This window comes from Grampus griseus (assembly GCF_964374135.1).
Source record: "Grampus griseus genome assembly, chromosome: 7".
Lineage (NCBI taxonomy): Eukaryota > Metazoa > Chordata > Mammalia > Artiodactyla > Delphinidae > Grampus > Grampus griseus.
In genome coordinates, this window is record NC_139001.1 from 147705 (window position 1) to 286121 (window position 138417).

The 138417-nt window shown below is 54.7% G+C and overlaps 6 protein-coding genes and 1 long non-coding RNA gene across 16 annotated transcripts in view; 3 read left to right on the forward strand and 4 right to left on the reverse strand.

Annotated features, from left to right (window-relative positions):
- Positions 1–12394, reverse strand: part of D2HGDH (D-2-hydroxyglutarate dehydrogenase) — a 22563-nt gene extending 10169 nt beyond the window's left edge. The window contains exons 1-7 of one of the 3 annotated variants that reach the window (XM_082658297.1): positions 12342–12394; positions 10821–11188; positions 5916–5973; positions 4334–4473; positions 3417–3610; positions 2114–2282; positions 16–159 (exon numbers count right to left, since the gene is read on the reverse strand). In XM_082658297.1, coding sequence (XP_082514423.1) covers positions 16–159; positions 2114–2282; positions 3417–3610; positions 4334–4473; positions 5916–5973; positions 10821–11178 — 1063 coding nt within the window. In that variant the 5' untranslated portion in view covers positions 11179–11188; positions 12342–12394. Of the gene's footprint in view, positions 1–15; positions 160–2113; positions 2283–3416; positions 3611–4333; positions 4474–5915; positions 5974–10820; positions 11189–12337 lie in introns of all 3 variants that reach the window. The other 2 variants (XM_082658299.1, XM_082658298.1) reach the window with 2 other exon arrangements.
- A 2363-nt stretch (positions 12395–14757) lies between these two features.
- Positions 14758–37337, reverse strand: ING5 (inhibitor of growth family member 5). The gene is made up of 8 exons (XM_082657671.1): positions 37268–37337; positions 34862–34933; positions 32195–32361; positions 30536–30647; positions 30277–30370; positions 19779–19914; positions 19614–19675; positions 14758–18074 (listed from the first exon to the last, which is right to left on the reverse strand). Exons 1-8 carry the CDS (start codon positions 37302–37304, stop codon positions 18032–18034), a joined length of 723 nt encoding a protein of 240 aa, XP_082513797.1. The 5' UTR covers positions 37305–37337; the 3' UTR covers positions 14758–18031.
- A 6975-nt stretch (positions 37338–44312) lies between these two features.
- DTYMK (deoxythymidylate kinase) lies at positions 44313–53833 on the forward strand. 4 transcript variants are annotated; one of them, XM_082659004.1, is made up of 5 exons: positions 44313–44450; positions 45545–45653; positions 49065–49155; positions 50706–50903; positions 53569–53833. In XM_082659004.1, exons 1-5 carry the CDS (start codon positions 44321–44323, stop codon positions 53815–53817), a joined length of 777 nt encoding a protein of 258 aa, XP_082515130.1. In that variant the 5' UTR covers positions 44313–44320; the 3' UTR covers positions 53818–53833. The 4 variants fall into 4 exon arrangements, with proteins under 4 accessions (XP_082515130.1, XP_082515131.1, XP_082515132.1 ...); XM_082659005.1 differs by having other exon boundaries at positions 50778–50903; XM_082659006.1 differs by having other exon boundaries at positions 53565–53747.
- Positions 53834–56359: 2526 nt separating this feature from the next.
- Positions 56360–77315, reverse strand: ATG4B (autophagy related 4B cysteine peptidase). The gene is made up of 13 exons (XM_082659021.1): positions 77188–77315; positions 68674–68775; positions 68451–68522; positions 66767–66865; positions 66267–66368; positions 65668–65740; positions 63447–63526; positions 60913–61106; positions 60345–60423; positions 60008–60153; positions 58774–58830; positions 58412–58505; positions 56360–57512 (listed from the first exon to the last, which is right to left on the reverse strand). Exons 1-13 carry the CDS (start codon positions 77195–77197, stop codon positions 57439–57441), a joined length of 1182 nt encoding a protein of 393 aa, XP_082515147.1. The 5' UTR covers positions 77198–77315; the 3' UTR covers positions 56360–57438.
- A 420-nt stretch (positions 77316–77735) lies between these two features.
- Positions 77736–118634, forward strand: THAP4 (THAP domain containing 4). Of its 5 annotated transcripts, none has more exons than XM_082658642.1 (6): positions 77736–77935; positions 80041–81227; positions 105031–105190; positions 106563–106672; positions 107368–107471; positions 118358–118634. In XM_082658642.1, the coding sequence occupies exons 1-6, from the start codon at positions 77859–77861 to the stop codon at positions 118475–118477; spliced, it is 1758 nt and encodes a 585-aa protein (XP_082514768.1). In that variant the 5' UTR covers positions 77736–77858; the 3' UTR covers positions 118478–118634. The 5 variants fall into 5 exon arrangements, with proteins under 5 accessions (XP_082514768.1, XP_082514769.1, XP_082514770.1 ...); XM_082658643.1 differs by having other exon boundaries at positions 105033–105229; XM_082658646.1 differs by lacking the exon at positions 77736–77935 and having other exon boundaries at positions 81119–81227; positions 105033–105190.
- LOC309824800 lies at positions 115831–118322 on the forward strand. The gene is made up of 3 exons (XR_014296970.1): positions 115831–115859; positions 117254–117462; positions 118040–118322. It is a non-coding gene; the product is annotated as an uncharacterized lncRNA (long non-coding RNA).
- A 7832-nt stretch (positions 118635–126466) lies between the features above and the next one.
- Positions 126467–138071, reverse strand: BOK (BCL2 family apoptosis regulator BOK). Its single transcript, XM_082658325.1, has 5 exons — positions 137828–138071; positions 137036–137287; positions 134198–134326; positions 128208–128371; positions 126467–127219 (listed from the first exon to the last, which is right to left on the reverse strand). Exons 2-5 carry the CDS (start codon positions 137256–137258, stop codon positions 127094–127096), a joined length of 642 nt encoding a protein of 213 aa, XP_082514451.1. The 5' UTR covers positions 137259–137287; positions 137828–138071; the 3' UTR covers positions 126467–127093.
- Between the last annotated feature and the right edge of the window lie 346 nt (positions 138072–138417).

Consider the following 138417-nt stretch of genomic DNA (forward strand, 5'->3'; position numbering starts at 1 on the left):
GGGCGGGGACAGTACCTTGCACGGGGCAGGCGAGATGGAGGTGGAGCCCGACCAGCTTCATGCACTCGGCGTCCATGAACTCGAATGCGGACAGGATCTCACCCAGCATGCCCCTGCAGGTGCAGAAGGTCTGCAAAACCTCAGCAAAGCCAGGACAGCCTGCAACAGACATGGAAAAAGGACAGTTGAGCTGGTCATGCAGAGGCAGGGCCTCACCTACGGGCCCACCTGAGCCCCCTTTCAAGCAGCAAAACCAACCCGTCTCCTGGCAACGGCACTGCTGAGCTGGGCAGCCTCGCAGAGCGGGACAAGCCACCCTCGTCAGCCACCACGTCGTAGGTCACAGGCATCGAAGAGGAAGAGAAAAGGCTGCCTGAGAGCCCCGACGCTCAGGAAAGCCACTTGGAAAGTCCACAAACACAGGGCCAGCAACGGGCCGCCCCGGAAAACGGCTTAGCTGTGCGTCTCTGACAACACCCAGGGCCCAGCAAGTCATTCAAGGCACATGTACTGACCCCCGAGCTCCCCGTGGTGTCCCGGTGCCTGGAGCTGACCACCAAGCGGCCCAAGGCAGAGAGGGGACGTGGATATGTCAGCAGGCGGGGAGGGGTGGGCACACTTGGCCTTTCAGGGCAGGGATGGGAAGGCACTGAGAGGTCGTGTGGAGGTCAGGGAGGAGGGTCTGGAGAGAAGATCCCGCGAGTGAAGCTCAGGGGCTGAGGCCCAAGGGACACGTGCAGGACCCCCGGCTGGACGCAGGGCTGGACATGGCGGGTTTGGCGATACATGAACCCCAGCCGCAGGGAGCGTTAGTGAACTGGATACAGATCAGAAGAAACCTTCCAGAATGCATCACAGAGTGAGACAGGATGGAAACTCGGGTGCAGGGAAGACACAGGGAGGGTGGACGGATTGATAGGCTCTATCGTGCGTCTAATCGCAGTCCTGAGAGGGGAGCAAAACGGGGGCAACCGCTGACGACGGGGGGTGGCAGGAAACTTATGGAAGTGGGAGAACCAAGCCATGGGTTTAAGAAGTTCAGGAAACCCAGAGAGAAAAAGAAACGTACTCTCACACACGACATACCGAGACCCATAAAACGCCAAAGGTGAAGAGAAAATCTTTAAATCGGCCAAAGAAAAAGAGAGAGAGTCCCTCAGAGCAGCGGCAGCAGAGGACGGCTGGCTGGCGTCACCAACAGCCACGGAGCCACGCGGAGGGGCGCCCTCAACAGGACGAAAGGGCACAGCTGCCAGCCTGTGCTCGCCAGAGTGTCTTCCAAGAATGGGGTGAAAGGGAGATGGTTTGGGACAGACTCAAAGCGAGGACTCAGCAGCAGGCGTCCACGACAGGAAACGACGGAGGACGTGTTCACAAGGCACGTGGCCTCTGCAGGAAGGCCTGACGCAGGGGACGAAGAAAATGGCACGTGTGGAAAATGACAGTAAAAGGACCACCAGAGACCGGAGACTGATGGGCTCAAGACGAGAGCCCGCGCGTGGTGGGAGCCACTGGGGCCCCTGCGTCCCGCCGCCGGGCAAGGTGCCGGGACCTCCCAGAGATGGGCCTCTGGACCAGCAGAGGAGCGGAGGCTGCAGTTAACCTAACGCAGCTGAACGACGGCGGGAAAGGAGATGCAAACAGGTGATGGAGGGATCGGAACAAAGTAGACGTGAGCCCGTTTTTCAAGCCTGCTCTGAAGGGAAGCAGAGAACGTGAACGGCCGGCGAGGGAAATGTCCCAACGCGTTCGCAGAGACAGGTGGTCCAAGACAGGGGAGGCCAGCGGCTGGCTTACAGAGGGGACTAATTACTGCCCCCCCAACCCTGTGATGAACAGACTCATGCCCTTGATCTCGCGCCAAACCACATCATTTCCCTGTGAATCTTACTGCATAAGCTGCCTAAGTAACAAACGGCAGGTGGATAAAACGGGCAAAGCCCCAGTTTTGTTACAGAATAGAGTGTGTGCTCTGCCCAGACCCCACCGTGGACACCAACGAGGCCAGGTCCCAGACCCTTTGGAAACAGCGAGAAGCCCAGAGAAACAGGAGGGACCGCACACGGCAGCTCAGCCTGAGAACCCGCTCGAGAGGCAGACGGAGGGCACCTACCTAGGAAAGCCACGTTCACAGCGCTGGGCTTGGGCGGACACAAGATGGACACGGCGGTGATGACCCCCAGGGTGCCCTCCGACCCGATGAAAAGCTGCTTCAGGTCATAGCCCGTGTTGTCCTTCCGCAGGGATGTGAGGCAGTTAAGGATGGTGCCGTCGGCCAGTACCTGGGAGGGAGCAGAGACGGGCACTCTTGCATCAGCCCACGGCCCCAACAGATGCCCTGGGGAGGCCGACCCAGCCCAGGGCACCCTGAGAAAGCTGAGCCAGTCATCAGCCCCCCGCCCCACTTTGGTCCAGGAACACAGGGGTCCCTAGGGTGGCACCAGGCCTGAAGTCACCCCAACAGGCTGAAAGAGGGGCTTCTCTTCCCCGGGTGCAGTGACGATCCCCACCCCCACCACGATCAGGAACCTCAGGGCCCAGTTCTCAAGGGAAGCTGGCCCAAAGCAGGGCACACCTGGGGTGCCGGAGGGCGCACCCGGGGAGGAGTAGGGCAGAGAGTGGCAGTGCATCAGGCCCCCCACCCCTGCACTGCTCATCCACAGGCCCCGCAGTCATGCGCTGTAGGCCCGTCCTGAGTCTTGCTTGGTTCATTTAGTCAGAAGCTTAGTGAAACAGCTTGTGAAAATGAGAAAGTGAGTTACAATAAAAAATAACCGGCGTCCAGAGGACAAAGCTACAGGAACCTCGTGATTTAGCAGATGCAAGTCGTTCCCTCCTTGGGTAAACGGAGGGCCCTTGCTTTAGAAAGCCCTGAGGTGTGCTTCACAGACTCAACAGCCCTAGGGGTGGTGACAGTGGCGCCACGGGGCTCGTCTGAGCACGAGCTACCAGGAAGCTGGAGGGCAGAATGCTGCTGGTCCGGGAAGCTGCTCGGGCTTCCCACGGCAGCTCCTCACAGGGACAGGAGGGCAGCGGACACGCCATCACCTCGTGGGAAGCCAGAAAGCGGGGTGCTTCGTGTAACCCCCAAGGCCCTGGTGGGACCGAGAGGAGACCGGGGCTGGTACAGTGGGAACCTGGATCTCCAGGCTGGGACGAGGCCCCATCCCCGAGGTGGCCTCGTGCACCTGCGCCACCCGGGGCCCAAGAGGGCAGCCCCCATGCTGGGCCTGCACCACCCCAGGTGTCTGCAGGGAGCAAGGGTGGACCTGACAGGGGGTCTCACCCAGAGACCTCGCATGCTGACCACTGGGAAAGTCAGCCACCCTGGGACCGACCTGGGGACCAGAGCGAGCCCAGCCAGGTGTCCCTGGAAGCAGGGCCAGCGCTGAGCCGCGACAGTGTCCCCAGCTCACCACTTCCAGGCCCAGGACCGTCCCCCGCAGCGAGCCGTATCGCAGCAACCGCAGGCCGCCTGCGTTGGTCGCCACGTTCCCCCCGATGTGGCAGCTGCCCTTCGCCCCGAGGTCCAGCGGCACGACAAAGCCCCGCTCCTCCACATACCGGCTCAGCTCCTCCAGGACGCAGCCCGCCTGGCAGACCAGGACCCCTGCCAAGCAACCAGAGCGCCCGCGGGGACTCTCAGCTCAGGACCCCCAGAAGGGGCGTCCACCCGGAACCCGGGCGAGGAGGAAAAGGGGCGTGTCCCCCCTCCCTCCCCAGAAGATGCCTTCATGAGAAAAGAAAAACAACAGTGAGGCGAAATGGAGGAGAAACACCTCACATACACCACCCACACCCACACCCACGCGCTTATTACGCCAGGGAGCCGCAAGCGGAGGGCTGCTACAAGGCCGTGGCCCTCGACCGTGGGGGTGATTCTGCCCCTGGGGACACGTGACAATCCTGGAGGCGATCTGGGCTGGAGGGGCCGCTGGCATCGAGTGGGTGGAGGCCAGGGTGCTGCTCGACACCGCCCAGTGTCCAGGTGCCCCTGCCAGACAGCACGATCCACCCGTATGTCCTGCCCGAGGCGCCAACTCGCCGTTGCTGAGCCCCGAGCTTCACGAGCACGGAGCGCCTTAGACGCCTTGCACGCCCCGGGAAGGGCCGGCACGGCCAGGAAACGTCAATCTGAACGGGCCGCAGGAACAGGTCAAGCCCAGGGGGTGAGTCACCCCAGTAACCAACTAAATAACAACCCCCCTCCAGACGCACCCGGGGGCCCAGCTCGGGTGGAGTGGTGGTGGCGTCTGGGCCCCCCCCAGGCCCGGGTTCCCCACGGCCCAGCCCCGCAGCTGAGAGGGATGGTCCTGACGACAGCTGGCCTTACCAGACACGTTGTGGAAGCTGACGATCTGGTTCATGAGGGCGGTGGACACGATGATCTCATCAAAGACGGGGGTACTGCCCCCCACCATGCCCGTGTTGCCCCCCTGTGGGCTCACGGCCAGGTTCCTCTCGTGACAGTACCTGGGACACGCACAGGACCAGCGTCAGGGCCCCTTTCCCACACCACCGGCCCAGGGGGACACTCTCGGGGCCCTCCTGCCGCAGCCTCGAGGGGGTGCCTCCTCGGCCCCCACGCACAGTGGGAGTCTGACAGGACAAACGTCCATCACACAGCCACCTGGGGAGCTGGCGGCCAGCATCTTCCCAGAGCACGGCTGAGGCCCCGGCTGCCCTGCGATGCCAGTCCTCCAAGTACAGACAGTCCGAGCAACAGCTGCAGCCCTCCCTGTTACCTGAAGAACCGCAGCCCCCAGGCACTCGGGGCTCCCTCCCACCTCCACGCCCCACGTCTCCTCTCTCCTTTAACCTTGGCCGCATGCCCTTCCCTCGCCCACCACCCTCCAGACCTACGTCAGACTCATCAGTAGCACCTCGTCCCCAACCAGGCTCCCGCTGTGCAAAGGCCTGAAGCGACAAGCGCCCCATTGGGTCAGGATTTGGGCAGCAGGGCACGTGCCCCGAGAGGCAGGCTGCCCACGTGCGTCAAAAACGCCGCCTGCCGGGCTCCCCTGGTGGCACAGTGGTTGAGAGTCCGCCTGCCGATGCAGGGGACATGGGTTCATGCCCCGGTCTGGGAAGATCCCACATGCCGCGGAGCAGCTGGGCCCGTGAGCCATGGCTGCTGAGCCTGCGCATCCGGAGCCTGTGCTCCGCAACGGGAGAGGCCACAACAGTGAGAGGCCCACGTACCGCAAAAAAAAAAAAAAAAAAAAAAAAAAGCCACCTGCCATGCAGTCAGCCTCCAGCCGTGGCTCTGACAGAGAAGGCCAGGGCGCCCGCCCACCTGCCAGCTATTCTGAAGCACTGGACACACCTCAACGTGCCACCATGGGGACAAAGCACTCACAGGGCGCACACCTTCCATGCAATGACAGAGGCGTGGAAGAATAATTAGCAACAAGAAATGGGCACGGATATTGCCAAACGGAAGGGAAAAAAGACTCTGACACTGTAGATACAACGTGGTAACATTTAAAAACCCTCACCCCCGCGAGAAAGATGCTGAGCTAACACACCAAAATGTCACCGGTGGTTTTCTTTGAGGGGAAATTACTGGCTGCTTTCGCATTTTTTTTCTTTATGGTTTTGTACGTTTTCCAATTTTTCTATAATCAACACGAGAACGTATTGATACAAAACATCAAAGAACACATTTCTCAAGAAAAGGTCCGTCTCCTTCCCTGCCCTGCCCTTCGAGTCTGCAGCCGCTCCCCACCCAAGGCCCAGCTGGTACCCCAAGGGTCCAAGATTCCGGGCTCAGCCCTGCTCAGGCTGGCACTGCCCCTGCCACCTCCCCGGCCCCGGTCACTGTCCACTTCACGGGGTCTGCCTGTTCTGTGTCCTGTGCCTGTGAGGAAACCATGGGTGAGCAACGCAGGAGGGAGGGTGGGCAGGGCGTGTACCTGAGGATGTGCGCCACCTCCTGGGACGTCCGGGGCCTCAGCAGCACCTTGCTGGAGCCTGCAAGACAGAAGCCGCGCGGTCACCCCGCGGCAGGGCTGCGTCCCACCTCCTGGCGGAGCTGGCCCACAAACCTCAAGGACCAAAACCCGACGGCAGGAGCGGCCCGTCTCCAGCTGGAGGGGGCGGAGGGCCAGCGGGTGGTGGTCTGTGGTCCTGAGCTGGGCCCTGGGAAGCAGGCTGGCAGGGCCCCAGGGTAGGGGCGTCTGCCCGCCTTCCCCACTGAAGGTTACTGGGTTTCCCTTGTAATTTAATACGGGTCTCGCGCAGAGACACTTGAGGCTACGTCGATACCCTGTCGCCCCGCAAACGGTCGCCTGTGAATCATCCTTACCTGAATCTGTTCTCAGGACAGGTACCAGAGGTGATGTTTCTAAATGCATCCATCCCCTTCCCTCTCATGTATTTGTGTCCTTGGCTATTTAATCACAGCCAGGCGGGCTCATGGGTTCTTAGGTTGTTCATTGGTTACAATTCTTTGCTGCCACGATTTATTTGATGTCCAGCGTGGCCTCGTCTGTCGGCATTGCTGACCACTGTCTCCAAGACAATCAAGTGTCTTCCCACCCTTTCAATTTTGTGGGAAGTATCAGTACTTTAAGTGGCTAAGAGGCTGCAGGAGGGCAGCAGGGCATCTAGTAGGTGTTCCTGCTGGCCAGCGATTTCATGGAGCTCTGAGAGTGGGCTGTGGTTGCTACCTTACCCTTTTTATTCTGAAAGCCATTTCTCACTTGCTGTTCATCAAATGGACTGTGCCTGCCCAGGCAGCTGGCTGTTTGGCACCCAGATCCTTCAGGACAGCACAGTCCAGGGACCCTGGTCACCCCCGAGGCTCTGTCGGTTTCACTCACACACTGTTTCTCAGCAACACCTGAGCGCCCACCCTCTGTGCCCTGTGATGGGCACAGAGAATAAAAACAGACGAGTTCTCCCGCCCCTGGGAAGTTTACTTTCTCACGGGGGAAAGGATAAGAAAACGGTCCAACGTGTTAATAAGGGGAGCCTACAAAGAGAACGGAGCACAGAGCAGAGAATCATCAGAGGCAACTCGGGGGAACCGCCCAGGACTGGAGGGAAGGAGCGTCCAGCCCGGACAGGCCGGGACGCGCAGGCCAGTGAGGGGACAGGTGGAAAGCCCGGCTGCACAGGCTCCGGACACCACCCCGCTGCGGCCTTCCTCCCTCTCAGCACCCTCACAGTGCTCTGGGGCTGTCCCTGCAGGGGGACCGCCCTGGATCCTGGCTCGCTCAGCACCCCACCCACCACCTGCAGCATCCCAGCGTTTCCAGGTGCCTCACCCCCATCCGCTTTCCTGGCCTCCTGAGCGCCCCGGCCTCCTGGCGCAGCTGCTCCGGCACTCCCGCCTCTTGTCTCTGCTTCCCCTGCAGCCCTAGGGCACTGACCCCTCTCCCTCCCTCAGGATGCCTCCGGGCTTGGGGTGCCAGAGGAGCCCTCCTCCCCTGGGGCCTCGTCCAGGCGCCCTCCTCACGCACACAAACCTGGCGGCGCCCCGGGTTCTCGGTCTCCCAGCGAGTCCTGGGGATGTCAGTGCCCACCGACCTCAGGGTCAGCACAGCATGCCCGGCTGCCGCCCCCTGCATGTGTCGTATGTCGGGGCTGCTTGCACACGACGGGGCAGAGCTGAGGCCCAGGACCTCCTGCCCGCCCTCTGCAGGAGCCTGCTGGCCGGGCCATGGAGACTGTCAACAGCAGGACTGAGACCTGGCCTCGGGGCGTCCAGTGGCCCGCAGAACAGGCTGCCCCCGCTCCAGCATCCGCACAACCCCTGGGACTGTGGCCCCCCGACGCTTCCTCGAGGACGTCCCTCCTGTCCCTGTGTCATCCACGTTTCCCTCTCCACCTGCTCATCCCCGATGACACCACAAACCTGCTGAGACGGCGCTCTCATCCTAGAACTAAAGACGAAAAGTCCCTTCACTTGACCCCCGAGCCCTGCAAGCCTCACCCACTTCTCTGACCCTCCTGGCCCCTCACACCCCAGGACCGGCTCCAGAGGCGCATGCATCCCCTTCACACCATGGAGAACCTCCCACGTGTCCCCAAGGATGCCCATGTGGCCCGTCTCAGCCTGTCCGTGCGGCCGCATCTGACCCCACGACCCCACCTCCCTGCCTTTCTTCCCCCGGCCCCTGGTGCCACGCCCCTTCGGCGGGCCCCTCGCCCCTCCACTGGACACAGCGGTCATCAGCCTCCTCGGAAGGCCGTTGCTTCCCCGCCCTAGACCTCAGACTAGCTTGCTCCACGGCCCGACAGGCCCCCTTGCGTGGCCACAGGAACACGTCCAAACCCAAACTCCTGGTTCTCCCTGCACAGATCCACCCTCCTCCGGTCACTCTCCGCATCAACTCAGCAGACGGGTCCAGTTTTTGCTACTGCTCAGGCCAAATGTCCCTGCGTGCCTGCCGTCGTTCCCTCACACCCTCATCCAGCCGTCAGCCAACCTCCCTTCCAGACACACCTGAGCCAACCGTTACTCAGCGGCCAGCCCCCCGCCCGGGCACCCGGGCCCTCGCACACCCACTGCGGCCCCCTCCGCCGTGGCCCTCCGGCCGCACTCCCCATCAGCGGGCAGGAAAGGTCAGGACACACAGGGCCCTCGAGGCCTCGCTGACCCACCCCTCCCCGACCTCCTCCCGCCAGCCATCCACTCGGGCCGCTCATGCGGTCTCAGGTCTCATGGCTCCTCCAAGGAGCCCAGTGCAGCCCTGCTCTGAGGCTTTGGCTGGCTGTCCCTGCTCTAGGCACGCCCTTCCAGAGGCTTTCCCAGGTCGGAGAAAACGGCCTGTGCTGGGGGGGCCTCCAGGGCGCTCACGGCCATGTGGAGCGCAGCCCAGCCCCTGCTCCTGCTGCCACCACCCCCAGGTCAGCCTCCTGTCCCTCTGCACATCCAGGGCCCCAGCCTTTCACTCGGTGCAGGCGCAAAGTTTGTAGGGTTAACCCATGAGCGAGTGGTCTAAGTTTTGAAGGAAGAAATGTTCAATAAGCTTCCATTTCAAATAAAATCTCACTTTTTAAGAAAAATTAAAAGACCCTAATCAGCTTTTGCTAGCTTACATTTTCTACGTAACTCTGAGATTAAAATGATCAAAAATTTAGACAGGCTTTCTCTCCAAAAGAAAGCCGCATAAAGGGGTATTTAGACAAAAATTCACCAAGTACCCCAACAGACGCCCACTGAGCAGCCGCTGGGCCCTGAGCCCTTGGACTCACAGCTGAGCAGGCCCAGGGCGGCCCCCCGAACTCAAGGAGACAGGAAGCCCGCAGGGGTCCTCCACATGGGCACGCAGGGCAGGCTGCCCACTGCCCAGCCCCCAGGTAGGTGGCTGATGGGGAGGAAGGCCCCCAGGAGACTGCAGCCGCCGCCCGCTCAGGGCACCCCAGAGCATGGGCACGCGGGCCTCGGGGACGAGCAGGTGGGGCGCCCTGCGTGGGGCTGGGCACTGAGGTCTGTCCGCCCAGACAGTAGCACCAAGGTGGGACCGCGACCGGCCTGGCGGAGCGGGGGCGGGCATCACCCTCTCCGGCCTCCAGGATCACTGCCTGCTGGGCGGGGCCTCTCAGCAGGGCAGTGCCGCCCCTGTGGGCAAGGCGGGGCTGGACGCCCTTCCACTCGAGGGCGCCCCAGCAGAGAAGTAGAGCCGAAGGTTGTCCAACGTCTCGGGCCTCCCACAGGGGCAGGACCGCCCCGTTATCTGCGCCTCCGCCCCAGTTCCACTCGCTCAAGACTCTGCACTGTGGTTTGGAACCTCACTCGGAGGTTTTCCCGCCGGCAGCACAGCCCTCAGAGTGTCCGAGTCAACAGCACAGCACACCCTCCACTACTCTTTTTCAATCCCGAGTGCGCTGGATCCAAGCCCAGCCTGAGGACCTGGCCGCCCAGCGTGTCCTGGAATTACGGGTTTAAATATGCCCCCACGTTGTAAATTGCCTGTCTTCTAGCTCTCCTTAATATTGTAGCAAGAACATCACAGAAGTAGGTCACGTAATCTCTGAAATCATTTCAGAAGAGAACACAGGGTATTAGGAAATCTCTGTTATCAAGAGGGTGCGCTGGGTCCAGGAGGAGAAGCGCTGGTACAGTGGAGGAGAGGAAGCTGCACTGGGGAGAACAGGCCTCCCAGAAGATGCGTCCACCTCCCAGAAGATGCGTCCACCTCCCAGAAGATGCGTCCACCTCCCAGAAGGTGCGTCCACCTCCCACCCCTCAGAACCCGCGAACGTGACCGTATTCGGATAAAGCGTCTTTACAGGTGTAATTAAGGATCTCTGAGATGAGATCATCCTGATTAGGGTGGGACCTCAATCCAAGGACAGGCATCCTCACAGGAGAATGGAGAGGGGACACAGGGGAGAGGCCATGTGAGGACAGAGGCAGAGACTGGAGTGATGCTGTCACGAGCCGAGGTCTCCTGGAGCCCCCGAGAGCTGGAAGAGGCAGCCTGCACACCCACCGCGGCCGGTCACAGCGCAGGCCCCCTGGAGGGAGCCCTGCCCACGCCTGGATCTCAGACTCTGGCCTTGAGAACGGAGAGGATAAATGTGTCGTTTTGAGCCTGGTTTGTGGTTCTTTGTTACACAGGTGGCCCCGGGAGACTAATGCAGGCGCTGAGGGGAAGTGAGCAGTAGTTAACACACACACCCACCTCTGAGCAGCTGGCGGGGGGCGGGGGGAGGCGCTGTTTCATCTTTTAATGTGTAGACGTCGTGCATAAGAAAAGCGTTATGTGCCACCACCCAGAGCTCCTCACCGGCCTCACCTCAACTCACGCTGTTTCTCAAGCCCACCCACCCCGCCAAGTGTGAAGCATGAACAGACCCTTACTCACCCCGGACCGTCCTCAGCCAGTCCACATTGGGGGCCTCCAGCTCCTCTGGGTCTGTGATGACCCTGCCAGGGACGATGCGCTCCAGGGCAGCCAGGTCGTCCTCAGACACCACGGAGAAGGGCAGCCGCCGCACGGAGTAGCGCTCCCGGGTCAGCACCACCTCGGGAGCACAGGAGAATGCCGAGGAGCTGCCTCTTCGAACGAGGGGGCTGGTGCCCGTGGCCCCCCAAGGGCTGCCTGTCCCAGGGATCCTGGACGCCCCTGCCCATGTCCTCTGCTGTGCGGAGACTCCCTGAGGGCAGGCCGCCTGCCACCAGAAGAGCCACGCAGGCCGCCTGGGTGCCAGACGGGACATCATCGCTCCTGCCCTGAAAAGCAAGTGACTGGACCTGGAACTCTGGAATACTACAGAGCAACGGAAAGGGAAGCACCTGCTGGGAAGAGACCTCGGCAGAGCCCAGGCCCAGGAAAGGTCCAGAAACAGACAACACTTTCCACAGTGGTGGTGGCGGAGTGAGATTGGACCACCCGGGAGATGTGGGCTGGGGGGGGACAAGGGACACGAGGCCTTCACCCTGACGCAGTGTGCAGTCACCTCCTGACAAGTCACTGAGATGTATGCCCTTGGCTGAGGCCCCCCCTGGGTGTCAGCTTGTAACACCTGCAACAACCGTATCTCCCTTTCACCCCCCTTCCTTCAGAACAAACCAGGAGTTAAGGTGCTAAAAGGAAAGGGACAGATACCACTGAATTGTACACTTAAAAATGGTTAATATGATAAATCTTATGTTTCGTGGATATGTTACAAGTTTAAGAACCACGGAATCAAAGAAAGTGGGGGCGGGGGGAAGCTCCTCTGGCTGCCCACGGTGGGAGAGCCGGGATTCGCACAAACGCCACGCAGCCCTGCAGCCCCCCGGAGAGGCGGGAGGGGTGCAGCAGCCGTTTTCTGGATACTTCCACGTCACCTGATGCTCAGACAACCTGAGTCGGCACCGAGGGCAGCGTTCGCGCGTGGGTTCACACCCGCTGTGTGACCCTGAGAAAACGAACGAGCCTCTCTGTGCCTTGATGCAGCATGTGCCTCACCGGTGGGGATGAGGATTAAATGAACCACGGACGGTGACCCTCACCGTTAGGGGGTACGCAGTACAGGTGGGCGAGCTCAGGAAAGGAACTCTCTGGGACCCCCGACGGGGACCAGGAGCTTGGGGCCACGGCCGTCGGGCCAGCCCACAGGTGACCACCCGGGGCCAGGAGGGGCCGCCCCGGCTGGGAAGCAACGGCTAATCGCGGTGGCCCCGGCGCACCCGACGGCGCTGAGTCACCCCGGCTCTTCCGGAGGGGCCGGGGCGCGCGGCCTGCGCGATCACATGACGGGACCAGCCCGGGCGGTCGGACCCAAGGACCCCGCGGGCGCCCGCCGCGCCGCAATTGCGCGCGCCCGCCGCCCCGGACCCGCGCCCCGCAGCCCCGCAGCCCCTCAGCCCGGACCCCGAGCGGCCGCGCGCACGCACTCACGTCCGCGTCCCCGCCGCAGGCCTCGCGCCGCCGCAGCCAGAGTGGGCTGGACGGGCGGGACTGCGCCTGCGCCGGAGGCCTCCCGCCCCGCCCCCGACCCCGGGCCCCGTCCCCGCCCCCGGGCCCCGCCCCTGATGCCTCCAGCCCCCTGCGCCCTGGTGCGCAGCTTGATGCAGCTTCCACGTGGGGTCAGCTGGCCTTGACCCGCGTTGGCACCGGCTAGTGGGGGTCCCAGCGCACCCTCCCACCCCTTCCACGAGGACTGGCCCCGGGTGAGAGCGTAACTGCTCACTCCTTCGTCCTACGGGCGGTCCCCAGGGGACTCTGGCTCACCCCCCTCCTCTGCCCCAGGGACGCCCTGGCCCCCACTCTGGCAGAAGGGCAGACATCTCTGCAGGTCAGGTACGCACTGCAGGCAGGCCGAACCCGAGGAGCTCCAGAAGCTGCCTGCCCAAGCATTCTTTAGTGATGGGGCCTCAGAGGAGCTGGGCTGGGTTGGTGACCCGGCCGCAGGAAGGCCTGAACCACACCAGGAGGGAAGAAGCCTCTCCGGCCTGCTGCCTCCTCCGGCCCCTTCAGGTTTGCACCTGCCCGGTGCTGGGCTGCCGTCTGCAGCTCCAGTGCATCCACCCAAGGGGGACAAAGGGAGGGGGGAAGCTTCCGGGCTGAGGGATGTTCCTCACCCCAGCAGCACGGGTGCCAGTTCCCAGCCGCATCACGTTCCCTCAGGGGTGCCCCAGCTCCATGGGGCACCCCTTCCCGGGGCTCCTGAGGCCCAGGGCCACCCAAGTAACACCTGCTCTAGGTGGCCGTGAGGCCGGCCCTCCTCCGAACTCTGAATCCTAATCAGCGCCCCTCCAAGCAGCCAAACCCAGACTCCAACTTCCTCCCCCTACCCTGCCCCCGCCCCTCGCCGACTTAGGGATGGCAGCCGCTTCCTCCAGTGACTGTTACCTCAGTGCTCCCTTTTTGCTCTTTCAGCCCTGGAATACCCTCAATTACATTGTTACAATAACTAACACAGTCCCTAGTACCCAGAGTAGAGTTCTCTTCCCACCCTCTGGCCCCCACGTGTCCTACCAAGGCATCTCCAGTACGTGTCTGGCTCATCAGTCCCAGAGTTCTTGGTGAGGCAGACAGGAGGGATGTTCTGTGGGATGCTAGGATGACGACCCGTGGCCCGGGGACTGCAGAGAGCGAGCGTGTGTACGTGGCCCAAGGCAGGGCCGCGACGGCGTGCTGCCAGCTCGACCAAGTATCAACAGAACAAAGATTCCGGTGGTCCCTGCATATTGGCACTGGCCAGATCAACAACTACCTGCCACCTGCCAAGAGCGTACGTTCTGCTCTGGTAACCATGCCCTGCCAGGAACAGCAGCTGCAGCGGGGTCTCACCCACATCTTCAGTAAACCATACTCCTTAAGACCTGCCCACCTCTTCCCAGGTAAGTTAATGGGGTGCGCTAGGAACATCACCCCTGACCTTCCTGCGAGGAGACATCCTGCCTTTGGATTATGCCCTGGCAGGGAGAGGACACTCCAGGCCTTCCACCTGGCCCTTCCTACCGTGACGACCCTCACTCCACAGGTCAACGTGGCCATCCTGCCAGCCATTACGTCTATTTCAATGACATACTCAGGCACTGGGAAGATAACCACAGAGGGGCCTGTGGACCCATCCAGACAAACATTACCTAACCACCTGATTGCCGTGGGCCCTCACTTTGACCAGACCAATGGCATCCTGGACCTCTGGGAATCAGCAACAGTGCAGATTAGCACCCCACCCCCAAAACAAAGAGCTGGTGCCTCCTTTTCCCAGGCAGGCAGCCCTGGTGTGCGTGGAGCAAGATGGTGCAGGGAGAGGAAAGTCACAGGCCTTCCTCCAGAGCCGAAGGCTCCCCTCCAGCCACGGACCCGAGTCTGTGAACCAGGCTTCATCTGGAAAATGGTTGCCTGGCAGTGCTCTCCCAACCCACTGTGACCAGGCTGGGTTTCTGGACCCTGACCGTTAGAACTCGTCAAGGGAACATCCTAAGAGTTGTTTAGTTCCCACAGGGCCTTGGCGCCCAAGCAGGCCTAGAGGGTGAAACTTCTGTTCCAAAGGAAGCGACTTAAGCCTCTAGAAAGCAACCCACAGCACTCTAACCACTTTATCTTTCCTGTGAGCTTGGGGACCAACTTGTGACGCCACGACACAGCTGAGGCCCAAGGCTGTCCACCAAGGTGCGGCCGGGGGTCCTGCCCAGGCTGGTGGCAGTGACACACCCCCTCTGGTCCACTGCACATCCCCTTCAAAATGCCACACAGGATGTACTTCTCATCTCCGGACACGATGAAGTTTTATTGTTTCCCGAAAGGATGCATTCTCAAATGTTCCAAAAAATACTTTATTCATTAAACAATATATCCATAATCTATAACATGATCCAAAAATACAGATATACATCTTTACATTATTTAATAAAAAGATTTACAATATTATCTTTCCTTTACAAAGAGAACATCAATAATTCCTTGAAAATACAATGTAACATTCATGTTAAAGCTGCATCATTTTGGATGAGATGTGGTATGATGAACACCACAGATACACACTAGGAAGGAACTTCACAGAACTCTCTCCTGAACGAGAACACTTTTCTTAGATGTCCTATTTTAAAATTCCTCTCGACACAGGTAATGAAGACCAACCACTGTTCACTGAAACTTGAGGAAAACCTGAAACCTTCCACGCCGTGACAAGTGTCCCAGCCCCGCACCAGGGCAGGCCCTGGCTGTGGCTACACGGGGAAGCTGCTCTTCAGACAGCGTTATTGCTCGAAGCGGTCCTCGCCAAGGGCTGCCAGCGATGGGTCAGGAGGCAGGACTGACACGCAGCTGGCCACTGTCCCCACACACCCCTGCAACTCCCTCACACCCACCCCGTCACTGCTGCCTGGGGCTGCGTCCGGCGTCTGCTGCCCTGGGCAGACGGGAAGCCACCCGGTTCACGTGGCCCTGCCAGCACCAGGTTCATGTCCACCTGCTCGGGGGCCCAGCCTCCAGTGGGGACAGTCACACAGGCCTCGGTGTATGCGTCCCAGCCACGAGCCCCACGGGCTTGGCCACAGGGGCGGGGGGCTCAGTTTAACACCTGCTTTTATTGGTGCAGCACGAGTTCTCCTGCAGGAAAATGAGAGGATGTTTCTCCAACTGCCGACAGATAAGACAGCAGTGGAAACAAGGGAACGACTCTGCTTCTCCTCTGCACGAGAAACCTCTTCCCTCACAAGTAAGCCCCACGGCCACAGAGGGCCGGCACTCTCGCTCGCTCAGAAATGCTGCGACGCCCAGGGCAGCCTCCACCTAGGTGATGGTCGGGCGGGGCTCCAGAGCAGCCTCCAGCATCAGCCCCGGAGCCCGGCGAGCATCCTGATGAAGGCGGCAGGCCTCAGACGACACCGCAAGCGGCGTGGGCTCCAGCCGACCCCTCGGGCCAGGACGTTCCCGACCACATGGCCACCAAGTGTCTTCTGTCACGGGCAGCACTGGTGTTCGGGGAGGCCAGACAATGCTCTGGGGACTCTTTCTACTCTGCTCCTGTTTTCCGTTTTCTCCTAAGCTACGTGCATATTATTTTGGTGATATTATTGTAACCAGCAAAAAGTAAACACTAGAAACATACAAGCACAGAAACTTTAAAAAAAAAAAAAAGGTCCACATGTGGGATGTTACACAGTGACAAGCAGGATGGTACCATCGGACTTTAAACAAAAGCTTAAGACAGAGAAGTCGGTCATCCTGCCTGGGAAACGACCGCGACCTCAGGAAACCAGGTGAGAAACCCAACTGAATCAGCCAGCAACCCACATCCACAAACACCATCGCTTTCCCGCAATAACAGCGGGTGTGAAGTGTTCACAGATGACGTGCAAATATTAAATTAGCTTCTAAAGAATCCCCACAGCTTACTGTACTTACCTATCTTCTCCACAAAAACTGGTAAAAGGGGGAAGAAAAATTTTTTTTCCACATTTATTCCCCACAATCCTTAAACACCTGTATTAACAAAACCCTAAGTTATTAAATACCAACGCCCCTGGGTTTCTAGCCAATGCTGAGACTGAGGGTGCTGACAGCACTCGTCCGGACACGGCCCCCCTTCTCTGGGGCAGCAGAATGGCATCGGGTCTAGAAAGCCGTGTGGCTCCGGGATCCCCCAGGGACAAGCTGCAGCAGCGGCCGACCCCCTACCCCACCCCCGGCCCGAGACTGGACAGGCCACACGTGCTGAACCGACCTGCCCACGGTCATCTGGGATCAAGTGCCACTCCGTCAGCTCCCTCCAGAAAGGACAGAGTTGGACACGGGGCGCAGGCGAAGCCCCACTGGGAAGCTCAGACGCAGACCCCAGCCAGACCCCGCTTTCATCTGCTGAATATTAACTAACTCTGCGGGGAGTGGCCCCGTCTAGGACACAGCCTCACAGGTTCCCTTCTGCTTTCTTTCCTCTCCTTGGTGAATATTAGAAAATGGGAGGAGCATCTATAGTAACAAGGCCTCAGGAGGAAGCGGGGGTATCATTCCAGACGGCCTTCCTTATAAAGAAAACAAGGTTCGTCGAAATTGGGAATCTCAGCCCCAAGTCTGTCTCATGGACTTCTGGCCTGAACACAGAAGCAGGTTTCCCCTTCCGTAAATGCACGCCGGAGGCTCTCAAGTCCGAGGACACCTGCAGAAGTCACGCTTTCTGGACCATCATGACACACGGAATCAACACACCGAAGGTACGCAACCTCCCCCGACTGTTACCAAAAAGACAGTTCAAAGTCGGTTTGGTGAATGCTGTTTAAAGAGAAAGGACACTCTAGTTTCCTAGCTTCATCCAGAATTGCTATTGTGGCACAAGAAATTCACAAATCACATCACAAAATTGTCTCCTCGATCTAAGCTGCTCATCTGCTGTGCAAATGAACAGGTTTCAAATCAGCCCCTAGCGGCTTGGACTCACTCCATATTCACACAGACCACTATCTTCATGCTACCACGATAATTCATCTTCACAGTAAAAACGCCAGGAATTCCCAGGGAAACAGAACATCAGCCCGTCTGCTGGGCCGTCTCTTATCGTTCGCTAATGGAGAGACGTTTACTCCAGAAAGTAAACCCCTCATGGAGGGAAGTGGGAGTCCAGACGAAAAGGCAGTGCACAGCGAAGCTGAGACCCCTGCCCACCCCGGGGAGAGCCGGCCCCTCCCAGGCTCGTCACCAGGCTCCACATGCACCGCTCTCAGTGAGGGTCAGAGGCGCCTGCAGTGGTGCCGGGCTCTCGGGGAGCAGCCCCGGGAAACCACAGACAGATGACCAGGGCTCACACCTTCAGCTGCAAAGCGATGGCAGTGTACCAGGCACGCACACCCCTCAAAGTCCTGGGGCCACTCGCTGTGACCGCCATGCTTGGGGCCAGGGGTCTCTACGAAAAGTCATGAGAATGGAGTCACTGTGGTAAGTCCCCTAGGGGCACTCCTCTGGGCAACAGGGCTCAGGTGGCTTCTTGTTTGTTTTAGGAAATATCCAGAATTACAACTGGCCATTGAGTTATTAAATATCATTGGAAACAAGGTCGTTTTAAAATGAAGATAAAATATTGCGACGTGAATGAAGGGATGTATTAACGTGCTCTTCGGGTCCGGGCGTCCGCCTCTTCCTTACTTCTTCTTCCTCCTTTCCTGAACACACCGCGGACAGAACCTGTGATGAGAAAGGCACAGTGAGGGGCCCTTTGCACGTGGGCAGCCAGACCCCATTTCCAGGATGGCTGGACGCTGCTGAAACGGCACCAGGACAGAGACCCACAAACGCAGAGAGCGCAGCCTTCCCATCGGGGAAAAGCCCCCACGCGGGCCATTCCATCCAGCATGTCTGTTCTAAAGTCGGTGGATAAGATTCGGGTCGGCGAGCAGCATGGTGCTTACACACGGGCATTCCTCTGGATCAAGCTCACGGGTCCTCCCTGTGCGATGACACCGCCACTGGGACCGAACTGGAGGCGGGCAGTCGGGCGGGGCCCCTTAACCTGGCAGAGGAGCAGAGCCCCGCCCGCCCCACAGGGCTGAGCGGGCCCTGGTGGCCCTGGGCGAGCAGGTTCCAGAGCCAGAGACACAGGGGGCTGCTCTGGGTCCCTCCTGGGCCCTGGCAGCCCCGTAACAGAAGGGAGGCAGCTGATCCTGTGTGATGCAGCTGCCCCGGCCCCGGCCACCAGCACCTGGTCCAGGCCAGCGAGTGAGCCTGGCCCTGCCGGGCCCTGGGGTGGAGGGCAACGCTGCACCAGCGAGCACGGTGTGCAGACTCCCAGACACGGGCTCAGGTCTCAGACCTAGGCGGGAAGCAGCCTGCTCTCTGCCATCTCCCAGGGGAGCCCAGGGAAGTCGGGAATTAGCAGCGGGCTGGGGCCGCGGCGCCCTGGCTTCCTGGCCGGCTCTGCGCGTCCCGCCCTGTTCCCAGCAAGTGGTGGGCAGACCCTCTCCTCCCAGAAGGAAATGATTTTCCAGTGCCTACTAGACTCTTCCACCCAGAAGTCCCACAAACAACTCGAACCCACCACGTCCCAGTCAAACTCAAATTGCCCTCCCCGCCTCCTGTTCCCGGGACTTCGCTTCAGCGCAGGTCAGCAAAACCAGATTTCTATGCACACTAAAGCTGCCGCTGCCCACTGAACACAGGACAGAATAGACGGCGCCATGACCCATGGCACGTCTTCTCGATGGAACGGAAAGCCCGCGGCACTAAGGGTGCCTGGCCTGCGCCTGGCCAAGACCTAGTTAACGTTCTTCGTCTTTCGTCAAAGCTCCCCGGGGAAGAACTCCTCATTCTCTGTTTGCATCTGTAATCATCTCTGCCTCACTCAACAGTCAGAATGGCCGTGGTTTGGGGGAACAGGAAGTGCAGGTCACCTTCGATCAAGGCAGGGGTTGGAGCGCCGACTCTTTGCACAGTCGACTTACAGTCGGCCGTCCATACCCGCGGTTCCTCCACACCGCAGATCCAACCCACTGGGAATCACGGAGCACAGCAGTATTTACCATTGAAAAATATCTGCATCTAAGCAGTTCAAACCCATGTTGCTCACGGGTCCCTACATTATGCAAACGTAATAAAAGCCGCAACCCCGCGTGAGGCGGGTGGGTGTCCCCTGCAGCTCGGCCCCGGGGACCACGACCAGTGGCGGCAGGCAGGCCCCCAGCCCAGCCGCTCACCCAGTTCTCCAGGAAAGCCGGCGCCCATACTGACCATTTTCCTTTAGGCTTCGTGGTCAGGTCCACACAGGCGAAGTGAAACCACTCGATGGGGCACTGCAAGGCGAAGGAGGTGGTGGTCAGCCCCGCACTCCAGGTGCCACCCGGGCGCCACCCGCCCCGAGGACGCCGCCCCAGGCCTCAGCGAGGCCCCACTCACATCCGGGTTGTCACAGCCGATCATCTCCCCGTAGGACACCTGGTGGCACAGGCAGTAGGTGGGCTCGTTTGGGTCCACGGGCATGTCCAGCACGTCAGAGGGATGCACCGACAGGATGGTATCGGTGAACTCCGACCTGCGCGGAAACAACAGCGGTGAGTGGGGGGGTGGAGGGACGAGCTGCCCCGGATGGCGCCAGACAAGGCCGTGCACGAAGGCGTGGGAGGGTGTCGGGGGGAGGCGCTCACTACTCAGCGTCCAGACCAGTCCCCCCAGGGACAGGAACCATGCCCAGCCCCGGCCCCCCGCCCAATGGGGCCTGCTCCCCAAGCTCCTCCCCCAGCCTGGGTCAGCCCCCGCAGCCTCCTGCGGCCTCTCCCCGGCCGGGGCAGGCACACGCCACCACCACCAGCAGACACCTGGCAATATCCGAGAACCCACCTGAGCCCATCCAGGCAGCCCAGGTGTCTGAGCAGCCCTGGCTCCGCCAGCTCGCCCGGCACCTCCCCCACAAGAAGGGCCACCGCCTCGCCGCGAGAGCCACAGGAGCCCCTGCCCCCCTCGCCCTGCCCTGGCCCTGACCCCCAGGAGCCCACCACCACCCACCCAGCTGCCCACTGTCAGCAGGGCCACCCTCACCTACCCACGCCAGGGAAGCGGCCTGTCGCCCTGCACTCCCCAGCTGCCTTCTGGGCTCCACCCACAGCCCAGCCAGACCCCTGCACTGTCCACACCGCCCTCCGATCTGCTGCCTGCGGCTCTGCAGCGCACACAGGGAAGGGCTCGTGGAATCGACTCTCATGTGTTTCGTTATTTAAAACAAAACCCGTGAGCTCAGGCTGGTGTAGACAAACAGTATGTTCCCACCAGTACAGAAAGAAAACCCTCCCTCCCCCACCCCCACCCCCAAAATAAAAAGTACAGGCGCAGATTCAAATGCGTACTTGCTAACCAAACACAGCAAGTCACACGAGGAACACGGCAAAAGGAAAGCTAGGACGTGGCGGCCGCCGGGCCATCTGAATACACTGACCCGGAAGGAAACGAAGAAAATCTGGTCCCCAAAGGGATTCACTGCTCACGTGCTCCCTGTGCACCAGAGTCTAGAAACACGCTGTGCCTTTGCGACCTGCCTCCCGGCCCAGCGAGGTGCCCTGGCCGCACACCGTCCCTGACACAAGTATGCTCGGTGCCCATGCAGCTGCCACCCAGGGCCCTCCCTCTGTGTGGGCTCTGCTCCCCGTCTCTGGGAACGTCACGGAAACGCGTCCCGGCCCCTGTGCTTTCAAACTGCTTCAGGCACAGCCACGAGCAGGCCTTCGGGCTGGGGCGCTGTGTCACCGCCCGCAGGGTCCTGTCCTGCCGCCAGGGGCCTCCCTCCCAGGCGCCCCCCGGGGAATCAGTGCAAACCCCCGCGGCAGCCACCCACCAGCAGACTCAGGCCTCTCCTGCGGGGCTTCCCACCTCCGGCACAGACCTCGCCTCGTCTGCTCCGTGCGTTCTACTTGAGGCTCGACCACGCCGCACAGTTCCAGCTGCCGTGGCAGTAGGAGAGGCTGCAGGGCTTGTGGGGACCCCCCAGCGAGGACACCTCCAGCCAGCAAGCAGGCCTGGGACCCCGCACCACCGCTCCTCCAGTCTGACCTGGAGGGGGCTCCGGGGTGGGAGGGTGGAGGGAAGCGGCCAGGAGGTCATGGGGACTGAGCCCACGAGGGCCCTTCTTGTTGGCCGAGCCCATCCCTGGGGCAGGCCAGGGCGACCCCTCAGGCAGCAGTGCTGCCCCTCGCTCCGGACCCCGGGACGTGGTGGGCACCCTTCACCAGCCACCCCAGGGAGCCCCACACGCTTCGCCCCCCACGCGCGTCCCAGGCGCTTCAGGACACGCCCCCCGACAGGCACGGCTACTCATCCTCAGGAGGAACGGCCCCCGCGTCCGCACGCAGATCCTGCCTGGCTCACGGGCTGTACAGACGGCAAGGACGTACCCGAGGTCTGGCGCTCGCCATTCGGGTGGCCCCCCTGCCTGGCCCCGCAGGGTGACAGGACCTGCCTCTGACCCTGGAACCGCATCACCCCAAGGCAGGCCGTGAAGCCACAGCACCGGCAGACGGGGTACACTGGCCCGCACCCGGCCCGTGGGTGTCCTGTCCTCTCCAGACACCGTCCCGGCCCCGTCCTGCCCCAATGGCCCCCGGGGACAGGGTGCCCCCGGTCACACAGCAGAGCGGGCCTTCAGGGCAGGCCTCAGCACCCCCGGCCCCCTCTGTCTGTAAACTGGGGCAGTCATGGCACCACCGCCCGGGGTGGCCGTGGAGAGGAAACGGTTCACGCAGAAGCGCCGGGTCCAGCCTGACTTACTGAGGGCTCTGCCAACGTTGCCACCCCTGACTACCCCTTCTCACCTGCCGCTGCTGCGGCCAGCGCTACGAACAGCAGCCAGCGACATGCACGCCAGCCCCCTCAGTGAGGGGCAGCTGCGGGCCCGGCCGGCTCCAGCGCGTCCACAGAGACGGGGTGAGACACCCGGGTCATCCCCGAGGTCTGAGCCACGGCCAGGCACGCACTCGTCAGGGAGCCTCCCACTGCACCAGGGAGCCAGGGTCTTGTCCCTCCAAGGGGGCTCATGGAGAGGAAGGGACACAGGAGAACACCTGCTCATCCCCAGAGGAGGCCGGCACGCCCCCAAGCCCTAAGCAGGAAGGAGCAGAAAGGCGCGGAACACTGCTGCCACCACGAGGTGGAAGACAAACCCGACAGTGAGGTCACACTTCAAAGACACTGGACAGCTGTGCAGTGACACAGGCAAGATGCCCTAGGGCTGAGGAAGAGGCAGCAGCCGAGGGAGCAGGCCATCCATCTCCCGTGCTCAGCCGAGGCCCGGAGGCCCACTGGGGACCACACCGACTCTGCAGGACCCCGGACACACGGCCGTGACCCTACAGTCCACTTACTGACCCTGGGGCCATGCAGAGGCTGCAGAGTGACATCCCTGGTCTCTGAGCAGCCAGCCTCCTCCTCCAGGCCTCCGCAGGAAGGAAAGCCAAGCACCGCCCACAGAGAGCCACTGTGGCAGCAAAACAGACACTCTGGCTTCTCCGTCAGGAGCCGGGAGGCCCCCTGCCACCTTCGCCACCCCGCCCCAAGCCTGCTCCATCTGCCTGGACCAAAGAAGGGCAAGCCCTCTCCACGTGCCTCCAAGGCCAGACAACGAGACAAGTACATGACGTGAAAAAGCAGGAGTGGTAACCACAGGGAAGTGGGCAGACAGAAGCAGATGCAGAGACGACCCAGATGTTAAAATTAGCAGAGAAGGGCTTTAAACACACATTAGGAAGAAAACGTAAGTAACAGGGATGCAAATATGGAGACTTTTCAAAAAGGAACTAAAATCCGTAAAAAAGGAATCAAATGGGGGCTCCAGAATGAAGACTACAGTGTATGCGGACTTACGGCAGGCCCTTGACCAGGGCGGGCCTGGAGTGCGCGAGCCCACTTACACACAGGTTTTCTTCAGTGAGCACACGCTACAGCGCTACGTGACCCGTGGTCGGATGAACCCTCGGATGTGGCACCTCAGACTCAGAGGGCTGCCTGCAAGGTGATACACGGACTTCCAACTGCATGGAGGGCTGGTGCCCCCAGCCCCACACTGTTCAAGGGTCACCTGTAACGTTTATGGCCTCATCCGTCTGCAACGGACACAGCCTAACTGTTCCCACACAGTCAACAAACATCCCCCATAAGGCAGATGCTTTCAATCACCTCTGACACAGGTCTCATGGCCCAGCATTAAATGTCCTGCCAGATCTACAAAACCGGCTTCAGTAAGAACACACACAGGTCAGTGCATTCCCCAGGATCCCCCTGCAGAGCAGACAAGAAGGAGACGCACCGTCTAAATGCTCAACAAAGAGGCTCTCGCGAGGGTTCACATCTCATCAGCAACATCCAGACTCTGTAGAACGCTACAAGCCAAACAGCGCAGGTCCTTCAAGAAGGAAAATTATGAAGAAAAGAAAGGGATGGAGAAAAGCTTACGCATTAAAGAAACTTTACCTAAACAAAGACCCTGACGAAATAACAGGTACTGAACTGCCCGCCTACTATGAACAAGTAGAAAACTGGACAAGACACCTGAAGTAGGAGTTACCAGACACTACACAGAAGGCAGCACAGGACAGCGATCCTGAGAAGGTAAACGAGCCAGGTGAGACCTATGACCTTCTCAGCTTTCTGCCCGGAGGTACTTTCCACACGCCAGTCCTTAGAGAGGAGCAAAAGCCTGCATGTCTAGGAGGGAAAAACCAAAGCTCAGGGAGGGTGGGGCTGCTGGAAATTGGGGGCAGGGTGCTGGAAAGGAGGAAGCTAGAGGAAGTGCACTCCGGAAATCTGCAAACAGATCCATTTGAGTTTTTAGCTAAAGATTAAGCTGCCCGTGCACGGACTGACAATCCACAAGGCCAGGCAGAGAATACCAGGGACCCGTGAGCTGAACAATTCCCAGAGCTCACACGCAGCCTGGGCAACATTCAAGTTCCAACCAGCCAGCATGGAGAGACCTCGTCAAACACCAAATACATTCAGAGGAGAACACAGAAGGGTCACACCTTAGCAGGAGGGTTTAACCAACCCTAGAGTAAAGGCTGCTCTAACCTAGAGGTTGGCAAAATACAGCCTGCAGTTGGCTGCCTTTTCTACAAATAAAGTGTTCATGAAACACAGTCGCATCATTCACCTACACACTTTCTGTGGGAGCTTTCAATAGTAAACAGCAGAGGTGAGTGGTCACAACAGAGACAATACGGCCTACAAGCCTGAAATATTTACTATCTGGCATATTAAGAAAAAGGCTTTTTTTAACCAACATTAAACATGTGCCTACAGGGCTTCCCTGGTGGCGCAGTGGTTGGGGGTCCGCCTGCCGATGCAGGGGACACGGGTTCGTGCCCCGGTCTGGGAAGGTCCCACATGCTGCGGAGCGGCTGGGCCCGTGAGCCATGGCCGCTGAGCCTGCGCGTCCGGAGCCTGTGCTCTGCAACGGGAGAGGCCACAACAGTGAGAGGCCCACGTACCGCAAAAAAAAAAAAAAAAAAAAAAAAAAATGTGCCTACAAAGGATCAAGCTGCTCCACAGGTGATTAAACTAGTGACAAAAATTTAAATGAATTTTTAAAATTCAACACCCGTTAAACGAAGACAACAAAATCCTGATATTCAACCACATAACACTGACACTGTCTTAACAATGAGTCAAAACTTACTAGATGGGGGCTTCCCTGGTGTTGCAGTTGTTAAGAATCTGCCTGCCAATGCAGGGGACACGGATTTGAGCCCTGGTCCGGGAAGATCCCACATGCCGCGGAGCAACTAAGCGCGTGTACCACAACTACTGAGCCTGCGCTCTAGAACCTGTGAGCCACAACTACTGAAGCCCGCATGCCTAGTGCCTGTGCTCTGCAACAAGAGAAGCCACCGCAATGAGAAGCCCACGTACCACAACAAAGAGTAGCCCCCGCTCGCAGCAACTAGAGAAAGCCCACACGTAGCAACAAAGACCCAATGCAGCCAAAAGTAAAATAAATTAAATAAATAAAAATTTTAAAAAATGCTAGATGGACTTCCCTGGTGGCACAGTGGTTAAGAATCTGCCTGCCAATGCAGGGGACATGGCTTCAAGCCCTGGTCCGGGAAGATCCCACATGCTGCAGAGCAACTAAGCCCATGCGCCACAACTACTGAGCCTGTGCACCACAACTACTGAAGCTCGTGTGCCTAGAGCCCATGCTCCGCAACAAGAGAAGCCACCACAATGAGAAGCCCGTGCACCGCAACAAAGAGTAGCCCCTGCTCGCCGCAACCAGAGAAAGCCCATGTGAAGCAACGAAGACCCAATGCAGCCAAAAAATAAATTTTAAAAAAATTACTAGACATGTGAAGGAGGAGGAAAATGTGATTTACAACCAGAGAAAAAGCAGTCAACAGAAACAGACCTGCCAAACTCATCAAAATGTATGCATTAAATATATACTGTTCTTTATATATCAATCATACCTTCATAAAGCAGCTTTAAAACAACAACAAAAAGAAATAGACCTGGAAATGACAGAATCAGAAGAGAAAGTTTTTTAAAAAGCTGTTGTAAAATGATATATTCAAAGATATAAAGGAAAATATATGTGTAATAACAGAAATGGCAAGTATATAAAAAAAGAAACAGAACTTCCTGATAAGAAAATTTCTTAAATCAAAGATTCACTAAAGGAGATTAAGATTAAATTAGACAACAAGGAAGAAAAGACTTGAAGATAAAGTAATAGAAACTATCCAAATGGAAGTGTAGAAAGAAAATTTCTGACAAAATAATAAGCAGAGCCTCAGTGATCTGTAGGAAAATCAAGCTAACACACATATATGATTGGAGTCCCATAAAAAGGACAAAAGAGAGCAGAAAAAAAATTTGAAAAACTGGCTGAAAAATTACAAATTTGATGCAAACTATAAACTAACAGTTCCCAGAAGCTCAATGAGCTCCAAACAGCAAACACACAAAAAACACACACGAGGACACATCATAATTAAGTTGTTAAAAATCAAGTTGCTGTGGACTTCCCTGGTGGAGCAGTGGTTGAGAATCTGCCTGCCAATGCAGGGGACACGGGTTCGAGCCCTGGTCCAGGAAGATCCCACATGCCGTGAAGCAACTAAGCCCTGCGCCACAACTACTGAGCCTGCGCTCCGGAGCCTGCGAGCCACAACTACTGAGCCTGCATGCTGCAACTACTTAAGCCCGTGCACCTAGTGCCCATGCTCCACAACAAGAGAAGCCACCACAGTAATAAGCTGCGTACCGCAACGAAGAGCAGCCCCTGCTCGCCACAATTAGAGAAAGCCCGCGTGCAGCAATGAAGACCCAACACAGCCAAAAATAAATAAATAAAACAAATAAATTTTTTAAAAAATCAAGTTGCTAAATGGAAACCTTAGAAGCAGCAAAAATAAACAAAGCCACTTATATACAGAAGAACAAAGATAAGAATTACCACTAATTTCTCATCAGAATCAATGCAAGATGGAAAACAACAGGACATCTTTAGTGATGAAAGAAAAAAAGAAGTCAACCTGAAACTTTATATCCAACAAGAATATCCTTCAAAGATGGAAGTGAAATAAAGATATTTTCAAAGAAACAAAAACAGAAAATTCATCACCATCAGCAAACCTGCCCTGTAAAAAATGTTAAAGAGGGCTTCCCTGGTGGCGCAGTGGTTGAGAGTCCACCTGCCGATGCAGGGGACACGGGTTCGTGCCCTGGTCCCGGAAGATCCCACATGCCGCGGAGCAGCTGGGCCCGTGAGCCATGGCCACTGAGCCTGCGCGTCCGGAGCCTGTGCTCCGCAAAGGGAGAGGCCACAACAGTGAGAGGCCCGTGTACCGCAAAAAAAAAAAAAAAAAAAAATGTTAAAGAAAGTTCTTCAGGCAGAAGAGAAATGATACCAGATGGAAATCTGCATCTACATAAAGTGAAGGGCATTGGAAATGGTAAATATATGGACTAACTATAAAACTTTTTCTTGTATTTTAAAATGTTTAAGATAAGCAATGATTTAGACCTAAAACAATAACAACAATATATTCAGAGACTTATGTCATACGTAGAAGTAAAATTTTTGATAATAGCACAAAGGACAGGAGGCAGAAAACAAAAGAATACTCATGTAGGCTCTTACATTAAACATGAAATAGTACAATATTATTTGAAATTCTTTGTGATAAGTTAATGAAACAGGGTATACACACTTGAATAGTCCTTAAAATGGAATACTGAAGAAATTCCCTGGTGGTCCAATGGTTAGGACACAACACTTTCACTGTCAGGGACCTGGTTAGATCAGGGAACTAAGATCCCACAAGCCATGCTGCGCAGCCAAAAAACAAAAAACAAAAAATAAATAAAATGAAAACTAAGACTTCTTTGAGATACCATTGACACCCACTTAAAAAAAGTGGAATACTGAAAAAATACATGATTAATCCAAAAGAAGACAGGAAAAGAACAGATGGGACAAGGAGACAACTAATAGCAAGATAGTAAATTTAAATCCAACCATATCACTAATTACATTAAATCTGAATAGTCTAAACAGTGCAATGAAAAGAAGGAAATTTTCAGACTAGATAAAAAAGCAACACTCAATTATTTGCTGCTTTCAAGAAACTCACTCTAAATACAAAAACACAAATGTGGTGAAAGTAAAAGAATGAAAAAGGGAAAAAACACACCATGTAAAAACTCACTGTAAGACACTTGGAATGGCTATAGTAATATTAGACAAAACAGACTTCAAAACAAAGAAGGACAACAAAATAAATAATGATAAAGGAGTCCATTATTTTTAAAAAACCTAAATGTGTATGTACCTCCAAGTAACAGAGCTTCAAAATATATGAAGCAGAAACTCACAAAGCAGGAGGAGAAATAGACAAATCCATGTCTAGAGTTGGTGATCTCAACACTCTTCTCTCAGTAATTTATACAAGTAAACAGAGTATCTGTCAGGATACATAAAACTTGAACAGTGCTGTCAACCAAGTTATATAATTGACATCCACCCAACAACAGTAAGATACACATTGCTTTCAAGTATATATGGAACATTCAGAAAAACAGACCATAAACCATAACCTAAAACTTAATCACTTTCAGATAATTTCAATTACAGAAGTTCTCTGATCACAGCAAAATTAAATTAGAAATTGAAATTAGAAAGTTACCTGGAAAATCTCAAATTATTTGGAAGCTGAGAAACATACTTCTATATAAGCTACGGGTCAAAGAAAAATCACAAAAGAAAATTTTAAATATTCTGAATGGAATAAAAACAAAAACATAACATATCAAAATTTGTGTGACGCAGCTAAAACAGTAATTAGAAGGAAGTTTATAGCTTTAAATATTTATATTAGAAAAGAAGGGAAGTATGAAAATCATACTAAGCTACTAAGCTACTTCTACCATAAAAAGCTGGAAAAAGAAAAGCAAAATAAATCCAGGCTAAGTAGGGGGACAGAAAGAATAAAGATATTAGCAGAAGTAAGCGCAATAGAAGACAAACAGTAGAGAAAAAAACTCAATGAAACCAAAAGCTAGTTTTCTGAAAAGATCAAGGCAAAATGAGAGAAGACATAAATCATCAATTTCAGGTCTAAAAGAGTGAGCATCAGTACAGAACCTACAACATCAGAAGAATAATAAAGGAATATTATGAATAACTTGATGTCAGTAAGTGTGACAACTTATATGAAACAACAAATTCCTTGAAAGATGTAGATTACCAAAACTGACTCAAGAAGAAATAGAAAGGTCGACTAGTTCTATAACTTTAAAGAAGTTGAATACAGCATCAGACTGTATACTTAAAATGAAAACATTTTATTGTTATGTAAATTATTCCTTAATGAAGTTAATCTAAAAGGTTAAAAAAAAAAAGCAACAAGACTAAACTATAGGGTCCAGGAGTGCACTGTGTCAGGGACAAAACTACAAAGAAAGAATGGAAGTGAACACCCTGTCTGTGTGGGTCGTGTGGGTCTGGCGCTGAGGAAGTGGTGATTCTGAAGGGGCACAGGGAAGGGCCCCCCAGGGAGCGTTAGTCACCGGCCAGGCAATGATTACAAGGAGGTGCCTCTTACAGTAATTCCTTAAACCACACGTTTGCTGTGTGGTCTTCTGCATCTGTGCATTACTTCACAATACAAAGACACTATTTGGGGTTTGTTTTTTTTTAAAGATAAAAGTTTAAACACTAGGTTTAAGAACGAAAACTTTTCTTTTGTCGAAAACTAACTCTCTGAACTCTTCCCATAACTGTCAGGATCATCTCCACAGAAGCCACTTGGCATTTCAGCGTCTCCTATGAAGCAGTTACCCCACCTTTGAGGACGAAGCAGCCCATTCACATTCTATGAATACCTTGGCGGGTGGGGTAGGGGGTGGGGGTGAGAGGGTACTTTAAATGAAATATTCTGAAGTTCAAGTTAAATGACATGGATATTTAATAAATGCAGTCACACCATTTAAAAATGAATACGTCTAAAACATGTATTTATGTATAAAATGATCAACAGATGTGTATTCAACTACTAGGAAGTGGCTTAGCTTGAACCGCACCAAACATCACCGTGTCTCTTAAGAGGCCGGGCACGCAGTGGCTAAGAGAATGGGTTCTGGAGTCAGGCCGCCTGGTGCAAACCCAGGAGCTCTGAAGCCTCGGTCTCCACGACTGCAACACTGCTCCCTCAAGTTGCCGTGAGGACCAACTGACCCGACACGGGCAAAGCAGGAAGAGCTGCAGCACACCGGGCACGGGCAAAGCAGGAAGAGCTGCAGCACACCTGGCACAGGTAAGCACTTCCTCAGCCTTAGCAGTCACCGGTGTTTCCATCCTGAGCAAATACCAATGGTGTTCTTCAGGGAAAAAGAGAAAAAAAGCACCTCTCACCCTCCTTTATGCTTCTTCTTCTTTGGGGTGTCTTCTTCTGAGGTCCTCCTGCCACGACCCCGGGAGCCCCTCTTTTCTTTCTGACCTCGACCTTCTGAAACAATAAAGACCACAACTTTGTTCACAGATTTCACTGAAGCAGGACAAGATTTACCCAAATATGATATTTACCATAATGTTCCTAATACACTTATCAGACAAAATTCTTCAGAACTCCATAGTTAACAATAACAAAATGAAGAAAAATTAACAGACTTGCTTTTTAGCCCCCGTCCTCCAGAGCTTTCGAAGTCGCTGCCCTCCATCTTGTCCTTCAGGTCCGCCTCGAAGCGAGCCAGGTCCGCATCAAGCCTCCGGATGTGCTTATCCACCTACACAGAAGGATGCTCACACATTCCGTTCGAAACTCAGAGCAAAACGCCTCAGGGTCACAAATGCTCCTGACATCAAGCAGAAAGCACTGTCTGGCCCTTAAATTGAGTCTAGAAGTAACAACACTCTGCTAGAACAAGGCCTGCTATTTCCAACTTGATGCAAGGGTCTTTTTTCCCCACATTCTGTTCCCCATCAACAGAATAAATCCTACTCAGGGAAAAAACCTTGAAGGCAGGCAACAATGAGAAACAGAGCCGTAAGATGCAGTGAAGTAAAGGGCTGAGGACCTTGGATACTAGATCCTGACGTAAAACGTGAAGAGCTATAGGTTCGTCAACAGAAAATGACATTTGAAGATGGAGTTCAGGACGGAGCTGGAAGGAAGGACCGCACAGAACTGCCCGTGACAGAGGGGATGCTCCTGTAGCTAAAAGGACGTCACAGCACCAGCTGGCTGGTGACAGCCGTCCAACACCGTCCATCACGGCCCCCGACTGGAAATGAACCACAGTCCTAAGCTTCATTACACGTCAGAGAGAAAACGGACTGTCTTAAGGACGTTGATCACACCTAACTCCTTGGAAGACAGGCTGATTACTCAAAGGATTTAGCACTTTGGAGCATCGAAGTCCCAAACATAAGCATTAAGGTCTCCTCCTAGAGGATTCTTTCTCAAACACAACTAATTTCAGGCTTTAAAAAAATCACTGTTTAGGGCTTCCCTGGTAGTGCAGTGGTTGAGAGTCCGCCTGCCGATGCAGGGGACACGGGTTCGTGCCCCAGTCCGGGAAGATCCCACATGCCGTAGAGCGGCTAGGCACGTGAGCCATGGCCACTGAGCCTGCGCGTCCGGAGCCTGTGCTCCACAACGGCAGAGGCAACGGCAGTGAGAGGCCCGCGTACCGCAAAAATAAATAAATAAATCACTGTTTAGGGCTTCCCTGGTGGCGCAGTGGTTGAAAGTCCGCCTGCCGATGCAGGGGACACGGGTTCATGCCCCGGTCCAGGAAGATCCCACACGCCGCGGAGCGGCTGGGCCCGTGAGCCATGGCCGCTGAGCCTGCGCGTCTGGAGCCTGTGCTCCGCAACGGGAGAGGCCACAACAGTGAGAGGCCCGCGTACCGCAAAAAGAAAAAAAAAAAAAAAAAAATCACTGTTTTATTGGGGGAGGCAAGGACGGGAGCCTCACTACACGACCTCATGTGCGTCGCAGACGGCTTTGTGCCACCTTGCAAACCCCAAGAGAAGCGGAATTGAAAGGAAATTGGACAAAACCAATTCTAGGACTTTACCTAAAGCTGACAAAAACAAGCATTAAAAGTACATATAAATGAACAAGCAAAACGGGCACAGGACACAAGACCACAGAAATGGTCCCAGGACGAGGACTCCTCCAACGTGCACTTTCTCTAGCGGCATCGCTCTATCGCTGCCCGGCCTCCACCTCGACGCCCCGTTTCCCGAGCAGCCTCCCCCTTGCTGCGTGTGAAAGCGAGGAGCGCGTCCGAGGGGAGGCCCCGCCCCCGCCCCGCCCCCCCCTCACCATCTCGTAGGTCTGCATGGCCAGCTGCACCTTGTCGTCGCTGTACTCCCTGCACTTGCTGTAGGCGCTCTGGATCCTCTGCAGGTGCTCCACGCGCTGACCCGGAGACAGAGTCTTCACCGTGGAGATATACTCTGCAGCCAGGATGTCGATCTCGGCTTTCTTGTCTGATAGAGTAATGGGCGAAAAGCCAGGACACGCTCACCAGACTGGCAACCAATAAAGCCTGACAACGACAAGTGCCAGCAAAGAAGTGGCTGGCCCACTGGCCGCCGGTGGCGGGCACCGCCTTCCCAAACACTCTGGATCAGCGAGACAAGCAGACACCCCGACCAGGGCAGTGCGCCCACGACAGTCCCAACGTATGACGCTGCCCCAGCAAGGGTTCATCGTGCCCTCTTGGACTCTCAAGTTTGAAGAGTCCATTTATTATTGTTTGAATAATAAATGATGTGCTCACCTTACCTATGACCCGGCAGGCTACTCTCAGGTACATACCCTAAAGATGTAGAGGCCAGGGCACACATGGGAAAACATTCATGACTGCAGATAACAGAAAACAACCCAAACGTCCAATCTACAGTAAAACAGATAAATAAGCTGTGGTCCGTTCACACAACAGAACGCTACCCAGCAACAAAAAACCAAACAACATCGGTTAATCCCACAAAAGGTGGCACTGAGCGAGAAAAGCAAGACACAAAGGAAAACACACTGTATGATTCCATTGATGTTAAAGGCAAAGACAGACGCAACTCTTAACTCTTTGGTTTAGAGAGGTGAGAAAACCATTCTTGCAGGTGAAAACTCAGGGTGTACCCCTGGGGAAGGGGGGCCTGCTCATGAGGATCACACGGGCCCCCAGGCACTAGAGGCTCCATTTCTCCATCTGCAGAGAGGTTCTCCGCGTGCTATTTGCTAAGCAATCTACAAATGTTTATGCTTATTTCTGAATACAAATGCTTTATCTCACCATAAAAGAAACCTCTGCATTCACGAGTCAGGAAGCTGTTCCTTAGTGAAAAACCACAGCTATTCCAATCTTGCAAAACATGTGCCCAGCACAATGAGTGAAAAAGTGCCCATACCCAAGCACACCACCATGAAATGTAAAACCTCAGGGATAAAGAGAAAAGCCTAAAAGCTTCTAAACAGGAAAGGGAAAAAAAGATCACATATTCAAAGGATGAGAAACCCAAATGACATCAGACTTCTCAACAGCAACACAGAAGCTAGGAGACAATGCAGCAACGCCTGCCACATTCCGGGGGAAATGCCTGTCAATCTGGAATTCTATACCCAGCCAAACCATTCACTGCTGCATTTTCAGACATGCAATGGTATAAGAAATTTACCCTGCCGTAAATTTCTTTCTGGAAGCTCCCAGAGAAAACGCTCCTCTGAAACAAACGGGCAAATCAAGAAGTAGTATGTTTACAGCCTAGGAAACAGGGCTCCATGCCGAAGAGGAGCAAAGGGAGAGCCTAGGAAGACCTAGGGCAAGGTGTGCGCGGCAGGCCCAGAAACTGTCGGCCTGGACGGGACCGCAGGACAGAGGCTCCAGGAGAGGTCTCCATGCAGAGCACACACAGAACTGGCAGGTAACCTGGTGCAGCAGGCACCCTGAAAACGAGGAAAACAAAACCAACAAGAAAAGCAATTAAGAACTCCAAGAAAAAGACAGTTACTCCAAACAGGGCATGTGAGCATAGCATATGGTAAACTACCGACACAGCAGCCCAGGAAAGAAACAGCATCACTGGACAGCACAGCATCACCACAGTTCAAATTCTAGTCCATTACACCCAGGAGACAGGGGGAGGGAGCTGTGTGCGCATGAACCGAGCAGGGCACAACTGGAGACGTAAGTCTTCACTTTTTGTAATAACTGAATAGATAAAGTCTAAAACCAAAAGGAAATAAAGTAAGAAATAGCAGCAAAAATGAACTGTTTAGAAATAGGGAGTTAAATACCAAAAGATCTAAAAGGACTAACTGTTTAAAATAGGTACACAGTTTGAAAATAGAAAATCTTTTAAAGGAAAGAAAAGGTAACAAATATTTTGACTGCGGGAGGGGATGACGATTATAAAGATGTGACATGGAGACGTGTAGGGACACAAGGGACTAAGTTTACTTTAAAGACCCAGCACTAGGGGCTTCCCTGGTGGTGCAGTGGTTAGGAATCCACCTGCCAGTGCAGGCGACAGGGGTTTGAGCCCTGGTGCAGGAAGATCCCACACGCCACGGAGCAACAAAGCCCATGTGCCACAACTACTAAGCCTGCGCTCTAGAGCCTGTGAGCCACAACTACTGAGCCCACAAGCCACAACTACTGAAGCCCGTGTGCCTAGAGCCCGTGCTCCACAACAAGAGAAGCCACCGCAATGAGAAGCCCACACACCGCAACGAAGAGCAGCCCCTGCTCTCCACAACTAGAGAGAAGCCCGCGCGCAGCAACAAAGACCCAACGCAGCCAAAAAAAAAAAAAAGACTCAGCACTCTCTCTGACACACTACCCAACACCTGCGGCCCAGGCTGGACAGCAGCCCCACTGCCCCAGGTCCCTGGAAGACCAGTACACCACCCCCTGGATCCCGGTGCTCCGCTCCTGGACTTGGGGAGCTGCTCCCCACACCCTGGCTCTTCTGAAAGGTCTGAACCCACCTTCTGTCCTCTGGTCCAGCTCTCGCATCAGCTGGAAGTTCCTCTGAAGCTCACAGGGTAGGTTCTCAATACCTGAAACACAGACACATGCTTCTCAACAGCAGGACAAAACCCCACCTTCCAAGCTTCATACTTCAAGGCTACAAACAATAAGCCCACTCCGGCTTCTGTTTCTCTTAGAGTTTGGAGAGCAGAAGAATCAAGGCATCTTTTTTCAGGGACACGAGTCCAACATTAAAGACAGTGGGGAATCCAGCCCTCCCCTATTTCACACTGGTAATCGGCTGACGTGCTTCAGAACTTGTCAGAAACTCGAGAAGCTAGAGGCGAACAGAGGGCAGAGGGAGGAAGGTGCCTGTGCGACTCTCCCACCGCAGACCCCAGGCCGCTCCTCCCGTGCAGACGCCCCACAACAGAGAACAAGCCCAAACCCCGGGGTCCTCCTTGCTCTCCTCCCACTCTACTCTGAACTCAGGGCATTGGGCGGTAGAACTTTATGCCAAGACAGAGCCTCCCGACACAGCACGCACTGGCCACACGGGGCTACTGAGCACCTGACATGGGGCCAGTACAACTGAGGGACTGAACTTCTCATTTTACTTGAGTTTATTTAAAATCAAACAGACCGTGCGGGACAGCAGAGGTAAGGACCCTGCCCTACACTGCTCTCCTGTCCGCACGGCCGGGCTCCTGGTCCAGGCCAAGCTCCCCACCTGCCCGCAGCCAGGACAGGCCCCCTCCACAGATGACCGCTCCAAGAGCTCTGACTGTACAAAGCTGCTGCGTAAGCCCCAGGGCTTCCCAGCTCACACAGAGAGCGGGACAGACCCACCCACGGCCTCCCCGTGGGCTCCCCTGCTGTCCTACCAGGGCTCTCAAGACAGCGCCACCCCTGCACTCTCAGACCTGCTGGGCTCCTTTGTGACCTTTAAACTTTTGTGAACTTTTAAAAACTCTCTCTCTCCCATCTGAGAGCCAGTTCCAGGAAAACAGGGATCATGTCTGCTTTCTTGGCACACAGCAGGTGCTCAGGGAGTGAGCAGGGGCCTCCGTCCGCAAGCCTTCACATGGGTGTCCCTCACAGGACAGGAATCGTGTTCCTCAGACCCTCCTCCTGGGGCCCCCTGGGCAGGCACCGGGTCAGAGGAGGGCAAGCCACAGCACCCAGAACAGGCACCTGGGTGTAGGTCTCTCCAGTGACGATGGTGGGGAAGCCCCTCCCTCCACGGTGCTCTCGGGCCCAGGACGCTGTGCTCAGGTTGGGCCATGCCTGGGAGACCCCCTTGGGGAGGGCTGGATCCCCACTGCCTTCCCCGGAGCCGGGGTTCACTCCCTACTCTCAGCAACCTCGGGTGGGGGTCTGGGCGCCCAGGCCCGGATGAGTGAAAATCCCCAGTGCAGCACAAGGCTCCAGAGTTACCAGGCAAAATCCCCACCAGCCCGCATCCCCAGGCTATGCCCCCGCCAGGGCCAGACTGGAGTCGGACCGCAGAGCTCAAACGTGGGATCGCCACTCTCCAGTGAGTGACCTTGACAAGCTACTTAGCCTCTGACGCAGCATCACCCACGCTGTGAAATGCGGCAAATAACCACCTGCTCAGGAGTCCTCCAGAGGGTGCAACCTGTGGCACGCCTCGGGACGTTGGCCCACTCTGATGACCACTGCCTGGAACATCCTACCCACACGTCTAAGTACCGCCCCCAACCCCCTGCGCAAAGACAGGTGCCCTCAGAGACCCTCCGCGCCATCATGCCTTGCAGATGCACGAACTGAGGCTTGGAAGCGGACTCCCAGGTCACAGCACAAACAGGCACAGAACCCAGAACCCTCAGGCCCTGGGCCCCCCAAACCCGGCCCAGAGTCCCAAGGGACTGAGACTCGACCACCTTAGTGGGTCACCGCGGTGGGGGCGGGTCCGGGAATGGGCGGGACGGGACTCGGAGGGGCGGGGCCTAGACAGAGAGGGCGGGGCCAGGGCGGAGAGGGCGGGCCCGACGACGAAGTTGGCGGGGCCTAGTGAATGAGGGGCGGGGCCCAGCCAAGGAAGACGGGTCCTAGGGACGAGAGAATGGGGCCTATGGCGAAAGTGGGCGGGGCTGAGCCTGGGAGGGTGGGGCCGAGCCGCGTTGGCCCCGCCCAGCACCCGCCGGCCCCCGCCCCGCCGTGACGCACCTGGAATTGGCGCGGCCGTGACGGCGGGACCCCGCGCCGCACCCCCAGTGCCCCTCCCTCGTGGGCCCTCCCGCCCCGCGCGTGCCCCAGCCCCTCCCGCCGCCTCCGGGCCGTCCCGCCGCCCCCACGTGCCCCGGGGTCCGCACGTGGAGCCTAGTGCGCGGGGCGGGGGGGGACGCGGCGGGGGCGGCCCGGCCAGGGCGGTGGGCCTAGGGGGCGCGGGGGCCGCTTACTGTCCAGGTAGTGCTCCAAGTACATGGCGGTCGCCATCTTCGTCCGCGGCCGCGCTCTGGGTCTGCGCGGGCGGTGGCCCCGCGAGAGGCGGAGGCGGGGCCGGCGTGGTCACTATTAATGAGCCCCGCGCGCTGATTGGTCGCCTTCAGGGGCGGGGCGCCGTCTGAACCCGCCCCACGGCTTCCGGTCGGGGCCGCGCGAGGTGTCGCGCGGGAGCTGGGCGGTCCCGGCGGGGCGGGCGGAGCAGGTGTCTGGTAGCGGGGAGGTGGAGCGCGTCCCGACCCGGAGGAGGAGCGGCCTCCGGGGCCCCGCGGACCCAGACTCCTGCGATTCCGGGGGTCAGCGGGGGCAGTCGTTCATCACTGAAAATGCACGTTTAAAGGTACACCCTCCTCCGTGAACTCTTCACTAAACCCCAGGCAGATATTTAAGAGTGGAAACACGTTCATTGTTTTGCCAATTTTATCTTCATTGTAGAAATTCAAACTGTACAGGAATTTACAGTTTCCCAACCTCCCGAAGTTAAAGGACTGTGATTATCTTGCTCACCTTTCAATCTAAATGATAGCAGTTTCGGTGCAACCTTTCTGGCCCCATTTAATGCTTGATGTGAAAATGCACACACGCGCGCTCGCGTACATAATTGCACACTACCCACCTTTTTATTGTTTTAAGTAGATAAGTGTTTTTATTAATAGACTTTAGAGCAGTTTTTGGTTTTCAGAAAAATCGAGAAGCAAATACAGAGTTCTTATACACCCCCTCCACACATACACACGGTTTCCTTTATTATAAACATTTTCCATGGGTGGGGTACATTTATTAAAATTGATGAAGCAATACTGATACATTATTATTAACTAAATTCCATGGTTTACATTACGAATGATTCTGTGTTGTACAATTATGTTAAGTATCCACCATTACAGTATCATACAGAATAGCTGCACTGCCCTAAAACTCGTCTGCTTCTCCTATTCATCCCTCTCCCTGCCCCCGAACCCCTGGCAAATACTGATCTTTTCACTGTCTTTAGTTCTGCATTTTCCAGAATGTCATATAGTTGAAATCATACAGTATGTAACCCTTTCAGATTGACTTCTTTCACTTAGTAATAGGCATTTTAAGTTTCCTCCATTCCTTTTCGTGGCTGGATGGCTCATTTCTTCTTAACGCTAAAGAATATTTCATTGTCTATATGTTCCACAATTTATCCATTCACCTATTATTTAGTTACCTATTTTTGGCCATGCCGCGCAGCACACGGGATCTTAGTTCCCCACCCAGGGATTGAACCCGCACCCCCTACGGTGGAAGCACAGAGTCTTAACCACTGGACCACCAGGGAAGTCCCTCCATTAACCTACTGAAGACATGTTGGTTGCATCCAAGTTTTGTCAATTATGAATAAAGCTGCTATAATCATTCGTGTTTTGGTTTTCGTGTGGACATTTTTTTAAACTCCTTTGGGTAAATACCAAGAACTGTAATTGCTGGGTCACACTGTAAGAAACTGCCAAACTGGGATTTCCCTGGTGGTGCAATGGTTAAGAATCCGCCTGCCAATGCAGGGGACACGGGTTCGAGCCCTGGTCCAGGAAGATCCCACATGCCGCGGAGCAACTATGCCCCTGCGCCACAACTACTGAGCCTGCGCTCTAGGGCCCGCGAGCCACAACTACTGAAGCCTGCTCACCTAGAGCCCATGATCCGCAACGAGAAGCCACCGCAATGAGAAGCCCGTGCACCACAACAAAGAGTAGCCCCCGCTTGCCACAACTAGAGAAAAGCCCAAGCATAGCAACAAAGACCCAATGCAGCCAAAAATAAAAATTAATTATTTTAAAAAAAGAAAGAACCCACCAAACTGTCTTCCAGCATGAGCTGTACTATTTTGCATTTCCACCAGCAACGAATAAGAGTTCCTGTTGCTCCACATCCTTGCTCCACATCCTTGCCAGCATTTCGTGTTGTCAGTGTTTTGGATTTTGGCCATGCTAATAGACGTGCAGAGGTATCTCATTTTATTTCCAATTCCCTAATGACAAGTGATGTTGGGCACCTTTTCACATGCATATTTGCTACCTGTACATCTCTTTGGTGAGGTGTCTGTTCAGATCTTTTGCCCAGTTTTTAAATTGAGCTGTTGGTTTTCTTAATTGGTGTCACACTATCCACTTTTCTACCATTTACATTTTTAACAATACTCTTCACAAATTCTGGCCATGTTTTACTCAATTTTATGTCATTCTGTTTATTCGATATATTTCACAGTGTTAGTGTACCATACTTTAACAGACTCCTAATAGATGAACAATATTTTGATTGTTCCCAATCTTTCATTACCATAAATAGTGCTCTGGTGAACATTTGTTCATACACCTGTATGTATATGTTCCAGTTATCTACTGCTGCATAATAAAATACCTGAAAACTCTGTGGTTTAAAAGAAGCATTTTATTAGAGCTCACAATTTTTGTAGGTCAGGCATTCTAGCAAGGCTCAGTTAGATGATTCTTCTGTGTGATACAGTAGAGATCACTGGTGTGGCTGGAAGGCTGCATCCACTGGTACCAGGACCAGAGCACCTACACATTGCCTGTCCAGCCCAGCTGTGCTTCTTATGTGGCTGCTCAGGGCTTCTGGAGATTTCCAGGAGGCCCTGGTGGAAGCTGCCAGACTCTTGTGACCTCACCTTGGTCATCCCAGGACATCACCTCACCACATTCCATTGGTTGAGTCTGGGGCCAACCCAGACTCAAGGAGAGGGGAAAGTAGACCCCCACCTCTCAATCGGAGGAGTAGCGCAGTTGTGGCCATCTTAATCTACCACATTGTCTTATTAGTTCTTTTTTTTTTTAATATTTATTTATTTGGCTGCGCTGGTTCTTAGTTGAGGCATGCAGATTCTTTGTTGCAGCGTGCAGGATCTAGTTTCCTGACCAGGGATTGAACCCGGGACCCCTGCATTGGGAGCGTGGAGTCTTAACCACTGCACCACCAGGAAAGTCCCGTCTTATTAGTTCTTCAAGATAGATTCTTAGAAATTGTATTGCTGGCTCAAAGGGCGTGTTCTAAGTGCTGCTATTTCCAAATGCATTGCCCGAGGGGAAGGTTATACTGACACTCCATTGCATATGTTTCTACTTTTGTTAACCCTAGATTTCACCAGGCTTTATTATCTTTGCTTAACATGATAGGGGGAAAAAAAACCTCAGTGTTTTGTGTTTCTTTGATTTCAAGTGAGGCTAAACAGATTTTCACACATTTGTTGGCTGTTTGTAGTTCTTCTGTCATTTTATGTCCTTTACTGTTATCTATGGGGAAATTGGTCTTCATGCCTTTCATCTAAAAAAAAAATTCTGTATTTTGAAGGGTAGTGGTCTTCCTGTATCATATAATGAAAATAACTCCTCCCAGATATTGATGAATTCTCTTACAAAGACCATTTTAGAAACTGCAAAAATGAGAGATGATTCCCTAACTATTGTCGACTGAAAAAAAATGCACAACCTAAAAGTTGAGAATTCAGCTTTATTTGTCAGACTTTCTGAGCAACTGCTCTGAGGAGGTAAGAGAGGAGCCAGGATCTATGAGAGTTTTTGCAACAAAAACGGCGCAGTCGAAACATCAAAAGAGTACTGTTAATTAAAGAAAACAGACACCTCAAGTTAATGGAGTTAACACTTTTCTATGTATGGGAAAATTCAACAGTCTGGGCTCACTGAAATCATTCCTCTGATGTGCACCTTAACTATCTAGGGCCAGGATCCCGCTTCTCTCCCTCCTGAATCCCCTCAGGGTGCACCATCAGGGGTGTCTGCAGTAGCTGCCGGCTTGATAGCTGCAACATCCTTTGTTTACTGATACGGCAGAGAGTATTTTTCATCCATGCTTTTTCTTTCAGTATGTTGCAATACTTTAGATAAATCTTTGATAACAAATTTCAACCTTGGGACTACTGACAGTTTGGGACCAATAAGTCTTTGCTGGGGGGAGGGGGGCGCCTCTCCTGTGCTTGTAGGATGGCCAGCAACAACCCTGGCCTCCCCCACTAGCTGCTCTTAGACCCCACCCCAAGCTGTGACTGTCAAAATGTCCCCCAGTCAAGAGCCAGTGCTTTGGGGGAAGGCTAAGCTACTCTAACAAAGAAACCCAACCAAAATCCACTAGCACAGAAGGAATTTTGTTTCTTATCTAACAGTCCAGGGGCCAGGCAGCCATGCTCCGCGGGGTTACTCAGGGACCCAGATTCCTTCCAGCGTGGCGTCTGCCCCCAAAGGGCCTCGCCATTGTCTTCATGGTCAAGGGTGGATTGCAAGAAGGTCGGGGGGGGTTGGGGGAGAGGGAGAATGCTCCGCCCACCGTCTGAAGGGGCACACACCACTGCTGCTCACGTCTCATTGGCAGTAACTTAGCCACCTGGCCCCATCTACCTGCAGGGAGGGCTGAGCGATGGCATCTAACAGGGCAGTGATGTGCCCAGCACAATCTTATTCTTCTGGAAGTAGATGAGTGCTATGGACTGAATAGTCCCCCCCAAAAGTCATAGGCTGAATCCCTAAACCACAATGTGACTGTATTTGAGAGATCATTAAGAGGAAGAGAAACCAGACCTCTCTCTCTCTGTCCACAGCTGTACAGTGTGAAGGCCATGTGAGGACACAGTGAGAAGGTGGCCACCTGCAACCCAGAGGGAGAACATCAACCCTCCTGGCACCGTGAACTTGGACCTCCAGCCTCCAAAACCGTGAGGAAGATGTTCTGCTGTTTAAGCCACTCAGCCTGTGGCATTTTGCTCTTGCAACCCAGCTAAAACAGGGAGAAAGTCTTTGATGGATAGTAGCAAAGTCTGACCAATTCCTGTGATGGAAGGTGCCATAGGACAGTAAGAGCTACGGGGCCTCTTTTTTAATGCAAAGTCTCAAACTCACAAAAGCCGAGAGGACCTAACAAACTCCACATCCCATCAGCCAGCTTCAGCAATTCCGGCCAGCTTCTGGCCCTTCCCTCGCCCCAAGTACACTCAGGCCCAGCGCCCTATCTGGCATTTCCTCCGTGAAGTAGATGCCCTTGTGCCCGCTACCAGGCCTCCGTGGCAGGGGAGACTCGCACTGCTCAGGGCAGACTGCGGAGATGGTTCTCAGTGTAGCAAGCACAGAGACGGACGCAAGGACTCTCCTGTACCTGCGTCAGGGATGTGAGGTCACGACTGCATGCATGGAGGTGCTGCAGTCACCCTGTGACCACGAGGGACAAGCTATGAGACCTGGTAAGTTGTTGACCCAACATCTGACATCACTGAGTAGCAGAAACAGTTCTTGGCTGCCTAACTCTGGACTTTGTGTTATGTGAGATGATTAGACATCCTGGTGATTTAAGCCAGTTAGGCTGGCATTCTGGTACCTGCAGTCAAAGGCATGTTGGAAGAGGTGGAAGCAAAATTGCTTCCTGTATCTTAATAAGAAATTTCACTGTACTTGTGCCAGTTTAGCAACTTCTGCCATCAAAAGGGCATCCCCTGCATACAAGGACCCAGCAGCCAGGCTCCCCACATTTCCATGGGTGACCAGGAAGGCTGTGCGGTCACAAGCTGATGTATTGCACGTGTTCCTGCCTGTCTGCCTGGTAAGTTCATCCTACAGATGTGGTACAAGGCTGTCCTGGGACTTGCCCAACCCCAGGAGGGTTCTCTTGTGTACTGTAATCCCTAATCCCCTCATCCTTTTGAGGGCAAGGAGATGAAAATTTCAGAACAAGACTCATAATTCAAAGGCAGTGTTAAGTACTAGTGTTTGTATCAACGACCTTTCACTAGGTCGTACCGCAGTAACAAAGGGCCCCAAAGTCTCGGTGGACTCGGCATCACAACTGTGTTTCTTGCTGGTGCCACCTATCAGCTGCAATGGCTGTGGCTTGGCTGTGGCTGTTTGTTCATTCCAGGGTCCAGGGTGAAAAAGCAGCCCTAATCGTGCACATGCTGTTCTCACACTGGCGGCAGGAAGGGGAGGGGTGACCCGCACAACAGCTTTTAAAGTTTCTTCCTGAAAGTCAGCTCTGGTTACTTTACAGATGCCCTGGAAGTCACAGGGCCAAACCCAACATCAAGGAAGAAAGCCAACAATTGGGAATGATAGAATCTACCACCTTTCCGGAACCCACAACCAAATCAAGCAACGGTCCATCAGGAAAACGTCAAGCGACCATAGGTGTCTGGGGTCACGGGAAATCAGGGGCTTGAACCAAATGAGGTGGGGTAGGAAAGTCAGGCAAACTGTTGCCACGACCTCAGCCCAAGCACCGAGGTGGACGGTCTAGAGCTCGCGGGGGTCCGCTGCTGTCCCCAGCCCTGGAGAGCCCTCGCCCGTCTCTCGTCTGCAGCAGGGGAGCAGGTGCTTCACGAAGGCTCCCTGGAGAGCAGTCCTGAAGTTCACGGCCACACTTCCGGCTGCCTCCGGATTTCTCCTCGGCAAACTCGAACGTTCCAGAGGCAGTTCTGGGAAACGCGGCTCTCAGCTTGGCACGGGCCGAACGCTGGTGTCCGCCCCAACCCCCTAGGTTGAGGTCTGACCCCACCGTGACGGTACCTGGGGACAGGCCTCCGGGGCCACGAGGCCCGAGGGCGGGACCCCTCGACGAGAAGGCGGCCGACGCGGTCTCACCTGGAACCGCCCCTAAGACGACAGCGGCCAACCTCACTGAGCGCTTCCCGGTGCCGGGGCGCGCGCCCTCAAGGTCCCCGCCGTCGGGGAGTCGGCGGCGGGCGGGCCCCGAGGCCGCAGCCCCGAACTTTAGGAGGAGGGACGACCGCCCGCGCCCACGACAGCGGCCCGCGCGCGGAACGAGGCGCGCCCGGCTTCCGGCCCGGAAGAGGCGGTGCGACCGAGGCCCCGTCGGGCCAGTCGCGCCGCTTCCGCCGGACTAGTCCCAGCCAATCCGGCTCATCTGAGCCAATCCCGGCGCGCGCCGCGGGCGCCGGCCCATTGCAGCCAATGGGAGGTCCGGGCGGCCCGGCTGCGCTGGGGGTGGTGGCGGAGGCGGGAAACGCGGCGATGGCGGGCAGGCGCGGCGCTCTCATCGTGCTGGAGGGTGTGGACCGTGCGGGGAAGAGCACGCAGAGCCGCAAGCTGGTGGACGCGCTTTGCGCCGCGGGCCACTGCGCCGAGCTGCTGCGCTTCCCGGGTGGGCGCGGCGGGCGCGGGGTTCCGGGATGCCGGGGGCCGGGGAGGGGACCCAGGGGCCACGGAGGCCTCGCCGGCTCCTGAGGACGAGAAGCGAAGGCCTCCTGCGCTGAACTCGCTCTCGTTTGTCCGCGGGTCGGAGCGCGGGGACCACCCTTGTGGTCCCCGAGCCTCAGTGGTCTGTGGTTCTGTTTTTGCGCAGCTGCCCCGCGGCTGATGTGCAGTAAAGTCACGTGTTTAGTGAGTCTTGGCCCATGTACACCCAGGAAAGCGTCTTCACGACCAAGAGAATGAGTATATCTGTGACCCCTAAAAGTTTCCAAGTGCTGCTTTGTAATCCAAGTCTCCGTTTTATCTTGGGTTTCCCGCCCCCTGTCCTTGCATGGCTGTTTACCCTGTGAAGGGTTTTGTGTCATATTTTTAATTTTTTAAGGCAAAACATTGATCTTGAAAACCGGGGGTAGGGAGATGGGGGGGGATGCTTTTTAAAATTTTCTTGTTTTTTTTTCTTTTGGCCACACTGTGTGGCATGTGGAACTTCACTGACCAGGGAATGAACCCGTGCCCCCTGCGAGTCTCAACCACCGGGGAAGTCCGAAAGTGCTTTTTTTGAATATTTATCATTTTAATCTTTAAGCCAACCAGTCTACAAATCTTATACAGTTGATCCTTGAACAACATGGGTTTGAACTGCAGTGGTCCACTTATATGCATATTTTTTTCAATAAACATACAGTACTATGCAGTCTTGTGTTGGTGGAATGCAAAAATGCAGAACCTCAGATGTGGAGGGCCGACTTTGGGAGTTGAATATCCTTCTCTTGGTATCGAGGTAGCTCCTGGTACCAGTTCCCCTTGGTTGGCAGTTCCTTTGCAGTTGCTGCCTCCTACCTGAGTTCCTTCTTCCTAAAGCATTTTTCATCCCAGTGTGTCTGCACACTGCTGCCCTTTCTCAGGAAAAGGTCTGAACCTGTCTAAAGTTGTAAAATAAAACTCAAAGTTAGACTTGGGTCAGGGCCTAGAAATTTGGCACAAACTACGAATGTAGATGGAGAGCCTGTCCTCACTTTTGTGTGTTGTTCTCTTTTATTTTAGAAAGATCAACTGAGATTGGCAAGCTTCTGAGTTCCTACTTGGAAAAGAAAAGCGAGGTGGAAGATCACTCGGTGCACCTGCTGTTCTCTGCGAACCGCTGGGAACACGTGTAAACACCCCTGTCCTTCTGCCGCTCCCCCTGCTTCTGTGCCTGCCCCAAGGCTGAATGCGGCTCTGTTTCTGAGTGGTTGAGAGCATGCTGGAGGCTGTACCTTTACAAGGTTCTTTAGGTCACGGATCCCAAAGAGCACTAGTTAATGCTTTTTTTCTTCTCCCCACCCCCCGCTCCCAGCTTTTTGTAATTAATAGACTAGGTAGTTTTAGGTACACAGAAAAGAGCCCCCCCCAATGCCCCCGTCCCTTCCTCCCCGCCCAGAGATGCTCTTATTTATGTCTTTGATGAACCAGTGTTGACACATCATTAAGTGAAGTTGAGTTTATGTTGGGGTGTGCCCTCTCGCGCCCTCTTTTTGACTTACATCATCTTGGTGGATTCCCTCTTCACCCTGCACAACTGTTGACGAAGTGCCTGTGGGGTCCGCTCTCAGGTGCTTCTGTTTCCATTTACACACGTATGTAGGTAACACACATGTCATCGGAGGTGTTTTGTTTTAACGTGAATGAATGGGACCCTACCGTACAGATTACCTCACGGCTGGCTTCCTGAGGCCGCCTCCCGATCTGCACTCTTCCTCTTCTCTCCCGTCCCAGCGGCCTGCTCTCCGGAAAGGCTGCCCCACCTTGGACTGAGGGATGCCAGTGGACGGACGTTCAGGTGGTTGTGCCTTGTTCCCTCTCACAGGCAAGCTGGCACTGCTCTCCTCTGGCTTTGGCTTAGCCGGTGGTCTTGTCTGGAAAGGCCTCCCCCTCCGTGTATTAGATGAGAATGAGGGCAGGTTTACAGTCTTTAACACATCTGGAGTTTACTGACATAAATGTTGTGATTTTCGCTTTTTGTGGATTTCTAGAAAAGTAATGTCAGAGCAACTGAAAATGAGAAACAGTTCTGACTCCATTCCCTAATTGCTGTCTGCTTCCAGGACACAGGCCTGCAAGTCTCTGGGCCATTCGTTCTGCCACAGCTCCCCCTTCTGATTATTCCAGCCACTGCCATCAGATTAGGTTTGCTGACACTTGGAAGTCCTTGGCTGACAGGTCGGATGCCGGGCAGCGCTGTGGCCCCTAGTACCCCTCAGGTCTCGTGTGCAGGGCGGGCCTGGGAATGGGTGCTCAGTTAACTTAGGCTGTTTTGAGTTCACCCTGGTGCTTGGAGCACTTTCTGAGAGGACTCTGGTTACTTCCTCAGCCCCTGGTTTTCTGCCCTTTTGCTGTGCTGCGTCTTTACCGGGTCAGTTGCTGGTCGTGGAAGTCATCTCCCCTCCCAGCTGCTGCGCGGTTTCCCTGGCACCGATTGCGGTAACAGCCTCCACTTCCCTCCCCGGCTGTTTGTCAAAACCTACTGATCCTCTAGGGCCATCCAGGAATTAAATTCCTGGAAATGAGCAATCTCTCTTACTTTCCGTAGCAATTTAGCGATGTTCTTCTCTACCTGTTTTTAAACTTTTTATTCTGGAATAGTTGCAATCAGTCAGGAAGTCTGCGCCAAGAACCCCTGGGTGCCCTTCCCCAGGCTTCCCTGGTTAGTAACATTTTGCCACATTTGCTTTACCATTTGCTCACTCTTTTTAAAAATCAAGGGCTATTTTATGAAATGCTGGGTTTACCTGATGTTTCCTCATGAGTAGATTTGGGTTTGCATTTTTGATAGGAAGACCCCAGAAGTGACATTGGGTCCTCTTGAGGGCATCGTGGCGGGATGCGAGGCCACTTGGGTTTCCCCTGATTAGTGAGGGGGCTGCTGGCCAGGCTCTTCCACTAAGTGACTCTCTTTCCTGTTGTAAATAGTCAAAAGGGGAACTCATAAAACCAAAAATATCCCCTTTCTATGAAACCTCCTAGTTTGTGTTGGTTAGTCATCCTGCTGGAGTCTGTTATTGTGATTTTCTGATTCTGTCATTTCCGCAACACTGATCAGCTGGCATTCTGTGTAAGGAAGAGCTTTCCTGCCTTCCGTGTCCGTCCATCCGTCCGTCCATCATCAGTGGGTCATAAGCGCTACTGTTAGTCGTTTCGCTGTTCAGATTGTCCCAGCCTCGGCCTGTGGGAACCCCTTCAGGCTGGCTCCTTCGTCCCTTGGACGTGTTTCTGGCCTGACAAGGTATTGCGGCTTTCCGTGCCTCCTGCTTTAGCCGGGGCCAGCTGTTCTCTGCTCTTTGTGGAGGGTGGACTTCAGAGACCGACATCTGCTCAGCTTCTGCATGTGTTCACGTCCCCTGCATCTGTCTGACCCCTGCCATCTCATCCAGCACCCGGGCTCATCTGCCCCATCCTGCCCTCCACGGGCTGGTCTTAGGATCACTGCCCTCACCTACGTAAAGCCTGCCTGGGGCTCACGGGTGGTTGCAGCTCTGTTGTTAGAATGGGGGCACACGGTGCTGTGTCCAAACATCTCAGGCACGCCTTTGCCCTTCCACTGTGTTCATTTGGGATACGGGTAGGTTCATTTGACTTTGTATACAATTTTAGGTTTTTCTTTTTTTTTTCCCATTCTTGTTGATTTCAGTTTTCAAATATGTAAAACATGAAATGGTTCTAAGAGTCAGAATCATACAGAAAGGTCACTGCCCTGCCCACCCCCTTTCCATCCAAGCCCTGCCTTCCGCTGTCGGTAAGCAGGCCCATTCACTTCTAAACGAAATCAGCAGATGCCTGTTGTCTTGACTCACCTTCTGTCTGATATAAAGGCAGCCGCCTGTGTGCCCAATGTGCTTTGCTTTGTTAGCAACGTGTCAGGAGGGTGTTTCTGGGGCATCTTTCTCGCTCTCTGTACAGTTGCATCTTCTGTGCTCATGCCATATTCTACCAGTGTTCTGTTCACAAGATTAGGTAGTTTTAAGTGTTGATAATTTGCACTTAGGAATGACGCTGTGATGGGAATGGCGTCTCACTGTTGGAGGTGCCCCCCGCTGTGCTGTTCTGCGAGCTTCTCACCGTAACTCTTGTTCCCCAAAGTGCACGCAGTGCTTCTGGCCCATGCCAAGCCTCTGCACCCATCCTGCTAAGGTCTCGGGGCCGGAGGGTGGTGGGGACCTGCTGCCTCCTGCTGGAGGGTGTCCTGGCTCCCAGGCGGATGCAGGAGCATCCTTCATCACCTCCGGGCCACGTCCAGCCTTCCCTCCTGTTGGCCTGGCCCTCCCACTCCCGGACAGCCGAGCTGCCTCTGGACAGCTGCCGATGCCAGCTGCATTTATCCCCTTTAGTGGCGTTGTCTTTTCGTGCTGGGCTTTGCTGGGAGTGAAGATTCAGAGCCCTGGGGGGTGAAAGTCAGGCTACAGATGGCTGCCAGCGCGCTCCCTTCATGCTGGCTTCTGAATTGAATTGTGTCCTCAGGGTGATTTGAGCATGAGACTCAGGGCCTATGAAGCCAGGACCATGGCTCACAGGATCCTCTTTTTTGTAGGCCGCTAATTAAGGAGAAGCTGAGCCAGGGCATCACCCTGGTCGTGGACAGGTACGCCTTTTCTGGGGTCGCCTTCACCAGCGCCAAGGAGGTGAGTGCCGCTCCGGCCCCAGCGCGTGGTTTGTGCCTGGTGTGGACTCAGTGTGGTCCCCATGGGCACAGAGCAGTCGCAGCGCGAGTCTCTTCATGTCACTGCCTCTAGCGGTTTGAGATCCCCGTGTTCGCCAGGTCAGTTTGGTCTTTGTCGACAAGAAGAGAAACCTTTTTTGTAGCTACAGGTTTTCACAGATACAACTGCATTTTTCATTTGGCCGACACATTTCACATCATACATTTACACATATGGTCCATCGGCAGGCCTGTTTCATCCAGCGTCTTGTTTGCGGAAAAGATGGTGAGAGTGTCTGGGGTGCTTTCGTGCAGTGTTCCTGACCCCCTGTTCCAGGGAGCTGCTGTTTCACAGGCGTAATGGCAGTGACTACACTGCCCTTTTTTCCTGCTTTTTATTTAAAAATTTTCAAACATATACCAGCAGAGAAAATAAGCCACCCAGCACCGTCACCTGCCTCAGAAGCTTCTGGTCTCTGTGACCCCCAGACACATCATCAGTCCCTTCATAAACATTTCGGTGCACATCCCCAAAGCAGCTTTTCAGAAACCTCGTCTCACCCATTCCAGAGTGTCATCATTCAGGCAGTGTGCAGAGTTCCCAGTGCTCTCAGGAGCCGTTTGATCCGTCTTGTGTTTTTACAGTTCGATTGAATCGGAATCCCGCCAGTTAAGGTCCATTCTTGAAATGTCTCTTGAATCTCTCGATACATAGGTTCCTGCATCTCTTTTCTTCCTTCCGCTAAAATTTTTGAATTTTTTATTTTCCCGAGTCGCCTATCAAGAGGCACGGCATGCCTGGTTATCTCCTTTTTGTGGTAACCGTCTTTGATCGTGGCTAATTCACGAAGGGCTGCAAAATGACAGCCTTCTAACCCTGCCAGTCTTCCCGCACGAGCTAGCTGGGTCCTCCTTTAGGGCAGTCCCCCGAGGTACCGGCCACACGGCTCCATCTGTGACAAGCACGCAGGCTCGGGCAGGGCTGACGGGCTCCCTTCTCCAGTCAGGGTGTCCCGGCAGCACAAGGCTCTGAGCCCACAGCTCGGTTCTAACCCTTTTAAATCTTCAGAGCTGTGTGGCTCTCTCTTTCTCTAGAAGTGGGGACACTATTTTTAGAGTTGCGAGGATGAATGAGAGGGGACATGCAGGAGACAGCACACGGGGCGCTGGCGAGCGTCTCCAGGATTGGGGTCTTCCCCTCTCTGTAGAAGGGAGTGATGCCCTGGCTCGTCTGCTGCCACTGCTTGGCCAGAGGGTGTGGGACGCACGCATGATGCCCTCGGTCCCGGGCCCTGAGTGACGCGTCCTGGGCCCCGGGGTGTTCTGTCCACTGTGAACGTATTCACATGTCAAAACACAGGAAGGTGATGTGAGTGAAAGCAAAACGCTGGAGACCTAAAGGACAGAGCTGCTGCTGTGTAAGAACTCTCCCCTCAAACGTCAGCTCGCCTTTCCCCCTTTTCGATGAATTTTGAAACCAGGAATGAGACCGCATTAAGCTGGATCCGTAACGGTTGGGTTCTTCGTCTCCAGAATTTCTCCCTGGACTGGTGCAAGCAGCCAGACGTGGGCCTCCCCAAACCGGACCTGGTTGTGTTCCTGCAGCTGCAGCTGGCAGAGGCCGCCGCGAGGGGCGAGTTCGGCCGTGAACGCTACGAGAGCAGCCCTTTCCAGCAGCGGGCCCTGCAGTGCTTCCAGCAGCTCCTGGGAGACTCCAGTCTGCCCTGGAAGGTGGGCGCGGTGCCCGGGCCCTCCTGGGGGCAGCACTTTCTGGTCCTGGGGTTGGTGCAGGACGTGGGTCGGTGCCCTGATGCTGGCCCAGGGCAGGGCCGCACGGGCAGCGGCTCCAGAGCAGGCGTCCTGCACGGGGGACCCTGTGCCGAGCCGGCCGTCCAGCGGGCTCCCGTCCCCTGCTGGACGTCAGCTGTGCGAGGCCAGCACCCAGAACGCCGAGTCCGTGGGTGTCAGGCAGCGGCACTTTAGCTCCCATGCAACCGGGTCGAGCGTGGGGCCTTCGTTGACTCCAGGCGCCAGGCGGCCCGCACCCGCCACAGCTGCCACCTCCCTGCTCTCCGTCCCTGCGGCCTGGCGCCCGCCCACCTCAGGGCACGTGACCCGGCGCTCCGGTCCATCTTCCCTGCACGTGCCCACCTGGCACGGCCGCTGCTCCTCTTACTGCTGGCAGTGTCCTCGCCACTCGGGCAGGTCCCAGGGTTTGGGTTCTCAGTTCTGGCACCTCGTGCTTCTCCCTCGCCCTCCAGCTGTGCCTCTCCGCTGTCCTGCTCTGGCTGGTGCTGGTTTGTGGCCAGGGCCGGGGCTCCTCTGTGTGCAGGTCCGGAGTACACCCTTGACCTTTCTGTTTGTCTCCTGTGTGCTCGGGGGTGGAAGGAAGGGCGTGTCTTTCCCCAGATGGAGGCTGCAGCGCGGTGCCTCAGATCCCTGTCATGTCTCTGCTGGCTGGTTCTATCAGCTACTGAATTCCAGAGTTTTCCTCTGGTTCTTCTTTTTTTGGCTGTGCCACGCGGCCTGTGTGTGGGATTAGTTCCCCGACCAGGGATCGAACCCCTGCCCCGTGCATTGAGAGCACTGGACCGCCAGGGAAGTCCCTCTCTGGTTTTTTTTAACTAGTTCTACATGGTGTAAGTTCCTCTTGATTTATACTACGTTTCAGCACCTGCTGGGAACGCGACAAGACTTCACAGCATCAGGAACGTGAAAGGGGAAGGCCAGCGGCGCTCTCCTCTCCTTCCTGCACTGACTGTTCGTCTTGTCTCGTTTCCCGCAGCTTTAAGAACTTCCTTTAATGTTCCTGTAGGGCAGGTCTCCTGGCATAGCATTCTCAACTTTTGTTTATCTGAAAATTTATTTTTCTTAGTATTTTTCAAATTTTTAAAGCAGTCACAAACTTACAGGAAAGTTGTAAGTACAATACAAGGAACTCTTCCAGGACCATTTGAGAATAAATTAGTACCTGACACCCCCTCCCTGTCAAAATGGGGCCAGTCACATGGATCCGCTCCTACTGCCTGACCCCCCGGTCCCACTAGTGACCCTTGTAACAGGACGTGGTTCACAGGCACACCTCTCTGGCCTCCAGCCTGTGACTTTCTCAACCTTGACTTTTTTGAAGGTCGCAACAGTCGCTTTGTAGCCGAACCTCAGATTGACTTTGTGATTGGATCAGGTTGTGTGTTCTTGGTGGGCTGTCGCTGCCCCGTCACGGGCTGCGCACCCTTGGTGTGTCGCGCTCCAGCGATGCTCCCCTTGAGCTCTGGGTTAAGCAGTTCACGGTGAAGTCACTCCGCGTCCCGCTTTGAGGTGGTGCTTTGACGCTGCTCATAGACTTCCAGTTCGTTTATATGTTTACACTTGCACGGACTCACGTTTGTACCGCGTACTCACCAGCAACCTGTTTTCCTCACAATTGGAGGCGCAGGTTGGCCCAGGTCTGGCCCCTGGGTGACCCCCACCCCAGCCCCGGGTCCTTCTGATCAGTTCCCCTCACTTCCGGCCCTTCCCGGTCCTGGCCCATTACGATTGACCTCTGGGCTCACCCTGTGCTGTCCCGGCCCAGTGTCCTGAGGTGTCCCTGGTTCCATTTTATGAAGGAAGAGATAGAGGCGGTTATCTGGGCCCCCAGAGGACGAGGGGTGTCCACGTACGTGTCCACACGGGAGGTGCCACGCACCGCCAGCTGCCTGGGATGGTTCTGTGCCAGAGCTCTGCAGCTGGGCCGTGGCTGGCAAGGTGACCTTCAGGCGGGGCCGGGGGGCCCGTGGGGAGGCGGTGTCGCTCCTCATAGACTTTGTGCCACGGTTACAGCTGTCTGAGCGTGTCTACACCCTGGAGCTTTTCCAGAGTTTGCTGCGCCAGAGGCTGCCTAGAGGCTCTTAGTGCCCAGAGCTGAGCCTTGCCTGAGGAGGGGCCTCCCAGGCACGCCTTCCCTCATGTGGCCCGGCATGTGTCCCTCCCTCCGGTGGAGGGTCGCTCCTCTCGTGGGCTGGCCCCCCGGTGACCGAAGGTCCTTGTGTCAGCAAGGCGGGGCAGCCAGCTATCGGGATGAAGCCCATCGTACCAGGGAGAGGAGTCGGACCCAAGTTGGGCTCCCGGCAGAACCTGCGGTACAGGCAGGTCCGGGCGCAGCCGTGGAGGGGCGGGAGTGGGCGCTGCCCTCGCCGCCTCTGCTGGCGGCACCGGGGTCCCCTGGAGGTGAGCGTCTGACCGGGGCTGCAGCCGGGGGGCCAGGCGGCTCGGTCCCAAGGGCCTGTCCAGCTCACTGTCCCTAGGCGAGGCCGGGGGTCAAGGACCCCAGAGGAGCGGAAGCCGTGCCCTCCGGAAGCTGCCCCACCCGCTGAGAACATTAACCTGTCTCTCCCCCCTGCCCCTGCCCAGACAGTCGACGCCTCCAGGAGCATCGAGGACGTCCACCGGGAAATCCGCGTGCTGTCTGAGGGTGCTATCCGGGCCGCTGCACACAGGCCGCTGGGGCAGCTGTGGACCTAGAGGGACGGGACCCCCGTCTGCCGCAAGGCAGGAGCCGCGTGTGCACAGTGTCCGGGGGGGGGGGGGGGGCGAAGCGGGACCCCCCAGGGAGTGGCCTGCGGGGAAGCCTCTCCTGCCCTCACCTGTGCCCCGAAGATACTAATAAATTAGTTATTGTGTTTCGCTTACTGGAGTTTCACAATGACTGTGTCCAGGCAGTTCCATCAGGGTCGCTGACCTCCTCGTGGACGTCTTCAGACACCAGTAAAGATGAAATGAAAACAGCTGTGGGCAGCCCCGGGCCCAGCAGGCATCAGCCGTGCCTGGGCTCTGAGCGCCGGCCTGGCCAGTCTGTGTCCGAGTGGCAGCGTCGCTATCTGAGCACGCCCAGTGCTCGCTTTGCTGTTCCCTCTGTTAAGGTCTGAAACGCAGGTGTGTAGTCCCTCCACCCTGTGAAGTTACTCCAGGATGCAGTGGCCCGGCAGTGGGCGGCGGGCAGAGCCCCTGTCTGCAAAGCACCACAGGTCTCAGCGCCCTTCTGTGCGTGCCAGGAGACCGGATTCCGAGCAGAAGAGGACGTGACAGTTTAAAGTGTCACAAGACAGTCTGACTAGGGCTTGGGAAAACCCGCATGTGGCCAAGCGGGTTCCAGCTCAGCAGTGGCGCCCGCTCCCCGCACCGGGCAGGGTCCCTTCTCATCCAGGTTGAATAGATGTGGCTGTCCATCCACAGGTGCTTGGCAGGTGGGGGCAGCCCAGCCCTCAAGGGAGGACAGGACACAAGCGCTGGGGGTGGCTGGAGCTGTGCACTCGGATGGCTGTGCTGTCAGTTCACAGCGGGTCCTGCCTGCTGATGACACCAGGCTGGCCTCGGGCGCCCGTCCGTCTGAAGGGCCTGGCTGTGTCCACCCCGACGTGCAGCATGCACCCGAGGTCAGAACTCGAGGCCCGTGACCCAGTGACAGAAACAGTTGGGAACCGCTCGCAGGGTCAGACCACTTGTTCTGCAGTCCCAAGGGTCACCCGCGGGCGTGGCCTGGCAACCCTCCCATCTACCTGCCTTTCGATCTTTCACATGACCAAGGCCACGTCCTAGGTGAAGAAAACGAAACGTGGGGCGGGGGTCTTGAGAGTACCGGGCCGTCAGGGAGGCTGCGTCGGCTGTGGGCCTGGGTGGGATGCCCGGAGCACGCTTGGGCGGGCCCCTGAGCGGGAGCTGGGCACCAGACGAGAGCTCTCTGTCCCAGGCCAGGAGCGGGGCCACGAAGGCCCCAGCGCAGACTCTCTCAGGGCTCGGCCGTGCAGGTGGGGGTGGGTGGGCAGGCCGGAGCCCAGGGGAGGAGAGGCCAGAGCTGAGTGGGGCCCACGGGCAGCTGGATGGTGTGAAGACAGAAATGGCCCCGGAGACCACAAAATTAACGGGCCGCTGAAACTTTCTTCAGTAAGCCCAGCGCGGGTTTTAAAACATCTTGCCAGGGCCGCGGCAGCCGGCACCGCCGACGGGGCTGCGTGTCCTGAGGCGCCCTGACCCTCTGGCCTCCCCTAAAGAAGCCTGTTGGGCCCCGTGGCCGGCAGAATGACGGCCCCCAGAGACATCCTCGTCCTGACCCCCGGAACCTGTGAGTAGGGCGCCCACCTGGCCAAAGGAACCAGGAGGTGGGAGGCCACCCTGGATAGCCCGGGAGGCGGGAGGGGCCTGGTCAGAGGGGACGATGCCAGCCCTGCGAGGGGGGCGGGAGTTGATCCAGGGGACGCGGGGGCTCCTAGGAGCCGGAAAGGACAGGTAGCCAGTTCCCTGGGACCCCAGGGGGACAGCCCCGTTGACCTCTGCCCGCCAGGGCCCTGAGAGGTAAGTGTTGTCTCGGGCCCCTGCGTGTGGAGGGCGTCACAGCTCAAGAAGCCAACGCGGCCATTTCTGGAGGCCAGGACTCAGGTTCTGAGCCATGGCGCTTCCTGCTCTCCTCTGGCCTTGGTCCCCTTGCACCCAAACTGGAGGGTGGGTGGGCAGGCGGAAGCGGTGAGCCGAGTGGGCCGGGGTCGCTCCGACTGTCCCACCAGGACTTCCCGGGCAGGGCGAGAGGCCCTTGTTCACATCCTTGGTGACCCGCCCGGGGGTGACCGGCTGAGGCACGGGGCGCCTACAGGGACGCTGCCCAGGGAGCCAACACGCCACCCGGCACCGCAGTTGCTCCCTCCCCGTCTATGAAAGAAGAAGGGCGTCTTCCCAAAATCAGGCTCCCCTGCATTTTTTTTTTTTTTTTTTGCGGTACGCGGGCCTCTCACTGTTGTGGCCTCTCCCGTTGCGGAGCACAGGCTCCAGACACGCAGGCTCAGCGGCCATGGCTCACGGGCCCAGCCGCTCCGCGGCATGTGGGATCTTCCCGGACCGGGGCACGAACCCATGTCCCCTGCATCGGCAGGCGGACTCTCCACCACTGCAGGGAAGCCCCTCCCCTGCATTTTTTGCTTTCAACGCAAACCACACGAGTCAGAGAGAGTCGAGAATCAGTGTCGCGGAACCAGGTCCAAATAGGAGGTCTGGCAACAAACGAGCTCAGCGCGTCCATCCACCAAGTCCTTCCTCAGAACCCTCGTGAGCTTAGAAAACACTTGTTCTCATTCTTACCATGTCCAACTACAGCTCCGAAAATATCTCCGAGAAAATCAAGACACAGACGAACCTTGTTTTCTATTGAAACTGTTATTATTTGCCATTAAGAATCGCGCACTGTACGGCTAAGAGTGAGCGCTCCTCAGTAATCCTTTCCCGACACACGCGAGACACAGCCCCCGCTGCTCAGGGTGGCCCCCACCTCCGCCGTCCGTGCCGCCAGCAGGAGCTGCAGCGAGACCCCCGGCCCTGCCAGCAGCGGCGCAGCAGAAGGAATGGAAACCTTCCCACCCAACTCGACCTGATGGATGACGGGGGGATGAAGGGGAGAGAGAATGGGAGATGGAGGGAAGCACTCACGTCGGCAACACCTGGGGGGCCGGGATGCCCTCTGCTCGCTCGCTGGGCCGGCGAGGGCTCTGCAAGGAAGGCCCCCGGGGAGAAGGCTGCCACCTCCTGGGCTCCCAAACCCCCGCCTGCGCTCCCTGGTGGGACAAAAGCCACTGCGTGCGGCGGTGCCCGGGGCCCAGAACACAGGTTGAATGAAGGAGGCGGGTGCTGGCGTCCGTCCAGAAGGTCTCCAGCGGGCGCGAGGGGCAGAGGCACAAAGCTGAGGTTGGACCCTCCGGCCCCAAACCATCCGAAGCCTCGCTGACCGGGAGGCGGAAGAAGGCCCCGGGGATGCTAGAGCGACAGGCAAGCAGCAGCTCGGGGGCCCCACGGCCTCACCTGCGGCTCTGGCGGCGCGTCTGTCCCGGTGCCACCTGCACGGCGATGTCTTTGGGCTCACCGCCCCCACCCCTTGCTCCTCTCCTCCCAATGCGAGGAGGCCCGGGCCGTGGTTCCTCGGCCCCTTCTCCCGCCGCGATGGCCCTGGAGGCCACGTCTTCGGAGCCTGGCTCAGGACACGCCCAACAGAAGCCATGTCCGTCACGAAACTTCAAACAGGACTTTAATTCCAAAGCGAACCCGGGCCTGGAGCCCAGGAGGAAGCGGGGCCGGGCAGGGCTGGCAGTGTGGCGGGAGAGCCCCTCGTGCGTGTCTGGCGCTTGGGTCTCCAGCGGCGCGGGCCTCTTTGTGGGCGGCAGGCGGGCGGGCGGCGGCAGGCGGGATGAGATGCGGCGGCCGAGCGCCCCTGCAGGGCCAGTGAGACCGTCCCCCAACTGCAGGATCCTCAAAGGGACAAGATTTCAAAGTCTTCATCTTCTGAGTCAAAGAATCTTTCCAGTCGCTCTACGTCAGAAGCATCTAGAAGGAACACGACAAAACCTCAGCAGGTGCCAGGCGTGGCTCAGCCTGGGGTGCGGGCCGAGGAGCAAGGGCCCGTGTGAGCACACCCGCCCCACGAAGGAGCGGTCCTGCCCAGCGCCGGACCGGCCAGGGCGTGGAGGGAGGCCGGAGGGTGCCCGGACCACCCGGCTGAGGTGCCCTCCTCCCGGGCGGGGGGTCCGAGCAGGTGGGAGAGGGGTTCTTGCCCTGTGAGCACAGGGACAAGGGCCTGGGCGGGTGAGGGCATGTGCAGCTGGGGGCAGACACGCCCCTCACCAGAGCCCAGAGGGAAGCAACGGAGGCCAGGAGGGCAAGGGTCCCATCCCAGGAGGGGTGCCCGCCCCCTGCACCAGCCGGGTGTGGTGGGGCATCTGTCCTGAGTCTGGCGCTGGCACCCCGACCCCCGCGGTTCCCGTGAGGCGTGGTCTGTAGTCCTCCCCAGGGCAGTCCCTATGTGCTCAGGGCCCCCCGGTGGGTCCCCTTTCCCCACGTGCCACGTACTTGATGCACTCTGGGGGAGGCGCCCCCAAGCCCAGAGCCACCGGGCAGTGGGGACGGAGCCACCTATGCCACATCAGCACAGGAAGCCTGGCCTGGTCCGGCTGTCAGGACCAGGGGCCGCGGGAGGGCCCGGGCGGGCTGCGGGTGTGCTGCCCCAAGCGGGTGGGAGGAGGGAGGGCAGCACCAGCAGCGTCCCTGGTCCCACTCACGAGGGGCTGCCGAGGGGCCGCACAGCGTGAAAGGTCAAAGGCAACTGGGACGGGACCTGGGGAGGTGGAGGGCAGGGCAGAAGCATCACGCAGGCAGCACCCCCAGCCTCAAGACAGGGGACGCCCCCGTCCCCACCTGAGATGGGGCCCTGGGGCATCCGGACTCACCTAAGGACAAGTTCAGGACGTCAGGACAGGCCAAGTGGGAAGGCTGCCGCTCCACCAGCTCAAACATTGGCAGCGCGCCTCCAAGGAGGGACAGCTGTCAGCAGGACACAGCGCGTCAGGGGCCCCGTGGGCGGAGGGAGGCGCCGTGCGCAGGCAGGAAGCCCGCCACCCCTCACCACCCAGACTCGGGACTGGAAATCCCAGTGAGCCTCCAGCAGAGTCTGGCCCCGCGCTTTGATCACAGCAAGGACGCACCTGGCGTCCAAGGACCAGGCAAGGCGCGCGAGACGCGGTGCAGCCGAGCACCGCGGAGCAGGGGAGGAAGGACCCTCAGACCCGCGCGGGGGCGGGGCCCCACCAACCTTTTTCACTTGCTGGCACCAGTCGTTAAAGTCGTCCTCGGTCCCACAGAAAAAGCCCTGAAACCAAAGCCAGCAGGAAGCGAGTGGCACACACGCCCCACCCGCCGGCCGCCGTGCGCGTCCTGGGCGTGGTGGCCACCGCACACCCGGCCCCCTTCGCCTCTCCAGCCCCTACGCCCCTCTGTGGGCTGCGTCCACAGCTCTACCCTCGCCCTGTGCCTGGACTGACCGGGGAGTGAGCCGGTCACAATGACAAGTCAGGGCAAAGCAGAGAGCGCGCCCCTCCCCGTGCCCCTGGGGCTGGGCCGCAAGCCTTAGTGGCCCACAGCATGCGGCACAAGGGGATAAGCGGACCCCTCCCGAGGGGACACCAGACATGCGGACCCCGTCCCCCTGGAGCTACCGTCTGCAGGGCTCCAGGGTTGGGATGAGCTACTGGGAATGCTCAACCCGCCACGTGGAGAAAAAGAAGCTGGGGAACCAGAGAGGCACTCGGGGCTCTTCTCAGGGCCCTGGTGTGAGAACACGCGGGATGTGGCCGGAAGACGGAGGCCTGTTTCCCCGGAGCAGCCGTCCTCCGCGGCCACGAGAGCCAGGATGCGCGCTCCCACCTGACCTGATGTTCACGAGCTCACAGCGGGGGGGGGGGGGGGGCTCCTGTGACAGCGGAGCCCCCACGCGCCAGCCCGCCGCCACCGACCTCAGGGCGCGACCGAGACCCATGGGCGGTGCGTCTGGGGTCGTCCCTTCTCAGGACCGAGTGCCTCGTCGTGTCCACAACTCAGTTAATCACTCCCCTAGGGGTGTTATGATTCCTATAGGTGTTTTTGGCCTCTTTCAAACCTATTTTGAGAACAACCAACAATTCCAGCCGTGTAATCAGAAGAGAGCAAGCGAGGAGGTTCATTCCTAGGGACCGCTGTGCAGACTGGGCTACTCTAAAGAGTGAAGACAGACCAAGAAGCCCCGCAGGGGTGCTGCAGGGCAGCGACGCGGGACACTCTCGCGCGCACACGCCTGCCTGGGCCGCACCTGAGGCTGCCGTCAGCCCTTCGTGCTCCTTTGAGTTCTAAGCCACGTGAGCATAATACTTATTCCAAAACGCTGAGATTACAGAAACGGGGATGCCTTCCTTCTCATCCTAAAGCAGCAGCAGGACTGGGCACAAATGCCTCGGGACACCCGGGCACACGCGCGTGCAGCTGGCGACAGTGGGACCAAGCGGGGGACGCACCACGGCGATGGACGGGTCGAGCTCTGCGATGCTCATCCTGCTGGGCGGGTGCTGGCAGTGGAAGCTCTCGTCCGGGATCGGGCAGTGCTCAGAGGCCTGCAGGGCTGGCTGCGTGGTGTGAGGGTCCAGGTAGATGAGTTCCTCACCTGGGCGGGCAGCAGGCAGGTCAGCGGGAGGCCGACAGAGCTGCCTCACCACAGCCACCAGCGCCACGTGGCTGGACGGGAAAAGGGCACACGTCGCACCGGCCAGGCGGGGGCACACTGCCTGTCAAGTGGGGGGGGGCTGCCCGAGAGACCACGCCCCTTCCTCCGACGTCACTGCAGACCCCACTCACCCACGTAGCCGATGAAGTAGCGGGCACTGTTGGGCTTCCCTCCGATCACGCCCAGGGACTGGGGCATCATGAAGCAGTGCTGCGGGGCGGAAGACAGGCCGGGCCACTGAGCGAGGGGCTTCCCGCTCCCCCTGCAGCGCCAGGTGCGGACAACCGCAGACGAAGACCAGACCCCCAGGGTGCGGGTTCCGGACGCCGAGGCTGCAGGTCCTCAGGAAAGCCCCGGGCAGCCGGAAGGGACAAGGGGAGGCTGGGGAGGCGCAGACAGGGTCGGCCCAGCCTGCACACACGCCGGGCGGACAGGCGCAGGGAGTGGCCGGCGCACCGTGGGGGCGGGGGGTGGAGATGGAGACGGGAGGCCAGCAGCTCCACGTCAGCAAGAGGGGCAAGGGCTGCGGGAGGTGGCAGCAGGGACGAGTGAGCTGGCGGGGGCCGGGGGCCCGCAGGGCGGTCAGAGGGCTGGAACGGACAAGACGGAGACAGCTAGTGCTTTCGCGAGGACGCGGGGCCTCCGCCCCCTGGTGGGCAGGGAAGACAGGCGGGAGGGCACCTGCCAGCACAGACCCACCTTCAGGGTCTCCGCGTAGGCCGCATTGATGTCCGTGAGCCCCAGGCGCAGCGGGACCAGCAGCACCAGCGGTCTCCATGGTGACGGCCTGCTGGCGACCTCAGGGCCGGCCGGGAGCCCGTTACAGCGCGGCTCGGAACCTGCAGGAAGCGCTGCGGCCCCGGCACAAGGCAGGCTGCTCCCGCACAACCTTCCTGAAAAAGGGACACGTGCTTTTATGGGCTAAATGAAGTAGGCAGAAGTTCACCCAAGAGAAACAGTTACAGGATTTACACTGTTAACATGAAACGAGTATAAAAAAGTCAAGTACTTGAAGTACACCTCAAACTTGGAAAATAAAGTATAACACTAACCCTGCTGCCGAGAGGAAAAAAAATAAATTTGCACATTTTCTATGCGTTTAACTTAAATTTTTTATTGTGAAATAAAGCATACACACAAAATAATGCAAGAAAACATTTACATGCATCTTAGAAGCAATAATAAGACAAGCACCACAGAGCCACCAGCCCGGTGGACGCAGCACTGACCCAGGGCCCCTCTGGTCCCCCCTCAGCAAGGACAGCAACGAGCGATAACTTTTCTCCTTCCTTATTCTTCTGTCTAAACACACTGGGTAATCCTTCAATAATCGGATTAACTACAGGGTTCAGTGGTAGGAGAGAGCCACTCCAGTACCCCAAGCACACCAGGCACCCCGTCCGTGGTTCCTAAACACCTTTCCCCACTAAAAGGAACCAGGGGGAAAATGTCTGATTCCAGGGATGAGGCAGGGAATGTACCAGGTGAGCCTGAGTCTAGTTAATGCCAGAAAGAGAATGCTGAACAACAAAAACGACAGGACTCTGTCAAAGAGGCAGTCGAATTTGGGACAAGGAATAAATAATGACCATAAGGGATAACACCTTGAATTAAAAACAGAATCCAGGAAGCTGCTGGCTCTAAAAACAGGTCTTCCAAATGTAAATAAGGCGAGGGCACAGGGGAGAACAGAGGGCTCTTCCCAAGAAGAGCGCCAGCAGATAAACTGGAAGGGGTGCACGCACTAGAGACACCACCGTTTCAGACCCGACGTAGTACATCCTCAGTGCGTGTGACGTATCCCCGCCAGATCACTCGCGAGCCGCTAGGCACCAGGGGTGCGTCCTGAACAGGTGACCGAGGCAGCGCTACTGACAGGGAGCAAGCCGTTTCCGGGTCGCTCTACCGTGGACACCGCCACCAGGCACGCTCCTGGTCAACAGGCCCGATCCAAACCTAAACGGGCCTGTGTCACGAAGCCTCCACAAACTCCAGAAGGCCCAGGCACATACATCTCCTCCATCGGGCTGCTCCTGCGGTGTGTCCTTAAACACACCTGTGGCCTAGTGAGTGACGTGCTCCTGGATCTCCCAGCCGCTCCAGCAAAGTAACAGAGCCAAGGAGACGGGCGTGGGAACCTCCAACCCATAGCCAGTCTGTCGGAAGCACAGGTGACCACCTGCACTGGCCACTGGGGTCTTAAGTTGGGGGCGGGGGCCAGTCTGTGGGTCTGATGCCACCTCCAGGTGTGCAGACAGGGCCAGAACTGAGCTGAACTGCAGGATGCCCATTCATCTTCACTTTTTATGATCTGGTCACCAGTATTAAACGTACGTGTTTTCTCCTGAGTTCAGTACACATCAGATTCTGATATGTAGTCTGTAAACTTGACTCTTTTTGACCCAAAAGCTAAAACAGAAGTTTGACATTTCTAGGTAGTAAGAGTTTGTCGTTTTTTCTATGTACTCTGCATTAGTTTATATAAATGTCCCATGGACATTTCTGAAAAGGTATGTTCTGCTACCAGAATCTAGGGTTTGACACATGTTCCGCTAAACGCTCTTACTGTATTATTCACATCCTTGTAACTTTATTTTTATATACTCGATCTGCCATACTGTCTCTCTTAATTTACTATAAGTTTTGCTTCGCTGATTCTGAGGCTCTTTTGTGATGAGAACACTTTCCTTGCTGACTAGATGGTCGCCACTAGCGCGGCCCCTCTGGTGTCTCTGGAACAAGCGCAGGGAAGCAGGACTGTCGTTGCTGAGCTCGGGGCTCACTGCATCCTCGCGTGGCCTGGCCCATACAAATGCCCTGTTAGTAAGGGGTGGGTTTCTGGCTGCACCAGGCCCCCATTTGTAGTTTTCTAGCCCCATTAGCATTGTCAACGTGTCTAAATTCTCTGCTTTTCCATCAGGAGACCTCATGAACCCAGGTACTCCTCAGAATTCTAAACACTTCCAGTAGCGCCTGGCATGGCCGGAAGACGAGATGGCCAGGGCCAGTGTGAATCGCCCTTCTTCATGGCGCATCAGGGCACACACAGGGCCTTGCAGTTGAACTCAGCACACAGGCGTCAATTATTTGTAACGAAGACGCAGAAGCAGCGTGGGCACCAAGTGGCCTTCCGCTCAGCCTGGCCGGCACCGCCCTCAAGGGCCCACGGGCCAGGCAGGGAAGCGAGCTGCCCTGGTCCCGTCTGCCACGACACCGCGCTCTGGCTCACTTACTGATGTCCTCCATCACCACCGTGTTGTCCATCGCTACGTGAACGGCCAGGGCGCTCCACGTGTCGAAGACGGCGAGCTTCCTACCAGAGAGGGCAGAACACACTGATGAGCCTTCACAGCTCGAAGACCTGTGGCCTCTGCCGGCCGCTTCTTCTCGCCCGGGCCCCACGCTTGCCACACCCAGCCGCCATCGTGCAGGGCAGGTCCTGTGCAGGAGCCTGCCGGGGTGCCACTTCCCGATCAGGCTGGACACGGGCAACAACCAGAATGTAAGCCCAGGTCTCGGACACTGCCCGAGGCAGGCCCAGCCCCGTTGTATCCCCCAGGGCCCCTGAGCCAACGGCCGGCTTGAGTTCTCACAGAGAACCTGCGGGTGACAGAGAGCCCAGCAGGGAGTCACCGTGCTGGGTGGGTCACTGTGGCCGAGGAATTACGGTTCTGAAAGAAGAGCAGATTCCGTGACCGAAGGCACGACGGGAAGGCCTCTGAGCTCACCTTAGGGGCTGTGCAGGGGCTCCCCAGGTGAGAGCGCACCCAGCGCACCTGGGGACACGGGTGGAGGGCGGAGGCCCCTGGTCTCCTGGTGGGAAGGCCAGAGCGGATGCCACCTGCAGGGCTCCACCGGCTACCTCCCTCCCCTCCCTCCCGGGCTCACCGAGGGCCAGGTGGGTCCCCGTGCTGAGAGACGCGGACACACAGGAAACCAAGTCCCAGGAGAGGCTGGCACTCCAGGGGAGCTAAGTGCCTGGGGAAAGCACAGAGCAGGGGCAGAGGGGAGGGCGCTCCTCTGACGCAGGCGCAGGGAGGCCTGGGTGGGAGAGGCCTCGGCGCAGAGGCCCGGGGAGCAACGCGGAAGGCCTTGGGGGGCGCTCCAGGCGAAGGGCACAGCACTGCAGGGGGAGGACAGGGCCGGCATGCTGGCCTTTGCCTGCCGCCCTCCCGGGAGCAGCGGGAAACCCCAGGACAGCTGAGAGAAGAGGAACAGATGGCCACCGTGTTTCTTGAGGATGTGACTCTGCTGCAGACTCTGCTGCAGTTTGGAGGGAGACGCCAGGATGGTAGAGAGAGAAGGCGGCGAGGGGGGGCCTGGGGGGCAGAGAGCACTGCTCAGAGCTCGGGCACACGCGGGTGGGCTGTGCTCAGCTTTTGGCCTGAGCCCCTGGAAGGGTGGTGCTGCGTTCCTGTAGGAGCAGTGGGCTGCACTGGAGCAGAGGGCAGGGCCAGCTCTGGGTCTGGGCTATTAGGTCAACGTGCCCCTTGGGCATCTGAGGGGCACTGCCGAATAAGCGTCTGGTTGTGAGTCTGGAGTTGGGACAAATCAGGAGCTGCGCGTGCGCAAACAGGAGGTGAAAAGCCGCGACCAAAGGCGCGAGACAAGCCCGCAGGGCTCAGCAGTGCCGGCGACCAGATGGACAGAAGAGGACAGCTGAGCAGCCCAGGTTTCCAAGGAGCGCGGCAAGCACCCACACCGGGGGCTGCCTGTAGACAGCTGAGTAAGTCGGGGCTGAAACTCGGCCTTGGGACATGATGATGGAACTGACTGTGACCTCGACCGGGCTGCTTCAGGGCAGCGGGGCTGGGCCAGGACGCTAAAGGGCAGTGGAGGCTGGAAATCCCAGGGGCTGGGCAAGGAGACACAGACACAGTGGGCTTGGGGATCAGCTGGAAGCTGGACAGGAAGCGGAGCAAGTGTCCTAGACCCCAGGAACTGACCCCAGCAGCAGGTGAGGAGGCTCACGCTGGGCCCAGGGGCAAAGGGAGGCGCCCACGGGGACTCCTGCAGCGCGGGAGCAGGCGGCAGAGGCGCGAGGCGGACGCGCGGGGAGCCAAGGCTGAAGACAGTGGTCTCAAGGCAAGGGGATGGGCGGGAGCAGAGGCGGAGGCCCAAGGCGGCCACAGGCTGCCCGCCTGAGTGTCGTCACCCACGACCACTTCCCACTTCCCAGGCCACCAGACACCATGGCACAGGAGAGGATGCGACACACAAGGAGCAAAGGCCCGATCCAGTGGCTGCATCTGGATGAAGGCATTCAGCCTCACTAGAAACGGAAATCCCAATTCGCGAGACCACCGGCACGGTCACCTCTGAGGACCCTCCTGAGGGTCCTGAAAAGAGGATGAGACCCCTTATTTCCTTCAGCAGCAAAGACTGAGGCAAGGCTGAGCACCCCAGGCACCCGTGCCACCCTGCAGGGGGGGCAGGAGCGCGCTCGGCACCTACTTGAGGACCTGGGCGACGGTGTTGGGCCCGTACCACTGGCCGATGGACTTGCCCTCGCCGACTCCCATTTGTGCTGCAGGAAACAGAGCCGGTCAGCGGCACACGTGCCCCGCCACCCCCACACCCCTCCCTGCGCCTCACAGAGGCCGATCCCAGCACGTGTGGCGTGAGGCGCGCGTCACAGGAAGCCTGCCTTGGGCACGAGCTCCTGACTGGCACCAGGACGCGTCCTCCCAAAGGGACAGACTCCTCCTCAAGGTGTCCCCTCCCCACCGACCTGCACCGGGCAGCAGGACTGGGGACATGGCCCAGGCGAGCGAGTTCAGGGCTCTACCCGCACCTCCGTCTACAGGTGGAGACACGACGCTCAGAAGCTGGATTAAGACACAGGAGCGCCCGGACTGCCGGCCGGAGCCCGGGAGGACCAGCGTCCAAGGCCACCAAGTTGGTGTCCAGAGACGGGGCGCCTCACAGCACTTCACCACTGGCCCAGGGCCGTCCCCACCCTGCTGGCCTGCGCCTCACAGCACGCCAGAGCTCTCGGGGACCCGACGCCGCAGCGTCCCGAGGCATGGGCCCGGCGCGCTGCCACCCCCCACCTATCTGGTGGATGGAGTAGCAGCTGTCCTTCCTGTCCAGGAACTCGTGCAGGACGCTGAAGTAGCTGTCCGGCTGCCTCGTCCGCCGCGTCCACCTCCAGTCTACGGAAGACACAGACGAAGTTCAGTCTCACCAAAATACAGGCAAGAAGGTTTCATTTCTCTAAGGCACTCAAGGCACTCGTGGTATCCAAACCTCTCGTGAACCTTTCTAAATTTAAGAACCGAGTTCTCCGGGATTTCAAATACACAGATGCCAACACATCAAGACAAATCCATACAGAAAGGAGAGAATGGCTCAGTAGTTCAAAAATAATTTCTACAAGACAAACGTTTATCAACATTTCTTTAAAGCCCCTTTCTCTAACCGACGAGAACCACTGGGTCGTCGCTGAAGGAAACCCCAAATCCTAAAGTGTCTCGTGGTGACCCACTCCCGCCGACCTGGCCCCACCACCCTCCTGGCTTCCTGCAGACGTGGCCGCCCCAGGCTGACTCACCTCGGCCCAGGTGCCGGCACACCAGGGCTTGGGCAAAGATCATCTGTCCACACCGCAGCATGCAGCCCCAGCCCGTGTCCGAGGTGGGGCCGGTGCCCCCTGCCGTGGAGGACAGAGAGAGAGAGGCACTCACCGTCAGACCGAGGCCAGGAGCCCACGCACGGGTCACCTCCGCGTCAGGCGACACATGCCACGTGAACCTGCTCACACCAAGGCTGCGTTTGCTGGGAAGTGAAACGTCCTAACAACCCCCTCAAAATGGGCCAAGACGTGAACAAGTCACAGAGAGAAAAGAATGTCTGGAAACATGGAAAGATGCTCAGCCTCATGAGTAACGCGGAAAACGCCGCCCACCGGCCAGGGCACAGGGAGACTCTGACGCTGGGCACCGCGGTACCAGGTGTGCGCAAGACAGGCCCTAAGATGACAGGAAACAGCGCTGAGACCACGCGGGCCACCGTGGGGGGGCTGCATCCTTTGCCCGCCCCTCTGGCAGCCCCTCCCGCACACACGCGCAGAGGACAAGGCCCGCCTCCCGGGGCAGCGGTGGGATTGGGGGAGGCAGAGCCAGGTGTGCAGAAACAGCCCCAGCCACCCACCCACGCCCCACACGGTCGGCTCCACGCGGCCAAGGCCGACACAGACCACACGGCCGGGAGAGCCACCACGCTCCACCCGATGGCTTTTCCAAACACAGGGCTGCCCTCCAGCCTGCCCTGCCCCTGTGGGTTCAGACACCTATGGGTTCAGGACGCTGTAGGTCAGGTGTCTGTCCTCCCGACCACACAGTGAGCCTCACAGGCCAGGCGACCCCACCCCTGAGTCCAGGGCCAAGTAGGGGTGAAAGGAGAACTTTTGCTGGATGAACCAACATTTCCCGAGCATGTCTGACAAGCCCTGTCACTAGACACTAACCCTGGTGATGATGGCCACACCCCCTACCTTCCAGTGTTCCCAGACGTCGAGCTCTGGGGGACGGATGGAAGCACATCTAGCAGTGGGACCAATCAAGACAGGCCGCCAAGGCAGGGCCGCCTCCTGGTCCCAAACCTTGGCCTGGGGTTCTCTGACTGGCAGAGGCCAGGCGCGGAGCCAGGCCCCATCTGTCCACCTCCAGGGGTACCGCGAGGAGAATCACTTCAATGGAACATGCTTTCGTATCACGTGAAACACGTCACATCCACCTTCAGCTCCCACCACAACTAGGTGTGGGAGATACTAGAAAAGGCAACGGGTACGGAGCAAGGGCGTCCCAACATCCTGGACCAACAGCAAGAAGCACGCTGTACAGCTACGACGCAGGACAACACCAGATGCACAGGCACACGAGCCCCCCGGGAGCAGCAGGCTGCAGCGCGACCGTGACGTGCCACACCGCTTCCCGCCCCGTTCTGCTCTACGTTTCCAATGCCGGTCGTGACCCATTATCCAGATTTTAGGCCCCAGTAATAGAGTGTGGCTTACAGTCAGAAACAGCACTGCCTCAGCAGAATCAGGGGCCCTGGGTTTGGAATCCAGCTCTGCCACCACCAGGCGCAAGACCTCAGCCGGTTTATTTAACTAGGGTTGCCTCAGGATGACACCAAGTGACAAGTACTTGACACACTGAAGTCAAAGCTAGAAACCTAAGTTTTCCTCTTGAATCACATGCGCTTCATCCCACGTTACAACAAACAGTACTCACCAATGGCCGGGAAGTTCTTCCTGTATGTAAACCAAAGTCTCGACGCCACATCGGCCAAGATCTCGTCCTTTTCTAGAGAGCGTTCAAGAGAAGAAACATGCACACACAGCCGTCAGTTTCCAGGGCACATGTTACAGAGAGACAGCAGATAACTACCGCCACCAAACAGTCCTTTCTGCAGACTGAGCACGCAGAGCACAGCAGGCTCCGGCAGGGCTGGTACCTGTGAAGATGCTGTACTTTCTACCCAGGATCCAAAGAGGCTCCGAGGTTTCGGGGAAATCTTCAAACTCAGCAAATCGGAGAGTGTCGTAGGTCAGAGTAGCTATGGAAAGCAAAGACACACTCTGATGACAGTTCTATGATTTCATAAAACAACATCAGAGATAATTTATAGCATCTCCGTACAAAGAGCACACGTGGAATTCTGCATCTCAGTGCACCAGCCACACCACTACACTGAGAAATCAAACACTCGCAACCCGGCAGCGGCCCTGCACCCACTTCCTGAGCCTCTCAAATTCAAGACAGAGTCATTGTCTGGCAGACCCAAGGGTGAGAGACCAGCTGGGGGCCAGGCCCAGGGCACAGAAAGGAGGGGAAAAAAAGGCACCTGATTTAAGCCCTTAACTGGTTTAAATTTAACTCTAAAAAGACAAAAACACAAGAGGCCAAACCTTTATCTCTGTACACGAGGGCGGCCCCAGATGGCACAGAAGGTCGAGCAAGCCCTCCTGGCCGTCCCAGGGCTCCCAGGCCATCCCGACTTCTGGGTTAGGAGCCGTAATGCAGTGAGCAGCAGAGGGGCAGAGCACTACTCCTGGGAGGGACACTGACCTCCTGAAACTAGTGCAAAGCCCTTCAAGGTCCCGGGTGCCGCGAGGCCTGGAACCTGGGGGGGCGCACCCCGACTTCCTAAGGAGGTGCCGTGCGTGCAGCAGCGTCCACCTGCTGTGTCTCCAAGGCCTGAGCGCCTCCTCTGTGAGCACCCCCTTCCGTGTGGCTTCCACAAAGAAGCTCGAGAGGCCGTGTCCTTACCGCCCTGGAGCTCCGGCAGAGGACACCCTCCCTCTGCACACGGCCCCGGAGGCGACAGAGCTCAGCCACTGCCCGCGAGGTGAGGGGCACACAGTGTGTCCCAGGTACCCCATCTCCCCAGCTGCTGCCTCACCAGCTCCACAGTGCTCTCTTACCCTTCACCTGCACTCAACTCTTTGGAAAATCAGAGATATTAAATGCGTTTCCCCCACACCGGAGTTTATTTTTCAACAGCCCTACCTTTCGGTAAAAATGACATATGCTATTTATAAAAAAAAAATAAAAACCCCGAAGACTACAAAATGTAAAAAATCACCCTCAGCTTCGTGCCCAGCACTGACTCTCCTTCCAGAAGCCTGTATGTGTAGATCCATAAACGAAGCCACGCCGCACCTGTGGTTTCTTCATCCTTTTCCACGTGGTGGTCGCAGCACCCCACCCAGATGTCTCAGGGCCTCACAGTGTCCTGCTGCACGCACATCCCTGCCAGCCCACATCCCACAACCTCCCGGCTCCGGCCTTCACAGGCTGGAGGTTCCCGAGCAGGCACTTAGCCTCTTGGTGTGGAAAGCCCCTCACCCATAAAACGGAACATGTAACAGGATGCCCGGCAGCGCAGCGCTGAAGTGTCCCTGAAACCCTTCCCATGAGGGGCTCACGAGGAGGCTGGCAGACAGAAGGCTCCCAGATCAGCTGGTGTCACTAACATCAAGGACGAAGACAAGCAATTCTACTACATCCAAAAGGATTAACTGGATGCACAGCAAATTCACAGCCACAGGGCTGGGATAGCAGCGCCCACTGAACGAACAAATCCGCTTCAACAGAAGGCCCTGTGTTCACCGCTTCAAGAATGCTCAAACTGGGACTTCCCTGGTGTCCAGTGGTTAAGAATACGCCTTCCAATACAGTGGACGCAGGTTCGATCCCTGGTCGGGGTACTAAGATGCCATATGCCGCGGGGCAACTAAGCCCGCACACTGCAACTACTGAGCCCTCGAGCCGCAACGAAAGATTCCCCATACCGCAACTAAGACCTGACGCAGCCAAAAATAATTATTTTTTTTAAAAAAAGGGATCCTCCCCCTTGCAAAAAGAAAAAAAAAATAGAATTCTCGAACGTTGGGAACCCAGACCCAGCTCTGCCTTTTTTCTTTTCACCTGAAATCCTACAGGGTCAGAGGAGTCCTGTGCTTCCAGAGCAAGCTCTGCTGCCCAGAGGGCTGGGTGCAAGGCAGGGAACATGTCTTTCCAGACATTCTTTTCTCTCTGATGTGTCTGCTTGTCCACACCTCTCCAGACGATGTCAGCCAGGCCGCTTTGGGATCAGGGGTAAATAATTTAATGTCCAAGTTTCTCTCTCCCCTTTTTTACATAAGATTACTTGTTTCTGCAGGTGATTATAAAAACCGAGTTGAGATGAGTTAAAGTTCTACCTTTTCAAGGAGCTGAAAACATCATGTGTCTCTGCTGCCCCTCGAAAGCCACCCCACATCTTCAGAAAGCACGGCCTTCTCTGACCTCGAGGCTTAAACGATACGTACGCTCAAAACCCACAAAGATGACTCCAAGAAAAAAGCACGCAAACAAGACCTGATTTCAACTGACAGCGCTGTGGGACTGTACCTCTCACCCTGCTGGACCGAGACCCCAGGAGACTGCAGCCTTGAACTGAAGGCAGACATGCCTTCTAAACGCTGGAGGCTCTGAGCAACAGAGGGACGCGGCACACATCAAAGGACTGTTGAGACACTCCTGAGACACCTAGCTTCCCACAGTGAGAAAACTACCACCACGAGGGAGACAAGCAGATAAGGAAGAGAAGGAAACAAGGTTCGTTCTGAAAGCCAGGTGACGACGGCCGGCCGCCCTGCAGTGGAGGGGATTTTTCATCTCCAAAGACACCACATGCAAAGCAGGCACATCTCTCAGGGTAATGAGTCAACTTTATAGGCAACAAAGCCAACTTCAGAGGGAAGGTAGTAACAGGTGTCCTACCTATTAAGTTAGAACACATCACCGAGCTTCCTGCTGTAACTAACAGAATGATGGCTGTGCAGTCTCAGCCTTTAGAGTCCTCACTGCGTGAGGCACCTGAAGGGAAAAAATGGGCAAGGTGGCAGCCGCAGGGCCCGGCAGCTCAGGTGCAGCCGGGAGGTGACAATGCAGGTGGTCCCCACGTCCCCTGGGCCCACACCTCCCTGTTCCTCCTGATGGCAGGACCACCCGAGTCCTGCCCCCTGTTGGGTGCGGGTCACACCTGCCTCTTGAACCAGCCGCGGACACCCCGCAGGCCCTGCTCCCCTCTCCGGGCCACACGGGGCACCGGGCAGAGCATCCCGGTCAGCGCGCGGGGCCAGAAGTCCGTCACTCCCCCCGTGGGAACCCTCCGCGCCTGTTTCCTCGCTGGTAAAGCAGGAGTGGTGCTGCTTTCCTCGAGGCTCATGGGAGGAAGAAACACGTCAACACACAAGAAGAGCTCTGATCCTCACTGGGTGGCGATGGGCAGCGCACGCGGGGCATCGCTGAAGCGGGTAGGAGACCTCGTCTCCAAGGCCCGCGACCACAGGGAGGTGCAACACCCGGGACGACGTCCACCGCCCGAGTGACTTTACCAGACCCGGACCCGGTAACGGAGCCCGCTCGCAAGGGCAGGGCCGCCGGCCACTTCCCGGGCTGCTTCACTGTCCTCAGGCTTCCACCCCGGAAAGCAGCACAGAGACGGACCTGCGGCGGCTTCAACCAGAAGAGCGGCGAGCGGAGGGCTTCTCGTCCCCGGGCCGCTGTCAGAAAGTCCCCGCGGGCCTGCGCAGAGGACGGGACCAACCCTCCCTCCTGACACCCACCCGCGAGGCCACGGGCCGGGGCACCTGGACCGGACCCCCAGCTCCCTGACCTTCGGCTCAGCCTGTGTAACGGAGAAATGAAAGACTTTTCCGAATTCCATTCACCTCCAGTGTTCAACTTCCTAATTTGTATTAAGATTTGATTTTGGAGACAGAGAATCCACACGCTAGCTCTATGACACCCGACTCAAATCTCTAAGCCTCAGTTTCCTCACCCACGAAATGGGGAGAAGCTGCCAGCTCTGCCCAGTGGGCTGAGAACACAGGACGGGTTCCAGCACCGTGGGCAACCCCCAGCCATGGCTCTGAGCACCTCCTGTGCCTCTTCCTCGTGTGATCTCAGACCTCATTACTTACAAGAGGAAACTAAATTCCCCCTTCCCTGAACCAAACAACACTTTTGTTTGATCATCGGTATTAATTTAGCCATAAATATGTATTCATGTTTGTGCAGAACAGAAAACATTACAGAACACCAGTCCAGAAAAGACTCCAACAGAAAAACTAATACTTTTCCCTTTTAAAACTAAAGTTCGCGATCACTGAGCTTCACAGAGGCCGACCAACGCGAGGAGCCCACCCTCGAAGGTTCCTCATCGACGGTTCTCAGACTGACCAGCTCCACTGGGGATTGAGGCCAGCAGCCTCCGCACTCCGCCCAGACGGCTACCTCGTCTCACACCACAGCCCTGTGATAACCTCAGCACCTTCACATCCGACATCATTTCATTTGAAGTTCACACACCTCCTGAGTTAAAAGGAGCCCAACTTCCCAAAGAAGTCCAGTCTCCAGATGCCCAGATAATGATTTTAATTTTTTTAAATCTTTTTTTAAATTTTTTTTGTTATTAATTAATTAATTTGGGGCCGCGTTGGGTCTTTGTTGCTGCACACAGACTTTCTCTAGTTGCGGCGAGCTGGGGCTACTCTTCATTGCAGTACACGGGCTTCTCATTACGGTGGCTTCTCTTGTTGCAGAGGACGGGCTCTAGAGGCGCGGGCTCAGTAGTTGTAGCTCAGTAGTTGTGGCGCATGGGCTTAGTTGCTCTGCGGCATGTGGGATCTTCCCGGACCAGGGCTTGAACCCGTGTCCCCTGCACTGGCAGGCGGATTCTTAACCACTGTGCCACCAGGGAAGTCCCATGATTTTAATTTGAAATAAGATGATACACAGAAGCAAGACAGGCACCATCCACCTTGAGAAAGAAGCCTTTTAGAAACACCTTTCCCACCTGGTCACCTGGGTCCCAAATGCCTGATTTTCCACCTCTTCCTCCCTAGGGTGTCCCTGATCACACCCAGAAGAGGAAGTGGAAAGCCTTTTAACCGAATGGCAATTCCATTTTTAAAATGTTTCAATTTAATGTTATTAATATGATAGAAAATAGCAAACTGTGCTCCATAAATGTAACCACATGACAGTCCCAATAACATAACTCATCCAGGGAGAACGACAAAAATCATGCACCATTACTTTTCCTTTAGAGCTAAGTGTAATGTACCACATTTCAAAGACATTTCCTCAAAATGCTTATGCTTCTGAAAGATTATACTCCGTAAATACATATATTATATATGCTTTATGAATAAAATTAGAACAAGGAATCTTCCTTTCCTTCAGAAAATGCTTATGTTTAAGATAACAGGTTTGCAAATAGTTTTTTCAAATCCCAAATAGTTTATATGAAAACGCTGGTGGTTCAGTTCCGAATGAAAAAAGGAAGGAAGGGAAGGAGAATGGAAGGGAAGAAAAGCTGGAACTTCAGCGGCATGAGAATACTGCACACGCCGCTTCAGTGGCCACGCTGGACAGAGCGTCCACAGCGAGCCCTGCTGCCCTGCAGTGAGCTGCCCTCCTCATCAGCCACACTTGACGCCAACACACTGCATTTCCGTTACACACAGACTCTGCAGCCCAGGAACGTCTACAGGACAGGGATGTGTGCGTTAACACCAATTCAAGTTCTGCTTCTTCGATGGCCAGCCACATACCAGACACAATGTAAAGTACCAGAGATGAAGCACAAGACACCGGCTCTGTCCTCAAGGAACGGACAGCGTGTTGATTTAAGTGCCAACTGGAGCGGGTTTTTTTTGGCTGCGTTGGGTCTTCGTTGCTGCGCGCGGGCCTTCTCTAGTTGTGACAAGCAGGGGTTGCTCTTCGTTGTGGTACGCGGGCTTCTCATTGCGGTCGCATCTCTTGTTGCGGAGCACGGGCTCTAGGCGTGCAGGCTCAGTAGTTGTGGCGCACAGGCTTCGTTGCTCCGCAGCATGTGGGATCTTCCTGGACCAGGGCTCAAACCTGTGTCCCCTGCGTTGGCAGGCGGATTCCCAACCACTGCACCACCGGGGAAGCCCCTCGGGCGTGTTTGAATGAACAGTGCTTGGGGCCTGCCTGCCACATTCAGACCTCTACACAGCAGCCCCAGGGCCCCATCCCCAGCTCTGTCTCTCTCCTCCCACACTCAGACCCTCAGTGACCTCGTCCAAAGTGGCCCCCCGCACAGTTCTACCTCCAGCCCCGCCCTCCTCCCTCAGCTCCAGGCCTGCAGACCCAAGGCTCTCTGGACGTCACAACATGGACATCTTGCAGGTACCTCATGGTCACCATGTACAAGACCAAACTCCTAACAGCTCCCCACCAAGAGGGATCTCCCCACGTCTCCCCACCTGAGTGTCTCAGCTCAAGCCATAACCTCACCATCTCCAGCCCCTCCCTCTCCACCCTGCCCTCGCCACGTCCCACTGGTACAGTCCCACTGTCTCAACCTGCAGAGGCAGCCAGAGGTCAACGCCCTCTCCCCACGCTGACCGAGGCCTCCAAGGGTTCGCGCGCGGCGTACTGCAACAGCCTCCTAACTGGTCTCCTGGCCTCGCTGCTGCCTATCTGCAGGAGGGCAGCCCGAGCAAGTCGCGATACTCCTCTCAAAGTCTCCGAAGTATCTTCTGCCCGCTCGGACGCCCTCACCACGATCCAACAAGGCCTCACCTGGGCCGCATCACTGCTCCGTCTTCAGCTCTCTCACCCCCACCCACTGTACCCTGGCCTCACTGGCCACTGGATGCTCCCGGAGCAGGACGCCTGCCCTCCCCCAGCACTGCTTCTGAGTCCTGGTCAAAAGTTACCTCTGTGGTGAGACCTTTCTGGGCCATCCTGGAGACTCCAAACCCCTCCTGTTTGACCCACGTCACCCGCCCACGAGCCACACCGTGGGTGTCATGTCTAGCATGTCAGCCAGCACACGGTTTTTATCTATTTTGTTCACTTCTCTAGCCCCAGGGTCTAGAACAATGCCAGACACAAACCCACACTCAGTAATAAGTATAGTTATTGAACGGATGACTATAAAAACAACCAGGAACTGCATAACATCTGGCAAGGAAGGCAGAATCTGTAAGGACTCCAGGGATGAGGGGAGGCTGGACCATTAATCATCCTAAAAGGTGGTACAGCACCACAGCAGAAAGAAAACTCTCCACAACACCCTACAAATGTCATATACGTTTTTATTAGCATCAGGAGAGGCCTTCAAACGTGAACAGCTTTTCTGCTTTGAAGCAGTGATCTGTGTCCCATGAGGTATCGCCATGTGGCTACTCAACTTTAACGTGATGGTTTTCACGTTTAACGTAAAACGACCATCACAAAACTGTTTCTTCCACCCTAACTGAGTCTCCCAGTGAATGCTCTTAGGCACCCAAGCAGTCATAACCTAAAAGAAAGTAGATGACTAAATAATTCTATTCCTTCCCCGACCCCGGGCCTAGTACTTTTTCTGTTTTGAAAAACTTCACAATACTTCTGGTTAACATCATGTTTCGGGAGTCATGGCTACCATTCTGTCCTACTACCTTGTGACTTAAGTAACAAGATGCCACAAGTCACTGAAATATTGGCCATACAGGTCTATATTACAGTTTCCAAACTGAGAATTCACTAAATTTACACTGCAGCTACCAGGAAAAAAAAAAATGAGGCAAAAACAATGCCATCCAGAATGATAGGTGGAATTAAACCAGAAGAAAGTTTTTACAGATGTGGGGATACTTGAATGCAAATCACTCCCTACAAGTTATAAAAGAACTAAAACTGCTGTGGGATGAAAAAGAGGGCCTTTCAAGGTGTAAGAATGCTTTCAAGGATACTGGACAAATATCCAAAATAGCGTGCCAGCAAAAATTAAACAATTCTCCCCCCTGGAGCAGAAACATGATGAAACAGAGCACAACAGCACATCCACAGATGTACACATACGTACGTATACGCACACACCCTCCCACCCCAGCCCCCACACACTTTGTGTTAGAGAATTAAGACATGATGAGATGGATTCAGTCCGTCTTTTCAGTCACGGAAAACGCTTAGATCACCTACTGGTTACTGAATTTGAAAAAAAAAAAATGCGTATGGTTTGAGTGGTGGAGTATGTTGCTCGCCTCCAGCCCACCCCCGTAACTTTATACGAGTGAAAGTTTCCCCTTCGTAACTCCTAGCGAACGGACAAAAGCTTCCCCACCGCAGTGTCATGGACCGGCTCCGCCCGGCCTCCAGCACCGCTCGGCGTCCCCACCCGCCGTCCCGGACGCCGCGCTGCCCCGATCGTCCGAGCCGGCCGCGGGCCCGGGGGACCGGCCGCCGGGGCGCTGTGGGCGGCCCGGAAAAGCGAGAGACACGCAAACGGGGCTGTCAGACCCGCGCCGGCCTCCCGCGGACGCCGCCCGCGCCCCGCTCCGCCCCAGGGCCCCGCTCCGCCCCGCGCCCAGGCCGCGCCGGCGAAGCCCCGGCCCAGACCTCGGCGCCAAGCGGCCCGGCGAGCGCCGCCCCGGTCCCCCCGCGCCCCGCCGACCCTCACCTGCGTCCATCTTCCCTCCAGAGCCGCCGACTGAGCCCGGCGTCGCTCCGACGGTTCCGCAGAGAGACGCGACGGGCCGCCGCCGTGGCCAATCCGGGCCGAACGGGTGCGGGCGCCGGCGGGGCCGGAAGTACGCGACGGAAGTGCGCCGCCGCCATCTTGGCGTACGGCTGACCCAGCGCGGAGGTCCGGGCCCGCGCGCTCGGCTCCACGGCGGCCTGCGTCGTGCTTCCGGGAATCCCAGCAGCGACCCACCGGGGCAGCGGAAGCAGGCGCGAGCGGGCAGCAGGGCACCGGGGCGGGCTCGTGAGCCCGTCGTGCGCTCAGGCCCGCCGGCGCGGCCATCTTGCCGTACGGATGCCCCCCATGCGCCATGTCGCCGCAGGGCGATGCCGGCCCGGGGCGCCCCCGCCCACCCTAGACGCCGCGAGCCATGGGCTGCGCCCCGCCAGGTGCCGGGTATCCAGGGCGCGCCGAGGACCGGGCCTGGCGGCCGGGCGGCGGGCGGCCGGGCGCCGCCATCTTGCCGTACGGCGGGAGCCGCGGGGCTGGCTCCCACGTCCCGCAGCCGTGTCGCCGCGCGCCCTCCCCTCGGGGCGGTCCCGCCCGGGGCTCGGCGCGGCGAGACGAGGGCCGGAGCCAGGCGGCGGCGCGGCGGCCCGAGGCCCGAGATGGTGATCTGCTGCGCGGCCGCGAACTGCTCCAACCGGCAGGGCAAGGGGGAAAAGCGCGCCGTCTCCTTCCACAGGTAACCGGGCCCCGCCCGCCGCCGCCGGCCCGCCGCCCGCGCGGCCCGCGGGCCACGCCCCCGCCCGGCCCGGCTCGGCCCGGCCCGGCCCGGCCGCGCGGGGAGACTGAGGCCGCGCGGCCCTGTCGGACGCGGGGTCGCTCAGGGCGCGGGCCCCGGGCCGGTCCCGCGAGTGAGTCAGCGTGGCGCTGTGTGACCTTGGCCCGTCCGGCGTCTCTGGGCCGGGCGCCTCGGGCCACCGCGGCTGGCGGCTTCCATCCGCGGCCACCCGACCCCCGCGACCCTCGGCCGCCGGTGCGCTCCCCATGCCCACTCGGAGGCCGCCCGGCGCCCACGCCGTGGCCTCGGCAGCCTCTCCACCACCCCGTGGCCACCCTGCGCCCCATGGGTTCGGGTTGGCGCCGCCAGCCTCCAGAAACGGTGTGTTCTGGAAACACGCTTCTTTCGGTCGGTTGTCGTCTTGCGTTTGCTGTGACTTTTCTGCTTTTTTCGTCACGGGGGAGCTCGTCTTGATCTCTGCGATCAAGGATGTGGCCGAGCAAATGCGCCTCGTGGATTAACACGCGCTCCAGACGCTGTGTCCTAGAAGGGGCCTCGCGGTTGGCCTCGGGGAAGGTAGCCCTGCCGCGCGGAGGTGAGTCCCGGGAGGTCCCTGACAGCATCCAGCGTGGGGCCGGCCCAGCCCGCTCCTCGCCGGGGCTTAGCTGCGAGTCGTGGAGGGCTCTGTTCCGTGGGCGCCCACTGAAACCGGCCCGAGGCAGGACAGGGGCTGGCCTTCTCTCTGGCCTGGCCTGCTTCGTGAAGGCTCTGGAATTCAGCTTCTTACGGCGAGTCCTTTTCTACAACCTCCATGCTGGAGGTACCAGAACAGTGAGCAGAAGGAACTTCACCTTAGAAATCTCCTCCCGGATACTTTTCTGTTTTCCTTTTGATATTGCAGGATGGTGTTCAAGTTTTGCAAACCTGGAGGACATTTGTCCTGTAGTCTTACTGGAAGTTCATGGTGGGTTGCGCTAAGTCTTAGGTCGTTGCAACCTATCAGGATAGTAACAGCAGGTCGTTTCAGCGGTCAGCCAGCATGCTTACTTGAGTTTCCTTCAGAGCCCTTAGTTTTGTGACTGTATTTGAAAACGGAGGCAAAGCATTGCAGAGGAGGCTGCTCTTGGCATTCATAATGGCCGAGGACGTGGGAACTGGGGGGTGGGGGGAGCTTCGGGTAATGGGCTCCCAAAGCAGTGAGGAAATTTAGAGGATCATGCTGCTTGGAGCTTCATGAGGAGTTGGTGTCCCCATGGTCCTGGTCCCCAGCAGCGTCAGGTGGGTTAGGTGACCTCAGGTGCAGCAGAACAGCCCTCTGGAATGGCCGCTCTACTCCCACCCTCGTATGTGTAGTTTCACCAGAGTTTTCTAAGTAGACATCTTGACTGAATGAGAAAAAAATGATCATTAAGTGTCTTTTTCAGTGTTTGCCAGGGACTGGTTGCTTTTCAAAGGGAGCCGCAGAGCCACGGCTGTTGAGTCTCGCCTGCTCTGCAAGCTAGTTTCGCACCCTCAGCTCCTTGAGCCGCAGCTGGGGCACGGGGGCGGGGGTGTGTGTGTCTGGGACGCTCTCCTGGCCTCTTGCTCCCATCTCTGCTGTCTGACGCTTGGCCTGACTTCTAAATGGGGAGGGGCAACCATCTTCCTTTGGGCACCCCAAGTCTTGCATCCCAGGCACACCAGGAGGGTTGGCCAGCTATGAGCTTCTAGGAACTATTTCCAGGGTTTCCTGCAGCCTTTCCCGCTGTCCATCTGGTGCTGTCTCTCCAAGGATTCTGTATCCCTGCAGGGCATTTACCACAGCCTGGGAGGAGGTATCTACCTTCACTCTTTATCCACCCTATGGACTGTAAGCTTCTTAAGGGCAGGCAGTGCCATCTTTCATCTTTCTATTTCAGTAATAAGTTGCAAGTAGAAGGTATTTCTTAGATCTTTGTTAAGTTTTTAAATGGATAAAGTCAACACAGGTTGGGGTGTTTGCAAATACACTTGTTCTGCTTTTATAGTTGATAGTAGTAGGGGGAGGCATTTAATTATTTTTTTCTAATTTGTCATTTGTCCTGCAGATTCCCCCTGAAGGACTCAAAACGTCTGATCCAGTGGTTGAAGGCTGTTCAGAGGGATAACTGGACGCCCACTAAGTATTCTTTCCTCTGTAGTGAACATTTCACCAAAGATAGCTTCTCCAAGAGACTGGAGGACCAGCACCGCCTGCTCAAGCCCACGGCCGTGCCGTCCATCTTCCACCTGGCTGAGAAGAAAAGGGGGGCCGGAGGCCATGGCCGCCCCCGGAGAAAGGACACCAGGAAGGCCTCGGGGGGTCTGAGGGCACATGCAAGTGACATTGCCGACGGGAAGGCCGCTGCAGGGTCGTCGTCGTCGTGCTCGAGTGAAAGCCTAATGGCCAAGCCCGAGTCCCGCAAGCTGAAGCGGGGCGCATCACAGGGCAGACCCGCAGCCAGGGCTACCCGGGAGGCCGCCGGTCTGCAGCGGGCCCGACAGCCTCTGGAAGGACACGGAGATGACGGTCCGGCCTCCGCCACCGCGTCCGGCGGCCAGGGAGAAGCCAACACTTGTGCTGTGGATGCCGGCGACGAGAACGCCACCTCCCCGGACGGGGGCCTGGTGGACAGGAGCGGCATTTCCGTGGATGACTTTACCCCCCCGGGGTCGGGGGCCTGCAAGTTCATTGGCTCGCTTCATTCCTACAGTTTCTCCTCCAAGCATGCCCGCGAGAGGCCGGCCGTCCCCCGGGAGCCCGTGGACCGCAAGAGGCCGAAGAGAGACGCCGAGCCCGGCTGCAGCGGGAGCAGCCCGGGGCCCGATAAGGGGCCGGCGCAGAGCCCGCCACGCGCGCCCCCCACGGCGAGCTCATCGCTCACGGCCACGCCGCAGAAGCCCGCGCAGGGCCCCTCGGCGCCTCCGACCGACGTGACCCCGAAGCCGGCGGCCGAGGCCGTGCAGAGCGAGCACAGCGACGCCAGCCCCATGTCCATCAACGAGGTCATCCTGTCGGCGTCAGGAGCCTGCAAGCTTATCGACTCGCTGCACTCCTACTGCTTCTCCTCCCGCCAGAGCAAGAGCCAGGTGTGCTGCCTGCAGGAGCAGGTGGAGAAGAAGAACGGCGAGCTGAGGGCCCTGCGCCAGAGGGTCAGCCGCTCGGACAGCCAGGTGCGCGAGCTGCGGGAGAAGCTGGACCGGCTGCGGCGGCTGAGCCTCCCCCACCTGAGCAGCCTGCTGGCCCCCGGCCGCGGTCAGTACCCGGGCCTGGCGCCCGCGCGGCTGGGGTTCGCGAGCGCGGGGCCTGCGCCGTGCGGTGCCTCCCGAGAAGGGGAGCCAGGCTGGCGAGCTCGCCTCACCGTCTGGGCTCCGGGGTGCCTGGGAGGTGGCTATAGCTGGGAGCTTTAGCCGGTGAGGAAGGAGGGGTGGGAGACCCAGAACCACGGTGGTGGGGCCCGGACGGCTGGTCCTCCACCCCACTGGGGTCCCTTCCTGCCGCAGACCTCACGCAGACAGTAGTTGCTAACGAGTTAGGGTCGAAACGTAAGCTTAGACAGACGCGGTGAGCCATTAGAAAGATCGTAGGAGACTCTTAAAATCATGAGGAGGTTCTTTCCAGTTGGGTTGTGATGAATATCCTGACGTTAAGCATTTTGAACGTTAATAATAACTTTTTAAAACTTTTAAACACCTATTCGAGTAGAGTATGTTCTCTCGTAAGAACACCGCAGAAATACGTCGGCTAAGAAGTGGTGAAAATTCCCCTTTCCCACTCACCTCCCCACTTTTATTCCTGGTTGCCATTAAAATTTAGTGTGTAGGGCTTCCCTGGTGGCGCGGTGGTTGGGAGTCCGCCTACCGATGGAGGGGATGAGGGTTCGTGCCCCGGTCTGGGAGGATCCCACATGCCGCAGAGCGGCTGGGCCCGTGAGCCATGGCTGCTGAGCCTGCGCGTCTGGAGCCTGTGCTCCGCAGCGGGAGAGGTCACAACAGTGAGAGGCCCGCGTACTGCAGAAAAAAAAAAAAAAAATTAGTGTGTATTCTTAGACTTTTTTTAATGTTTTATGAAAAATATATTTATTTGGCTGCATCGGGTCTTAGTTGCGGCACATGGGATCTTTGGTTGTGGCATGTGGGCTTCTTAGTTGCAGCATGGCAACTTTTATTTCTTACAGAATCAGTTTTGAGGTTAGTATCTTTTGCCTGTTATGTGTATAAAGGTGGAAACCATTTTCCTACCACATCGTGCATTTAGTCTGAATCAGCGTTTGTCTTCCAGGTTGCAATTACCACTGCAGGTGAGAAAAGGCTCCAGTGTGTGACAGGCTGTTCAGGGCCTACTAGACCCCCAGGTCAACAACCATCAGCACAACCAAAAACAAAAGCAAAACCCAAAGCCATCCTGATGTACTGGTCAGAGTTACACACTACATTCTCCTGTTATTTTAAAGTGGTTTTTGTAGTTTCTCGTACCTGATATTCTTGGTACCTTTTTCTGCTCCTCTTGGTCAGACGCCCCAAAGTTTGTCACTATTGCAGGTCTTTCCAAACAGCCTGCATTGATTAGGTCTCCGTTGTTGTTTCTGCTTCCTTCTTCCTGACTTCTTTTTGCTTTCTTGAGTTTTATAGCTGTTCTGGCTCCTGGAGGGAAGTGCATAACGTCTTTGGGGACAGTTTATGTTTCCCGGTACCTGCAGTTGAGGCTGGATCCCTCCTTCTGTCCCTTTGGCTCCCCGCCACAGACCCGCCTCCTGTCGCTCTCCTTGCCCTTAGTTTCTAAAGAGTTTGTAATTTCAGTCTTGATTCCCTCTTTAACTTGAGTTGTTTAGGAGGGTGTTGTGGTTTTCAAGTGGATGGATTGGGGGAAGGGGGTTAATTTTTTGTGTTATTGTTAAGGTTCAGTGACTTAAAGATGCTTGCTTTATAGAATCTTCTGAGGTTTCATTGTGGCTCAGAATGCTCTTTGTTTGTGACTGTTTCCTTACAGCTTGAGAAGAAGGTGTCCTGTCCATCGATTGGTTACATTGTTCTGTCTGGCTGAGGCTGGATCTAGCTTATTTTACTGGTCAACTGATCTGTTTCCTAACTTATTGTATCCACTGATCTGCTGATTTTTTTTTTAATTTATTTATTTTTGGCTGCGTTGGGTCTTAGTTGCAGCACGTGGGATCTTTCGTTGCAGTGCGAGGGGTTCTCTCTAGTTGTGGAGTGTGGGCTCCAGAAGGCCTGGGCTCAGTAGTTGCAGTACACGGGCTTAGTTGCCCATCAGCATGTGGGATCTTAGTTCCCTGACCAGGGATTGAACCCACGTCCCCTGCATTGTAAGGCAGATTCTTAACCACTGGACCACCAGGGAAGTCCCTGATCTGTTGATTTTTAAGAGGTGAGGTAGGTCTGTCACTGTGATTCCTGAGGTGCTATTGCTTCTTGAATGTCTGTTCAGTTTAACTGTATTTACAGACCATGTTATTAGATACGTGAGTATGCCTCCATGTTACCAAACAGAAAGGCCTATTTTGTCCCATTTAAAGTTTTACTTCTTTGTCTCCTTATTTTCAACCTTTTTATATCCCTTTATTTTGTAGCTATATTTTAGCTCAATCTGAGAGCCTTATATAAAGTAATTTAATCCGTTTACAACTGGGATTATAGATAAATTGAAACTTGGGCCTGACTCTTTATTTTATTTTTTAATTTGTTAGGCTTTCTCGTTGTTTCTTTTTCTATTCTGATGGGTGTCTGTCAGCCTTCATCCTGTCTTCCTGTAAATGCTTGAGTTGAGGGGCTCCTGTGCCCCTTCCCAGCCCCGTCCCTCCCCCCATCCCTCCCCGCTGCGGGTCGTCTCTGATCTGAGCTCCAAATCCTCATCTCCCCAGTAGATGCACGTACACGTGGTATTGGTTACTTTATTCACCATGATTTATCGTTACCAATTTTTCCCTCTTTTGGATAAATAGTTAATGATTTGGGGGGAACTCATATGACAGAGAAACTTTGAGAGGAATCGAGTTTGAGATGCCTCATAGGTGCTGATGCCAGAGAGCCAGCACCCAGCCTCTTGAGGTTGCATGTGTGTGCCTGCAGAGGGGGGAGAAAAAGGTATTGTAGAAAGGGGGGTGCTTTGCTGGGCTGCCGCAGCTCTGATCAGAATGGAGAAAGGATGGCCGACTCGGCCACATGGGGTCACTGGTGACCACAGTCTCCTTGGAGTGGTGGGAATGGAGCTGGGTGTAGAGCCAGTGAAGGGAGGGGCCGGTGAGGGTGGCTGGGGACCAGGCACTTTAAGAGGTCGAGCTGTGGGGACAGTGGGCAGTAGCCAGAAGGGAACACGGCTCCACGGGAAAGTTGTGTGTGTCAGATGCGGACGAGGGAGCAGGTGTCTGCTGGGGCCCAGGTGGACAGGGAGAGCCGTGAGGACAGACAGGAGCGCACTGGGCCCTGAGGAGGGGGCGGGGGTGGGTGCTGCCCCTCTGCTCCTGGGCTCCCTGGGGTGGAGGGAGAGGCTGCAGGAGGAGCTGGGCCAGGGGCAGTGGGAGGGGTGGGAGGGAGAGAGGCCATGCAGGGCCCCGCTCGGAGCCACGGTCCCCGCCTGCGGCTCTCCTTGGCATCTGCTCCCTTGACCGTTCCCAGTGTGCTTACGACTTCATTCATCGGTGAAGGAACCTTCTGATGATTTTATAGGGTGTGTTGAAGGGACTGTACACATGTTTATTCAGTCCGTGACCTTTCAGCCAGTCCCATTTTTTTGGACAGAATCCCTGAAGCAGAGAAGCCCGGCCAGTGGACCTGCAGGTTCCGGGCTCTGGGAAGTTTGCCCTCCAGAAAGCTGGTGCTGAATGGCATTCCCACAGGATGGGGTGCTCTGTCCCTGAGCCCGTGCTGAGTCCAGGCGTCATGCCGCACCAGCCCGCGTTGCTGGCCTTTCTGTGAACCAGTGAGGATGAACATCTTTCCGCGTTCATCCCCTCTCTGTCCTTCCCTGACCGTGCCATTCCCGCCTTGCCCACTGACCTGTGAATGTCCCTGATGTGACAAGGATGTCCACTATCAAGTGTGATTCAGCCGTGCCCTCAGTTTTAATTTAATACTTGCTTCAAAAATATCTGTTTTCTTCCTGCTCTTTTATTCATTATACAGACAGTTCTTGAGCTAATTTGGAGTTTTAAAAGCTTTTTATTGTGGAAATCTTGAACATGTACAAATTAAACAGAAAAGTATAATAACCCCCTTGTACCTACCCCCTAGCTTCAACATTTATCAGTATTCTGATACTCTTGTTTCATCTATATTTTTACATACTCCCTACCTTCCATTGATTATTTTCTGATTAATAGAGGGTTTTTTTAGGCAAGTTTGAGAGTAGTCAGCAGATAGTACAGGAAATTCCCCCACAGTTTCCCCTGCTACTAACATCTTGCATTTCCACTTGTGTTAGTGTGGTTTATTCATTACAAGTTATGAACCCATATAGATACGTTGTTATTAACTAAGTCCACAGTTTACATTTAGGTTCCTGTCTTATACTTGGATTTTTTTTCCACTGACAAACTATTGTTAACAAAACAGTATCTTTCAAAGATACAAATCTCAAGAGGATCTTATTTAAGACCAACTCAGTAGAATGAAGTAAAAGATTGAGTGGGTAGAAATTTTGTGATTTCAAACCATTGAAGATGAATCATTGCTGGGCAAGAAAAACATGGTTGGGGAAGGGACAAAAAGAGGAATCTTTCAAACAAGCACAAACACAGGAGCACCAGCCTTGCCCCACTGAAGGCCTGGGGAGGAAGGCGACCACTGCACGCGTCTGAGTCCCGGCCAGGGTCTGTGCGCCCCTGGAAACACTCGGGCAGGTCAGCCCGCAGGAAGCCTTATACTTGGGTTTTGACAGGTACATGAGCACATGTATCCTCATTACAATATCACAGAGCAGTTTCACTGCCCTAAAAACCTCTCTGTCCACTGTTCGCGCCTTTCCTCCCAGTCCTTGGCAGCCACTGATCTTTAGACTGTTTCTGTAGTTTTGCCTTTTCTAGGATGTCGCCTGATTGGGATGTATGGATGCTGTGAACTAGAGCATGCAGCCTTTTCAGGTTGGCTTCTTTCACTTAGTATATATTTAGGGTTCCTCTGTCGTTTTATGGTTTGGTAGTTCATTTCTTTTTTGTTGTTGTTCCTTTTCTTATATTGAGTTAAAATACAAATAACAAAAAATGTATCTTCTTAACAGTTTGTCAGTGTACAGTTCAGTGGCATTAAATACATTCACGTTGTTGAGCAGCCATCACCACCATCCATGCCCATAACTCATGTAAATCTGAAACTCTATACCAATTAAACAATAACTCTCCCTCTCCCCGCGCCTAGCCATTGGCAGCCACCATTCTACTTTCTGTCTCCATGATTTTGACGCATGTAAGTGAAATCATATAGTATTTGTCCGTCTGTGATTAGCTGTTTCAGTTAGCCTAGTGCCCACAACGTACATCCATGTTGTAGCATACTACAGAATTTTCTTCCATTGTATGGATGGACCACAATTTGTTTATCCACTCATCCATCGACGGACATTGGGTTGCTTCCACCCACTGGCTGTTAGGAATCATGCTGCTATGAATGTGGGTGTACAAGTAACTTTTCAAGACCTGACTTTCTGTTCTTTCGGGTGTGTACCCAGAAGTGGGATTGCCGGTTCATATGGTAGTTCTGTGTTTAATTTTTTGAGGAACTTCCGTACTATTTTCCGTAATGAATACACCACATTACATTCCTGCTGACAGTGCACAAGAGTTCCAGTTTCTCGGCATCGTTACCAACACGTGTTTTCTGTGTTTTTGATAACAGCCATCCTCACGGGTGTGGGGCAGTCTCGTCTCGCCGTGGTTTTCGTTTGCATCTCCCTAACGGTCAGTCACACTGAGCATCTTTTCATGTGTATATTGGCCAGTCGTATGTCTTCTTTGGAGAAATGTCTGTTCAAGTCCTTTGCCCATTTTTCAGTCAGGTTATTTGGGGGGGTTTTTGTTGTTTAGTTTTAGGAGTTCTGTATATAGTCTAGATATTGATCTCATATCAGAAATATGATTTGCAAATATTTTCTCCCATTCTGTAGGTTGCCTTTTTACCATGTGGATATTGCCTTTTGATATACAAATTATAACAATTTTCTTAAAGTCCAGTTTGTCTATTTTTTCTTTTGTTACCTGTACCTTTGTTGTCATATTCCAGAAATCATTGTCAAGTCCAGTGTCGTGAAACTTTCATCCTATGTTTTCTTCTAAGAGTTTTATTACTTTAGGTCTTACGTTTAGGTCTTTCATCCATTTTGAGTTAGTTTTTACATATGGTGTTAGACAGCCGTGTACCTAACCAGTTAGAGCCCACCTTCGTTCTTTGGCACGTGGATGTCCAGCTTTCCCAGGACCGATTGTTGAAAACACTGTCCTTTCTCCACTGAATGGTCTTAGCACTCTTGTCAAAAATCATTTGACCATACATGTGGGGGTTTATTTCTGGATTCTCTGTTCTGTTCCGCTGGTTTATATGCGTCTTCGTGCCAATATCACGCTGTTTTGAATTACTATAGTAAGTTTTGAAATCAGGAAATGTGAGTTCTCCAGTTTTGTTCCTTTTCAGGATCGTTTTGGCTATTCTCAATCCTTTGAGATTCAGTATGAATTTTAGGATGGTTTTTTTTATTTCTGCAAAAAACATGGGTATTTTGAGAGAGGTAGCACTGAATTTGTAGATTGCTTTGGTTAATATTGACAGTGTAACAATATGGAGCCTTTCAGTCCATGAGTATGGGATGTGTGTCCATTAATTTATGTTTTCTTTTAATTGCTTTCTGAAGTGTTTTGTAGTTTTCATTGTACAAGTCTTTCACCTCTGTGGTTAAGTTAATTTCAAAGTATTTTATTCTTTTTGATGCTATTATAAATGGGATTGTTTCTGTAGTCTCCTTTTCAGATTGTTCATGTTTTGTGTATAGAAATGCAACTGATGTTTGTGTGTTGGCTTTGGTATCTTGCTAATTTGATGAATTCATTTATTAGATCCAACAGCTTTTTTTTTTCCTTAAAGGATTACCAGATTACTTTAGCCGCCTCACCATGAATCACCGTGGGTTTATTGATGTTTTGTTTTGTTTTTAATTGAAGTATAGCTGATTTACAATATTGTGTTAGTTTCAGGTGCAGAGCAAAGTGATTCAGTCTTTTGTTTTTTCAGATTATTTTCCATTATAGGTTGTTACAGGATATTGAATATAGTTCCCTGTGCTATACAATAAATCCTTGTTGCTTATTTATTTTATATGTAGTAGCGTATATCTGTTAATCCCATAGTCCTAATTTATCCCTCCTCCCCTCCCTTTCCCCTTTGATAACCAGAAGTTTGCTTTCTATGTCTGTGAGTCTGTTTCTTTTTTTTTTTTTTTTTTTGGTACGCGGGCCTCTCACTGCTGTGGCCTCTCCCGTTGCGGAGCACAGGCTCCAGACGCGCCGGCTTAGCGGCCACGGCTCACAGGCCCAGCCGCTCCGCGGCATGTGGGATCTTCCCAGACCGGGGCATGAACCCACGTCCCCCGCATCGGCAGGCGGACTCTCAACCACTGCGCCACCAGGGAAGCCCTGTTTCTATTTTGTATATAGATTCATTTCTATTATTTCTTAGATTCCACATGTAAGTAATATCACATAATATTTATCTTTGTCTGACTTCACTTATTATGTTATTTTCTAGGTCCATCCATGTTGCTGCAAATGGCAGTATTTCATTCTTTTTTATGGACAAGTAATATTCCATTGTGTACATATATACCACATTTCTTTTTAAACTGATTGACTGCTGATAGGTACTTGGGTTGTTTCCATGTCTTGGCTATTGTAAATAGGGCTGCTGTGAACATTGAGGTGCATGTATCCTTTTGAATTAGAGTTTTCATCTTTTCCAGATATATGCCAGGGAGTGGGATTGCTGGATCCTATGGTCGCTCTATTTTTAGTTTTTTAAGGAACCTCCATATTGTTTTCCATAGTGGCTACACCAATACCTATTCCCACCAACAGTGCAGGAGGGTTCCCTTTTCTCCCCACAGTCTCCAGCATTTATTATTCACAGACTTTTTGATGATGGCCATTCTGACCAGTGTGAGGTGATACCTCATCGTGGTTTTGATTTGCATTTCTCTAATAATTAGCAGTGTTGAGCACCTTTTCATGTGCCTGTTGGCCATTTGTATGTCTTCTTTGGAGAAATGTCTTTTTAGGTATTCTGCCCATTTTTGGATTGGGCTGTTTGTTTTTTGATATTGAGTTATATGACCTATAATCTAATAGCTTTTTTGTGCAGTGTTTAGGATTTTCTACATATGAGGTCATGTCATCTCAGATAATTTTACTTCTTCCTTTCTAATTTGGATTCCTTTTATTTCTTTTTCTTGCCTAATTGCTCTGGCTAGAACTTTGAGTACTATGTTGAATAGGAGAGGTGAGGTGGGCAGCCTCGCCTTGTTCCTGATCTTTGAGGAAAAGCTTCAGTCTTTCATCATCGAGTATTATGTTTGCTATGGGCTTTTCATATATGGCTTGTATAGTGTTGAGATAGTTTTCTTCTATCCCTATTTTGTTGAGTGTTTTTGTCATGGAAGGGTGTTGAATTTTGTCAAATGCTTTTTCTGCATCGAGATGATCACGTGTTCTTTTCCCTTCATTTTGTTGGTATGGCATATTACACTGATCGATATTTGTATGTTGAACTATCCTTGCATTCCAGGAATAAATCCCACATAGTCACGGTATGTAATTCTTTAATATGATGCTAACTTCAGTTTGCTAGTATTTTGTTGAGGATTTTTGCATCAGTGTTCAGAAGGGATATTGGCTTGTAGTTTTCTTTCCTTGGAGTATCTTTGTCTGGCATTGGTATCAGGGTTATTCAGGCCTCAATACGATGAGTTAGAAATGTTTCCTCCTCTTCAATTTTTTTGGAAACGTCTGAGAAGGATTGTTGTTAGTTCTTCTTAAAATGTTCGGTAGAATTCACCAGTGAAGCCATCAGGTCCAGGGCTCATCTTTGTCAGGAGGTTTTTGATTACTGATTCAATCTCCTTACTAGTTGTAGGTGTATTCAGCTTTTCTATTTGTTTGTGATTTAGTCTTAGTAGGTTTTGTGTTTCTAGGAATTTGTCCATTTCATCTAGGTTATCCAGTTTGTTGGCATGCAATTGTCCATAGTCCTTTCATAGTCCTTTTTGTTTCTGTAGAATTAGTAGTAATATCCCTACTTTCATTTCTATTTTTAGTAATTTGAGTCTTCTCTCTTTTTTTTCTTCGTCCATCTAGCTAGAGGTTTGTTGAATTTGTTCATCTTTTCAAAGATGGTTCTCCTATTTTTTTTTCCTATTTTTAAATTAGGTTGTTTTATTATTGTTTTAAGAGTTCTTTCTGTATTTTGAATACAAGTCCTTTTTTGTTTTACTTCTTTATGTAATAAAGTTAAATATATGAAAATGTATGAGATAGAAATGGTAGGGAAAAAAAACAAACATGGGTTAGGAACATGAATTTTTCTAAAACTAGGGTCCAAAGAAGGAGGCAGGGAAGGAGGCAGGAAGCTTTTAGGCAGGGTGGGGGGCGTTGGAGGGGTTGGTAGGGGGTGGCTAATATAGCCTCCCAGTCTGTAGCTTGTCTTTTTATTCTCTTTTTATTTTATTCTCTTAACAGCATCTTGCAAAACAGAATTTTTTAAGTTTAATAAAGCCCTTATCAGTTTTTTTCTTACATCGATTGGGCTTTTGGTGTTGTATCTAAAAACTCATTGCCAAATAAGGTCACGTAGATTTTCTCCTGTGTCTCTTTAAGAAGTTTTGCACTTTAACGTTTTACATTGAGGCCTGTGATCCATCTTGAGTTAATTTTTGTAAAAGGTGTAAGGTCTTTGTCTAGATGCTTTTTTTCAGTCTAGTCATCCAGTTTCAGCACCGTTTGTTGAATAGACTGTTCCTTCTCCGTTGTATTGCCTTTGCTCCTCTGTAAAAACTCAGTTGCCTCTGTTTGTGGTGGTCTAGTTCTGAACTCTGTTTTGTTCCACTGATTGATGTATCTGTTCTTTCACCAGTACCACATTTTATTGATGATTGTAGCTCTATAATAGGTCTTGAAATAGGGTACTGTTAGTTCTCCAACTTTGTTCTTTTCCATCAATATTGTGCTGGCTATTCAGGGTCTTCTGCCTCTCCATATGAACTTTAGAATCAGTTTGTCAGTATCCACAAAATGATTGATGAGATTTTGATTGGGATTGTGTTGAATCAATAGATCAAGTTGGGCAGAATTGACCATCTTAACAATATTGAATCTTCCAATCTAGGAACATAGAATATCCATCCATTTATTTAGATCTTCTTTTATTTCTTTCATCAGTTTTGTAGTTTTCTTCATAAATCTTTACATATTCTGTTAGATTTGTACTTAAATATTTCCTTCTTTTTTTGGCGCAATTATAAATGTTATTTTTTTAAATTTCAAATTCCAGTTGTTTATTGCTAGTATATAGGGAAACAATTGACTTTAGTACGTTAGCATTATATCCTGCAACCTTGCTATAATTGCTGATTAACTCCAGTAACTTTTTTGTGGATCCTTTAGGATTTTCTACATAGACGGTCATGTCATCTGAGAACAAAGACAGTTTTATTTTTCTGTTTCACTCTGTGTACCTTTTATTTCCTTTTCTTCTCTTGTAGCATCAACTGGGACTTCCAGTTCATTGTATGAGTGGGGAGGGGGCATCCTCGCCTTGTTTCTGATCTTCGTAGGGAAGCTTTGAGTTTCTCACCATGAGTATGGCATTAACTATAGCATTTTTTTGGTTTTGGGGGGGTTTTTGGCCACGCCATGCAGCTTGCATGATCTTAGTTCTCTGACCAGGGATTGAACCTGCACCCTCCCCTCAGCAGTGAAAGCACGGAGGCCTAACCACTGGACTGCCAGAGAATTCCCGTCTGTAGGGTTTTTTAAATAGATGTTCTTTATCAAGTTGAGGAAGTTCCCCTTGATTCCTAGTTTATTGAGAGTTTTATCATGAAAAGTGATTTTTGTCACTTTTTCTGCATCCATTGATATGATCATTTGAGTTTTCTTCTTTAGCCTGTTGATGTGACGGAGTGTATTAACTGATTTTAGAGTGCTGAACCAGCCTTGTATACTGGAATAAACCCACATGGTCATGGTGTATAATTTTTTTTTTTTTTATGTTGTTAGATGCCATTTGCTCGTGTTAAGGAGTTTTGCATCTATGTTGATGAGAGATATTTGTAGTTTTCCTTTCTTGTAATGTCTCTGCCTGGTTTTGGTATTAGGGTGATGCTGGCCTCAATTGAATGACTTAGGAGGTATTCCCTCTGCTTCTGCCTTACAGAAGAGATTGTAAAGAATAGGTAAAATTTTTTCCTTAGATGTTTGGTAGAATTCACCAATATTCTAGAAACCCATCTAGGCCTGGTACTTTCTGGTTTAGAAGGTTATTAATTATTGATTCAGTTTCTCTAATAGATACAGGCCTGTTCAGATTTATCTCTTTCTCCTGGTATAAATTTTGCTAGTATGTGTCTCTCAAGGAATTGATGCATTTCACCTAAATTATCAAATTTGTAGGCGTAAAGTGTTCATAATATGCCTTTTTAACCTTTTAATGTCCATGGGATAGTAGTGATATTCCTCTTTTATTTATAATATTGGTAATTTTTGTCTTCTCTCCTTTTTTCCTTAGTTAACCAGGCTAGAGTTTTATCAGTTTTATTGATCTTTTTGAAAAACCAATCTTGGATTTTGTTGATTTTCTTTTTTTTCCTGTTTTCAATTTCATTAGTTTCTGCTCCAATTTTTTTTTCCTTTTCTTCTGCTTGCTTTCAATTTAATTGCTTTTCTTTCTCTACTTTCCTAATGTGAAAACTTAGATTATTAATTTCAGGTACTACTTTTCTAATATACATTTCCCTCTAAGTATTGCTTTTTCTGCATCCCACAAATTTTGATAAGTTGTATTTTCATTTCCATTTAGTTTAAGTGTTTTTATTTCTCTTGAGGCTTCCTTCTTGACCCACTTGGTTCTTAGAAGTGTCTTGTTTAATCTCCAAGTATTTTGGACCGTTTCAGGTATCTTGCTGTTACTGATTTAATTCCAGTGGTCTGAGAACGTATTTTGCATGATTTCTGTTCTGTGAAATGTGTTAAGATGTGTTCTGCGGCCCAGAACGTGGCCTGTCATGGTGAATGTTTCTTGTGAGCTTGAGCTTGAGCAAAATGTGTGTCCTGCTGTTGTTGATGGAACTAGTGGTTAGTCAGGGATCTTTAGAGAAATAGAACCAGTAGTGTGTGTGTGTGTGTGTGTGTGTGTGTGTGTGTGTCTGTGTGTACACAGAAATTCATTACAGGAATTGGCTCCCACCATTATGTATGGCAAGCTCGAGAACTAGGAAAGCTGGTGGAGTAATTCAGTTCCTGTTCAAAGGCCTGGGAGGGGGTAGGGAAGTCCTGGGCCATCTGAAGGCCCCAGGACAGGAGATGGTGCCCCAGCTCCAACAGAGAGAGCAAGCTCGCCCCTCTGCGGCCTTCTTATTCTGTTGAGGCACTCAAGGCCCACGCACATGGGGAGGGCCATCAGCTTTACTGAGTACACCAATTCAGATGCTAATCTCTTCTGGAAAGACCTTCACAGACACCGCCTGAAATGTTGTACCAGCTAGTTGGGCATCCTCTTAGCCCAGTCAAGTTGACACCTAAAATTAGCCACCATAGTGGTTCATAGAGATCAGTTATATTCAGTTGATTGATGAGTTCATCAGTGTCCTTGCTGATTTCCTGCCGGCTGGATCTGTCCATTCCTTGTAGTGTGTTGAAGTCTCCAGCTGTGATGGTAGGTTTGTGTATTTCTCCTTGCAGTTCTGTCAGGCTTTGTCTCACGTATTTTGATGCTCTGTTGTTAGGTACATAAGCATTGAGGATTATTAATCTTCTTGGAGACTTGGCCTCTTGGTTATTATATACTATTGCTGCTCTTCACCCCTGGTAATTTTTCTAGTCCTAATGTCTGCTTTCCAGCTATTCCAGCTGTCTTTTGATTCTTGTCAGCATGATATATCTTTCTACATCCCTTTACTTTTTTTTTTTTTTTTTTTTTTTTACGGTACACGGGCCTCTCACTGTCGTGGCCTCTCCCGTTGCAGAGCACAGGCTCCGGATGCACAGGCTCAGCGGCCATGGCTCACGGACCCAGCCGCTCTGTGGTATGTGGGATATTCCTGGACCGGGGCACGAACCCGTGTCCCCTCCTCGGCAGGCGGACTCTCAACCACTGCGCCACCAGGGAAGGCCCATCCCTTTACTTTTAATCTGTCTTTATATTTAAGGTGGGTCTCTTATAGACAACATATAGTGGGTCTTTTTTTTTTTCAATCTGCTCTAATGGTCTCCATCTTTTGATGGGTGGTCTTAGGCCACTCAAATATAAACTGGTCATTGCTTCAGCTGGATTGATGTCTGTCATGTTTGTGACTGCTTTCCATTTGCTTCTTTTGTTTTCTTCCTCTCCTTTTCAACCTTCTCTGTTTTTAATTGAGCGTTTTATTGGATTTCATTTTCTCTCCTTTCTTAGCATATCAATTAACACTTCTTTTAAAAAAGTTTTTTAGTGGTTGTCCGAAAGTTTGCAATATACATTTTTTTTTTTTCTTGCGGTACGCAGGCCTCTCACTGCTGTGGCCTCTCCGGTTGCGGAGCACAGGCTCCGGACGTGCAGGTCCAGCGGCCATGGCCCACGGGCCCAGCCGCTCCACGGCATGCGGGATCCTCCCGGACCGGGGCACGAACCCGCATCCCCTGCATCGGCAGGCGATTCCCAACCACTGCGCCACAAGGGAAGCCCTGCAATATACATTTACAACTAATCTGTGTCCACTTTCAAATAACACTACACTGCTTCATGGGTAGTGCAGGTGCCTTTAACAGACTGTCCCTTATGAAATTGCTGTCATTCATTTCACTTATACTTATGCTATAATCACCCTGTTACTACTAAAAATTTGAACAAACCTTTGTCTATTGTGTCAATTAAGAATAAGAAAAAGCATTTTATTTTTACCTTCATTTATTCCTTCTCCAATGCTCTTTTCTTTATATAGACATGAGTTTTCTGATCTATATCATTTTCCTTGTCCCTGAAGAACTTTTAATATTTCATGCAGGGCATGTCTGCTGGCAGTGAATTCTCTCAGTTTTTGTTTGAAAAAGTCTTTATTTCCTCTTTACTTTTGAAGGATACTTTCACTGGATGTAGGACTCTACACTTTTCCTGCTTGCAGGTCTTCTAACAAGAAGTCCACTTTAATTCTTATTGTTTTAACTCTGTAGATGAGGTTTTTTCCCCTCTGGCCTCTTTTAAGATTCTCTGTCTTTGGTTCTCTACAGTCTGAATATGATATGCCTAGATGTAGATTTTTTGGTATTTATTTTGCTTGTTATTGTCTGAACTTCCTGGATCTGTGGTTTGGTGTCTGTCATTAATTTTTAAAAATTCTCAGCTCTTTTTACTTCACACATTTCTTTATCTCCTTTCTTTTTCTGTATTCCAATCATGCATATGTATCACTTTTTTATTGTTGCACATTTCCCTGATATTCTGTTCTTGTTCTTTTTTCTTTTTGCATTTCAGTTGGGGAAGTTTCCATGGACATATCTTCAGACTCCCTGACTCTTTCCTCAGCCTTGTCCATCAGTGTTTTTGATTCTTTGTCTGCATTTCCTTTCTCCTCCAATGTTACTCATCTCTTCTTGCATGGTGTCCACTTTTTCCATTAGCATCCTTAGTATATTAATCTGATAATTACAGAATTTCTTCCATATCTGAGTCAGGCTCTGTCTCTTCAGACTGTGGGTTTTTTTTTTTTTTTGCTTGCTTTTTAGCATGCCATGTAATTTTTTGGAAAGGTGGATATGGTGTATGTATCACAGTGGAAACTGACGTAGATGGGCTCTCAGCTTGAAGTGTCGCCGTAACCTGACTAGCGATTGGGCCGCGTCTCATCTCTCCTGCAGCTGCAGCTGTACGTGCCAAGGCTTCAGATTCCTCCAAGTCCTTATTTTTTGTCTCCCCTGTTGTCTTTGGGTTTCTCTGAAGACTGTTTTCGTAGTAGAGTCGGTACCTTGGGGCATTTTCCCCTGTAATCCTGTTACGCTGGAGCCCTGAGGAGTGGTGTGGGGGAAGGGAAGCATTTTATAATCTTAGGATTAAATTTCAGCCTTTTAGTGGCCTGTATTCCTGGGCTGTGACCTTCACAAGTGTTTCTTCCCCTTCTTTCCCCTCCCTGGGGTAAGACCGGAAGGCCAGAGGGGCCAAGTGGGGAAGAGCCCTTCCCCCAGGTGAGATCAAGCTCTGGTGGAGTCTTTTCACTGCAGAACAGGACTTTGTTTTGGAGAATGCTCTGGGCTTATTTCAACATGGTTCCCTTACCCTACCCCTGCCAGGGACCCAGGTGATTTTTTTCTTGGCTTTTTGTGATGAGAACTTGGTGGGTTTCTGGAAATGAACCCCATGAAAGTGCGGGGCCTGCAGGACTGTGGCCCCGCAGATGCTTACTGTCTCGGTCTTGCGCACTCAGCCCGGCATCTGGTCCAGGGTTCCTGCCAGCTTCTGCTCCAGGTGAGCACATTTCTGCAGGTTTGGGGGAGACATCTGTGGCCGCACTTCTCTGATGGGTCCAAGGACAGTCATTAATTTTCAGTTCTTTCAGTGTTTTTCTTGTAAAGACAGGAGTTATGACTTCTAAGCTCTACGTGTCAGAGTGGAAGATGGCCCCTCCCCTGTTGCGTTTTAATTTGCGGGAAAGCTGCCCATTTTAGTAACTGCCACCTTAACAAATTCACTTATTAATTCGAATAGTTTCTCAGTTGAGACTTTTGGATTAACTAGATAACCAACCATAACATTTATCCGCAAATAATAATTTGGCCTCTTTTTATGTCTTTTGTATTTTATAGAAAATATGCTCAATTTTCTGTCATTTCCTTTTCCCCCCTGTGTGCATGGGTGCCTTTCCATTTCCTGGGTGATGAGGTGAGGGCCTTGCCATCATTTTAAAAGAACAGCTTCCCCTGGGGTGCCCGTTCAGTGGGAACCAGCCGGACCATGTGTGCCGCGTGTATGCCCTCTCTGCCTGGGACAGCCAGCGCCGGCTGGGCCACCTGGGCTCTGCACCCTATGTGTGTGCAGTTGGCGTCATTTTCTCTGTGCCCTGGCGGGAACGCTGGCATCAACACAAAGCGATGTGGGCGTGGGTGGCACCAGGAAGACGTCCGTCCCTAGGTCCCAATGGACGGGTGTGCTCATTTCCTGCCCTGGGGGTCCTGGGCCTGTCTGCTGACACATTTGCCAGGAGACACAGAAGGGGACGCGGCAGGAGTTTCCACAGTGCGTGTTCCAGAAAGAGCCTTTGCTGCGTGCTTGGCCCACGTGCTTTCCCTGTTGAACGGGGCAGTCCCCTCTGGCCGTCAGTGGGAGCAGCAGAGGGTGTAGGCCCCAGTCCTCACTCTGCTCCACGCGGTTCGCCCCTCTGGCCTGTCTGACTTTCATAAATTCACCTTGACCTCCAAAGCCCCTCTCAGCTCTAAGATTTGGTCATCTCTGGTCTGTCCTTGTCTTCCACTTTCTCCTGAGGAATCCCCTTTTATCGTGGAACTACAGTTCCCAGAATGCATCCTTCAGGTTTGGCAGTCACTTCCTGCCGAGCTGCTAACAGCCAGGTGCAAACATTTCCCGTGTATTGGCAGAAAACAACCTTGAAGAACCTTGACGGTGTCCGGAGGGTAGAAAACTTAGGGATGGGTAAGCCTGCTTTCACTGTCTTGAGCCAAAAAAAAATGAAAATTTAAATTTCTTGGAGAAAATTTAAATTTTTGTTTTTGCATTTTGGTTGAGATCTTAATAAAAGAAAAATGAAATCAGAAAAAGAAATGCATAGAAAAGCCTGTCTGGTTTATTTGAAGAGGTTGAAAGGGGCAAGTAGGCTAGATTTCCTATTTATTATACTTCTCATTTGTTTGACTTTTAAATTCATTTTATTTTTGTTTCTCTAACAAAGTATAACTTATATAGAGCTAAATACACAAATCTTAAGGATATAGTTGGATGGATTCTGGCATATGTATAGGCTCATGTCACTTGACATTTGGATTTTAGAAGAATCCTGTTGGTCTTTCTGCCCTGCAACACTTCAGTGCAAACAAGGAGCTGACAGTGGCTCCCCAGCGGTGGCAGCTTGGGGTGGGGGCAGGGCGGGGCAGCCAGCCTTCGGGGACCTGCCCACACCCAACGTTGACTGCTGTCCTTGTCCACACTGAAATTCATTACGATTAAGAGCAAGTGACAGCAAGCCAGGAGGACTGGATCTGAAGTGTTTCTCGGCGCAGGGCCAGGTGTCAGACCTTCTGGGTTGTAACCATGCGCTCGGGCCGCACCAGGAGTCCCCTGACATTTATTTAACAGCGTGCTCCTTCCTTTCCAAGCAAGCGCTCCATTTCTATTCACAGTGTTTCTTCTGGCTTTTAAAAGAAGAGTCATCTTAGAATTTTCTAGTCTTTTTAAATATACAGCCTTATAAACACACTGCTGCCCCTTCCACTTTCTTAGTGTGATGACAGTGTTCATCACATGTGAGCTCCGTGCTCAGTGACAGCCGACACCTAGGCGAGGGGTTCTGTTTCCCGAGGACTCAAGGAACCTCGGCTCGGGAAGGCTCCACGTGGCCTCGTGTGCACCATCCGGCCCTGCCGAGTCTGCTGATGAGCACGTGTGGGGCTGAATCTCCCGGAGGCGGGGAGCGAGGCCCTAAGCTCTCACCCCACCCCGCCTGCTCTTCCCGAAACACCCTGCCACCCTCTGTCCAGGAGCCTGTGCCCGGCTGAGTGCCTCTTTGGTGCTTCTGACCTGTGCTGGTGGCAGTGTCCACCTTGGCTCGTGTGGCCCACACCGCCGCCCTGATAGTGCCAACCCCCCAGGACGCCGGCCGCACCTGGACTTCTCCCCTCGCCTCCCCCACCTTCTGTCCTCATTCACTCCCTAACCTACGTCGCATCTTAAGCCTCACTTGCCATTTTCTGGTTTTGGCGACTCTCCTCCAGGTGTCTGACTTCCACCCTCAGTCCCCGTGGCCACCTCCCTGGTCCCCATCCCGGGGACTGGTCAGCCCCACCTTTCGCCTCACCTGGCTGTAGTTTGCACACCCAGCTCCTCCCCTGCCTGAGCCTGGTGGGTGGTAGCCTTCACTCAGACCCGGCCCGGGGCCGCTACCCCGGAGCGAGGAGGGCAGGCGGGACCAGTTTAGGTGGGCCGCCGGCCAGCCCTGCCATCTTGTCCCACGACCCTGCAGGTGTAAACCGCGTGGTCCAGGCCCGCCTCAGGCCCACCAGCCCAACTCTCCCGGGACCAGCTGGGCTCTGCGTATGTCAGCCAGCCGCCCCCATGCCCCGTCCTACCCATTTGAGAGCAGCTGGGCTCTTGTCCCTTCAGAGGACCCTCCGTGGAGCCCTTTTCCACCTGTGCTCCTCCTGTCTCGTCTCCGGGTCCCTGAGGCAGTTCCTTCATCTTGCTGGAGTTTCTTATAAAAACATCTTCTCTTGCCTCCTAGCAAACGAGGGTGCAGTGGAGACTCCCCAGGTCCATCTTTAATCCGTCTTTGCTCTGCCTCCCGCGACCTTCCAGGTGCCGGTGTTGCGGCGAGTCCCTGGGCCCCTGGGGGCTGGGGGCCACGGAGCATCCCTGCAGGTAGACTTCGCAGGCTCTGCAGCCCCGTTCTCCCGCTGGACCGGCTGTGCTCTCCTGCTCGTGGACCGCTACAACCACGTCCTTACAGGCCTCTCCCAGCAGGTCCTGTGGCTGTTCCTCCTGCACTGTTCAGGCTGCTGGTTTCGTGTTGACATCAGGGCAGTGGGCCTGTCCGTACATAGGCAGCGTCCCTGTGTACAGAACAGCTCCCTGTGCATCTCAGACAGTGCAAAAACCTACTTCCTCACTTAGAAACCCAGCTGAGGGCAGCTGCAATGTCCCTTGACACTCTGGAAGCCATTGGTTCAGGTTGCAGGGGTGTCGCTGGTGTCACCAGCCTCTCACTCGGGCTGGAAGAGAGAAGGGACGAGAGGCCGCGAGGGGGGCACGCACGGGCCCTGACCCTGGGGCCAGGGGAGCGCCGGGCCCTCCACAAGCCCTGTGTCGTGAGGACAAGGCTGTGACAGCTCATGGACCGGGACCACTGGGGACGAGGGGCTGGGACTCCCCACAGCCTGGTCTTGTTTTAATTTGAACATGTTTAGAAATCGCGATATTTTACCCCCAAAGTCAACATTTCTGGTTTCTCTTAAAATACCAGAATACCTGCAACGGAGAGCCCGTCCTTGCGGGGTAGCAGTCCCCCTGCAGGGACCCGAGACCCAGGAGGCGAGGCCGCCCCGTGCTGCTGTCGCACAGCCGGCAGGCCAGGGAAAGGCGGGCGTCTCTGCTTTCTTTCTTTTTTTTTTTTTTTGCGATACACGGGCCTCTCACTGCTGTGGCCTCTCCTGTCGCGGAGAACAGCCTCCGGACGTGCAGGCTCAGCGGCCATGGCTCACGGGCCCAGCCGCTCCGCGGCATGTGGGATCTTCCCAGACCGGGGCACGAACCCGTGTCCCCTGCATCGGCAGGCGGACTCTCAACCACTGCGCCACCAGAGAAGCCCTTTGCTTTCTTTTGATGCTTGTTTGTTTCGTGGAAGTTTCAGCTCCTAATGTTTCTACTGAGGTAGCATTTACATGAGTGAGACAGCTTAGGTGTCCCCTGGATGAGGTTTGACGGGTGCAGACCCTTCAGCCAGCACCCTCAGGCTGTTTTGTGCCTTCTGACTCCCCTCCCATAGATCTGCGGGCCTGATCGAAACGTTCTTACAAGTGGAGTCATGGAATGTGTACGTTTTTGTGTCTGGCATCTCTTTTCGTGGCATGTTTTTAAGGAATATCTGTACTATTTTAATTTCTAGTCTCGCATTGTGATCAGACAGTATGGTGGGAACTCTTTTTAGTTTTTGAAACTTACAGGTTTTCTCTGACCCCTTATAAGGTAAGTCTTCATGAGTCTTTCAGAGGAACTTGAAGGAATATTCTTTAGTTTTAAGCTACAAAGTTCAGTGTATGTCAGAACCACCTCATTAATTATATTGTATAGGCTTTCTATTTCGTTATTTGAATATTATTCACTTGAACATAGACATGAATGGAGATTTCCTTTGGTTTCTTTCTGTCAACATCTGAGCGTCTTCAGTAATTTCTGCTTTATAAACATTGCTGCCACGTTTGGTGCGTGCGTATTCACAGATAATCTCCGCGGTGACCTGCGCCCTTAGCGTTCTGAGAGGCTGTTCCCTGTCTGCTTGAATGCGTCTTGGCTTGAACTTCACTTTACCTGATTTTAGGGTCATGATGCCTGATTTCCTGCTGCTTGCCTTTGCCCCACCTTCTGATGCTTTTCCACATTATTTTAGGTGCATCTCTTGTTTACAGCAAGTGTTGAGGATCTTGCTTTGTGATTCATTCTGAAGAGCTTTTTCTTTTAACATGTGACTTCAGGTGTGTTTGGTGTTAGTTCTGTCTTAGTGCTTTATAGTGTGCCTGCTGGGTTTTGTTTTTAAAGTAAATCTTTCCCACATGGCCTGTTCCTGGTTGGGCAGCCTGGGGGCCACGAACCCTCTGTGAGGGACCAGCAGACCTGCCCTGCTCCCCGGGCTCCCGCTCCGCCTCTGGTTTCTGTGCGCGGCTGGGGCACCCACCACCCATGCCCAGCGCTCACGTCTGCTGTCCCGTGGAACATGTTCAGGACTTACTGCAACTCCTCTGCCATCATCTCTCATCGCCTTTTGGTGAAGTCTGTCTTCTAGGAACACCCTCAGGGGGAACTCACAGGACAGCATTCCGTGAGTGTTGAAAACTGGCCTTTCCAGTGCTCTCAACAGGAATGTGGCCCGAGTTCCTACCTAATTTTAAATATTCTACTAAACGTATTAAAAAGGTAAAGAGAAACAAGTGAAGTTAACTTCAGTAAATTATTTAACTCAATATTATATAAAACATTATTATTGCTGATTTACGTGAAGTTCCTTTTTTTGGACTGAGTTTTTGAAATTCAGCGTGTGTCTTACACTTAGAGCGTGTTTCAGCGGACCAGCCACCTTTCACAGGCTCAGTGTTGGACGGCCCAGCCTGTACCTGGACGGCAGGGAGGGCTCTGGTGGCCTCAGGATCCTCGGATCCGCGTTCCCTCCCCGCGTCCCTGGGGAGCCTGCCACCCGTGTTGCTGCGCAGAACGCTGCTCTGCTTTCTCTGTGGACCTGCCCTTCTGGCATTTCCTACAAATCGGGTCGTGCACCGAGTGGCCTTCAGCGTCCGCCTTCCCTCTCTCCGCGTGCGTTTTCAAGGTCGTCCTCATCTAGAGCTTCCCTACTTTTTGTGTCCAAGTTGTACTCTGTGTCTGCGTGATCTTTTGATCCCCACGAGGGATCCCCACGAGGACATTTGGGGTGTCCCAGATAAGCCTCGTGTTCAGGTCTCGAGGGGGCGTGTTTCCGTCTCTCTCGGGTGCTCCGAGGGCAGGATTGCCGCCTGGTCGTGGCTTCCTGCCCTTCCTGCCGCCTCCCTGGCGGCCGCGGGGGCCACCCTCCTCTGCCACCAGCTGCTTCCTGCAGCCAGAGGCCTCAGCCCTTCTGCTCAGACCTCCAGGCTCTGCCCAGAGTCAAGGCCGGAGCCCTTCCAGGGGCTGACACGGTTCTCCCAGCCAGCCCTCCCCAGCCACACTGGCTGCCTGTTCCTGCCCAGCAAGGCCAGCCCGCCTTGTGTCTGCAGCTTGTCCGCCTGGTCCACCCTCCCGAGCAGCCGCCGGCTCCGGTCCCCAGCGCGGGCTCTGCTCCCCGCCCACCAGGGTCCAAACTTGCCCCGCTTAGTAAGATTGCACAAGGTCCCCACAGCCCCCAAGTCCCTTTCTGGCTCATCACCTCGTGTCTGGGAGGTTCCGCCCCTTCTACTTATCCTTGTGTCCAGCCGGCTCCCCTCTCCGGGACGAGTGTCTGTCTCCCGTCCGCTGGCTGCTGGGCCCCTCTCCCTGGACGATCGTGTGGCACATGGCACAGATGAATGAATGAGCCACGCGTCCCCGAGAGTCAGCAGCAGCAGGGTCTGCTGGAGCCCAGACTGGATTCTGAAGCTCTATTCTTTACTTCCATCAAAGATTGTAACTAGAAGCCTGATTTCAATTTCTCTTGCTGTCTAATGATGAAGGTTTGATCAGTCAAAGCTCCAGTGTTGCCATCCTCGCTTTCTAACTTTCCACCGGCAGTTTGAAAAGGAAGTACCAGAAGAGATAGCCAGGTTGGAAAAGAAAGGGAGTTTCACCCCGCTCCACCCCCCAAAGCCTGCCCATTTTATGCCTCATGAGGCTCAGAAGTCAGAGGTGTGAGTCCCTGTCCCCCACCCTCTGGTTCGCGCTGCATGCCCAGGCCTGGCCGGGAGCTTGGCCCTCCTCCGTGGTCCCCAGCGCTTCTTAGATGCTGTCTGTCGCTTCTCCACCACCAGAGCCCTTCGAGCTCCTTTTCCCCTGGGTGTCATACTCCCAGACTGCTTTCAATCTAGTCGAAGGTTGTGTGATTTTAGAGGCCGAGATGCTTCCGGAACTCCCGTCCCCTTGGTGTGTGTGACTGGGGAGCGGGTTCCTTTGCTCTGGCATTTTGGAGCTTGTTGATAGAACCCAGAAATCAGTAGTGTGGCCTTGGGAATTCCCTGACGGTCCAGTGGTTAGGACTCCGTGCTTCCACTGCCGGGGCCCCGGGTTCGACTCCTGGTAGGGAAACGAAGATCCCGCAAGCCCTATCATGCAGCCAAGAAAAAAACGTAGTGTAGCCTCGCACGCGGCTCAGCTGACGCCGGCCTCTCTCCTCTTCCCACGTGGCTCAGCTGACGCCGGCCTCTCCCCTCTTCTCACGCGGCTCAGCTGACGCCGGCCTCTCCTCTCCTGCTTTTGCTTAGCATCACTTGCACTGTTTGCCTGAAAGCACTTGGGTTTGAGGCGTGACAAGGCGTGGGAAGCAGGCGTACCGGGAGGAGCATTTGACTGCATCTGGGACCCAGACCACCTGTCCCTGTGCCCCCGGCGGGCCAGGTGCGGGCTCCAACCCCGCCTTCCCGTGGTCTCAGGGCGAGTCCACCGAACACGGCAGGCGTGAGGATCGCGTGAGCCCATTTCTGAAAAGCCGCTCAGCAGCACGTGGTCCTTAGCCAGGCTCCATCCCCTGACTGCTGGCGGGTAGGAGTGGGGTGTGGGGCTGGGCTAGCTGCCTGGGAGCCGCTGGCAGTGGGCGCGGTCACGGTCCTGTCGCTGGGGCCTTTCCACCTGGCTCCTCCCCATTCAAGGCCTTGCTGTCGTCCCTCTTCAGTGACGGTGGGTCCTTTTGAGGGTCCTTTCCCTCTGGGTAATGGTCTAAAGGAGGCCCACGGGAGCTGCTGGTGCAGACCCTCGGCTTCTCCCGGGAAACTGAGTCCAGTCGCGTCTTGCCCGCAGGGTGCTCTCTTCACGTCTCACTGGCCCCAAAGCCCTCCGCTCCGCTCCCCACGAGCTTCCTTCTGCCCTTTACCTCCATCGCCAGGCCGCCGTGCCCGGGCACGCTCACCTAGTGTGGGGCCTGGTGTTGCCGCTTCCCCAGCCCTCCTCGGAGGCCCCGCGGCCTCTGGCCTCTCCTTGCCCTCCGGGCCCTCTCCTTCTCTTCTCTGTCGAGGTGCTGCCGGGCTCCAGAGCTGCATCTGGCAAGATGACGTTTGCTAATTGCTTGGCCTTTTTCTCCCCCTCTTGACAGGTGGCTGGTGGCGTGTTCAGGGCCCCGCAGGATGAGCTGTAGTGACTGGGGCCTCCCCAGTGCGGAGTGTGAGTCTCCGCACAAAGCCCCGCAGGGACCACTGGCAGCAGCCGCTGACACTCTCTCCTTCTGTCCTCAGAGGCCCCCAGAATGAACCCTGTGCTGGAGCCGCTGTCCTGGATGCTGGGCACATGGCTGTCAGACCCGCCGGGAGCTGGGACCTTCCCGACCCTGCAGCCCTTCCAGTACCTGGAGGAGGTGCACATCTCGCACGTGGGCCAGCCCATGCTGAACTTCTCGTGAGTCCGCCCGCCGCTCTGCTCTCTGAGATGAGACAGGTGAACGCCAGGTGGGAAGGTACAGAGGGCACCTGGTGGTCTGTTTCAGAAAGGTGCCCTCTTCCTGCCCTGGCACCTGAGACGCACGCTGGGTGGAAATGGTACCTTCTTGTGTTTTAGACAATGTGAAGGTGACCGCAGAGTCTCAGGCTCGGTAGTCCAAACGTGGAGATAAGTGTGTGTGTTCAATTAAGTCCTTCATCTCCTGCAGTATGCCTGTGTGGAAGTCAGCCACCCCAAGATGACTGAAGATGGGGGCCCGGCTTTCATTTAGCCCTACCCCTGAGCCAGCCGAGGGCTCAGAGAAGCTGGTGTCTCGTGGTTCTCAGATTCTTAGCGTGCAGCAAAGCGCTTCCCTGCCACTCCTGAGGAAGCAGGTCGCAGTGCAGGGTGGCTAGGTGGGGAGCACCCCGGGCCGTGGGTTGGTAGGGAGGGGGCGGAGGATATATTGTCTCGTACCTTTTTGCATGATTCTTGACTGAATGGGTGAAGGGAAAGAATATCCTGCACATAAACAAAAGGTGGAAATTCTGGGTCATGCAGAATAACCCTTAATAGAAAGCAGTCTTTTTAAACTATGAGCTGTAACCCGTTAGAGACATTTATGACCAGCATTAATTAATTTTCTTTTAATGCTGGTCACTCAGTTTTGCGACTAACGTTAAAGAAAAATGAGAGTAGAAAATACGTATTTTGGTCAGTATCGTGGTCTACGTGTATGTAGTAGATGGTATTTCTCAGTGAGGGCTTGTGGTCTCAAGAGGGCGTGTGAGCCGTAGCCACAACACCAGCCTGTCAGAAGTTCATCCGTGGTAGCAGTAGATCCCCACACGTCGTGCTGGTGAGGCTGTAAGCGTTGGTGTTGAAGTTGTGAGTCGGTGCTCTCAGGTCAAGGTGCAGCTCTTACTCACCACCGTGAATTTGCAGTGGTGGCGGCGCGATAAGACGCTGACTCCTCGCCTGTTCTCCTACCCTGTGAATTAACTGGACTCCTAAGCAAGATAATAGCTCAGAAGAGGGAAGGCCTGGCATTGGGTGGGACTTTACTTTGTTGGTGGAGGGCTTAGGCTGAGAAGTGTGTGCGGTGCTGGGGCTGAAAAGGCCTTGGTGGGAGGACGGGTGGGGAGGAGAGATGGGGGAGCGGGGGTGCCCACACCTGTTGTCTCCCGTGTCTCCGCACGGCGTCCTTCACACGTGACTGTGTTTCCAGGTAGTGCTTCACGTTCAGTGGGTTGGACGCTTGCCAAGTGAGGAGGGGGCGGGCCACAAAGTCTGGCATGTGCTCTGGTGGGCACTGGGTACCTGGGCTTCACCTGTCACATTACCTGTCCAGGTTCAACGCCTTCCATCCGGACACCCACAAGCCCATGCACAGGGAGTGTGGCTTCATCCGCCTGGAGCCCGACACCAACAAGGTGGCCTTCGTCAGCGCCCAGAACACAGGTACTCCCCTTGCCGGCCTGCCTTGCACCCACGCGCCCTGCGTGCTGCAAGCAGGTGGGGTGACATCTGCCCCCCGATTTGTGTGACCGCAGACGTGGCCCCGTGGGTGCGTTTCACGGTGGACAGTGTCGGGCCTTTGGACGGCTCGGGGAGCTGGAGAGTGGGGGGCCGGCAGGCGGGGGGCTGCGGGCGTGGCTCTGTGGGAACAGGCCAGCTTCATCTCCGGCCCTCTGCGCTCACATCTGTGCTGTCGCTCAGCTTCCCATGCAGGTGGGGCTCTGGGGGTACCTAGACCAGGGAGCAAAAGCTATGTCTGGAAGTTTGCTTTGCCCCCAGGCGGAATTCATCCTAAAATAGTAAACCAGGTTCATGAATTCGAAATTACTCAACACCCACCTACGTGACCCTTAACCTCGCTCACTGGCTCAAGTGCGTGCTCACTTCCTGGCAGCAGGTGGACAGTCCCTCCTGTCAGATCGCTGGGGGGAGTGGGACGGACCCACTCCAGGAGTTGCAGGAGGAGTTGCGTCTTCTCCCTCTTGGTACCTGGGGGCCATCGCAGGTGCCTGGGCAGTTATTGCCTCGATGGCTGCGGCGTTCAGATTGGTTGAGCCCTTGACTGCAGAGGAGGGTGGTGAGCGCAGGGCAGCCGGGAGCCCCGGGCAGGCTGCGTGGGCTGACGGTGTCCCTTGCAGGCATCGTGGAGGTGGAGGAGGGCGAGGTGAACGGGCAGGAGCTGTGCATCGCGTCCCACTCCATTGCCAGGACCTCCTTCGCCAAGGAGCCCCACGTGGAGCAGGTGAGCCCGGGTGGGACCGCACGGCACCCCTGCCTTTGCACTCCATCCTGGAGGCCTGGCTGTCTCTGGTCACCCGCTTCTTTCTCGCGCTCACACAGGCCGTGACGTGATTATCTATCCCTGCTCATGCGCGGTTGGCTGTCCTCGGGTTTGTTGAACAAGTATGTCCCCACCAGCATTGCACGGCGGGGACCTTGTTCCCTGCTCCTTGACCAGTGCGGTGTGTTTTCAGGATTTCTGATTTTTTTAATCTGCTAGATAAAAGGTGGTATCTCATTGGTGTTTTAAATTTAACTTATGAGTGAGGGGGCATTCTTCGCGCTCACTGGTGGTTTGTATTTCTTGTTCCGATACTTGATGTTCAAAGTCATTGCCTGTTTTTCTGCGAGGTGTCATTTTCTTGTTGATTTCTGGGAGATTTTTTATGTTCTGTGGATACTAATCTGTCGTCTGCTGTATTTGTGACAACGCCCCCATCCGGTGGCTTAGGCTAGCCTGATTCGTGATGTCTTCTGCCCACGGGCTGTACATCTTTCTCTAGTTGCTCTCGGGGTCTCGTCCTAAAGGCCGTCTGAATTTGGGCTCTGGCTCAGGAAGATGTCTTCTGCTCCAAAAGGATAAAATTATTCTTCCATTTTCCTGTACTCTTACAGCTTCCCTTTCTTACGTGTAGACCGTTAGTCTCTCTTCCTTTCTGTTTTCACGTGATGGGCTCCAGAGACCCCGCAGGTAGCCATGCACAGCAGCGTGGGGGTGTGCTGCAGGGATTTCGGACCTTGTTCGGTGTATTTCAGTAGATACCAAAGTTGCTTTCTTTATGGTGTCGACCACAGAGGCCTCGGACACTCCATGGTGAAGTCTTAAGTGCTTTATGGTTCCTGATGCCGCTCTGTACCCCTGCCCTGCAGCAGCGCACAGAGGGCCAGCTGCCCCACACCCTTTCCCGGGCTGGGCCTTGAACTTAGGCCATCCTGGTGGCTACCAAGTGGCATTGCAGTGTGGTGTTAATTACATTTTCCCAGTGACTAATGATGTGGCTCATCCTTGCAACGTGCTTATTTGCCGTTGTATTCTTTGTTTCATGACGTGAGCGTTCAAATCCTTTGTCCTTTTTCTCCAGCAGCTTGTTTGCCTTATCTTTGAGCTGTAAGAGTTTGTTACATATTCTGGACACAAGTCCTTTATCAGGTAGATGTGTTGATAAAACTGTGCTCTCAACTTAAAACTTACCATTTCATTTCTTTAACAAAATGTTTTACTTTTGATGAAGTTCTGTTATCAGTTTTTTCTCTTACAGTTAGTGCTTTTTGTGCCCTGTCTTAACATTTTTTGCCTAGCACACACTTTCACCTGCATTTTCTTCAAGAATTTTTACAGTGTCTCCTTTTACTTTAAGGTTTATTATTTGGGAATTTATAGTTTTGTATGGTGTGAAGTAGGAGTCAAAATGCTTTCATTTTTTCCTAGATAGATATCCAGTTGTTCCAGCACTATTTTCTTTCTTTCTTTCTTTCTTTTTTTACAATTTTATTTATTTTTGGCTGCGTTGGGTCTTCGTTGCTGCTCGTGGGCTTTCTCTAGTTGTGGCGAGCGGGGGCTACTCTTCGTTGCAGTACGCAGACTTCTCCTTGCGGTGGGTTCTCTTGTTGTGGAGCACGGGCTCTAGGTGCACGGGCTTTAGTAGTTGCGGCACGTGGGCTCAGTAGCTGTGGCTCGCGGGCTCTAGAGCGCAGGCTCAGTAGTTGTGGCGCACGGGCTTAGTTGCTCTGCGGCGTGTGGGATCTTCCCAGACCAGGGATTAAACCCGTGTCCCCTGCATTGGCAGGTGGATTCTTAACCACTGCACCACCAGGGAAGTCCTTAACCCATTTTTATTATTTTTATCCTCGCTCAAAATATTTTATTTCTTCAATGGTTTTGTTTCCTTGAACAGGATTATTTAGAAGAATGTTACTTATTTTCCAACTATTGGAGGATTTTCTTGCTATGATTTCTAATTCAGTTCTATAAAACCCAGAGAACGTGGTCTGTTTGAAAGTTATTTTGTGCCCCGTATATGATCTAACTTGGTGAATGTTTCATATGCACTCAGAATGAATAAGTATTTGACAGTTGTTGGCTGTAGTGGACTGAAAATACCAGTTAGGTCAAGCTGATTGATAATGTCATCAGGTTTTCTATATACTAGCGTGTTTGGGGGTGGGGGGTTCTTGGTTGTGTCTAATTACTGAGAGGTATTAAAATCTCCAGTTATGACTGAAGATATTTCAGTTCCTTTCTTTGGTTCCATCTTTGCTTCATAACTTTGAAGCTGTGTAATTTAGATGCATACAGATGATATATGTATTGTATTTATGAAATGTCCTTTATAGCTTGTAATACCGTACCTGGAAGTCTGCTTTGTCTGATCCTCATGTAACCGCACCTGCTTTCTTATGCTTATCATTTGTACAGTATATCTTTTTTCCTACCCTTTCCACGTTCAAATTGTGTCTTTATATTTACAGTACTTTTCTTATAGAGTCTTGCTTTTTTTCTCTAGTCAGAAAACTCCGTATTTTAATCGGAGTATTTAGTTCATTTACGTTTAACCTAAGGATTTGTAAGGGTGGCTGTACGTCCACCATCTTGATTTGTCTGCTTTACTTCTTGGCTTTGTTCCTCTTTTGTTCCTTTAGTATGTTTTCTTGGGTTAATTAAGTATTTTTAGCATTCTGGTTTATTTCTTCTATTAGCTTAACTGTATCCTTTTTTTAAATAGTTGATTTAAGGCTAACAATATGCATGCTAAATTTATCAGAGTCTGTGTATAATCAGTGACACACGGTTACATTTCCCACTTCACATGTGTGTTAATCTTACAGCTGTGTAGAATTGCATTTATCCTCCTTTTGTGCTGGTGTCATCATACCTTTTACATGTAAAAAGTATCCACATACATTATAAACCTTCACACTAGGATTTTTGCTTTACATAATCGGTTGACTTTCGAAGAAATTACAGTGGGGGGGGCAGGGGAGTAATCGCTTATAGTTACCCACTTAGTTTCTCTTTGTGTTGCTCTTTTCTCCTATAGAGTTTCCTGTGGTATCATTTCCCTTCATTCTGAAGCTGCGTTAGTGGCATTTCTTGTAGTATAGGTCTGGCAATATTTCTTTTGAGTTTATTTCACCCCCAACTTTTTTTTCTTCTTCAGTATTTTTTATGGTGGAAAAATAGATACATAAAAGTTAATTATCTTAACCATTTTTTTTTTTTTTTTGTGGTACGCGGGCCTCTCACTGTTGTGGCCTCTCCCGTTGCGGAGCACAGGCTCCGGACGCGCAGGCTCAGCAGCCATGGCTCACGGGCCCAGCCGCTCGGCGGCATGTGGGATCTTCCCGGACTGGGGCACGAACCCGTGTCCCCTGCATCGGCAGGCGGACTCTCAACCACTGCGCCACCAGGGAAGCCCTATCTTAACCATTTTTAAGGGTACACTTAAATATATTCACATTGTTAATCATCTCCAGAACACGTTCACCTTGCAGAACTGAAACTCGGGCCCACTAAGCAGTAGCTCCCTGTCCTCTCCTCCCCTGACCCTGGCAGCCACTTCTCTACTTTCCATCTCTCCGATTTTGACTACTTAGGTACCTCATATCAGTGGAATCATACAGTTATTTTTCTTTTTGCATCTGGCTTACTTCACTGAGCACAATGTCCTCAAGGTTCATCCATGTTGTAGCCTGTGTCAGAATTTCCCTCCTTTTTAAGGCTCAGTAATATTCCAGTGTGTGGATGGACCACATTTGCTTTTCCATTCATCCATCAATGGACACCTGAGTTGCTTCCACCTTTTAGCTATTGTGAATGATGCTGCTGTGAACATGGGTGTACAGATATCTCTTCAAGACCTGCTTTCAGTTCTTTGGGGTGTATACCCAGAAGAGGAATTGCTGGATCACGTGGTTAATTTTATTTTTAATTTTTTGAGGACCCGCCATAGCTTCCCACTTTACCTGCACCATTTTACATTCCCATCAGCAGTGCACAGGGGTTCCAATTTCTCTGCATTCTCATCATTTGTTGTTTTCTGGTTTTTGGATATCACTCATCCTAATGGGTGTGAGGTGGTATCTCATTGTAGTTTTGATTTGCATTTCCCTAAACGATAGCGATATTGAGCAACTTTTCATGTGCTTCTTGGCCATTCATATATCGTTTTTGTAAAAATGTCTATTCAAATCCTTTGCCCATTTTTGAATTGGGTTGTTTGTTTTTGCTGTTGTTGAATTTTAGGAGTTCTCTGTTATTCTGTTTATGAATCCCTTATCAGATATATGATTTGCAAATATTTCTCTTATTCTGTGGGTTGTATTTTTTCTCTGTAAATAGTATCTTTTGATGCACAAAAGTTTTTAATTTTCATGAATTACAGTTTGTCTGCTTTTTCTTCATTGGCTGTAAATTGGTATCCAGGAAGTCATTGCCAAATCCAATGTCATTACACTTGCCCTATGTTTTCTTCTAAGAGTTTTTATAGTTTTAGGTCTTACCTTCAAGGCTGTGATTCATTTTGAGGGTTTTTTTTGTTCATTCATTTTTTGTACTAATGTTAGGTAAGGGTACGGTTTTATTCTTTTGCGAGGGGATATCCAGTTTTCCCAGCACCATTTATTGAAAAGGCCATCCTTTCCTCATTGAATGGTCTTGGCAACCTGGTTGAAAATCATTTGATAACACATGCAAGGATTTATTTCTGGGCTCTCAGAACTGTTCCATTGGTCTGTATATCTGTTTTTATGCCAGTGTCACACTGTTTTGGTCACTGTCATTCTGTAGTAAGTTTTGAAATCTGTTGAGAGTCCCTTGAGATTCCATATGAATTTTAGGATGGATTTTTCTATTTCTACAAAACGCATCATTGGCATTTTGATTTGAATTTTGTTAATTCTGTAGGTCTCTTTGGGTAGTATTTGTTTCTTAATGATATTAAGTCTTCCAATCCATGAACATGGGATGTGTTTCCATTTATTTATGTCTTCTTTAATTTCTTTCTGGAGTGTTTTGTATTGGGTTGGCCAAAAGTTTCGTTCATTTTTTTCCTTAAGAGGGCTCTACTAGCACTTAGTTGTCTTTAACTTCATTCAAAACAATTTTGTTAGATTGTGTGTGACAGCTGTCATACCAGCGTGCATTTATAGAAAGACTTATTGGGACTTCCCTAGTGGCACAGTGGTTGAGAATCCGCCTGCCAATGCAGGGGACACAGGTTCGAGCCCTGGCCTGGGAAGATCCACATGCCGCGGAGCAACTAAGCCCATGCGCCACAACTACTGAGCCTGCGCTCTAGAGCCCGCGAGCCACAACTACGGAGCCCACTTACCACAACTACTGAAGCCTGCGTGCCTAGAGCCCGTGCTCTGCAACAAGAGAAGCCACCGCAATGAGAAGCCCACGCACCGCAATGAAGAGTAGCCCCTGCTCACCGCAACTAGAGGAAAGCCCGAGCGCAGCAACAAAGACCCAACACAACCAAATAAATAAATAAGTAAGTAAATACTTATCAAAATTGGTGAATTTTTGTATAGCCATTTTAATATCAAAGATGGAAGAAAAAAGCAACATTTTGAGCATATTATGCTTTATTATTTCAAGAAAGGTAAAAATGCAACCGAAATGCAAAAAAAAGGATTTGTGCCATATATGGAGAAGGTGATGTGACTGATCAGACGTGTCAAAAGTGATTTGCAGAGTTTCATGCTGGAGATTTCTCGCTGGCCGATGCTCCACGGTCAGGTAGACCAGTTGACGTTGATAGCCATCAAATTGAGACATCAGTTGAGAACAATCAACGTTATACCATGTGGGAGACAGCCGACATACTCAAAATATCCAAATCAAGAGTTGAAAATCATTTGCACCAGCTTGGTTATGTTAAATCACTTTGATGTTTGGGTTCCACATAAGCAAAAAAAAACCTTCTTGACCATGTTTCGACGTGTGATTCTCTACTTAAATGTAATGAAAGTGTTCCGTTTTTAAAACAAATTGTGACAGGTGATGAAAAGTGGATACTGTACAATAATGTGGAATGGAAGAGATCGTGGGGCAAGCGAAATAAACCACCACCAACCACACCAAAGGCTGGTCTGAAGGTGATGTTGTGTATATGGTGGTACTGGAAGGGCGTCCTCTATTATGAGCTCCTGGAAAACCAGACGATTCATTCCAACAAGTACTACTGCCAGTTAGACCAACTGAAAGCAGCACTCAACAAAAAGTGTCCACAATTAGTCAACAGAAAGCACATAATCTTCCATCAGGATGATGCAAAACGGCATGTTTCTTTGATGACCAGGCAAAAACTGTTACATCTTGGCTGGGAAGTTCTGATTCATCCATCGTATTCACCAGACATTGTACCTTCGAATTTCCATTTATTTAGGTCTTCACAAAATTCTCTTAATGGAAAAAATTTCAATTCCCTTGAAGACTGTAAAAGGCACCTGGAACAGTTCTTTGCTCAAAAAGGTAAAAAGTTTTGGGAAGATGATATTATGAAGGTGCCTGAAAAATGGCAGAAGGTAGTGGAACAAAAGGGTGAAAACGTCGTTCAATAGAGTTCTTGGTAAAAATGAAAAATGTGTCTTTTATTTTTATGTGAACACCGAAGGCACTTTTTGGCCAACCCAATATATGTGAAATTTAAAAAAAAAGAAAGAAAACTCACAGAAACAGAGTAGAATGCTGGTTACGGGGGGCTCAGGTGGGGGAAATGGGCAGATGTTGCCCAGTGGGTATGAACGTCCAGGTGTAAGATGGACAGCGTGGCACTAGAGTTGACAGGGCGGCACTAGAGTTGACAGTGCTCTGTTATATTAGTGAAATTTGCTAAGAGGAAAAAGATGTAACTGTGAGGTGATGGATGTATTAACTGACCTTATTGTGGTAAACATTTCACCATATACACATGTATCAAATCATCATGTTTCAGCTTAAACCTATACAGTGTTACATGTCAGTTATATCTCAATAAAGCAGGGTGCAAAGGAGGGGAAAGGAGCCAGTACTGGCAGCAAGCAGACTGCATCTGTTCTAATTCTTCTTTTTTTTTTGAATTGGAGTAGAGTTGCTTTACCATGTTGTGTTAGTTTCTGCTGTACAGTGAAGTGAATCAGCTGTACATGTACATACATCCCCTCCCTCTTGCAAGTCAGTGAGAGAAACGTGAGGCCTGCACTGTCTGTAGTTCTCCAACAGTGTCCTGATGTCCTTGTTTATCAAACTCAGCCCCTTTCTTCATGACTCAGCCCCCTCCTTGATGCCTCAAGTGTTGTATGGGGTGGCTTCTTCATTTTTTTATTTTAGGACCTAAAACAAAGTCAGATCCATCTAACTCTCTCCTGGCCTTTCCTTCTCCACCTTTTCCCCACGGGACAAGACATAACAGGAACAAGAAATCATTAAAACATCAAGAAGTTCTCACATCGAGTTTCTCTCTACCGTAATATTTCTCTTTGGTCTGTGCAGTCGAGGAAAAGTGAGCACACTTGGCTAAAGTAAGAACTCGTGTCGTTGTCAAGATGGCCTCTGTCCCTGTGTTCAGAGGCTCCTTGGAGTTTGCCTTTGCCATCGGAGCTGGGCCCCAGCTGTGCAGGCTTCTCTCCAGAATGCGGCTCCTGCAGCTTCTGCTTTACCCAGTGGCCCCAACAGGCTCCACTTTGAGGGTTTAAAGGCAAACAGTTGCTTCCAGCCCCACCTTGTTTAAACTTGTTTAAACGAGGGTCAGTCTGCAGCTCAGGTGGATTCTCGTCCTGAGGGTGGACTTGGCATGACCTCAGGATCATCGTCAGCAGAGGCCGTGGGCACCGCAGGAGGTCTGGTTCTGAGCCTGAGCGATGTCATCTACGACCTGCCTCAACTTTAAATTCTGCCAAATAACTTTCATTTGAAGAGAAAACTAGCACAAGAAATTTCATCCAAGAGGCCACCAAGCCCAGAGGAACCTAACAGGTGACTCCCGGGCACGGGGACACGCTGCAGTAGCAGTGTCGTCGCTGAGGCCACCTCGGTGAACACAGTCCCGAGTGTGCGCTCCGGCGGCCGGGCAGCCCTCACACACCCTCTCGCTGGGACCTGGGGAGGTCGTGGGGGACCAGCGTCTCCGCCATGGGGTCTCCCCCATGACTGTCTCCCTCCTTTTGTTGCCCTGTGTCTTGCTGCCCGGTGGCTGTTACCGGATGTTCACAGACTTCGGCACACAGAAGCAGAGCCGAAGGGCGAGGGAGCGGCCGCCCTTGGGTCAGCACACGGTGAAATGGGCTGTGTCCTCGTGGCGTGGCCCGCAGCCCCTGCGGCATCGCGGAGGCGGGACGGGGGATGCAAGGCCGCGCGAGAAGCCAGGTAGTCCTCAGGTGCTGGTTTTCGGGTGTGACCGCAGCCTCGGCCCGTCGGGCGGGCTCCGTGTGAGAGACACGCAGTGTCTTCCCTTTAACGTGGAAAGGTTCAACGGGGGGCGGGGGGCCCACCTTCCGTTCCCCGGGGAGGCATTTCCTTTGCCCCCGCCTGCGCTCCCCCTGCACGTGTGGTGCTGGGCGTCTGGCATGAGGGCGAGAGCCAGTGTCCTGCATCGGTGGTGGGGTGTCGGGGGAACAGGTGCCCCGCAGGCCGTGGGCTCTGAGGACAGGCGACTGCTGTCCTGTGGAAGCTGAGCGCGTGGCCCGTGGTGTGGGGAACACAGGCTTTGTTTCTCTCCACTGCACTTCTGTTTCCTCTGCAGAGTGGTTTCAAGGGTAAGAGCCTTGACTGTTTGTTTTGTTTTTTGCGGTACGCGGGCCTTTCACTGTTGTGGCCTCTCCCGTTGTGGGGCACAGACTCCGGACACACAGGCTCAGCGGCCATGGCTCACGGGCCCAGCCGCTCCGTGGCATGTGGGATCTTCCCGGACCGGGGCACAAACCCGTGTCCCCTGCATCGGCTGGCGGACTCTCAACCACTGCGCCACCAGAGAAGCCCTGACTGTTTGTTTTTCAATTAAATTCCAGAACAAAGGCTGTGGAGTTGAAGAAGCAAGTCCCATGTGAGAATGTCGGCCCGCCACCCGTCTGCTTTCTATCTCTCTGTCCACCTCATCTGGGGCTGTGCCCTCCCGTCCTGCCTTCTGCAGCCCTCTCCCGTCCTCAGCCGTTACCGTGGCGAGGACAGCGCATTGACCTTTGACACCTGTGGACGGTGGCAAGGACCTTAGGACAGGGCTGCTCAGACCACCACGCGGTGTGGTCCCTGGGGCTCAGGGTGGCAATTCTGAGGCACCGGGTCTGGGGCGGAGCCTGAGACTCTGCATTTCCAGCAGCCGCCCAGGTGGGGCTGGTACCTGGAGCCCACCGAGTAGCAGGGACGTAGGACACTGACTCTGTGTCCTCCTCCCGCCTCTGCTTCTGCTGTCACGTGTTGTGAGTACGCACACACAGTAGACCCCACAGGGTTGTATAAATGCCAGTTAGCCCTCGTCGCAGCATTTGGGTGACGCACGGTTTTCCATACGTTTATCCTTGCTGTTGCTCTTCCTTTGTTCCTGCGTCTCTGCTTCCACCATTTTCCTTAAAACCTGAAGAACTTCCTCTAGTGTTTTGTGTAAAGAAGCGGGGGGTCCTGCTGGTGGTGAATTCTCTGTGGATTTTTTGTCTAAAAATGTCTTTATTTTGCCTTCACTTTTAAAGGGTGTTTTCACTGCAACCAGAATGCCAGGGGGACAGTTATTTTCATTGTTTTGAAGATGTCCTTCCTTTGTCTTCTAGTTTCCATCCCTTCTGCTGAATTTCTTGAATTCTAGACATCGCGCGTGAAAACCGCGGGTGACTTGAGGCCTGTTTGATGTCGTCTCCCACCAAAGGGCACTTCTTGCGCTTCTGGTGGTTTGTCCAGAAGAGCAGGTCCTGTCCACAGAGATAGCACTACTTTGAAACCGGACTTCCCAGTCTGTTTCTGGGGAACTCTTACTCCTGGGGTGCGGCCCTAAGGGGGTCCTGACCAACAGCCGGGCGGTTTTCCGCGGCCCCTCCTTCTAGACGCCGGGCAGCGGTTCCAGAGGGTGGCCCGTGCAGCGCAGCCCCGTGGGTTAGGGCGCACCCACCCGGCTCCCCAGCCTCTGGGTGGCCTCTGAGAGTCAGCACCGGCCTTGGGGGGACAGCTGCTCTGAGCTGGGTCTCTCCCCTGCACGCCCTTCCCCCTGAGGCCTTGGCCTTGTAGCCTGGTTGCTTTAAACAGGCTCTGGAATCTGGCTTTCCTCTCTTCTCTGCCCGACGGTCGCTGGGGCCTGGCCAGCACGGGTTCTGACGCTCGTGGGCCCCCACCCCCGCCAGTTCTGGCGCCAGGTAGCCACCCCTGGAGGCGGCTTCCACAGTCCTCGGGCTTTCACCCTCTGTCCACAGACGTTCCAGGCAAACCCATTTTCTCATCGGGGGCTATGGTGCTGCAGGTCTGTGTTACTGTTAGAAGCAGCTGCCGTAATTGGCCCTGATGAATCGGGGGTTCCAGAAGTGCTGGTACCGAGTTTTCTGAGAACACATTTGGCATCATTTCAGGCTGTGTAGGGAGGGACGCGCTGGACAGCCGGCCCCTAGGCAGACGGCGAGGCTGACGCCCGCGCTCACCTCCGGACGTTTGGGAACAGCTGAGCGGCAGGGAGACGGCACGGGCCAGGGGTCCGGACGCCCATCACGGCTGCCGGCCGAGTGTCTGTCACCCACTGGCGGGGACTCTGCCTGGCTCACAAGCCCCTGACACTGAGGTGAAATGTTGCAGCTGCCGCGGGAGTGTGTGGCCTGTGGTGGCACCTCAGCGGTCGTTGAATCTTTGGAAGGTGAAATTAAGGCGTTTTGTATTTGTTTTGTTCTGCTCAGATTACCCGAAAATTCAGGCTGAATTCCGAAGGCAAACTTGAACAGACGGTCTCCATGGCAACCACTACGCAGCCCATGACTCAGCATCTGCATGTCACCTACAAGAAGGTGACCCCATGACCCCAGGTAGAGCTGAGTCCGGTGGGGCTGGCCTGTGTGGTGACACTTCAGCTTCTCAGCAGACGCCGCAGCAGGTGTGGGTGTGGCCACAGGTCACCGTGGGTTCGAGGGTGTTGCCACGTGTTCCTGTAATGGCACAGAAAAACCAAATAAAAGGCCTTTATTTTTATGGCTAAGCATTTTGAATATTATCACTTGCGTAGACGGCGTTTCTTTCAGCTGCTGGTGACTATTTGTTTTCAGAGTCGTTTCCCTAAAAAATTAAAAAGGGGTGGCTCTTTGTCTCCTTTCCTTCCTGCAGTTTTGACGAGATCTGAACATGCTTATAAATCCACGGTAGTCAGCAACAAGGTGAAGAGAAGGTCGGACACGAAGAATTGCAGCGAACCTTCCTTTACTTTTAAAGAGCTGGGAGTGTAACGACCCCATTTCCATGTGGACGGAGGGCATTCCCAAGGCGAGAGGGTGGTGGTGAATTTATCCTCATTCTGTAAATTTGATTTAGTCTCGGCAATATAATATTACCTTCATTTGTTTGTTTACGATGGAAGTTTCCAGACATACACTGACCCCCTGGACCTCACCCCATTCCAGCTCCTGCCAGCATGTCCCCACACCGGTGGTTCCGTCTGCTCTTCCCCCCTTTTTGTGGCTGGAGCATCTTAAAGCGAATTCCACACACAGTGTCCCTTCTCTCGAACACTTCAGCATGTGTGTAAAAGCAAAACAGAGCCTTTCTCTTTTCCTGAACACAGCACAGCATCAGGGGCCTCACCGGGAACATAGACACGGGGTGAAAGGAGGCCGCGCTCAAGAGCAGGGGTCAGTGTCTGCAGCCACACACCCCCTTGTCACACACCCTGGGGACAAAAGGCACTACCGGGGTGGGGGGGGTTGTCAGTACCTGGGAGCGCAGAGGAGGGACCGGGGCTGGTGCCGAGCTCTCAGAGGAGCGTGGCCGGAGTGTGAGGAAGGCGGCCGGCCCCCTGCGTGCAGGGTGGACGTGGTGGCTGGGCTGGGCTCGCCGAGAGCGTCAGGTCAGCAGAGACTCAGGCCCAGTTCGTCCCTCCAGCTGCGAACCTGGGAAACCAGACAAGTTATTGGCCTCCGAAAGTCAACGACGGGAGAGGAATGGATGGACACTCCCTTTCCAAAAGGTAGAAATAGGAAACAAGAAGGCGTGACAGGTCCTGAGCAAGTCCCAAACCTTAAGGCTTAAGAGGAACGATCCTCTGTGGCTCAGTGTCTGTCCTCCGGGCCCCCCTGGGGTGGTCCTGCCCCCCCCCCAGCTTTGCCGGGTGCAGCGCTCACCACGGTTCTCAGGGGTTGGAGTCGTGTGCCTGCGGCTCTCCCCAGGTTCTGCCCACCCCGGGGTCGCCCTAGCGGGGGCTCTACACCCCTTGCAGGGTGTGGGTCTCTGCCTAGGTCATGAGCCTGAGGCTCCAGGTGGCTCCATCCTTCAAAATTGAGGGAAGGTAGCAAGGCCCCCAGGGCTCTGCATTCTGCGTGCTGGCAGAGATGGTACCTTGTGGAAGCCAAACACCGATTCCAGCCAAGTTTGCAGCTGTGCCCTCCAGTGGGGCAGCCACGTCTGCTGTGGCCCAGGAATGTGGGGAGCAGAGCCTTATCCTCTGGGCCTGGGATGGAAGGGTCACCCCCACAATCTCTGAAATGCCTTTGAAGACATTTTTCCATTGTCTGGACTTTAGGCTTCTGTTTAGGTGGCTGCCTGGTCTCCCATGATGTGGGTAACTAGCTCGTAACTGATGAGTACTAACCTCCGTGTCAAGTCCTCCCAAGCGTCATGATCTGTCTCAGCAAGCTTTCTTACTACTTTAAATATCAGTAGGCTGAGGATTTTCCACATTTTTAAGGTCTGCTTCCTTTTTGGTTAACAATTCTGTCCTTAAGTCTTCTTGCATTTTCCTCTAAGTATTCAAGAGAAACAAGGCCCCTCATGCTTCAACACTTCCACTTTGCTTGGAAATTTCCAGGCACATAACCAATTTCATTGCTCACAAGTTCTACCTTCCACAAAACTAGGACACATAGTTTAGCCAAGCTCTCTGTCCCGTCTTAACAAAGGTTGCCTTTCCTCCAGTTTCCAATGACCTCCATTTCCATCTGAGATCTCAGCAGACTGGCCTTTACACCTGTGAAAATTAGTAAAGGGAAACCTCGCGGAACTGGAGTGGGGAGGGAACTCCCTGGTGGTCCAGTGGTTAGGACTCTGAGGTCTCACTGCCAAGGGCCTGAGTTCAATCCCTGGCCGAGGGACTAAGATCCCACAAGCCACGCAGCACGGCCAAAAACAAAAAACAAAAAATAATGGAGTGGGAAGGCCACAAGGGGGAGCGCTCACCAGCTCCACTGGATGTCAGCACAGATCCTGACAGGAGGAGGCCACCTGGCCTCTTAGACCAGAAGCCCTTTACCACCCCCAGGAGGAAGGAGGATTTTCTCCCTGTCAGGCAACAGCCCAGCCAATGAGAAACTGTCACAGCGCAGCCAATGAAAAGCCACCACACTTCAGACCCCCATTTTCCTCCAATGGACTTTTTTGCTTATAACAGCCCCTCCCACCTTACCTTTTCCTCTATAAAAGAATTTCCTCTCCTTTGACCTACTGGACTTGCCTGTGGACTTGTGCCACGGTTACCTGTCCTGAAACACAAATCTTTGCTGCTCCTTAATAAACCCATTTTGTTGGTAAAAACTGGCTGTTTTATTGTTTCAGATGAACACATCCCATATATCTACCAACATTCTGTTCAGGATTACTTAGGTATTGTCTAAGAACACTGAGGCTTTCTCCACAGCTCTCCTCTTTTCTTCCTGGGTCACCAGAATTGCCCTGAACAGTCCGTTCACAGCAGTGGAGGCTTTTGCTAACATTCATCTTAAAACTCTTCCAACCTCTAATTTCCAAAGCCACTTGCACGTTTTTAGATACTTGTTGTTTCTTGGTAACAACTTTCGGACTTAGTTCAGGCTGCTGTAACGAAAGTAACCGTCCACTGGGTGGCTTGTACACAACCGCAATTTACTTGTCCCGGTTCTAGAGGCTGGAAGCCCAAGGTCAGGCTGCTGGCTGATTAGGTGGGAGGGCTGCTTGCTCATGGACGCGTCTCCACTGTGACCTCACGTGCAGAACGGCTGAGCTAGCTCTGTGGAGTCTGTGTTATGCAGGCACCTGTTCCAATCGTGAGGGTGGAGCCTTTATGGCCTAGTCACCTCCCAAAGGCCCCACCTTCTCCTACCATCACTTTGGGGGTTAGGATTTCAACATACGAATTTGAGGGAAAACAGACATTCAGACCATAGCTCCAAGGGAGCCTGGAGGATGGGACCAGAGCTGTCTCTGCTGCTGGAATGATGCTGAGAGGAGCTGGGAGCAGCAAGGAAGCCCCCCACTCTCTCCCTCCTGCATCCCAGGCTGCTGCCTTCTCACAGCTGGAAGGGGGCTAGGAGGGCAGCACCCAGACCGGAGCAGGAAGGGTGGGGCTGAGAGCCGAGAGATGAAAAGCAAATAACTGACATGGTCACCTGGTCCTCTTCCTCCCCCCGCCCCCCGTGCTTCTTGTTGGGAAGCTGGAAGGCGTCCCCAGTCTGGATCCTGGGTTCCCCTGGGTTCCTCGCGGTGTCTGAATTGTTCCTCTAAGCCCTCTGTTTGCTGTAGTCTGGAGGTTGGATCACACTTCCTAAGGGCTGTCCGGGTCTTCCTGTGCGCCGTCTGCCTGTCTCACGTGGCTGATGCTAACGTAACAGGCCCAGACGGTGCAGCCTGCCCTCCTTATTCTCAGCGCCTGTCAATCGGCCCGCCCGTGGGTGACCCCTGCCTGAGCCAGCTCCCCCATCAGAGCTGCCGAAGGGCCATCTTCCAACCCTGTCCTTCTGCATTCGGTGGCGGAATTCTCCGAAGAGCTTCCATCCGTCCAATTAGGCTCAGTTTGGTGTCTCTGAAATAAGTTCCCACCAGAAGGCCAGCGGAAACGCTTCTCTCTTCCCCTTTGATCATCGGGTTTTAGAACAGGTGTGCCAGGGACAGCGGTGCCGGCCGCCCGACCAGCCTTCTCACACCACAACCCCCCCACACACCCCTCCTGCTTCTGTTATGAACCCAGTACTTTTTGTATGTTCGATGTGAGCTAGGCAAGTCCAGTCTTTTTCTTTGACAGACAGGAGGGGCCCACATGATGTGATAGTTGGCTGGATGGAGCCCCTCAAGCCCTGATGGCCTCTGTTCCCACTTCCTGCCTCAGAACCTCTCTTCTCTCCAGTGGGGGTGGGACTGAGAGGCCCCGGGCAGAAATGGAAAATCCCTTTATACATTATTTTCTCACTTATTTCCACTTTACTATTTGAGATCTCATTGCCGAGGTCACAACCCTGCACTCTCAGCCACTTTAGCATGGGATACATGCATTTTTAAGAAAAAAAGTTGTGCAGCCACACTTAGGTTTCCAATTCAAATTTTAAGATTATAAAATTTTTTACTTAAATTCTTTGATTTTACCTCTTTTAAGATGAAAATCCTGTTTATCATTATTTGCTTTCCCCTACAGGATACGTATGATTATTTGAGAATAATAATATTGTTATTAATAAGACTACTGATTGAAGTTTCCTTTTTCTTTTTGCGGTACGCGGGCCCCTCACTGCTGTGGCCTCTCCCGCCGCGGAGCACAGGCTCCGGACGCGCAGGCTCAGCGGCCATGGCTCACGGGCCCAGCCGCTCCGCGGCATGTGGGATCCTCCCGGACCGGGGCACGAACCCGCGTCCCCCGCATCGGCAGGCGGACTCTCAACCACTGCGCCACCAGGGAAGCCCTGAAGTTTCCATTTTTGCTGTTGTTTTTACAGCTTTTTCATTGAAGATGTAAAGTTTAAATATAGTTGGAATAATTGATTTCTCTGGGTGTTTGTGTCACCAACTTGATAGAGAAACTCATTTGTTTAATTTTTTAAAGTTGACTGTTTTCTTAAGTTAGCTTTGCTTATGCAGAACATCCTACGTGACCCTATTGTCAAAAGTTTAAAACAAGGGGCTTCCCTGGTGGCACAGTGGTTAAGAATCCGCCTGCCAGTGCAGGGGACATGGGTTCGAGCCCTGGTCGGGGAAGATCCCACATGCCGTGGAGCAACTAAGCCCGTGCACCCCAACTACTGAGCCTGCGCTCTAGAGCCCGCGAGCCACAACTACTGAGCTCACGTGCCACAGCTACTGAAGCCCGTGCACCTAGAGCCCGTGCTCCGCAACAAGAGAAGCCACCGCAATGAGAAGCCCGTACACCTCAACAAAGAGTAGCCCCTGCTCACTGCAGCTAGAGAAAGCCCGCGTGCAGCAACGAAGACCCAACCCAGCCAAAAATAAATGAATAAACATAAATAAATAATTTATTTTTTGAAAGTGTAAAACAAGATAAATTTTGCTTCACGTGGGTGTATAGCCCAGCTGCTGAGTGCCCCACCAGGCAGCCCTGCCATGGTTTATCCAGCAGACACCCTGATGCTGGGCATCTGGGTTGTTTCCAGTCTTTTGCTGATCAAATAATGTCACAATGAATAACTTTATGTACATGGCATTTTGGACTTTGGCCAGCGTAGCTCTGGGATAGATTTCCAGAGGTAGCCAGTCCGAGGGTAAATGCATCTATGACTTGTCCAAATGTTGCCCCTCCCCCAGGGACTGTGCCATTTTGCTTCCCAGCAGTGTTGTGTGAGGGGACTTGCCTCCACCAACAGGAGTCTGTTGTCAGATTTGGATCTGGGCCAACCTGATCGGTGAGCAGTGAGATCCTGCACGCATTTCTGTTTTTGGTTGTGCCACACCGCATGCGGGGTCTTAGTTCCCCAACGAGGGATTGAACCCACACCCCCTGCAGTGGAAGAAGCGTGGAGTGTTAACCACCGGACCACCAGGGAAGTCCCTGCATTTCTCTTTTTTTGTCTTTTTCTTCTCGACTTTCGAAGCTTTTAAGTTCTTGTGAATTATAAACATTAATCCTAGTATTCCTGATTTTCAATGACCACTTTCATGGAGGTGAAATGCATAGTTACAGCATGAACGTCACTCTTCCACAGTGTCCACAGGTGTACAGTTGAGTGGTGTTTAGTACATTCCCAGTGTCATGCAACCATCAACCCTGTCTACTTCCAGGACACTTCTGTCACCCCAAGGAGAAACCCGTACCCATTAAGCCACTCCCACTCTCTACCCCCCCCCCCCGCCCTTGCTTCCTGTCTCAAGGTGCAGATACTTTTGAAAATGTTAAATGTTATTGTTTTTTTCCCAGAAAGTATTTTGTCTTTTCTTGCTCCTGGATTTTAAATCATGTTGAGGAAGATTCTGCTCACTCCCCAGTTAGGAAGAAATTCACCCATTGTTTCTAGAACTTGTTTCATTTTTCATGCTTGGCTGTTGGATCCGTTTGGAATTTGTTTTGTGTCTAATGTGACATACGCATTCGATTTGGTCTCTGAGTGTTAACTGGTTTGTCACATTTGCTCACAAGCCCGACTCTTCCCACCTCATCATGGACTTGGTTCTCCAGGCACAGGGGTCTGTCTCTGGGGGTCCCGTGACCCTGCGCCTGCCTGTCTACATGCATTTGGCCTGGGGCCTGGTGGTCCAACAACAGACTCAGAGGCAGAGGCCTAGACCCTCCTCATTTCTCTTCTTTGAAGGGTTTTCCCGGCTGTTTTTGCCCTTCCCCCCCACCCCCACCCCACCTCATAGGAGCTTTTTCTTTTTTTTCTTTGCGGTACGCGGGCCTCTCACTGTTGTGGCCTCTCCCGTTGCGGAGCACAGGCTCCGGACGTGCAGGCCCAGCGGCCATGGCTCACAGGCCCAGCCGCTCCGCGGCATGTGGGATCTTCCCGGACCACGAACCCGCGTCCCCTGCCATCGGCAGGCGGACTCTCAACCACTGCGCCACCAGGGAAGCCCTATATGAACTTTATAATTAGCTTGTTTAGATCCAGAGGGGGGAAAACATTCTGATACTTTCATAAGGATTACGTTAAATTTACAAAGCTACTTAGAGAACTGTCTTCTTTATGAGATCATTTTCCTCTGGAACATGGGATTTCTTCTGTCCTTCCAAGTCCAGGGTGTCTCTGAGGTACCTTCAGAGTTTGCCTCACATAGGGTTTCGCATTTCTCACTCCGTTTATACCCCGGAATGTCATCTTCTGTTGTTGTTGGAAACGGGGTGTCTCCTCCACTGCAGCCTCTAACCCAATGTCCACGCAGATGCCTGCTCTCTCTGAGTGACCTTAAATCTGCGGCCTCCCTGACTCAGCGTCTGTAACATCACTTTCCCAGGCTGGAAACGTACCAAGGGATCGATCCTAGTGACGGAAGCAGGGTGGCAAAGGGACCTTCCTCTCCTCCCGCCCCCTTCCTTCCCTCTCGTCATCTGCCAGACTTCCCACTGCGAGCGCCCCTGGGTCCCATGCAGACAGAGCAGGCAGAGCTTGGAGAGGTGATGGGCTTGCAGGGGCGGCCGCCCCCTGGGAGGAAGCTGAGGAGAGGGGTCCTGTGGGGGGCCCTGGGGCCAGGAGGTGGGCGATGGGGGAAGGGGGGCAGCCCCCCTTGTGCACGGCAACCTCGCCTTTGGGCTCTTCCCCAGGAGGCTGGATGGGGAAGGGAAGACCCTAGCGGCCGTCTGGTCTACCCTGAGTCGTACAGAAAGGGAACCGGGGCTGAGAGAGGCCGCGTCCAGCACCGTGTGCCTGCTGCCAGGCCAGAGGCGGGGGGCGGGCGGGGAGGGGGACTGAGGAACGTGGGGCGCAGCTGCTGGTGCACGCACGGTGGCAGCACGTGCAGGCATATATGCGCGCAGGCCCAGTGTGGCACAGGGCAGCACAGGTTGGCCTTGGTGAGGGAAGACGTGCGCCTGTGCTCCATCACGTCGGGCCGGCCTGCCATCTGTCGGGTCCCCGGCAGTCGCAGGACAGGTACCAGGAGCAGACGGGGTCACCCTCCACGGCTGCGGAACTTTATTGGGATCGGACAAACACACCATCCTTGTCGGTCGTGGGCTCCCGCGTCCACAGGACCCTGCCACACAGAGACCCCCCCCCCCCCGTGCGCGGGGGACACGCCCTCCCTCTAGAAACAGGTTCAGCAACCACCACACGAGCCTTAGGCCCCACGTGCGGAGTCAGTAACACTCCACAGCTCCTCCGGCCTCGAGAGTCACCTTCAGGCCCAGAGTCCAGGCCCCCTGCCCTGGAGGACCGAGGCCAGCTCATGTCCTGACGTGGGAACCGCACACAGATGGGGCCCGGCTCCCTTCCTTCAGGGCCTGGGACGTGACCCTGACTTTCTGGCTCTAGAAAGAAGGGGACCAGCGGGGGTTCCGGGGGAGGGGGAACGATGGGGAAGGGCCCCTGTCGGCCCTGAAGCCCAGCTCCAGGGCCAGGAAGCCCCCCTCTTCCCTGTCCAGAGGGCCTGGGTCTGTGGAGGAGGGGCTCAGGGCAGGGCTTCCAGCTTCGACGCGGGGCTCCGAGGGTCTTCCTGGCTTGGGTGGGGCGGAGGGTGATGCTTTCGGGGGCCGAGGGCCTCCCATGTAAGGGGGCCGGGCTGCGGCCCCTGCCCAAGCCAGCAGCTCATCTCTCCGGCAGCAGCATGAAGAACGCAGCCTTCAGGAAGCGGCCACAGCTGCAGAGCGCGGCCACGAGCCAGTGGGAGCGGAGGCCGGGGTCGGTGCTGACCACGCACTTGAGCACATCCGTCTGGGAGGGACGAGGAGGCAGTTAGAGAGTGGAGCGGAGAGGGTGTGGCCTGTGCCCCCCCCCAACCCTGGGTCAGCCAGGTCGCCTGAGGGAATGCTCGAGGCCGTTTGGGAAGGCTTGTGGTCCAGCTGGATGGAAGCCTCCAGCATGGGACCCGACCCAACAGGTGGATTCAGATGGTGAGAGGGAAGGGAGGGGAGCCTGCTGGGCCCCCAGCCATGGGACCAGCTACCAGCTTGGCCACCTGCTGACATCCCAGTGTCCTTCTGCAGATGCCGTGGAGCCTGGGGTGCCAGGGAAGGACAAATCCCTTAGCACAGGAGCAGGAACTGAGCTTTCCAGAAGCCCAGTGAATGGCCACTCCTTACTTCCTTATTTCTTTCTAGTCCTGCTAAGAAATGAAGTACTATCCTTACAGCTTAACCTTTGGCCGTGGTGTCAATCAGCATCCTGGCTGCCCTGGTGCCCAGCCTCAGCCGGGCTCCAGGACAGGATGGCAGGATGGGACAGCGGGAGGCCCACAGCCACGTGACTCATCCAGGAGGTGACACCCCCCCGCCCAGTGCCGCCTTCAGATGAGATCACAGCCCCAGTGGCCCCTCACCGCACCCCCTGTGGCTCCAGTCCCAGCAGAGGCTGAGCTCCGTCCCCTCGGCCAGTGTGCTTTGCACACCTTTGCCCACCATCCATTTTACAGAGGAGAAAACAGCTCTCCTACGGGTGCAGCTGCCCCGCAGTCCCCGAGGCCTGGCCAGGTGATCGGGGACATGGAGACTCTGACACCATCCCTGGGGGCGGGCGGCGGGTTTTAGCTCTGGAGTCGGGGGTGGTCAGACCCAGAGGGCCCACACTGGAGCTGGGCCGCAGGAGCCGTCCTGGGCTGGGCAGCCCCGGCCTCGCCCCTCCTCCAGCCCCGATCACCCCTGCCACTGCCAGCACTCAGGCGTTCAACCACCACCCCCTTCCTGGCACCGCCATATTCCCTCACCCATCCACCGCGTCTCCGCAGCCAGGTCGCCAGGGTCTTGCGCACGAACTCCCCGAGGCAGTCAACGAGGGCGTGGACCAGGGCGGGCTGGGCCTGTCGCACGCAGTCCACGGCCAGCCCCGCAGCCACTGAGTACAGGGACACAACCTTGCCCCAGGTGATTCCTGCAGGGAGAGAGATGGGTGCTGGTCACCAAAGGCCACCAAGACCCAGCTCGAGGCCAGCCCGCAGGGTCACGTGAGGGGGCTGAGCCTTTCTGAGCCACACCCCTGCCATTCCGCTGGTGACTGGGGTCGACACCCGGGGCAGCCTCAACCCACAGCTCCCACCAGACGGGGAGCTCGGTCAGCTGGCGGCTGTGCGAGTCCCAGCCACCGTCTGCTGCAGGTCAGTCCTGCCACCGTCACACGTCGTTCTCAGGCGGGGATGTCTCGAGCCTGCGTTACACACCTGCACACCTGGGCCAGGGCCTGGCGATGACCCTGCACAGCCCTGTATCTGCTGGAGGAGGTGATGGAGCAGAAAGGCAAAGAGGAGGCTGAGCAGGTCAAGGGGGCTCAGTGACTCGGCACTGGATGTGATAAACAGGAAGCAGCTTCCATCTGCGCCTGCCCCCAGCACAGCCCTGCGAGGACGGAGGATGTTCTCCATGTAAAGAAGCTGAGGCCCCGGGAGGAATGGCCTTGCCCAGACCACCAAGCTACTGGGGGCAGAACTGAGATGGAGCCCACCTGGGAGGAAAGACAGATGAATGACAGTCTGGGGAACAGTGCTTGCCAGTTGTATAAGGTTCCTTAATATAGAAAGAGATTTTATAAATCAATGAGAAAAAGAGAGAAACCTTTCAAAAGAAATACGAACACAGAATACAAACGGCTGATTCACAAAATAAGAAGCATTAACAGTACACTAGACACATGAAAGATGCTCACCCTCACTGATAAACAAAGAGGTGTACGTTAGAACGCGACGTAAATTATAGTCTATCAGACAAAATTCCAAGTGGCAGTGTGAAGATCCATGTAACTCTGCAGCCTGGTAACTGTGATGCAAAAGACAGCTGGAGGGCACCCAGCACCACCTGTGAAAGCACACAAACGTGGGTGCCCCGCCTGAGTCCTAGAAGGAAGCAGCACAGGCAGGGAGGAAGCATGCCCCTCGACCCATGTTCACACCACAGCTGGGACAGTCTGTCATAAGAGCACAAGTCAGCGCGAATGAATCCCTGTTCACAGTCGCCAAAAGGTGGAAATGACAAAACGCAAATAAGCAGTGAGTGGAAAAGCACAATGTGGTCCAGCCACACAGCGGAATGATATTTGGCCTCAAAGGGGAAGGAAGCGCTGACAGGGCCACAACCTGATGAACCTTGAAAACATCGCGCTCAGTGAAAGAAGCAGACTTGAAAGGCCACACGTATTGTGTGAGCCCATTCCTATGAAATGTGCAGGACTGTCAGATCCGTGGAGACAGAGAGCAGACCAGTGGTCCCTGGGGGCTGCAGGAGGGGGCCAGGCAGTGACAGCCTAATGGGAATGGGTGTTCTTCCCACTGGCAAAGAACTTGGAGAGGTGGTGGTTGCACGATACTGTGCATGCATTCAACGCCACTGAATCATACACTTTAAAATGGTTAACTGGGACTTCCCTGGCGGTCTAGTGGTTAGGACTCTGTGCTTCCACTGCAGGGGGAATGGGTTCAATCCTTGGTCGGGGAACTAAGATCCCACATGCCGCGTGGTGTAGCCAATAAATAATAAATAAATAAAATGGTTAATTGTACGTCGTGTGAATTTCACCTCAACGAAAATTTTAAAACCCCGTAAATCAGGCCAGGCCACTCCCCAACCCTCCTGTTACTGTCCCTTCCCATCTCCTTCAACGTAAATCCAAGTTTGAAGTCCCACCTGAGCTGGCTGCTGCCCCTCTGAGGCCCCCTTGTCCTGCGACAGGGCCTCATGCGTGCTATCCCAGCCTCACCACTGCCTGCAGGGCTCCCTCACCCCCAGGGCTCTGCCCAAGGTCCTCCCTCTAAGGGCCACGCAGACCGTGATGGCATCAGGTCCTGGTGACGCTGCCGTCACACCACGCTCCCCATTGACCAACTGCTCGTGGGTGCCAGCCCCGGCGGGCTCTGTGCTGCTCACAGCTGTGCCCTTGGCACCCCCAGGCTTGGCGTCCTGCAGGTACCCACCACCACCAGGGGACAGGTGAAGGGTCAGCATGGCAGGGCGGGGATCAAGAGAATGAACACGCGTTCTGCGGTGCTGTGTGGAGAGGTGAGCTCCACGTGATGGCCACGGTTTACCTGCAGAGGAAAGCCCTGGTCCGGAAGGTGCCGGCAGGTGGTCTCTGGGAGGTGGGGCTCAGGTGTGTCCTATTTCCTTTGAGGTCTTTGTGTTCTTTTTTACGGAGATATAATTCACTAGCGTAAATTCATCCTTTTAAAGTGTGAGATCCAGTGTTTTTAGCATACTGACAATGTTGTACAACCACCACCACTATTGAATTGCAGACATTTTCACTCCAAATCACTGTCCCCAGGAGCACCACGCCCCTGTCACCCCAGCCCTGGTAACCTCTAATCTACTCTGTCTCTGTGGATTACCTGTTCTGGACGTTTCACGAATGCAGTCACACAGTAGGTCCCACTTTGTGTCTGACTCCGTTCACTGAGCAAAATGTTTTCAAGGTTCCTCCGTGCTGTCCTGGTGTGAGCACCTCATTCCTTGTTACGGCCGAATAACGTTCCATCGAGTGGATGGACCACCCATCAGGAAACGAGCACGTGGGCTGTTGGCCCCTCCGGCCGTGGGGATACGCGGCTCTGAACACTCGTGTGCAAGCCCTTGTGTGGACATGTGGCTTCCTTTCTCAGGGGTCAAAACCGAGGAGCGGAACTGCCGGGTCAGGGGGTGACCCCATCAGAGTTACCATTGGAGAAGCTGCCAGACCACTTCACGCCCTGACTCTTCACAGCCTCACCCGTGCTGAGTTCTCTGAAGTTTTGCCTTGAGTGCCCCAGTGGGCGCGAGGTGGCATCTTGTTGTGGTTTGATGGGTGTTTCCCTGGTGACTGATGATACTGAGCAACCTCTCATGCACGTACTGGCTGTTCATACATCTTCCTTGAAGAGATGTCCATTCAGACCCTTTGCTCTTTTTAAAGTGAGGTGGTCTTTTTAGTACTGATTTCTGAGAGTTCTTTATCTCATGTGTTTTCTGATCTTTCCGTGGTGAAATATTTTGCTCTTGTAATGAGAAGAAAAAAATGAAAACACTTGCCAACTTTCAGTTTTTCCACTGAAGGGAACCGAGAAGCGCCTGCAGCCAAGACGCAGCCTGGAACAGCGCCCCCTGCCTCTGCCTTCGCGGGGGCTCAGCCACGTGGGGAGGCCACCCGGAACCCTGCCCTGCAGTCCTCGAGCCGTGCACGTCACCGGCTACAGCCAGAGCAGGTGAGGGGCCGGCCGGGACGACGAGGGGGAGGAATATCCAGCCCGGGGGGTCAGCGCGTGCAAGACCCAGCTGCTTGGGAGAGGCTGCGGCCAGAGACGGGCAGGGCCGGCAAGCATCTGATGGCTGGAGCTTGCCTGGTGGCAAGAGGGCCTGAGGACCGGGAAGGCTGGGATGAACAAGGGGTGAAGGGAGACCTCGGGTGGGCGGGAAGCGGGAGGGTGCGTGCGGCAGCCACGGGCGGGTCGGGGGGTGGGCTGAGAGCCCGTGGGCTGCACAAGGGGCGGCCCGCAGCCCTGTGCTCCACGGAGCCTGTCCCTGCTCCCCTTTCAAGTGGCTCTGAGTTCCACAGAGGTTAAGAACCACTTGCAGGTCACAGAGCCCATGAGGGGCTGGGCGCCCCAAAGCACCAGAGGGGCAGGTGGCGGTGTGGAGGCCACCACGAGAAAAGGGTAGGGCCAGCTGGGTGGGGCGGGGATGCTTGATCGCAGAGAAGTACATCCTGCTCTGGTTTCAAGCGAAAAATCACGGGCTTTAAACTGAACTCCCCAAGTGAAAGAAGCCGCTGGTACCCTGTGCCCATTCATCACGGCCACACCTTCCTCCCCGCCCCTCCCCCTCCCCGCCCTGCCCCAGCCCCCGCCTCGTCCTTCCAGAACCCAGAGCCCTTCTGGGCACGTCTCCGGCCCGTCCGGCACTGAGCAAGCGGGGCAGGCAGGGGTGGGCGCTTAGTCCCGGCTGCCCGCCCTCTGTCCCTGCCCACACACCAGCCACCTCCCCGGGGCCCAGCCGCCCCCCGCCCCCCTCAGTCCCGAACACCAGCGGCCGCAGCCGCATTCTCAGAGATGACCCTTCCTTTTAAAGCCAGCCCTCGCTCTAAGCCAGCCGCCCGCCCACCCGACAGCGGAGACAGACACCGGCGGCCACCCACACGCCAGCGTCAGGCCTGACGGGAGCCCAGGGAGGGCCCAGGGCGGCTGTCAGCTCCCTTCCCCGGCCTGCCCAGGTCACCGCGAGGGCACCCGGGTCAGGACTGCCAGACCTCCTGGGCATCCCACGCCTCTCACCAGCCCCCTCCCTCCCAGGCACTCCCCCGTGAAGTCCTGGCCACCCAGTGACGCCCTGGAGGCTGGGTCCTGCAGCCGGGGGTCCCGCGTCCCTGCCACGCCAGCCTGCCCACCAGGGGTCGCAGGGGCCTCCCCGAGAGGGGACAGTGCAGGGCAACACCCAGAGGGTGCGGTCAGCGGGCTGGGGGCCCTCTGATGGGATGCGGCAGCCCCAGCCCCTCCACCAGCCTCCTTTCTTCTGCCGGTGGGCGGAGGTCCCCCATGGGGTGGGACTGTGGCTCCCGGAGCCCTCTGCCCCAAAGCCCTGCTGCCGTCCCAACCATCCGACGGCTAAGGAACGGCAAGGGGTGTTCCAAGGTCACGCCGCTGGTCGACGACAGACCCAAAGCCGCCTCGCAGAAGGGGCCCGTCCTCCCCAAAGCCCTTCCCACCCTCGATGCCACGTGGCCACTCACACCCCCACTCCACCAGGATGCGCCCCGGGAACACTCTGGCTCTGGGGCCCCCAAGCCCCCCTCCTTGAGGGCTGGGACTGGCCATCCCGTCCATCACAGGGTCCCCAGGCCCAGGGCAGCGCCAGACAGTGCTGGGGAAACCTCGGTGGGATCGGCTGATGGGGCAGGTGCTGCACTGGGCTGGGGGCTTCGGTCACCTGATGGCCAGCAGCGCCTGGTGCCTGCTACGTACCAGGACACAGGACCGAGGTGGACACGCAGGGCAGGGGCGCCAGAACAGGGCACGAGGTCACGGGTGGGGAGACGAGGTCTGTGGACCTCAGGGAGCCCAGCAGGTCCCAGGAGGCGGCGTGGGAACGAGAGGGGGTTTTGGGGGATGAGTCCTAGAGTTTCCTGGGAGCCTGGAGGCAGGTGTGCAGACCGGAAGCAGCACGAGCTGAACTCAGGGCGAGGGCACACGGAGGAGGGGCAGACGTCACCTGCTCCTAGGGCCCAGGTGGAGGCTCCGGGAGACCCACAGGTGACTGCGGGCCAGCCGGGTGAGACAGGTGTGTCAGCATTCTCCAAACGTGTGCCGGTGAGCCGCTCCACCGGGGACTCCCACCCTAGCGCACCCCTCCCACTGTGGGGGCTGTTCTGCGACCTGCCTCTGACCAACAGACTCAGGCTCAGTGACACGGCGACTTCTTACGTCAAAAGAGCCTGGCGGCGCCCACTTGGGCTGCTTGGGACCTGCGGCCACGCCGTGAGAGCCCAAGCCCCACAGGACACGTACTGCCACACGCAGAACAGCCCCACCCCACTCCAGCCAACAGTCAGCACCAACTGGCAGCCTGGGACATGCAGCCCAGACAGGGCTTCCGGTCACTGCAGCCCCAGGACCGCACAAGAGGCCCACTGTCCTTGGACCCAGGGAGGCTCCCCTGAGAGCCCACCCAGCGCTGCAGCCCCGGCCCTGACCCACAGACCCTGGGCCATGCCAGCAGTGTGGGCCCCCTGGACACACAGGCCTACCTGCAGAAACGATCTGGGCCGCCACAGCCAGGAAGGCGTCGGTCACCACGGTCTCGGACTGCAGGGGGATGTTCAGCTGGCGTGCCACGTTGCGGTAGACGCTGGGCCGGATCAGCTCCAGCTCGTCCGCTGCGGTCACACAGGCGGGTCAGAGGTGGTCACACCCACGGGGTGTGGGGCCCACACGGGCCTGGGGCCAGCCCACTCCTCAGCCTGTGGCCACAGCTGGGGACCCTGATCCCAGCCCTATTCCTGACCCCTCGACCTGTCACATGCCCACCCACGAGACACCACCCCCAGAACCCCCGGGGACAAGACCAGGGAGGTGCGGTGGGCACCCCCAGACCTGCCTCTGGGGCCTGTCCCCTCTGCCGAGCCAGCCACGCCCACCCTCCCCCCAGGGCAGAGCCGGCTGGGCCAGTGGGGCGGGCACCCCAGCAGTGCCTGACCAGTGACTCACAGCCCACAGCCAGCTGCATGGGAGGGCGGTAGTCTGACAGGCAAGTAGCCAGCCCGACATGGGTGTGGACTGTGCCAGCGACCCCACACCGGTGGGGAGCCCGGCTGCTGCCTCACAGGGGTGTCCTCGCTCAGGCGCCAGCACCATTCAGTGAACCAAGAAAAGGAGCCACTACCCGGGGCCGCCAGCACCACACAGGGTCAGACCTCGGCTCCTGGGGCCAAGCAGGGGTATCTGCATGGGGCGGCCGCACGTGGCAGCGGGAGGCCCTGTCAAGGGCGCTGCCTGCACGTGTGCCCGCTGCAGCGCCCCTGGCAGTCACGTGCCGGGAATCCCACACAGCCCTCGGACTGGGCATCCCCCAACCCAGCCGCCTCTCCGCCAAAGCAAACAGGAAAACGCTTCCGACTGGAAGTCCAGGCGATAAGGGCTCCGAGTCACCCATGGGGCCAGATGCACTCCATCTAATTAATTAAGATCTGGAACCAGAGGAGGACTGCGGGGAGGCTGGCAGAACGATGCGGGAGGGAGCATGGAAACTCTCAGGGCTGGCCTGGCTGTTCCCACATACAGACCCCGGGGTCTACTGGGGACTGACCCCAACTCGACCCGGGCCTCTTCCTGTTTGCTGCTGCTCCAGGAGCGGGGCGTCTGTGCTCGGGAGGAACTGGGGGTACGCTGGGGACAGGGAGACAGCTCCAGGCCATGACTGGTGGGGAAGGGGCGGTCACGCTGAGCAGCTGCAAGGGCGGACGCTTTGGTGGTTCAAGCCATCTCCCTCCAGGGTCCCCTTAGCCATCTCGCAGGAACTGAACCCCAGGGACTGGCCGTGATGAGGCCGGATGCTGGAGGAGGGCCTGAAGGCCTGGCCCCTGAGAGGGCCAGCGCAGGGCACTTGGCCGGACTCTGCTCCTCCAGCCCTGGCCGGAAGCATCCCAGGCTCTCCGGGTCTGAGGTCACAGTGTTGAAGGGACAGATACCGGCCCAGTCTGATTAGCAGAGCCCAAAGCAGGGCTTTTCAGAAAGTTCAAACAGTAGGGACCCCGGGCCCAAGGTAGAGGCAGCCCCGAGCCGCTGCTCGCAGGCAAGGAGATGGAGCTGGGGGCAGGCAGGGCAGAGGCAGGATCTCCTCCTGGCCACTCCAGGGGCTCTTGGGAGGTCAAGACACCATATTCACCAGGACCCTCTGGAGTGCTCCCCCAGTGTTGTCCCCACAGCCCAACTGGAAGAGGTGGCTCGGGCGCTGACCTCAGGGGAGTCCAGGTACTCTGGGCCTCTGGCTGATCCCCCAAACCCCACTTGCTCCCCTCCCCTGAGACCCAGGCGGGACACCGCCCCCCTGGCAGCCCTCTGCAATGGCCCCTCGGCATCTGTGTGTCTCCCCTGGACCCCAACACTCCTGTGCAGGCCAGGTCTACACAACCCTGCCCCCAGGGTCCACACAAAACAGGGCAAGCAGACGCGCAAGCCAGCCTGAGGAGGGGAGGGCGTCCGCTTTCACAGGGCGTTCCCTCCAACCAGGGCTCCCCTGGAGAGCCACCTGGTCAGGGCTCCATCTGCGCTGCCACACCTCCCCGTGTGCACACGCTTGGGGTGGAACTGTCACACTGGATGGGGCAGGGCTGGGCAGCCTCAGTCCCCGTGGAGAGGTGGACTGACTGAGTCAGCTGGGCCGGTCCCTCCCCCTCTGGGGTCCTTGGAGAAGGTGGAGACAGTTACCGGGCTGTGTGTGACCCCACAGTCAAGTACCTCCAGATGTCCACTCAGCTAGCGTCCAGGTGAGATCCTGGGCTGCCTAGCCTCACGGTGGCTCAGCCCTCCTGGGGCACTAAGTTTCACCGGGAGCCCTAAGAGGCCTCCTAATCGAGAGAAGAGCGACCCATGGCAGGATTTGCGCCAGTAACTGCAAGGACCTATTCTCCAAAACAAACAGCAGGACACGTGGTCCGACAAAGGATTTTTGTGCCCAGCTGAGCACAAGGGTCACTCAGGAAGTTTAGCCACCAAAACATCATTCTTCCCGGAGCTGTCTATCCTTTATGGCCAGAGTGTCAGAAATCCGGGCTGAGCAGGCAAATGCGGGGAGGTCTTTGGCGGGTGCACAGGCGAGCCTGAGGGGGGACTGGAAGAGTGGAGTGCTGGAGGGATCATCGGTCTGGGTGCGCCCGCCTTGTGCGCCGGGTTACTCAGGGCACACCGGACCAGCCCCCTCTCTGCCCCAGAGGGGAGACCGAGGCCCAGCAGGGGCGGGTGCCGGCGCGGTCACCGGCGGGCGGGCCAGTGCAGGGACAGCTGTACCCCGAGGCGCAGCGGGGCCGCCCCGCCGGCCGGCTTTGGAGGGTAAGCCTGGGATCCCGCCCGCCGAGGCCCGCACTCACCCAGGCGCAGCAGCACCGTGCACACTTCGGCCAGGCGGCCGCCGGGGGCGGGCGCGGCGCGCTCCGGCGCGCTCCAGGCGAGGCCGGCGCGCAGCAGCCGCGCGTGCACGAACTCCCGGCCGAGCGCCTTGGCCTGGGCCACCAGCTCCTTGTCGGTGGGCGAGCGGTCAAAGGCGTCCATGATCTCGGCGGCGAAGACCGAGGAGCGCCGCAGCACCTCCATGGCGGGGACGCGGGCGGGGGGCGCCGCACCTGCGGGCAGAGGGTGCTCAGACGGGCCCGCCCCGCCGCCCCGGCCTGGCTGGCGGAGGGGAAGGTCGGCCGCGCGACAACGGCGGGCAGCGGGGAGCGTGGAAGGGGCGCGGCGTGCGCCTAGATCGCGTGCGTGCGCCGGGCCGGAGCGCACAGGGAGGCCGGGCCGGCGCGGCTCTGGGGAAGGGCTTCGGCCAGCTGCGGGTAAGCGTTCCTGTTTGTGCCCCAAATCTTTAAAAGCGCGGTGTCACCTTCTTTTAGATGCCGAACTCAATCACAAAGATCCCCACGGGTGCCGGGGATAGGAAGGACCTCGGGGAAATGGCGATTGGCTCTGGGGCCGCCGTGCCCGCGCTCGAAGACGAGTGCGCGGGCGGCGGAGGCGTGGGCGGGGGGCATGGCCCGACCTGCTCCCAACCGGCGGCAGCCGGGACCCCGGCCCGGCCCAGCGTCCGGGGCCACCACCCACCTCCGCGCCTCGCCGTCCTCGGTGTTTGTCCCCGGCCTCCCCGTTCCCATGGCGCGACCCGCCCTGCTCACCTCTCCCGCCGCATGTCTCGGGCACGGGGGCTGGGGAGGAGCGCTGGCCTCAGTATCTGCTGGCCGCCGTCTCCGCAGATCTGGATCCTTCCATTCAAACTGGCGAGGACGCGCGCCCCGCCCCGGCGCCCGCCCTGTCCACGCCTGAGCCGGGCTGGAGCGCTGAGGGCGCGGGGTCTCGGGCCCTACGGGGGCTCCGGCGGCGGCGTCGGGTGCGAGGCGAGTGCGGGCAGCACAGCGCAACTTTCCGCCGGGCGATAGGCGAGGCTTGGGGCTTTGCCTTCTAAGGGAAAGGCAACCCCGGGGCGGAGCCACGGCCAGAGCTTCCCCGCCGCCTCACCGCTTAAGGAGGACCGAGCGAGTTCCCGGTATGCGCTCAAGGAGGGCCACGGGGCAGGAGCTGTCCCCCACTGTCCCAGTGATTAGGACCTGGCTCTGGCACCAGCCGCCTGGATTCACAGCCGGCTTCATTATCGTATGGATTCCTAGAGGTTCTTTATATATTCTGGATGCTCTGTCCCTGGTCTTACACATGGCTTGGTATTGGAGGTGGGTACTTGGATTTGCATTGTATGGAAGGTATTGCAAAT

What these genes read in the sequence shown, in the direction of transcription:
- DTYMK (XM_082659004.1), top strand. Translation starts at nt 44,321, where the DNA reads ATGGCGGGCAGGCGCGGCGCTCTCATCGTGCTGGAGGGTGTGGACCGT. An exon ending in GCGAACCGCTGGGAACACGT is followed by an intron (nt 45,654 to 49,064) that starts GTAAACACCCCT and finishes TCTTTTTTGTAG; the next exon opens with GCCGCTAATTAAGGAGAAGC. An exon ending in CCTTCACCAGCGCCAAGGAG is followed by an intron (nt 49,156 to 50,705) that starts GTGAGTGCCGCT and finishes CTTCGTCTCCAG; the next exon opens with AATTTCTCCCTGGACTGGTG.
- ATG4B (XM_082659021.1), bottom strand. An exon ending in GGTGGTGATGGAGGACATCA is followed by an intron (nt 61,107 to 63,446) that starts GTAAGTGAGCCA and finishes TCCCTTTTTCAG; the next exon opens with GAAGGTTGTGCGGGAGCAGC. An exon ending in TCGACCCGTCCATCGCCGTG is followed by an intron (nt 58,831 to 60,007) that starts GTGCGTCCCCCG and finishes CTTTGGTTTCAG; the next exon opens with GGCTTTTTCTGTGGGACCGA.
- ING5 (XM_082657671.1), bottom strand. Translation starts at nt 37,304, where the DNA reads ATGGCGACCGCCATGTACTTGGAGCACTACCTGGACA. An exon ending in GCTGGACCAGAGGACAGAAG is followed by an intron (nt 32,362 to 34,861) that starts GTGGGTTCAGAC and finishes TTACTCTATCAG; the next exon opens with ACAAGAAAGCCGAGATCGAC. An exon ending in TGGAGGACGGGGGCTAAAAA is followed by an intron (nt 30,371 to 30,535) that starts GCAAGTCTGTTA and finishes TTATTGTTTCAG; the next exon opens with AAGGTCGAGGTCAGAAAGAA.
- THAP4 (XM_082658642.1), top strand. Translation starts at nt 77,859, where the DNA reads ATGGTGATCTGCTGCGCGGCCGCGAACTGCTCCAACCGGCAGGGCAAG. An exon ending in CGCGCCGTCTCCTTCCACAG is followed by an intron (nt 77,936 to 80,040) that starts GTAACCGGGCCC and finishes TTTGTCCTGCAG; the next exon opens with ATTCCCCCTGAAGGACTCAA. An exon ending in CGTCAGCGCCCAGAACACAG is followed by an intron (nt 106,673 to 107,367) that starts GTACTCCCCTTG and finishes TGTCCCTTGCAG; the next exon opens with GCATCGTGGAGGTGGAGGAG.
- BOK (XM_082658325.1), bottom strand. Translation starts at nt 137,258, where the DNA reads ATGGAGGTGCTGCGGCGCTCCTCGGTCTTCGCCGCCGAGATCATGGAC. An exon ending in CACGGTGCTGCTGCGCCTGG is followed by an intron (nt 134,327 to 137,035) that starts GTGAGTGCGGGC and finishes GTGTGACCGCAG; the next exon opens with CGGACGAGCTGGAGCTGATC. An exon ending in GGCCCAGATCGTTTCTGCAG is followed by an intron (nt 128,372 to 134,197) that starts GTAGGCCTGTGT and finishes CTCTCCCTGCAG; the next exon opens with GAATCACCTGGGGCAAGGTT.